The sequence below is a fragment of the Rattus rattus genome, chromosome 2, assembly GCF_011064425.1.
Source record: "Rattus rattus isolate New Zealand chromosome 2, Rrattus_CSIRO_v1, whole genome shotgun sequence".
Classification (NCBI taxonomy): Eukaryota; Metazoa; Chordata; class Mammalia; order Rodentia; family Muridae; genus Rattus; species Rattus rattus.
The window spans coordinates 55,542,884-55,687,062 of record NC_046155.1 but is presented as its reverse complement, the minus strand read 5'-3'; the positions used below and the strand labels follow the sequence as shown (position 1 = coordinate 55,687,062).

At 42.5% G+C, this 144,179-nt stretch overlaps 3 protein-coding genes across 5 annotated transcripts in view; 1 reads left to right on the top strand and 2 right to left on the bottom strand.

Moving 5' to 3' along the window:
• The window catches only part of Prlhr (prolactin releasing hormone receptor), a 1,413-nt gene extending 763 nt beyond the window's left edge, over window positions 1–650 (bottom strand). Inside the window, exons 1-2 of the mRNA XM_032895548.1 lie at window positions 601–650; window positions 1–374 (exon numbers count right to left, since the gene is read on the bottom strand). The exon at window positions 1–374 is cut by the window's left edge and continues 763 nt beyond it. Of these exons, the coding sequence (XP_032751439.1) occupies window positions 1–368 (368 nt within the window). The 5' untranslated portion in view covers window positions 369–374; window positions 601–650. The remainder of the gene's footprint in view (window positions 375–600) is intronic.
• Window positions 651–17,797: 17,147 nt separating this feature from the next.
• Window positions 17,798–18,678, top strand: LOC116893829 (60S ribosomal protein L7a). The gene has a single exon (XM_032895547.1). The coding sequence runs from the start codon at window positions 17,814–17,816 to the stop codon at window positions 18,612–18,614; it is 801 nt and encodes a 266-aa protein (XP_032751438.1). The 5' UTR covers window positions 17,798–17,813; the 3' UTR covers window positions 18,615–18,678.
• Window positions 18,679–61,222: 42,544 nt separating this feature from the next.
• Window positions 61,223–120,262, bottom strand: Cacul1 (CDK2 associated cullin domain 1). 3 transcript variants are annotated; one of them, XM_032892221.1, is made up of 10 exons: window positions 119,486–120,262; window positions 104,042–104,168; window positions 103,116–103,218; window positions 83,862–83,957; window positions 81,353–81,455; window positions 76,256–76,270; window positions 75,812–75,886; window positions 72,551–72,689; window positions 65,917–65,960; window positions 61,223–65,532 (listed from the first exon to the last, which is right to left on the bottom strand). In XM_032892221.1, the coding sequence occupies exons 1-10, from the start codon at window positions 119,874–119,876 to the stop codon at window positions 65,492–65,494; spliced, it is 1,134 nt and encodes a 377-aa protein (XP_032748112.1). In that variant the 5' UTR covers window positions 119,877–120,262; the 3' UTR covers window positions 61,223–65,491. The 3 variants fall into 3 exon arrangements, with proteins under 3 accessions (XP_032748112.1, XP_032748111.1, XP_032748110.1); XM_032892220.1 differs by lacking the exons at window positions 75,812–75,886; window positions 76,256–76,270 and having other exon boundaries at window positions 72,551–72,629; window positions 119,486–120,261; XM_032892219.1 differs by lacking the exons at window positions 75,812–75,886; window positions 76,256–76,270 and having other exon boundaries at window positions 119,486–120,259.
• Between the last annotated feature and the right edge of the window lie 23,917 nt (window positions 120,263–144,179).

Sequence of the window (144,179 nt, the reverse complement as noted above, 5' to 3'; positions counted from 1 at the left end):
TCAAAGGCGTAGGCCAGCGTGAGAGGCACACAGGCGGCACACATGAGCACATCGGACAAGGCCAGGTTGCCGATGAGGAAGTTGGTCACGTTGTGCAGCCGGCGCACGCGCGCGATCACCAGCACAAGAAGGCAGTTGCCCACCAGACCCACGACCACCACGATGCTGTACAGCATCACGATCAGTCCCTTCAGCTGGTGCACCAGTTGCAGGCTCTGGAACGGCGTGACTGCTGCAGCTCTGGGAACCGTCGCAGACACATTGCTCTCTGAAGCCTCTGCACTCTGGTTGGCTGGAGTGGAGCCGGCTGGCGACAGCCCAGAAAACAAATCGGGGTCCCCAGTGGTTCCAGGGGGCAGTGAGGTCATGGCCACCTGTCCAAAGGTAATCAAAATGTCACTTTCCATCTTTCTATAAGCCCTTCATGTACCTTTCCCCATCACCCAACTTCTCTCCTGGACATAAGCCCTAGAACACCAAATGCAATAAATGCTGTCCTTCCAGTTGTATAAAATAAGCCCAACACAGGTGCTTTAAACAACTCCTATTCGTGGATAGCTCTCGCGGTCCCTGGAAGGCAGACCGTGTAGCTGGTCCTACCTGTGAGCAAGCTTGTCTGGCGGGAAAAGGCTCTCAAAGGTGGGAGCAGACTGGTGTTCCTCAGGGGTCCTCAGCCAACAATGGACGCTTGGGTTGCTCTCCTCTACTAACGGATCCAGTAGTTCCCAGTGGGGCAGCGGCTTGTGAGGGGTCTGAGAGCTCCTCCCCTCCACCCCAGCTCTGCCTTCTATGGAAGATGGGGGCGGAGCATACTGCCCAACTCTGAGGTTAGAGAAGGGAGACAGCGTGTGTGTAGTAGGAATAGAGCAAGAAAGGGGGAGGGACCAAGAACTAGGGCCCCAGGCTCCAAGGGTGATCTCGACTGCGGAAGTGTGCGGTGCCCCTGGAGAAGCTGTTCCGGAGGGGCGTGTCCCAGGGGAATGCAGAGAAGGGGAGGGAAGCACCAATTTGTGACGCCCACCAGGTGCTTGTCTCCAGAGGCACAGGGTCTGAAAGGATTTGGTAATAGGGAAATGCAGATAAACTAGGGAGTGAAGAGAAATCTTCACAGGACAGCTCCAGATCCTGCAGAGCTCCAACTGCAGCTGACAGAGTCGCTAGAGTAGGGGGTCAAGCAGGGCTTTGCTATGCTGCACCTGTCGCTGGTCAGGAATCTTAGAGCTCTAGCACTCCAGTGAGCCCTTGGAGCCTTTTGCAGGCATGGTGGCCAGAGGTTGCTCTCAAAGGAAAAAAATCAGCACCTCGGGCAGCTCCCCGGTGACTGCAGCGTGGTTGTGTACCGGGTACTGGGCGAGGGGGCTCGCGACAATCGAAATACTGCAGCTCTGTGGACTGCCGGTTCAAAGAAGTGCAGACTGGAGATTGAAGGGTTGGTGACTTTGACATCACCACAGGGACCTTGCCATCATTCACCACCGTCGCTCAGAAAACGCAGCCACCAGGCCAGTTTGTGCTCCATAAACTCACCCCAATCTCTGAACCCTGCCACTCTTAGCTCATTTCTCTTTGTCTCTACAGCAACCCAAGGTGCCGGCTGTCCCAGCAGAGAATTGTAGAGTTCCTGACCTCCTTCTCCTCCTTGAATAAAAGCCTTTCCTATCTCGGTTTAGAATTTTTCTTTTCTTTTTATGTACTAGCAGTTGCAGGATTTCAGAAAGAATAACAAAAGTGACATTTGAAAAGCTTAAGTTTCATAAAAATTTTAGTAGCATTAAGTTGTAACTGAAGTGTAAGTTAAGCTGCACAGTGAGAGGGCTGTCAGCAAAGGGGCTTTGTAGCCACCCTGTTCACAGAAAGCATTGTGTTGCAAGAGCTTCTGAAAGAGTCTGAGTCTCTAGTCCTCTCTGGTAAGTTTTTTGGCCTCTGGGGCCTCAGATATCCCAGCTCTACTAGAAAGCTTAGCAAGTCGTTCCACTCTTGAAATTCCAGTGAGTCACTCACACAAGAAGAAAAATCAGTTATAACACAAAAGTAACCATTTATGTGCTATTTCCACCCTACACCCACACTCCCTGAGTAATAAATAGTCCATGTACCAGAAACCAGTATGAAACTCCCAGTGCTAAGTAAGTAGTTCATATGTGTACTAGGGCACTTTCAAGAGAAGAAGGTAATTTACCATTGCCAAATAAATCTGGTAAAGGTTCAAGGACTATAAATACTGGCAGAGCTAATCAGCAACAGGGCTGGAATTTCTATCCAGATCTGCTTTATTCCAGGGGAAACCTGTGTGTGTGTGTGTGTGTGTGTGTGTGTGTGTGTGTGTGTGTGTGTGTGTGGTGTCTGTGTGTGTCTGTGTATCTGCTTCTCTGTGTGTGTTGAGTGTGTGCATGTGTGTTGCTTGTGTATGTCTGTGTGTGTGCATGTGTATCTCTGTGTGTATGTCTCTCTGTGTGTGTGTGTGTGTGCCTCTGTGTATATGTCTGTGTGTGTGTATGTGGTGAGTGTATGGGGGGGGTGTGGTTTGTATGTGTGTGTGTGAGTAGTGAGTATGTGTGTATGTGTATGTGTGTGCATGTGTGTGTCTGCTTGTGTGTGTCTGTGTATGTGTGTGTGTCTATCTGTGCATATCTGTGTGTATATGTGTCTCTGTATATATGTCTCTGTGTGTGTATGTGTGTGTGTGGTGAGTGTGTGTGTATGCAGATGTGTGCATGTGTGTGTCTGTGTGTGTCTGTGTATATATATGTGACTGCCTGTGCATGTCTGTGTGTGTATGTGTGTGTGCATGTGTGTCTCTGTGTATATGTCTGTGTGTATATGTCTGCTTGTGTGTGTCTGTGTATGTGTGTGACTGCCCGTGCATGTGTGTGTATGTGTGTGTACATGTATGTCTCTGTGTATATGTCTGTCTGTCTGGGTGTGTGTGTGTGTGTGTGTGTGTGTGTGTGTGTGTGTACATGTATGTCTCTGTGTATATGTGTAGACCTCAGGTATCATTCTTCAAAAGCTCTTATTGTTGTTTTGATTCTGGTACTCTCACAGGGATCTGGGGATCACTAGTTAGCCTAGGCAGACATGTCAACCAGCCTCAAAGGATCCACCTATTGCCATCTGAGAATACAAGTGCACACTACCATGATAGGCTTTTTACAGGAGTCCTGGGGGTTGAACTCAGGCCCTGGTGCTTGTGTATCAATCACCTCAGCAACCTCCCCCAGGCCCCAACCGCTGAATTTTAGTGTCCGTGTATAACAGGTGAACCTGCCCAGACTGAAAATTCAGCATATTCAAACAGAAAAGAAGTTCTAGAAAATTGTTGCATTGAGGAAAGCTACAGAAAATCCAATTGTAAATCCAACTTTATCATGATTAAATATTTATGCCTATTCCAAAAATACCTCTTCTATCGCATGTAGGAAAAAAGACTCTTGGGCCATATGGAACTTCAAGGAGTATTTACTAATAATGACTGTGATGGTATAAATTAATATCCTTCAGAGGCCTGTATATTAAAAACTGGGTCTCCAGCTGATGGTGCAATAGGGAGTTGGAGGAACCTTTAAGAAGTGAGGTTTAGGGGTTGGGGATTTAGCTCAGTGGTAGAGCGCTTGCCTAGGAAGCGCAAGGCCCTGGGTTGGTCCTCAGCTCCAAAAAAAAAAAAAAAAAAAAAAAAAAAGTGAGGTTTAATGGGAGGAAGTTAGATCATTTAAAAGAATTATGGGAACCTAGTCTCTTCCTCCCCAACCTTCTCTGATTCCTGGAAACAATGCAGTGGGCATCTTGGTTCAATACACACTACCTGCAAAACCTTTTCTCTTTATAACTTGGTTATCTCAAGCATCCTAGTACAGTAATGGAAATCTGCTTAACATGATGACCACAGATGACATGATACAGAAAATCAGAAGACAAAGACACCAGAAACTAAGACTTGTCTCCACTCCTCCCCCTCACGAGCTAGGGTTATAAACATGTGCCACCATGCTTTGATTTTCAGAGTGTTGCAGAATCCAAACTCAGGTCCTTATGCCTGGGCAGCTACGTTTATGCTTGCACACAGACAGAAAGCAAATATCTAAATCTTGTCTAAGTTTAGGCAGTCACAGGGCAGATTTTCTCCTGCACATAAGTTCTTCCAGACCTGTCCTTTGTGTGTTCCAAGGTCCAGATATTCCCTTGGCTCATACGTTGAGCCCCCTTGCCAGCTCTAGAAGACTACCCAAGGTCTAGCTGTCTTGGGCAGATAACAGCCTGTGGCAGGCAGTGTAAGAGCTGGAATAATAGCATAAGAAAGTAAAGAAGACTCATGTGTTTATTTTAGATGACTCTGAAAAGAGGGCTGACTAGAACCATTCTTTTCTGTCTGGATTTTTCTTCTTGTGCTATCAAAATTCAAAGAGCCCGGTGTCCCCTTACCCAGAGGTATCCCTGAAGTGTCATTTAGGGCTGACTCATGTCAATCCGAAATCTGTATTGAGTTCCAGAGTTTTTGACAATGCTTGGGCAAACACTAATTTCTTGACTATGCTCTGAACTCTGAAAGAGTGAATGATGCCAACTTTTACAGGAAGGAAACAATCTAAGAAAGTCTCCACCCACTCCCATATCAAGTGGAGAGGATGGGTAAGAGCAACCATTTTTGTTCCCGTGAGTCATGACTTGGACTGTTCTTATTATAGGCAGACTCTGGGTAGACTCTAGGTAATCTCAAGGGACAGAGGTGACCATCCTAGCATAGGCCCTTGTCTTAGTCAGGGTTTCTATGTCTACACAAATATCATGACCAAGAAGCAAGTTGGGGAGGAAAGGGTTTATTCAGCTTACACATTCACATTGCTGTTCATCACCAAAGGAAGTCAGGACTGGAACTCACCCAGGGCAGGAAGCAGGATCTGATAAAGAGACCATGGAGAGATGTTATTTACTGGCTTGCTTCCCCTGGCTTGCTCAGCTTGCTCTCTTATAGAACCCAAGACCACCAGCCCAGGGATGGCACCACCCACAATGGACTGGGTCCTCCCCCCTTGATTGCTAGTTGAGAAAATGCCTTACAGCTGGGTCTCATGGAGGCATTTCCTCAACTGAGGCTCCTTTCTCTGTGATAGCTTCAGCTTGTGTCAAGTTGACACACAAAACCAGTCAATACAGCCCTGAATAAAAAAACCCTCAAAACAAATATTCCTTCATTGTATAATATGGGTTATTTGCATGGAATTGACTTTGTGCCAATAAGAATTTGCTGGTTTTTAGTTTTGTTTTATAGTCTTGCTTCATGTAGTCATTGTTTCCCAGGCATGCAAAACCCAGGGCCAGATGTTGTAAGTGTAATAAGAAGCAAAATAATTTTTTAAAGGCATTACCACCTAAAATTCTCCAGCCCAGTGAGTAAGAGAGAGAAGTTTACAAACATTTCAGGAATATAGGAACTGTGATAAATGCTGTCCCCACATGCAAATGTAATGAAGAAGCTAATGCTCACCAGGAAGCCGTTAGCTTAGCTTTCACTATAAGAGCTGTGTTCACTATCATAGATCATATTTATTTAAAGGGGCAATGGATTTTAAAGCATTCACACCCTCTTTACCCAGCTGCATCAACCTCATATGTCTTGCTTAGGCATGTTGCTCTTCCCATGTTTATGTGTACTGCATACCAAACATGGGCCCATAATGAATCCCCTCCAGTCACTCATATACTCACATGACATGAGATAAATGGGAAGCAGTGTTCTTCATGCCTCCAGAATCACTTGAATGAATGAATCACTTAAATTAATGAATGGGAAGCAGTGTTCTTCAGCCAGTCCTTGCACCAGGAAGCTACATTTTCTGCTTTAGCCACTTACTCAGCATCCATCTTCCTGGAGATGCACTGCTAACCTTACCTCCCATTGCCTCACCGTCCCTAAAGGGAGCAGCATGCAAGGCTGCTAGGTGGCACTGCCCCTTTCTCTTTCTGGACTACTTTATTCGATTTTGAAGCATATGCCTTCTAGAGTATCCCATGGGGCCCACAAGTAACACTGATAGCAGGATGGAAGGTGTTGGACTGTTTATTGATGTGGTTATCTAGCTTTGTGGGAAAGCCTGGGCAGGCTGAGTATTTTCCGGATGACTGTAGGTTATGTTTTCTCTACGAAGGAAGTCTTCTATGACACTGGACCTCACACTATCCTGGAAGATCCAGGCCCCAGCCAGGGTATCCCAACCCATGGAATTGTGTTTACTATGATTAGTTCTTCCCACACCAATTAATTCCACCTAGAAACTCCCTCATAGATATGCCCAGAAATTTGTCCTTTAGGTGATTATAGGTCCTACCAGGTTGGTTAATACTAACCATCATAACCCTATTTGCCCTCACTGAATATCTTGGCAGCAGTCCTCCCAAGAAGGCATCTGGGTCTATCCATGGTGGTGAGCACTGTCATAGCCAAACGTCCCTATGCACCAAGTGCCACTCTTGGCACCAAGTGCCATCACTGTACCTGCTCTGTAAGTTCATGGAGTGGTTTGAATGAGAATGTCCTCTACATGTGGATCCCAGTCGGTGGTGCTGTTTGGAGAGGTATGGCCTCACTGGGGGAAGTGTGTCACTGGGAGTGGGCTTTGAGGTTCAAAGCTTCATGCCACTCCAGTTTGCTTTCTCTGCTTCATGCTAGTGGTTCAGGATGTGAGCTCTTAGCCTCCTGTTCCCATCTCCATGGCTGTACTTGCTGTCATGCTGCCCCACTGTTATGGACCACAAGCCAAATTAAACTCTTTGTTCCACAAGTTGCTTTTGGTCATGGTGTTTTATTACAGCAGTGGAAGAGAAGTTAATACAGTTCATGTGTACATATAGATATGTATACATCCTGTAAAGGTGTAATATCTATCTGTGAGAGAGCATAAAGAATGAGAGAGAGAGAGAGAGAGAGAGAGAGAGAGAGAGAGAGAGAGAGAACAAGTTCAGGAGGTCCCACCCCTTACCTTCCCTACAGAGATGAGTTGAATCTCATGGGAGGAAGAGTCCCTATGGGACTCTCATGAACCACTTGCATCCTCCAAAAAGAAATCATAATAGACCCAATCTCATGAGGAACTCCTATTGGTTATCTCAGGTGCTGTGCTTCAAGACAACCATGGTCATATCCAACTCAGAGGAAATAGTTACATCACAGGGATTAATTGGTACTGAACATGGAGGTGGAGACTTCAGGCTGTTCATTGTGGTACATGTATGTGCTCACACACGAATTTCACTGTGGTGCATCCGTAGAGGTCAGAGAAGAGCTCATAAGAATCATTCTCTCCTTCCCTTGTGTGGGTTCTAGGGAATAGAGCTGATGCAATCTTGTTTGGAGGCAAGCACTTTTACCCACTGAGTCATCTTGCTGGCCCCTTATCTGTGTTTAATTAAACAAGAGGATGTGTTTGTTTCATTAAAATTTGTTCAAAAGGGAAAAGACGGACCAGACAGACAGAAAGCATTGAGTGTTGCCATTCTTGCATCTACTGTATGGTGTTGGGTTATGGGGAAGGAACTGGAGTCACTTCTGAACTCTGCAAGTAGGAAGGCTGGTTGGGGTTCACAGTTAGTGGAGGTTTGTGCTCTCTACCCCTGGCCAGCATCCAGGACCCCACAGATTCTCTCCCTCCTGCCAGGCTGCAGGAGTTTGTTCTCACACCTGAGTGAGTCAGAAAAACCCATTCTGCTTGTTATCAATTCAATTTCCCAGTCTGCACCTTTGTTAGCTCTGACTGATTGAGTCTGTTTTGTGTTCCAGCCATTCCCATTTGTAATGAGCATCAGAGTTGACTCTGTTGAAGGCAGGACATGGCCTACACCATGAAAAACAAACAAAAAAAAAAAACAAGCACAACAACAAAAAAAACAATATTTTCTTGTTATTTTCTCTTTCTTAAGATGTTGCTTCACAATCTCTGTAAGTTTAAAAGCCAGGCTGTTTCCCTGGTGACAAACATCCTCATAACAAGACAAAACACCATACTTCAGTCCCAGAAGGGTAGGTAAGCAGGAATAAACATATGTGTGTGAGAGTGTGAGTGTGTGTGTGTGTGTGTGTGTGCATGTGCGCGCAAGTGACATACACATACTGTCTGACAAAGTTACAAAAGCAGAGAAGAAAAAAAGAAGAAAAGAAGAGAAACAACAGGGGTTGGGGATTTAGCTCAGTGGTAGAGCGCTTGCCTAGCAAGCACAAGGCCCTGGGTTCAGTCCCCAGCTCCGAAAAAAAAAGAAAAAAGAAAAAAAAAAAGAAGAGAAACAACAGAAAGAGTCTCTACCCCAGATATAACCCATGGATGGAGCTGGCTGTGCCCAGGTAATGAAGTAAGGAATGCTTAAAGAGATCTGTTGGGCTCACAATTGTTCTGTGGGAAGATAAACTAGTGGAAATCTAAATGGAGACCTTTGGGTCAAGGTCTCCATCTGAATGTGTCTACAAATTGCTCTTCACAACCAAATGCCATAATGCAAATGGGTTCTGCCATTCATAAAAGCCATTTCTGATTGTTAGCACAATCAGAAATTGAAATAAGAAAGCAAGTTGGCTGGTCCCTGCTATTGGGGAAGTATACACTCTAAATGGCCTTCAAGTGTTTTGTTTTGATCTCCATGTTAGCTTGCATAACTAGGGATCCACATGGATTGTCTACTCCTGATAAACCAAGGTAGAAACATCCGTCAATATTACTGAGGGCTGCATGCCCAAAAGGGCCCAGCTGAAAGCTAGAATCAAACCTGTGTGAGCTCCTAAGTGATGAGTCTTCTGTCTTTGCCATATGCTTTTCCCAACATGATGGACTAGATCTTCAAATAGTGAGAAGAAGCAACCCTTCCTTGAATTGTTTTGTCAGGTGTTTGTTTTGTCAGGTGTTTTACAGGTATTTGTTTTGTCAGGTATCTTGTCAGGTGTTTTTCGGGTGTTTTGTCAGGTGTGTGTTTTGTCAGGTGTTTTTCAGGTGTCTTGTCAGGTATTTTTCAGGTGTCTTGCCAGATGTTTTGTCAGGTATTTTGTTAGTTATTAAGTGTAACTAACAAAGGTTCCAAATTGCCCTCACTAGCACCACAGAACCTTCTGTTCTGGTCATTGAAATACAGGGGGACATTCTATATGACTTACTGTAATGGTTGATCAAAGTGGGGAAATGAGCTGCTATTGGTGTAGGGGAATGTAGGCAGCATTCTTTGAGGATGATGAAACCCCACATCCTTCCCTGCATTTTCTCTTTTCTTCTGATGAGTACTCATGTTTGCCTAGAGCTTCAACAACACCAAAACTTGTCATTTCTTACCTAGAATACAGCCAATCAGGGTTTTATGAGGCTCTGGCAAGGACAAAATCTCTAAGGATAAATGCCACCTCTCCCATCAGGACCTAGGTATACTGCATGTCATATGTGTACTGCTTACCACCTGGTTTTGTGCTTAGCAGAGGAACCTCTATTTTAATCTACTTTTAAGTTCAAATGACCATAGGAGAGCACTGAGAGAACTTTCTCCCTGCAGGAGACTAAGCACCATATCACCTCTCTTCACAGTGGTCACAGTGACAAACTGAAGTTCACTTCCACCAAAGCTTTCCCTGGAGAGACAATGAGTTTATTAGAATTACTTATGAGGTATATATGAGAAGTTACTGACAGGGACTAAATGTAGGTGACCCTACAAAAGCCACACTGGGAGAATGATGACTGTGCCCCTCACCCCAATCTTCCCCAGCCTATATATGCTAGCCCCTCTCCAAGATAACAAAGCCATGTGAAATTAAAACATTTCATTCAATTGGGTGGAAGGAATGGTTGCATACTCAGGTGAGAGTCCCATTGCCCTCCTTGTCCAAGTTTCTTTGAGAGAATATTAGTAGTCAAGAAGCCCAGCTGTGATGAACTTCTGCAAGCGGGTATTTCTGAAGTTATGAAGATGATGGTACTTTGGGTCAGAGGACAGTCGTGTACAACTGATACTTCATGTAAATCCACAAATTTATGACTAATTCAGAGTCTTGGGCCAAAATGTAGCTTACTGGACCCCTGGATCAGTGAGGACTGGCCAGGAATCTCCTGCTAAAGTTTTGTGGAATCAAACTGTGAGAAGAAGAGATACAGGGAGAAGGGGAGAGGGAAACAAACCTGTGTTGACAAACCAGGGCAGATGGATATAGATCTCCATGGTGACTGTGCCCACTCAGGTCACCCAGGACAAGCCCTCCCTTGTCCTGGGATCTCTGCTTTGATCCCACCATTAACCACATCTCATCTTGCCTAGCCATGCATAATAACCCAGATACATAAGCTCCTTCTGGTCTCATTTCTAGTACGAGAAGACCCTGTCCTACCTGGTTCATGATTGCAATGCTTATATCCCTGAAAGGTCTTCAAAGTGATTGGCCAATGAATCCCTCACTGGTCCTTGATATCTCTACCAACTCTGATGGTTCAGCATTCAGACACTGTGGTCCTGAGATGCTCCCAGGTTGCTGTAGTTGTTCATGCCACATGAAATGATATCTCATTTGCAGTTCCACCTTTTCCTCCTGGGTGCTGGTCATCTCTCTCTCTCTCTCTCTCTCTCTCTCTCTCTCTCTCTCTCTCTCTCTCTCTCTCCCTCTCCCTCTCTCTCTCTCTCTTCTCTCTCTCTTCCTCCCCCTCCTCCCTCCTCTCTCTCTCTCTCCCCGGTCGTGTGTGTGTGTGTGTGTGTGTGTGTGTGTGTGTGTGTGTGTGTGTGTGTGTGTGTGAAGGCTAGCCGCAATTCGTTAAGTGCCATCCACCTTGGTTTTGGAATTTTATTATTGCTTTGTTTTGATTCAGATAGTATCTTTCACTGGTCTAGAATTCAGCAATCTCCAGAACTGAAATTACAAACATACCCCTATGAAAACCAAATTCTTACATAAATTCTGGGACTATAACGCAGGCCCTTATGCTTTGAAAAAGAACACTTTACTAACCCAATTAGTTCCCCAGCCACCTGGGTGTCCTGTTCAGCTGTACTTAATCTTTTCTCCACACAAATCCTGGGCAGGATATGTAGGAAATAATCCCAGACCCTAGATCCAAGGCTCCTATCAAGGTTTCTACTCTCTTGCTTTAGACACTGAGAAGAAAGTCAGCCTGCACAATCTCTGGCAGTCTTCAGAGTTTAGCAAGCACTGTTTTGTTTGAGTCTATGACTCAACGGATTTAATCAAAACCATGGCTCACCCATACTCCGCAGGTGCTTTCTATCTCAAAGCTCTGCTGTTTGCAATAGTGTTTGCATGCAGGGTTAGAATAATTGTTTTGTGATCACTGTTCTTTCCTGACTACTTTCCTTTTATATCTTACAATTCATAATTCATAAACATAATCAACAGACGGAGTAGTCTTTTTTTCATCAAATCAACAAGGATAAACACAGTTACAGGGTTCCCTGAGATATTTTTATGCAAGTATCTTCATTAACAAAAAAGAGAACACACAGGATGCAAGGCAAAAACAGTTTCCTAGGAAACTGTCACAAAGCTAGAGTATAGCAGCTGACAATCCTGAACATGCCAGACTCAAGAGCTTACTTTTGTTTCTCCCATTCATTCTTTGTTTGTTCAGTATTTTATTTTCAGAGTCTCAAGTAGCATGGTCTGCCTCAAGCACAATTTGCACTGAGGATAACCTTGAACTTCTGGTTCTCCTGCCTCTATCTCCGGAGTGCTAGGACTAAAGATGTACACCAGCAGTACATGTGGTACTAGAGATCATACACAGAATTTTCTCAGTATTATGTATTTATTCATTTATTTATTTTTACAGTATGTGGGTGTGTGCACACAAGCACATGCACACATATTTGACACATAGGGCACATCTAGAAGTCAGGAGACAACTTGGAGAAGTCAGTGTCCTTTTTCTACCTTCTGTCCTTTTTCTGGTTCGCAATGATCAAACTCAGGTTGTCACCTGGCTTGGCAAGAAGTGTCCTTATCCCCTAAACCACTTCTCTGCAGCCCTCACCATTAATTGGCCTACTGAAAATGGCCTTGCATGTTTCAGGGACTCCTTTCTCAAAGGATGTTCCGTGACACAGCAGCAGAAGCACCCTCGAGTTAACAGAAAGAAGACTAGAAGAAGGGCTCAGCCCCAGTCAGTATAGGCCACCTGAATTCTAATCTGCAGTCCAACAAGACCTCAGAGAATTGTCTGCAGCATTCCTGTTGAAGACAATCTATGCTAGAGACTTTTTGCTTGTTTTCATCTGGACACTCATTTGCATTCTTCATCCCATACCAGAGAAAACACATTAGTATCCCTTAAGCAACACCATTCTCACCATGAGCTTGTATATGCAGTGGTTATTCAGAGCCACATACCACCATCACATGCTACCTTCCATGGTGAGTCATTAAGATGTGTCTCTTTGGGGCTGTTTGCAGATAGTTCCAGAAGCAGCAGGGCACTTTCATGCTGAGCACCAGGAAGAGGGGATCTGGTCCTGAAGTCACAGAATTATTCAAAATTAATGGAGTGATGACTTCACCCTTCATAATGGTCTTGGTTTTCTCAGATGAGAGAAATTTGGTTATGAGAAATCCATCCTGAAGCATCCAGATACTGGCATTTCATCCATAGCAGATGCTTTACCAAAAACAAATAGCTCTCAACCAAGCTGAGTGTCTCTAGATGGTAGACTTGTGGCCTTTGGGAAAGTGACAGACTTGAACACTATGGAATGTGGAACTCATGACGTTTTTGGTCCATGAGTAGCAAGACTGGCAAGAAGGTCATCACTGCCTGCAGTAGACATCTGACAGACCTAACTAGTTGTAATCAAACCACCAGACTAGCCTTCCTATACCCTCAGAACTGGCCCCTCCTCTCCACTTGCTCACAACTTCCTGTAATCCATGTGCTCTTGTTGCAACTCTTGTTCATATTGTCCTTATCCTCGCTCCAAATAGAGCTGGGCTGCAGAGCTAGGGTTAAAGTTAAGAAATGAAATAACAAAATAAAGAAAATTCCTCAACAAAACTTCAACTAATCCCTGAAGAGCTCTGATGGTAGACAAGTAGAGTTGTAGAGCTTGTGTCATCCTCGGTCTTCCAGTGGAAATATCCCATCTCCATCACAGATCACAGTAAGTCACCCATGTCTCTCCCCATCCCTATTGTCCACAGTATGAGTGTGGGGTTAATTATGGCTATCAATTTAACTGGATCTGGAATCAGCTAAGAGACAAGCCACTGAACATATTTATGAAGGATTTGCTTGGTCAGGCTATTTAAAGTGGGAAAGTTTTAAAGGTGTGGTAGCACCTTCTGATGGCAGTCACTCAAAAGGTGGTCTCAGGGGGGAAGTATTGCTTTATGGCCTGCTTGTCTTTGTGTTGCCTTCCCACCATGCTGATGAAGTCACCTAGCCACCACCACCACTCCTCCTCCTCCTCCTCCTCCTCCTCCTCCTCCTCCTCCTCCTCCTCCTCCTCCTCCTCCTCTTCTTCTTCTTCTTTCTTCTTTTCCTTCTTTTCTTCTTCTTCTTCTTCTCCTTCTTCTTCTTCTTCTTCTTCTTCTTCTTCTTCTTCTTCTTCTTCTTCTTCTTCTTCTTCTTCTTCTTCTTCTTCTTCTTCTTCTTCTTCTTCTTCTTCTTCTGCTGCTGCTGCTGCTGCTGCTGCTGCATTCAACAGAAACTTCCAATGTGGACTGAAGACCAGTGACTCTCCAGGAAACTTCAAGCCTTCAGCACAATTATGGAAGCACCTGTGAGCCAATCTTATAAATACCCTTATACTCTATTTATCCTGTTGGTTCTATTCCTCTAAGAAACCCTGACTAAGGCAGAGAGAGAGAGAGAGAGAGAGAGAGAGAGAGAGAGAGAGAAAATAAAGTGTATGTGTGTGAAGTGTGTACATATGAATGTATGAAGTATGTGTGTGAAGTATGTGTATATGTGTGTACGTGCATGTGTATGTTTGTTTATGTGTGCATATGTGTGTATGTGTGTGTGCATGTATGTATGTAGTATGTGTGTGCATACAGTGTGTGTGTGTGTGTGTGTGTGTGTTCACTTCAGATGGTTTATGATGACCTAGGCTGGAATCTGACTCTCTCCTTGACAGATTAAGTATCTTTAAAATGTGATATAATAAATGGTGACCAGAGGAATCTCTGACCAGCCTATGTTTTGTGAAGAGCACTCCAGAAATGCAGCTTTCAAGAGTGGTCACCAGTTGGGGCTGGGATTTAGCTCAGTGGTAGAGCGCTTACCTAGGAAGCGCAAGGCCCTGGGTTCGGTCCCCAGCTCCGAAAAAAAAAAAAAAAAAAAAAAAAAAAAAAAAAAAGAGTGGTCACCAGGGTAGGATGAGCTGGGGTAGGATATAGCTCTCTTTGACTTGTTCAGACTCCTATAAGTAACCTCTCACCTATACCACAGTAAATATGTCTGATAAACTTACTGTTTCACAAAGAACAAAGAAGGAGGAAGGGGAAGAGGAGGGGAGGAGGAGGAGGAGGAGGAGGAGGAGGAGGAGGAGGAGGAGGAGGAGGAGGAAGAAGAAGAAGAAGAAGAAGAAGAAGAAGAAGAAGAAGAAGAAGAAGAAGAAGAAGAAGAAGAAGAAGAAGAAGAAGAAGAAAAGAAAGGATGAGGCAGAGAACCTTGAGCTAAATATTCTGGAATCTGTGTGCTATTAACATTGTTCTTTGGGGAAGGTCTTTAGGGCCCTTCTCAGGCTACACTCAGTGTCATCATGTGTCTGAAAGGGGCCCTGTTTTGTAAATGTCTGGGGTTTTTTTTTTCTCTTTTTGATTCCCTTCTTGGATACCTGCTCTGATGATTTCATGTAAGCCCTTGAACAGCATATGTACACGTATATCTACATATGTGTACATCCTTGAAGTATAGCAGTGCAGGGTTAAAGAAAGGTTAAACATTTACACAAATGTGACTGTAGTAGAAATCCTATCCTGATTAATTATGTTTTCACCCAACACTGATTTTAAGGCCCTTTCATTCTGCAAAAATGCATTTGGAACTCATTGCTTCTGACAGATGTGTGTAGTTCCAATGAAGACTTGGTAGCGTGTGACAAAAGAGAGGCTTGGGTAAGTATGGAGAGAATGCACTGGATGAGCAGTGTCTCCCTCGACGCAAGGGTAGTTGCAAGCCCCACTACACAGTGATGATAAAAGGATTTCTCTTCCTACCTGAAACAGCCAAGGTAGGTGTCCTGAGCTGGTACAGCTCCACCATCAAGGGCCTAAAGTTTTCATCTAATTCACAACACTGCTCCTGTTCACTCTACCCACCTCCCACACTCCCACACCCACACCCACATGCACATATGCATGCATAAGGAAAAGCCTGGAAGACCAGGAAAATACATTACTAATTCTTTCCATGGGAAAAACACAAACAAAAAAACAAAAGAATTAGGTCTAGTAGCTTTCTCCTGTAATGCCAGGACTGAACTACACAGTAAAACTTTGTCTCAATAAACCAGAAGAAGGAAGAAAGAAAAAAGGAAGGCAGGAAGTAAAGGGAGGGAGAGAAAGAAGGAGAAAAGAAGAAAGGAAGGAAGGAAGGAAAAAGGATGAAAAGGAAGGAAGGAAGGAAAGAAGGAAGGAAGGAAGACCCTGCTAATGCTGGCGCCATTAGAACATAGCCTCCATGTGACCAGCCCAGATGTCTGGCACACTGAAGCCCATCCACAGCTCCCAGGTGTTTCCCAGGAGCCCATGGAGAGAGGCAATCATGAATATTAGATATTAAAGAGTTCTCTTTACAGATGACAACTGAGAGCAAACTAAATGACAGCCAAAGTCACACAGCTATTCAATAGCAAAGTGTAGCACTCTGGGACCTTCCACTTGTGTGAAGGATGCTTTGGGGACACAAATGACCACCTAAGAAATATGACAAGCTTTATATAGCTTCATCCATTTACGACTTGTCTCTTCCACCCATTCAAACTACAAACCTAGATGCCTATGAGCACACAACAACAAAAGGGAAGAGCTACAGGTCCCAGCTCAATGCCCGTGTTTCAGCCATGCTCACCCCAGTAGGCAAAGGGCATCCTCAATCATTTTCATCTTTTTCACAAGGTCTCACCTCTAGATGAAAGAAGTACAGGCAATCAATGGCTGCTGAGGAAGGGAGAATCAGTTTTCTTCAGGGAGAGCTCCCGGATAGGTTATCCAATCACAAGTGGGCAGCCCTACATCTAGGTGGTAAACACTAAATGGACTCAGTAGAATTTTGTGTTTTGTTTCTCTGTTTTGTTTTATGGGGTGTTTGTATGTGACAAAAATAGTTAAAGATGAGGTCATGGATTTGAGAGGGAGTTAGGGATTATGAGAGGAGTTAGAGGGAGAGAGGAGGGGTAGGAAGGATGTAGTACTCAAGAATAAAATTCTCAAAAAAAAATACTTTCAAAGTTAAAACTGCTATTCATTTTAGAAAACCAAGAAAAGTATGGAGAATTCTTTTCACTTCAAGCTCACGGGGCTTCATTGCTTCCCAGAATTCCCAAGTCTATAGCCTCTTTTGTCCCATGCCCCAACTTCAATCTGCACTTGTGTTACAGCTCTCTCTTGGGCTTTATTTGTCTGGCTTAATTGCCCCCAAGCGACCAGCAAAAGCTGGTAATTTACCCACCCATTCCCCCACAGTATTCTGTAAATGCCATTTAAATCACATCAAGAGAAGGAGTCTTGTCAATTTCCAGAAGGAGCTGCAGCTGTGAGCAGTAGCATCCCCATAGGACATAGGTTTCTTTCCTGTCAGCAGAAAGCCATCAAAAAGAAATTTCCAAGTAGGAAGGTGGTAACAATATCCTTCTGCTGCAGGAATCCCACTTTTGCTCCCTGCTTTGATTCCTTGAAGGCAGAGCATCAGTTTTACAGGGGAAAGGACTGACTCTCACAATATCTGTTTTCCTTTTTCCATTCAGGATGAACTTCTAGCAGAAGCAGTGACCAATAGTTGTGGAAGGATCTGACTCCAGTGTTGGTCTACCTGATATGTACTGACAGAGGAACTGTGCCTGCCTCTGGTGGACTTTCCAGTCTCCTGTGCTCAGTGTCACTCCCTGCTGTGTCAGGAGACACTCCAGAATGTTCTAGCAGCATTCATGCATCAGAAGCTCTGAAGGATTCCATCACTGTAACTGTATTTCCTGTTGTGTGATCCTGCGGTCTGCTCTGGTTAATGACTCTCTGTCTCAAGATCAGTCATGGTCATGTGACCAGCCATGCCCTGGTTAATGACTCTGTACCGAGGTCACTCATGGTCATGTGACTAGTAACATTCCCTTTGTACAGTGTACCACAGGTTACAAACACCCAATCCTATGCAGTACTCCACAATCAAAGCTAGAGGAACAGACCGAAGCAATGGCTCAGTGGTAAAGTCACTTAATTTCCCTTGCCAATGGCCTTGGTTCCCAGCATCCACAGGCTGAGTTAAAATCCAAACATCCTCATGGTGGCTCACAAACACTTGTTGTTCCAGGGGATACAACACCCTCTTTTGGCCTCCATAGATTTCTGCACAAATGTGTGCACATATACATAAAAAGGTGCATGTGTCCACACACCTGCGAATACACACACACACACACACACACACACACACACACACACACACACACACACACTTCTTAAAAAATAAGTATTTAGGAAATAAAAACTCAGAGCAGGAACTGGAAGTAGAAACAACAGAGGAAAGTCTTCATGGTCATTTTATTCTCCCAAGCAACTGAGAAAGTCTAGCAAGATGTTATCCACAAAGTTCACACTTAAGAATTTCACAGCCCCCTCTCTCCTCCAGCCGAGCAAGATGCCCAAAGGAAAGAAGGCCAAGGGGAAGAAGGTGGCCCCGGCCCCTGCCGTGGTCAAGAAACAAGAGGCCAAAAAGGTGGTCAATCCTTTGTTTGAGAAAAGGCCTAAGAACTTCGGCATTGGGCAGGACATCCAGCCCAAAAGAGATCTCACGCGCTTCGTCAAATGGCCCCGCTACATCAGGCTGCAGCGGCAAAGAGCCATCCTCTATAAGCGGCTCAAAGTACCTCCTGCCATCAACCAGTTCACCCAGGCCCTGGACAGGCAAACAGCGACTCAGCTGCTTAAGCTTGCCCACAAGTACAGGCCAGAGACAAAGCAGGAGAAGAAGCAGAGGCTGCTGGCCCGCGCTGAGAAGAAAGCTGCTGGCAAAGGGGACGTCCCAACTAAGAGACCACTTGTCCTAGGAGCAGGGGTCAATACAGTCACCACTTTGGTGGAGAACAAGAAGGCTCAGCTGGTGGTGATTGCCCATGATGTAGACCCCATTGAGCTGGTGGTTTTCCTGCCTGCCCTGTGTCGAAAGATGGGGGTGCCCTACTGCATCATCAAGGGAAAGGCCAGGCTGGGGCGCCTGGTCCACAGGAAGACGTGCACCACTGTTGCCTTCACACAGGTGAACTCGGAAGACAAGGGTGCTCTGGCTAAGCTGGTGGAAGCTATTAGGACCAATTACAATGACAGATATGAAGAGATCCGCCGCCACAGGGGAGGCAACGTCCTGGGTCCTAAGTCTGTGGCTCGCATTGCCAAGCTGGAAAAGGCAAAGGCTAAAGAACTCGCCACTAAGCTGGGTTAAATGTACACTTAAGTTTTCTGTACATAAATATAATTACAAAGTTAAAAAAAAAAAAAAAAAAAAAGAATTTCACAGCCCAACTGATGGTTCATCAGGCTAAAAGCACTTGTTGCACAAACCTGACAACCTGGGTCCAATCTCCAGGGCCCCCATAAAAACGAGAGGACAGATGTCACAACACTGTCCTCTGACCTCTACCTGTGCTTTGTGGAACTTGTGCCCCTCCCCCAGGACAAAGCTTTTAAATCTAAAAAGTTTAAAAGGACCACACAATCAAGTTGCTCCCATAACTGCTTTAAAATCTCAACGTTGGAAGTATGGTTACCTGGAGTACATGCAGCCTGTGAGCCACAGGTTGGGGACCCCAAACAAAACACATTGGGTGGGTCAGGGAAGGGTGACTGAGAGGTGCGAGGTCAAGAACAAGCAGGCAGTTGTGAAAAGATAGGTGTGAGCATGTTCTCGGGGAGAGGGGGCACCCTGAAGGTGGTGGGTGAGGAGCCTTCATGCACACAGCAGCAGAAGCATTACAAAACCACATTGTGTGGATATCTGCTGGAAGCACCAGGCCAGGGCCTGAATACCTGGGACAGATCCTCTACTCTCCCTGGCTGTGTGATGTTGGAGACCTTTATGGGCTTGCTTCTCCATCTGTGACACAAACTTCCTAGCAGGACTCTGTTTTTTTACTCTGATGAGTTTAAGGGAAATGCAAGGTGAAGGGGGCTCCGTGTGGTCCAGGTCCTATATGTAGATGACGAACAGTAAGTCTTGGCATCCATCCTGAGCTCTTTATCCTTATGCTGCCTTGTTCCCTACCTCGTGACTGTCCTGGACAATGTGAGACTGTCATGTTCATTCTACAGACATACCAAACGGTTGTTTTCGGGATGATACTATGGAGTTTTCAAGCTATGACTCAGCCTCACAAGAAAACTACAGGCCCTAGGACATCAGCATTGAATTTCTGCAGCAGCATAGCTACATAGATAGTCACACATGATTGGGTGGTCTATCTTCATGTTTCATGGTTGGGGGTTAAGCATGGGCGTGATACAGTGAGTGCTGGGTTCCAATACATACTCCTCCACTGGTTCTATCCCTTAACTTCTATTTGGCCTCCATTTCTATGGTGGATTGAATAAAATGGTCCCCACATGTTCATATATTTGAATGTTTAGTCACCAGGACGTGGCACTATCTAAAAGGAGGTGTAGCCTTTTAGAGGAAGTGTGTCTGAGGGTTTCAAAATCCCATGGTAGGCCCAGTCTCTCTCTCTCTCTCTCTCTCTCTCTCTCTCTCTCTCTCTCTCTCTCTCTGCCTGAGGATAAAGATGTAGCACTTATCAGGGTCATGTACTCTGCCATGCTCCCAACCATGATGAAAATGGACTAAACCTCTACAACTGTAAGCCAGCCCCCAGCTAAATGCTTTCTTTCATAAGAGTTGTCTTGGTCATGGTGCCTTTCACAGCAATAGAACAGTAGCTAGGTCAATTTCCCTATCTCAGTAGAACTTTTATACCTCCCTGATAAGATTGAACACTCAAAGGGCTTAGAATAAAAGCTAGACCTGAGTAGGTGTCCCAGTAAATATGAAGTTATTACCTATATTTTAACAACAGAAGTACAAAGGAGAAAGAGGCTGAAAGGTTTCGAGCATCCTGCTCATCCTCCCAGTCCTTGTGCTGAAGCCCTGAGGGCACTGAAGTTTCTCTCATCTCCTGGGTTTCCAGCAGCTGCTACCTAGCACATCTGCCACAACCTAATCCAATTCATGCACAATAACTTCTTCATCAAGGGGCTTATTTTGAAAAACACGAAATAGGTGACCTTTTTAATTTCCTCAAGCTTTGCCACCTTTTAGCATACAATCAAGAATTAAAAGTCTCCGTAGGTAAAAATCTGGGTCATGAATCCAGAGATTAGATCGGCATTTAAAAGTCGCCTTGAGCAACAGAAGTCAGATGTGCCAAACAGGTTGAGAAATTGGTGAATGAATGTTCCAGCTCTTCGCTTCGATGAGGATGCTTGCTTTGGGTTCAAGTGAAATACGGGCTGGAAATGTAATATGCTTTCCCTTGCTGTGGCAAAATAAAAAGCTAATTGAGCCACAGAATGTGCCATAGAGAACTCTGTTGAAGCCATAGCATGATTAACATACCAGGGACTCAAACAAGTGCAGTTATCACATGCAGACCCCAGCTGTCATAATGGAGGTTAGGGGTGGGGGATTAACACTGGGATTTATGTAAACCCAGTATCAATCACATGCCACAGATATTAGAATATTGCCAAAGTATGGCATCTCAAGCCGCTGCTTATGTAGGAGTTCCTCTAAGCTATTGTGTGTGTGTGTGTGTGTGTGTGTGTGTGTGTGTGTGTGTGTGTGTGTGGTAGGACAGGGCGTGTGTGCACACATGTGTGCATGGGTGGGTAGGTAATTTTTAAGACAAGGTCTCCTATAGGTCTCCTACAGCCCAGCTAGGCTCAAACTCTCTATGGATCTCAGACTCGCCTCCTGATCTTCATGTTGCTCTGCCTCTCGGGGATTGTCTAAGTCAGCTTGAAAGTACATCTGGAAATCAATTGATAATGTTAGGAGGCAGGGCGGTGATTTCAAGAGGCAGGGCTTAGAGGAAGGTGGATAGGTCATTGAGAGCCCAGCTAGTGCCTGGGAAAGGGAACGCTCACTTGCCCATTCCCCTCTCTGCCTTCCACCTCATCACATGAGATCCTTGGCTCCCTTGGACCCCACCACAGTGACATCTGCCACAAAGGCCCTTGCCAGGACCAGTGCCACCTGTTTAGGCTTTCAACCTCCAGAACCTGAGCCAAATAAGCCAGTTTCCTTTATAAATTATCCAGCCTCGAGTATTTTATTACAGAAACAGAGAACAGACAACATACTCCTCAGTCAAGACAAGGACTTAGAACATGAGAAAGGAATCTTGGTTTTCACTTTTCGAGGGTCCCAAACCCTAGGCAGAGAATCCTCACCCCAGGTTAGTGCAAAATTATGTCAACAAGGTGTGAGGGTTTTAACTTGGTGAAAGTCCAGCCTGCGGTCATTTGAAAGGCATATTTAAGAAAATAACATATGCTTAGACAACACTATGTGACTCTGTCCTGAAACTCACTATGCAGACCAAGGTGGTCGTGAATTCAAAAAGATCCGATTGCCTCTGCCTCCCGTGTGCTGAGATTCAAGGCATGCCCCCCTATGCCTGACACAATGGGGTACTTTCATATGCTGAGTATGATAATCACTATAATAATAGCTAATAGGGCAGAGTTTGAATTTAAAGCAACTGTCCCATTCTCCTCACTTATCTACATACATGCATGAATATATACATACAGCCATGCATACGTGTATACACACATTCATGCATGCATAATGCATTCATGCATATATACATGTATACACACAAACATGCATGCATCTGTGCATACATACATACATACATACATACATACATACATACATACATAAGACCCAGCTTGGCCTGGACCCAATCTGAAAGAAAGATATGATCAGTTCTTACAGTTTAGCTGTAAATGACAAGAATGTATGCAAATTGATGAAAAATCTAGAAACCACACACTGAAGGCACTTAGGCTGCTGGGAATTAAGAAACAATAGGCTCTCAGTAAGACTTGGGGCAGAGTAAGGAAGAACTCAGTGACCCAGAGAAACATTAATCAGATTATCTTGAATATGAAGATTCCCTCAAATATATTCTTTATTAACATATTATTCATAAGGCAAATCTAGCCCAAAGAGTTGCTTGTACCCAAGCACAGTCTTTATGAATATATTATATGAAATGCAATTATATGAATATATTTCCTGGAATATGGTTTGAATGAATTAATTATATCTAATGAATCTATCATCTGAAGGCTGCAGTCTCAAAGGAGTGTTCCTTTGAATTTGTGTATAATTCCCACTCCATTTCTCTCCCCCAAGGCATGTTCTCTCGGCCCCCCTGTTCTCCAATGTTGAGCTGCTCACTTTGGTAAGAAGGCACCGGGGCAAAGAAGAACTGAACATCCTTAAAGCTAATTCTACTAAGACAGAGAGAAACTCAGCACCCCACTGTGCCAGGCATAGGGGTGCATGCCCTTAGTCTCAGCACATGGGAGGCAGAGGCAACCAGAGCTCTTTGGGTTCGTGACCACCTTGGTCTGCATAGTGAGTTTCACGAAAGCTCGAGTTAGTTACACAGTGAGGCCCTGTCTCAGGTGAGGTGAATAAAGTACCCCATTTTATAATATTTCAGTTTTGTAGAAAACATACAGTTAACAATTGAAAATCTGGCAGATTCAATTCTCTGTGTACTGAGTTATATGGAAAAGGTAGAAAGGTGCGAGATTTTAGATGCCCCCAGACCAGTGCGAACCCGCTGTGACAATTAGCTAATAAGAAAACTAGCTCACATTTTGGCTGTATCAATAATGACTTTGCCATTAACCATGGTTAGTGAGTCAGTGGACCCAAATAAGCTAGAATTCTCACCTAATACTCTTCTAGTTGAAACTGGGAGGGAGTATGATCCTTCCTTAAGTCTAAGAAGAAAGATGGGGCTGTAGGTAATGAGCAGTTCTACCTGTAATCCAGTGAAGGAAATTACCACATGCAGGGAGTGAACAGACTTTGCTGATTCTCAGATTAAAGGAGAGGCTAGACACTGTCCAGTCACCTGAGCATTGCTCACCCTGAAGCCCTGCTGCTTCCCAATCTACCTAAAGGAGGAAGTGGCTGACTGTGGCCTGAGGAAACTAGTCAGGTCGTGTTTGGAGTGAGCCTTGGAAAATGAATGAAGGTGACATGTGTAAAGGGCAAACACCTGCAAGGTGGCTGCTTAGACCAGGGTGCAGCATGTCAGGAGGCTGAGCAGAAAGTCAAGTCCATAAGTGCATAAGTGCATAAGTTGTTGTGAAGCCAGAACTGGACCTGGAAAAAATCCACAATCAGATAGGGACTTTGAGCATGGATGAAGCGTGTAGAGAAAGGCGCTGAGGTGCCAGCCAGGAGTCTGCTGCAGGGACTTTGTGCAGCAAGGAGGCCCAAATGGAGAAGTAATAGAGTATCTCTGTACCAGGCTTTCCTACCTCTGCATGAACCAAACTTCCCCAGATGGATGTGATCAAAAGGAAGGAAAATCAGAGCTTTCTGGATGGTTGTACCTGCTGTACAGAGCTCCTGGAGCACACATACCCTTCTCTGCCCAGCCAAGGCTCCTGTAGTGTTAGGTGCACATGTGGTTACTAGCATACCAGAATCCTGCACGTGTGTTCCCAGACCACTGTCAGAGCCAGCAGAGTCCCAAGCCAGTGGCTCGCAGAAGAGCTGGCTCTTCTCTGGATTTAGGGGTTCTGGTCTAAGAATCTGGGTCAAAACACATTTTTGGTCTATAGCACAGTGCAGCCCAGACTCCTGTGTGAAAAAGTTTCCCACAAATGTGAGGTCCTGTGGGGCCTGGGCCCTAATTACAATTTCCTTCTCTGACCTCATTTTACCCCCATATTAGTCCAGCATGGGAAAATGGAAGCTTGGTGCCAAAACACTGGAGAATGGCCTTGTCCATGCCAACTAGTTCTATATGTGACCTAATTTCCCATCCTGTCCTGGGCCACCAACAAAATGCAGGCTAATGCTAAGTCCTCTGTCCTCCCACTTAAATCACTCTCATTCTGGGTGTGGATAGGGCACATGATGTTTTATGTCCGTCTACAAAGTAGGCAGATGGGCTTATTCCTCTCACCTATTTTGTTGTCTTTCTGCTTCATATTGCTCTGCACTATAACCCGATAGCAATTTCATAATGATATCCCTGCTAATGTAATTTTCCATATTATGCTGTATAACCAACCCAAGGCTCTTTTAATGTGCAAAGCTCTCAAGCCCCATTGTTCCCCTCTGCAGAGAGGGCTCTGGCAGGCTTCTTTGTTCCATGTTTCACATGCAAACCCCCTGCCATTTGTCACAGTGACTTTTTTGAGTGCAGTGTTGTCCACTGTAGAAGGCGGCTTTCCTCATGAGAAGGTGAGTTCTTCACAGGAAAGCATCCCAGACACCACATCCAGTATACTCTGTTGTGGGGTCACTCCAGTATTTCCCTGGCAGACGCTGCAGATGAGGAGTGCACACACTTCAACAGGGATGTAACATGTTCCTCAAAAGTCCATTCATGGGGTTGGGGATTTGGCTCAGTGGTAGAGCGCTTGCCTAGGGAAGCGCAAGGCCCTGGGTTCGGTCCCCAGCTCCAAAAAAAAAAAAAAAAAAAAAAAAAAAAAAAAAGTCCATTCATGGGGCTGGAGAGATGGCTCAGCAGTTAAGAGCACCGACTGCTCTTCCAGAGGTCCTGAGTTCAATTCCCAGCAACCACATGGTGGCACAAAAACCATCTGTAATGGGATCTGATGCCCTCTTCTGGTGTGTCTGAAGACAGCTACAGTGTACTTGTATATGATAAATAAATAAATCTTTAAAAAAAAAAAAAAGTCCATTCATGAAAGAATCTAGTGTTGACATTATTTAGCATCACAGTAGTCTCAATGTTTCTCCAGTTTCGTTACAGGTAATTATATAACTTTTTACATCATGGAAGTTTTCATAACTGCACTAAAAAATACAGTAAAACGAAACTCAGAATCTCAAACACGAGGAGTTTGGCATAGATAACTAACATTTTGGCATGGACCAACACGTCAGGCTCACTCCCCCATGGTATACCGCTGCTTAGACAGAGTTTGGCCAGGACAGTTGAGCTACTCCAGTTCAGTAATTTTCCATTTCAGGTCCCTCCCCAACCCCTCCCCTAACTCCTCCCTTAGCTCCTCCCCTAACCCCTCCCCTAGCCCCTTGCTCTGTAAAGGCAGGATGCTTTTGCTGGAGTACCTCAGCAGATGCCACCCACACCCTCCGAATGTCCATCTGAGGGGAACCAAACACCTTCTCTCTGGGCTCCTTTACTTGCACAACCATCATGAGTGAGCATGATGTGAACATCATAAATGACTGTTGCTTTCAGTCTAGCTCACAGCCCAAAATGACCCTGTGAGCCTGACCAAGCACCTTACCATGTGACAATCCACCCCTGTTTACCCACAACTTAAGGCTTTCAAGGACTTGGTGGAACAAAACTGGCATAGACCTAGGCAGATAGGGGAGTTGAGCATGCCACTTCTAAGAAAGAAACCATCGTGCTTTAAATTCAGAAACTGTCAATTCTTGTGATTTTTTTTTTTCTGTGACCTATGGATTGTTTAAACTGTGTGATTGGGTTCCGGGGGCTGGAGAGATGGCTCAGTTGTTAAACATGCTTACTGCTTTTGCAGAGGACTCAGTACCTGATATATCAGGAAGCTCTCAACTACCTATAATTCCAGTTCCAGAAAATCTTATGCCCTGTGGCCTCTGAGGGCACTTGTATGCACACAGTGCACATAAACTCATGCAGGTACACATACATATAACTTTTTTAATCTTGACATTTGAATGTTTAACATTTGGGAAAATGTTATTGAGTTGGGGATGTGGCTCAGTGGAGAAGTACTTGTTCATCACTCATGAGGCCCTGGGTTCGATCCCTAGCATGGCAAAAAATAAAAATAAAATAAAATTGTATCACTTAATTTCTAAATATTTGAGTTTCCAATTATTTTGTTTTTGCTTTCATTCATTTTTTTAAGTTATCACACAAAACAATGCTTTATTATTACACATAAATCAGTTTTCTGTACCCATGTTCATCCAAATTACTCTCTCTTTTCTGTCTTTTTCTCTCCCTTTGATCCCTTCCTCCCCTATGTAGTACTCCTTTGTGTTTTCTTGTCATGTGTATGCTCATGTGTGTGTGTGTGTGTGTATGTATGTATGTGTGTATGTGTGTATATGCATGTGTATGTGTGTGTATGTCTGTATGTGTGTGTCTGTGTGTGTGTGTGTGTGTGTGTAAGTCATGTATACATTTGAAATATGGATCCTATCTATTGTGAAAATGTATTTAACAAGATTCACAACCTTTTGAAATTCGTTGAAATTTTGTTTTGTGGTACAGCACAAAAATCTATCCTGGTGAGTGTTCCATTTTTATGGGGAAAAGACTGTTTGTTCTCAGCCAAGAGTTCTATAAATGTCATCTAGGTCGAGATGGTTGCTAGTGCTGCCATAATCTTCCAAAGCTTTTGTCTACCAAGCGCTCTGTTCTGTCAGCAACTAAGAGTGGAGTAGGAAGGCTCCTGTGACGCCCATTGGTTTGTCTGTTTTTTCCTTTTATGCTGGTTTTTTTTTTTTTGCTTCCTGCATTTTGAAGCTCTGTTATGAAATACACACATATTTACAAATATTACAGCTCCGATGGATCACACACAGACTTCTCTTTGTTTTCCCCATTATAAAAGGTCCCTCTTCATCTCCAGCAGTGTCCCTTATTTTGAAGTTTGGGTTAAATAATTCATAAGCTTCCTTATGACTCTAAAAGAAAAAAATGGGGGAAAATCATATTTGTCCCTGAAGCTGCCTGACTCATTTATACTCAAAGGTATCTGCTTTTTCATTCCCTCTCACGGTATGACAGATCTCAAGGCTTAAAACATCAGTAATGCGAAGGCCAACGCTCTGCCAGAACAGATCCTCCCAGATGTGATTCCAATGTGCCCGCCAGGGGAGCAGCTGTTTCTGCCGAGCTGCCCAGAAGAACTAACAGTTTGTCAGATCTCAGAGCCTGCATGGCTGCTCCTGAGTGCATCACATTGATGAGGTAGCTGCAAACGGGACTCTTCGTAAACCTCAAAAATACGGTGGCCTTCTTGGTAACACACTCCTTCCTCCAGCTTGTCCACCAGATTCTCTGCACAGAGATAGAGTGGGGTCCCGAGGTTCTTGAGCCTGTAGAATCAGATGATCAGCAAGTGTATCAAGAGCCACCCTGATGCTCAAATTTACAGAATAGGAAAAAAGGTCAAAGGCACCTGTTAGTTGTTTTCCTTGTTGTTGTGACCAAATACCTGACAAGAAGCAACTTGAAAGTCCTTTTAGGCTTAAATGGGAGATGCCGTACATCACAGCAGGAACGTCACGGCGAAAGAAGAATGGGGTGGCTAGTGACATCACTCCCACAGCCAGAAAGCATAGAGAGAGATGATATAAATGCTGGTGCTCAAACGGGCTCTTTTCTTTTTCTTCAACCTGGGACCTCAAGCCCATGGGATGATGCGGCCCACTTTCAAGATGGATTTTCCTTCTTTAAGCAACTATTTCTGGAAGCACCCTCCTAGATACACTCACGGGTGTGTTTCCATGGTGATTCTAAATCCTGTAAAGCCGACAGTGATGATTAACCATCGCTGTGCCCCTGTAGTTTTTAAGTCAGAAGACGGGAAGATGGGTGTTCCCAAGCACTGCCTCGGACCCTTTCATTTTGCCGTTACACACATTCAGCAGAAGGGTAGAACTGGCCAGGTGTTTCGTATCTACTTTTAGATGATTTGATGAATAATTTTAAGGCCTTGTTGTCAAATGTGTTCTCAGAGGGAAATGGGGAGGGGATATATTGGATGTTAAATGCTCCATTATTTTTTTTACATACTATATTGGTCAAATTTCCATTACAGACAAAAGAACCACTCTAGCTATGTGTGGCAAAATGAACGTTTCAGAGAGCCATGTGCTTACAAAGAATAAATAATCTCCAAGCTAAGTGACCATACTTAAAGACATCTGCAGAGCGGCCCACTGAGAGAAGGAATCGCCCTTTTTGATCAGGAAGCAGAAAGTATAGACAGGAATTAGGACTCATGGGTCCACACCACTAGGGGCAGGAAGACGGACCAAGACTTCTGTCTCCAAGGCCATATGTATCTGCTAGAACCTACCACAGGGAACAGATGCTGTAAATCTTACTGTTTAACTCTGCTCAGAATTCAAGTCCCAAATAAATCTATCTGATCAGTGATCGGAACCCCATTCAGAGTGACACCTGCAGAGAGCAGAGAACATACAGTGCTCAACTTTCCAGGTACTACTAGAGAGGAACTTAGCCTGGAAAGAGGCTAGAGTGGGTGCTTAGTGTACAGCCAGTGGCCTCTACTAGGGGCCTAGTGAGAAGGAAATTTGGGTTTAAAATGCCTTAGGAATATCACGCTGGCTCCTAATGTAACCCAAGACCAAGGAGGCTGGAGCAGATCCTTGAGTAAATAGAAGAGAAGAGAAAATGGGAAAGGAAGTAGGAACTTTAGAGTACACATGGAGGAGAACCAATGAGGTGGGAGTGTAACCCATCTTCAGAAAACCTAAGCTTCCAGAAGGGCAGCAAGGGGAATTAGAATGGAGGGGTGACATAGTGACCAATGTTTGGCAAGATCCATTTTGGAGTTTGGATCTTAGATGTTCCCCCAAGGGCCATGTATTAAAGGCTTTGTTCTAGACCAGGGCACTGCTGGAAGGTGGACAAAGCTTTAAAGCTGGGGCTGGATGGAAGGAGATTAGGTCATTGAAGGTATGCCCTTGAAAGAGATATTGGGACCCTGGCCATTTCCTTTCTCTCTCTTTCCTTCTTAGCCACCACGAAGAGAGTTGCTTCCTTCTCCACATGATCCCACCATGATGCTCTCTACTTTACCACAGCCCCAAACCACAGAGCCAAGAGACTGTGGGTGAAGACTTCTGAATCCATGAGTCAACAGAGACTTTCTTTAAATTACTTCTGTAAATCAGCCAGTGCCCCTCCAGTCCCTCCCAAGAGACAACTGCACATGTTCAGAGTACAAACACAGGCACAGTCACACAGAATCAAGAAAAATGTCTGCCTGGATGTCCAGTAGGAGTCATCATAGGCTAATCGCCATCACAGCAGGTGAATGTGCAGCTTACTGTCCCTTACCTAAAATTCATGGAATTGGAGGTATTTCAGATTTTTTTCATGCGTCAGAATATTTCCATATTTCTACTGAGATAACTTGGCACTGTTACATCTGGAGTCATGTGCTGGTCCCCAGTGCACAGTGCTCAGATACAGGGCTTTGTGGATATGACCAGATCATAACGGCTCTGATGTCTCGATTGTTGACGCGCTGATGATCCTGTAAGTTGACAGTATCTAAGGATGTAGAGCCACCTTTGGGGAAGCAGGTCATGGGAGGTATGTACCAGGAGACTTGTCCCTGGCCTCTTTTCTCCTTCTTCTCTGCCCCACTCTCACCCTCTGGGCCTCTAATCCACTATGAGGCAGGCAATACCCTCCATTGTAATGTTTGGTCTGACCACAGGCCCAGAAACAACCAACCATGGACTGAAACCTCTGAAATCACTGGGCGAAGTAAACCTTTTCTCCTTTTAGCTTCTATGTTGAGTATTTGGTTGTCAAGGAGACAGAGGGAGAAAATAGGTTGGCATAGCATCAAAGTCCAAATACAAAATGTGTGTATTTCATGTATACCTTATGTACATACACCAGAGGTGAATATAATATTTTGCTTATTGAAATTGAAGGTCCTGGGAGGATTTTTCCCCCCTTGGGAATGCTGAGTAAACTGTGTATTATGTACCTGCATTTCGATTGCAGCCTGCCACAGAAGTCAGATATGAAATTTTCCACTTTGTAGGGCAAGGTCTTGTGAGCACTTAAAAACTTTTGAGAATTGAGAAGTTCAAATATACATTCTACATATTCTCCATTTGCGTGTGTATCAGTGTAGACTTTTAAAAACAGTGTTGGGGTGGGAGAGATAGCTCAGCAGTTACCCTAATCCTAACTCTCACCCTTCTGCTGTTGCAGAGGACCCAGGTTCAGTTCCCAGAACCCATATCAGGTAGCTCAGAACTGCCTGTAACTTCAGTTCCAGGGGATACAACATCTTCTGGCCTTTTAGGGTACCTGCATGCACATGATACACATAAGTTCAAGCAGGCCCACATACATACATACATACATACATACATACATACATACATACATACATTTTTTTTAATGTTCAGGGACCAGTGAAATGGCTCACTGTGTAAGGATACTTGCCACCAAACCTGATGATCTGAATTTAATTCCTGGGAACCTCATGGTAGAAAGAGAGAACCAACTTCCACAACTCGTCCTTTGATCTCTATATGTGCGCTAAATTAATTAACTAATAATAAATATAAAAACAATACTGGGCAGAGAAATAGCTCAGTGATTAAGAGCACTGACTGTTCTTCCAAAGGACCTTGCCCAGAACCCGTGTGTCAGCTCACAACCATCTATAACTCCAACCCCAGTGGTTATGATGCCCTCTTATGGTCTCCACAGGCACTAGGCACATGTGGTACACAGACATGCATGCAGACAAAATACCCATACTTGGAAAATAAAAACAAACAAACAAACACTGAACAAAAAGCAAGATGTCAAAAGTTTCAGACAGGAACTTTTAAAAACACACAGCGCACTAATAGGAGTTTTTTTCAATGAACACAAGTGTGGGTGTGTAGGTTGATGTCATTAGGCAGGTGAAGGCAAACAAAGTAAAACGAGGCCTGCCATTGGACGAGAAGGAAGGGAGGCAGGAACAAAAGTTTTAGAAGGGAGGGAGAAGGAGAGAGAGAGAGAGAGAGAGAGAGAGAGAGAGAGAGAGAGAGAGAGAGAGAGAGAGAGAGAGAGAGAGAGAGAGAGAGAGAGAGAGAGAGAGAGAGAGAGAGACAGAGACAGAGAGAGACAGAGAGAGAGACAGAGACAGAGAGAGACAGAGAGAGAGAGACAGAGACAGAGAGAGACAGAGACAGACAGAGAGACAGAGACAGACAGAGAGACAGAGACAGAGACTGGAGTGAGGAGAGAGGAGAGAGGAGTGGAGAGAACATGGCAGTGGGTGTTAAGATTTTTCTCTGCGCATAGTTACAGGTTGTTATGATTGTTCTTAAGGGATGAGTGTGAACAGGATTTTGTGTTGTCTAGATGGGAAAATTATATCTTACCAATTGGATCAGAGGATACTGTGTGGTGTACTCTGTCATGTGGCGACTGCATTGAATTCAAGAGAGTATGTGGTGCCTGGACACACCAGGCCAGCATGGAATCGGGATGTGTATGCCTGGCATGGTCACAACCAGCCCTGGGAACCAGGTGGGTAGAGAGATTGCCACGGACTCAGAGAGTAGCCATCGGTAGCGTGAGATGGGATGGAGCTGTGAGTGAGGAGCGGGTCAGAACATACTTGGGGCAGCATGGAGCCACTGAGGTAAATTAGTGCTAGTTCCAAAGGCCCGCTGGAACCAGAACTAGCGAGAGCACGGCCACCAGGGTACACGGGAACTGTTCCGTCCCTTTTTATTTTTTACCACAACATGGGTGTGCGTGTGAACATGTACATTGTGAAAATTTCCTCTAAATTGAAGCATTCTCTCTAGGAGGGGTAAGGGAGCCTCATGAAACTCAAGAAGTAAACAAACCCCACAAATCCCATCAAAGCTGAAACTTCCAAGACTCACAAGGCCCCTTCTACGTTTATAAAAACAGCACATTGCTGAAAGAACAAACTCTCAGACCTAACAAACTGTCTGCAAGTAATGGAGAGAGCTGGAAAGAGGCAGCTTTTGCGAACCATCGCCCATGTTGGGGTGGGTTTTGCAGGAATTCGAAGCTGTCTATGAATCACCCCTGTTCCTGTAAGTAACCTCAATAAACAACAAGTTGGACTTTGGTAGAATTATTGCTTTGATCTGTCCTTGGTGCTGTCTCAGGAATAAGTGGAGATTTGTGTCATTTCACTGGCATGTACTTCCTGGCATGTGACTGCTGGAGGTTAAATCAAAAGCATGAGGGAATAAAATAGAATTAGCCATTGTCGTGTCAAAAAGCTTTATCTCTGTTCCTAGAATTCAGTTTTTTAATGTGTAGAAGAAAATAGACAACATATCCACAGCTATTAACTTAGGTGGGTGACAATGTGATTGTCAGATCCTTTGTGTAGTTTTCTATGGAGTCTAATTTCTCACAAAAGAGTTTATTTTTTGAAAAGGAGAAGGTGGTGACTCTAAAGTGGTTTCACACATTTAATGCAACTTGACCAACATTTGTTTCTGGATGACATTTGGATTTGCTGCATAGCAGGGTCGAGCACTGCAATCCCCACTCTCCCTGGGTTTAGTCAAATTGATGTGACTTCAGGTGGCTTATCCCACACACAGAGATGCAATTCAAAATCACCATAGCTTCTACCGTCCTCTGGAAGAGGGCAGGTGGGCTAGCTCAGAGCTGTAGTAAGTGAACTTGGGTCATGAGCAAGAGAGATAGCCCTGGAAGACAGAAGCAGAAAAATTAGCTTCCAGGGGAGACTGGTTAGCTTAGAGAAGGGACAGGAGAGCTAGAGAAATGGGGTCAGCAGAGTCCCTGGGAGACACCCTGGATCTGAGGTAACATCTCTCTGGTCTGGGGACAATTGTGGCCACCAGAATAAAGAACCTTAGTCATCCTGAGAGTGTTCCCACAGCCTCTCCAAGTCAAGTCAAGACACCTTGATTTCTATGCCCCTAGGAGGGCATACACTGTGAAATGGGTTTCCCTAAAAGGAAACAAAGAAATAGTCTCCTGAGAGGGCTTTATAGAGATGCTGAGAAGCATCAAGGCTGACCAAACACGCAGCTTATAGTCACCCATTTTACAGATGAGAAAAGTGAGTCCCAGAGAAATTAAATCATTTTTCCAGGACCACACATGTAGGGCAGAACTAAGTTCTAGGTCTATTCTTTGAGCCCTAAGCTCATCCCTCTCACCACTCCAAAGACCCAACAAAGCCCATGAGAAAAGCACAAGGGACAATTTCCTTGCCTGACATTTCTCTCAGTATACTGGCCATCTGAAAGCTGTTGCTTCTCAGAATGTCCGTGTTTTCTCGGTCCAGACGGAAATTAAGGCCGTGACCGTGTTCAGGATGTGCTGCTGTGCTTCAGGGAGCGCTGCTGAGGGCATTGTCTTATCTCAGCTCAGAGATGCGATTCCTCATTCTGTTTGGCTGGAATACGTGTCTGTGGAGGACAAATTAGATAGCCCTGGTGAGACTAATCACGTAATAAATGGCAGTTGCACTCTGAAGAGCACAGATTCATGGAGAAGTGGCCCTGGGCACTATTAAGGAGCCCTGGATAAGCAAGGCTGTGTACACCTGCCTTTGTGCCCATCCTTCCCCAAGAGGGATCGGAGAGGCTGAGGGTGGCAGGAAACTGGGTACCAAGTGGGGCACTTTGGCATAATGAAGTGAGCTTGTCTCCTGAAGAGCCCTATTGGTCATATTTGGAGGAAAATGTTTTAGATGAGGTCCCCTGGTAATTGTGTTACCGTCATAATAACTAATGCTTGGGCTGTACAGTGGGGCTGAGAACAAGCAGGAAGACAGGAAGGGAGAGGCAACATTTGTGACATCCTTGTTTGAGGGTTTTCTTCTTCTTAAGGAGCAGGCAGCCTAGAGCTAGCCAGAAAGTGCTTTAGCTAAAGAAAAGATTCCAGTTATGCATCCAAAGACAACTTCAAATCATGCTGGATTAAGTGTGTGTGTGTGTGTGTGTGTGTGTGTAATAGATCAGTGAGTGAGTAAAGCACTTGCTGTGTAACCATCAGTACACAAACCCCGTGTTTAAAAGGCTGGGCGTGGTAGTGTACACCTGCAATGCCAGTGCTGAGGGAAGTGAGGGAATTCCTAGAGCAATCACTGACTGGCCATCCAGCCTGCCCTAACCAGTAAGCTACCAACCAATAAGACCCCCTACTGATTATACCTGAAATAAAATGTTTTAGAGCTGATCCCCTGGTAATCGTGTTACTATGACAATAACTAATATTTAGGCTGCACAGAGGAGCTAGCTATGGAAGGTGGGGAATTAAGATGTCTCAGTGGTAAACATGCCTGCTGTCCATGCAGACAGCCTGAGTGTCATCCCTGGGATCCTCACGGAGAAGGGAAAGAACCAGTTCCCGCAAGCTGTCTGACTTACACATACACACTACGGTTAGCATAATGTAATTTTAAAGGAAGGAACAACAACCAGGGGTGATCTCATGCCTCCACTTTCACATCTATACACAGGCACTGACACACACACTTACACACACACACACACACACACACACACACACACACACACACAAATACAAAAAGTAACATCATCTTGACACATATGTGGACTTCTATCCCTTAGCTCTTTCTCTAGCCTTGAATCACTCTCCAAGTGCTGTGGGGCCCATCACTTCTGCCCTTGCCAGAGATTCAAAAGTGGTTAGCAGGACAGTGCAGATTCATAACCCCTCACAGTCACAGCCCCCCTGCTAGCTCGAGGGCCGTCTTGTTCCTGATCCCCTCCACGGCTTTTCACCCCCACCTGCTTTCTGCGCTCAACACCACCGGCCCAGGTGTGGTGCCTGTTCTAATCCACTTCTCCATCGCTGAGATAAACACGTGACCAAAAGCAGGTAACAGTTCATCACTGAGCAGTTCCTCCAGGCAGGAAGCTGGAGGCTAGAACTGAAGCAGAGACCACACTCTCTCTATTGATTTCCTCTCTCTCTCTCTCTCTCTCTCTCTCTCTCTCTCTCTCTCTCTCTCTCTCTCTCTCTCTTCTTCTTTTTCTGGAGCTGGGGACCGAACCCAGGGCCTTGCGCTTGCTAGGCAAGCGCTCTACCGCTGAGCTAAATCCCCAACCCGATTTCCTTTCTCTGACCGACTCCGTTTCCTTTCTCTGACCGGCTCCGCTTGCTCCCTTACACAGCTCGAGTCCACCTGCCCAGGGATAGCAGCACCCACAGTGGGCTGGTACCTCTTACATCAATTAGCAGGAAAACGCCCCACAGACGCTCCAATCTGAGAGATGCAATTCCTCAATCCAGGTTCCATCCTCCCTGCTGACTCTTATTTGTGTGTCAAGGTGACAAAAAACTAACCAACGCGGTGCCTAAAGGCTTCACTGGTTTTCACCGGAAGTCCTCTCAGGCATTTCAGCTAGGGTCGGGGGTCAGGCATTATCCCTGTGGCAGCCTTCCTGTGCCTAGTTCCCACACTAACCCTGGGAGCACCGGGAATATTGGTTGAGGCTAGAAGTTTGAGCCTGACCCTACCTCCTGTTTGCTCTTTGCTTCCCGGCTTTGAATACAATGTGAAAAACCACCTGGAAGTAGCTAGAACTCCTGTTGTCTGCTGTGCCTTCCCCTCAGACCTGTGAGTTAATAAATAAATAAATAAACCCCCCTCTTTGATAAATTTCCTCTTGGAAGTGTCAGGTACTTGGTGACAGCATTTGAGAAAAATAATTAATACAAGAGGTCATTTCAGGTTCAGTGATGTCGTGAGGTCATACGTTCTTTTGGGGTGACCTAATACCACAGATAAGACTAGTGTCTTTAAAAGGAAGAAAATACATGGTTCGGTCCACATCAAGAAGAAAGGCATGGTGGCACATAATGAACTGAACCTCTGAACCTGTAAGCCAGTTCCAATTAAATGTTGCCCTTTATAAGAGTTGTCTTGGTCATGGTGTCTCTCACAGCAATGGAAACCCTAACTGAAACACTGGCCTAAAGAGTGAGTTTCAGGACAGCCAGGGCTACACAGAGAAACCCTGTCTAAGGGTGTGGTGGGCACATGAGGATGCACTAGGGAAAAATCTCTTCAGTAAACCAAGAAGAGAGGTTCACCAAAACCTGGCCTAGAGGCCCCTTGACCTTGGACATCCAGCTGGCAAGACACTGAGGAAAACAGTGGCTGTGACTGAGCCGCCAGTCTGTGGGGTTGATTCTGCCATTGCCGTGCGCGTTAGAGAACATGTACTCGTTCTGCCCTTTTCATTTAGCAGTAGTACATGGCAGACGTCTTTGGCAACTTTCCTATTTGGCTCACCATTCCGAATGTTATGACTTACGCACTCCTGACAGCAAGACTTTTCGGCTCAAAGCAGGAGAGAAGGACAGAGAAACTATGGCTCAACGAAAAACCTCGGCACCTCAGAATCTGGTCGAAGCCTCTCGTACCAAGTAATGGCCTGGATGAGTACAAACTTAATCCTAGGTGGAGACAGGAAGCCAGTCTGGTCTACATACACAATTAATGTTCGTTTAAGGCCTTTCTCCCTTCCCAGCTATGAACCTGTAATCTCCTAAGAATCTCAGTAGGAACCTCCTTTACCATAAACAGAAATACCCTCTATATTTCTTCTGCAACTCTAGCGACTCCTGGTTTTTGTTTTTTTGTTTTGTTTTGTTTTGGTTATTTTATTTTATTTTATTTTTTCAGATGCCTCTGAAGCCTCCCTATAATCTCATTTAGCGAAAAAAGTGATTAAAAAAAAAGTTTCTTACCAAGTTGAGAACAACCAGAATGTTACCTACATCAATGGCTACACACTTAACTCTGATTCCTCTTTAAGAAGGCCATTCTCTGGGGTGCGCCTTCTTTCTCTCAAGTGCCTTACTATCTATCTTCAATAACTCCAATTCCACCTCATACTGGTTCATCCTGAAATTCTTTCTGTGTAGTGTGGCCAAGGATATAACTTTACCTGAGTCAGGGCCCCTAAATATCCAGGGAACTCCTTGGGCTGCTGACCTGACATTGTGGAGTCATAACTCTGTCTTTACTGCCATTGGATAGGGTGTGTCCAAATACACGTGTTCTGAGTTCAAAACCTCCCTGAAAGCAATTCTCAGAAGTCCCATAATGTAGTTCCCGCATTCTGACACAGAGTAAAAAAAGTATGGTGCCTACCCTGGGACCAGTTGGGCCCTACTACACCTACTCTGGGACAGGTTCCTTCCTAAGCCTGTTTTATCTCACAGAAAGCTTCTCCAGCTCTGAGGCATCCCAGACCGTGCTCCAGCCACTGCAGCAGGAACTTGTTCAGGCAGAGGTCAGGCCTCAGTGGCACTGAATCAGACGCAGGTCAGTTTTTCAGACATTTTTTTTTCCATATAGATTGGAGAAAACATTGCTACCACCATCAAGCTGTTTATCGTCCGCTCTAACTACCACCTTCCCTCCCAGCACCAGCTTTTCAGAAACAGAAACTTCCCACTTGTAACTGGAAGGTGAGAGATACACCAGAGCTGGTGGCTGAGCCGCAGGCTCCCTAAGGCTATGTGCTTCCAGAATCCAGAACCAACCCTACAATCTCTGGAGGTCTGTAAAGCCTTAATAAGTAAACCCTCCCACAACCCTGATAAACACTCCAAGGTCCTGGCGAGAGCCCCTACAACTCACCATGTAGATGGTTCCACCACCATCGCCACCACTTGGGAGGTGGAGAGGAAGTGGTCAATGGCTCCCTGCCTGTTTCCTCCTCTATGCTATGTCCTGAGTGAGGGTCAGGGTGGACTGGGCCTCATCCCTTCAGCCACGCCAACTTTTTTTTCTCTCCTCAAATGCTGAAAGCTGCCTCTAAAAGGCACACATTCCTCCTCATTCCCAGTTCCAATGAGCAGCAGGCCACCTGCTCCTGAGCCTCGCTGAAAGCTCATGGGTCTGTCTGGGATATGTTAGTCCTCTCCCTACCCACAGGAAGGAACAGAGTGAAGGAAGATGTTCCTGCGCCTGAAGCTCTGTCTCTGTGCACTAGCATAGCATGGAGCTCTGTCTCTGTGCACTGGCATAGCATGGAGCTCTGTCTCTGTGCACTGGCATAGCATGGAGCTCTGTCTCTGTGCACTGGCATAGCATGGAGCTCTATCTCTGTGCACTGGCATAGCATGGAGCTCTGTCTCTGTGCACTGGCATAGCATGGAGCTCTGTCTCTGTGCACTGGCATAGCATGGAGCTCTGTCTCTGTGCACTGGCATAGCATGGAGCCCTGTCTCTGTGTACTGGCATAGCATGGAGCCCTGTCTCTGTGCACTGGCATAGCATGGAGCCCTGTCTCTGTGCACTGGCATAGCATGGAGCTCTGTCTCTGTGCACTGGCATAGCATGGAGCTCTGTCTCTGTGCACTGGCAAAGCATGGATGGTCCCAGGTGATAGAGGGGAAGCCCACAGGATGGGAATATAAGAGCTTCCCTTAGATGCTGCTCCAGTCTCACCTGTGTACTGAGTCCTTGATCAGGACAGATGGGCCGGCCTCCTCACACTAGTCGTCTGATCATAGGGGCCACAAGGACATATACACTTATCTATGGTGGGTTTCAATGTACCCCCCGAACGACCTCATGCCAACACAGCACAGCCAGGTGAAGCTTCCCAAGATGACTAAGAATATGCCTGCCCTTGCCATACTCAGGAATCTGGGGTAACCCAAACAAGCCCCATATCCCAGAGGCTGCTCCATCCCCTGAACCCACAGCACATTATCCCAAGATATTTCCATTCTAACTTTCATCCTTGATGTATCTGTCTTCTCTTGTCTGCTCTCTGCCTGGAGCCTGGGGAGAAGGAGGGTCTCTGAAGAGCCAGGTCTAGATAATTTATGGCCCTAGAACCAGGCTCAGAACTGTTTCTCTCTGACTCACCCCTTCAGCCTCTGTTGCCCCATCTACACAATAGCTGTGACACCCACATCTTGAAGGCAGAGGCTGGACCGTGCGACCCTCTGAAGGTGTATCCTGTCTTATCTGGCTAATCAGAGCCAGGTATCACCCTTTAGGTCTCAGGTGGCTTCAAGACCTGCAGGTGCTCAGCAAAGGCTGTGAAGTTAATTCCTTCCCCCATGACTTCCGGATATGACTCAGACCTTGCCTGTCTGTGACAGAACCCAGGCATGGGGGTTGACCCTTCAGGCTTCTCCCTTCCTCTCTACACTTCCCAGCAAGAGCAGCCCTTAGGACAGCTGCTGAGTCTCCAGATGAGGGCTGAATGGCTGCAGCTGCCCTGTGGCCAGCACCATCATCTGATAACCGCAGGAAGCTCCTCCCCTACAGACACCAGCAGGCAAAGGCCCAGCAAGAGGAGGCCTCGTGATCCACTGAGGTTTGGTCTGTTGCTATGTTGTAATACCAAATTCTGTACCCGGAGGTCTAATTGTACGTGTGAATTCTCACATTTACCAGCTTTTGTTGTGGAAGCCTTGTTCCTTAATTTAAAACTATTGGTTAAATAAAAATAGCACAGTCAGTTACAGGAGGGATTAGAGGTAGGCAGGGTTTGAGTTACCTGGTTAGGAGTTGCAGAGAGAGGGAAAAGAGAAGGGTACAGGAGGAGAGAGGAGAGGGGAGAGAGGAGGAAGCCACCATGAGAGGAGAGATACCATGACCACACAACCAGGAGAAACAGAGAGTATTTGGGGTACACAACTGGGGAAGTAGCCAAGCCAGTAGTTAGGAAAGTAAATTAGGGTTTACCGCCCAGTAATTGTTAAAGTCAAATAAAATAACCACAATCTGAGTCTCATTCATTTGTAAGCTAAAACAAGGATAAGTTGAAAGTTGGTTCAAGTACAATGATCTAGTCTCCAAAGTTCCCCTGGCTGTGGAGGAAGACAGGATGCAGAATCCCATAGGAAGACAGTCAGGACTGCTAGGATTGTGGGGAAAAGGAAGGTACTGAGTCCCCACTCTGACCTGCTCTGTCTTGTCAGCCAAGTGTCCTCTTCAGAGGTAAAATTGGGTGTGACAGGCTTTGAGGCGTGGGCCTGACTGTTCCATGAGCTGGCTCTGCAGGCCCTATGGCATCTGCCTGGGTTCGTGGGTCAGCTTGGCCAATATCAACCAAACTACTCAAGTTTCTTACGCTTGAGTGTCACCTGTAGCATTTAGATAAAACTGTTCTGTTTTACATCATGGTTGCAGCAGGCTCCCCAAAGACAAGCAGGGGAAAGAATGTGGAAATTTTGAGGGGTTCTGAGATAGTTGGGGACTCCCTGGTTGTCTGCAAGATCCTCCATGGGACTCTAAAATGGCCACTCACTAAGAGTCATTTGCCAAGTGTCAACCAACTCAGAGAAGATAAAATATCACATTTGCATTTCATGCAAATATTTAACAAAATTAGCATAAACTCTAAATTTGTTAAGCGGAATGTGGGTAATTGGCTTTCTTTCCTTTCATAAGCTACTAACCACCATGTTCAGCAAATCAAACATGAAATTTAGCTATGCAGACACATGGGCCATTTGACCGGCTGATGGGTGAGTTTGATCGGAATTCAGGCCCCTCAGGCTGCACCTTCATGAGACTCCAGAGGATACTTTCTGCTCTTGTAGCTGAAAAAGCACTCAATTTGGAGAAAAGGTTTCAGCCAGGGTCACCACTAGCTTTAATAAGCCAATTAGCAACATTGGCCAGAATTAAACTTCCTCAGCAGGGTGTGTGTGTGGGGGGGGTATGTATCTGTGTCAAAGGTCAATCTCTCCTGCCATTCCTCAGCCTCCCTCCACCTTAGGTTTTGGGGTTTTGGGTTGTTTTTGTTTGGTTTGGTTTGATTTGGTTTTGAGAACACATCTCTCACTGGCCTAGAGATCACTGCTTAGGCTAGACTGGATGGCCAGTGAACACTGGGCATCCACCTATCTCCAATTCCCCAGTGCTGTGATTACAAGCACGTGTCAACTTAGTATTTTTATGTTGATTCTGGAATCAGATTCAGGTCCTTGTGCTTACAAGGCAAGAGTTTTAGCAGCTGAGCTCATACCCAAGCTTCCTTGAGTGTTTCAAATGTCCTAGAGCACATCTGGCAGCTCTACCCCAGCTGGTCTCTTATGACTCCATCAGCTCCCTTCTTTTCTCCTCCCTGTTCCCTCAGGACCTAGAGCTCCAAATTGTGGCAGATGTTCTCTCTAGCATGTGATTTCTGTCATCATGGCTGACAGTCATAACCAGTCATCAGCTGGGGAAAGGCATTCCAGTCCACACTGCTTTCTAGGTAGAGGGGAAATGACTTTCTGGACTATGGTGATTTCAGAAACAAACCAGGTGTAGTCCCTGGCTGCCCTCACTGGCCACTTACTTACCTTGGAGCATGTTGTGGTTTGAATAAGAGTGGCTCCCATAGACTCATATACTTCAATGCTTAGGGAATGGCATTAGGAGCTATGGCCTTGCTATAAGAAGTGTGTCACTGGGTGTGGCCCTCAAATGCCCAATCCAGGTTCCGTGGCTTTCTTCCTGCTGCCAGATTCGGACTTAGAGCTCTCGGTTACCTCTCCTGCACCATGTCTGCCCGCATGCTGCCATGCTTCCTGCTCTGACGGTAATGGACTAAACCTCTGAACTGTAAGCTACCCCCAATTGAATGCTTTCCTTTATAAGAGCTTCAATGGTCATAGTATCTCTTCAAAGCAATAGAACGCTAAGACAGGGCTTGTCTTAATTGATGAGCAGATCTGGAAAGGAGGCCTTATCTCTTAGGCAACCCAGACAACAGAAAGGCAGCTGGGACAGAGAAGAATGATCAGGGAACAGTATTGAAGCTCAGAACCCAGCCCCCTGCAGCTTCAAGACAAGGTTCTGGGAGTCCATCCAGCAACCTTTCTAGCTCCACCCTCATCAGACTTCCAAGGCCTTTATTAGAAAGGGTGGCTGGCTGCATGCTGAGTTCCTGACTCAGCATATTTGGGAAGGGATCCAAGGAATTTCATTTCTTATAAAGTCTCATAAATTGCTGGTGGGCCGCTGCTGACCAAAGCCCTACATCTTCAGAGACAGTTTGGTATACTGGTCTGTTGTTAGTGTATTCAAAGTCTCACTCTGCCCTTCCTGCTGTGTGACCCCTGGCAAGTAGTTGATCTCTCTGTTTACTAAAGTCCCTCACTGCTCAGATAAAGCTAAGGATAGTAGTTGTGCCCTAGAGCTAGTGTGTGCCTTGATTAAGGCACAACCCTGAGCACTTCATGCTATTATGGAATTCTGTTCTGTCGTTGCCCTTTTAATCTAAGAATTGTGTGAAAACTCTAAGGGGGCTTCTAAGCCCCTCACTGGGCAGCATCAGGCATTCACAATAATAGTGCTTGATTTCTTTCAGGCATTGCCACTGGAGCAGATGTAGATTGTCAGCAATGAGCACCACCCTTAGAAAGCATTTGGAAAAATAAAATGGTTAGTGGATCTAGGTTAAGATGTTTTTGCTACTGGCTCTGATGTAGGAAAATCCTAGGGAACAATTCGAAGTTCAGAAAGGCACACTCTTATTAGTTAAGCGGGGGACCCTTTATGGTCAGGGAACAAGAACACTGGCAGCACTGGCTGACATGTCTCACTGAGGCTGGACTGTGATGACTGATTTCTTACACCTACTTTTGCTCTCAGATTCCTGATATGATTTAATAAGAACTGCTGATGAGTAGACACATGTTCTAAGATTTAAGGTAGATATGATTGTTTTTATATAAAAGTTTAGATTTGTGATTCTTTAAAGATTTTTATAAGATTACTTTTAAAGATAACTAATAAAATAATTAATCCGTTCTTTGTAACTGCAAATTGCTGCTGGCCAGTAGGAGTGCCTTAGTTAGGGTTTCATTGTTGTGAAAAGACACCATGACCAGGGCAACTCTTATAAAGGACAACATATAATTGGGGCTGGCTTACAAATTCAGAGGTTCAGTCCATTCTCATCATGGTCAGAAGCATGGCCGCATCTAGGCAGGCATGCTGCTGGATGAGCAGTTCTACTTCACATTTCAAAGGCAGCTAGGAGAAGACTGGCTTCCAGGCAGCTAGGATGAGGGTCTTAAAATCAATGGCCACAGTGGTACACTTCCTCCAACAAGGCCACACCTATTCCAACAAGGCCACACCTACCACAAGGCCACACCTCCTAAGAGTGCCACTTCCTGAGCCAAGCATATTCAAACCACCACAAGGAGAAACTGGCTGAGCATGTTCCTAGCTCACACTTTGTTACTATATAACAAGTTGCTTTGTTGCAAATGTATGTGGGTTCTTGGGAATAATTAGTTTTGTTTACCTGTACTACATAACGTTATTTCTTGTAAAGGTATTAGGGAGCATACTGTTTTTTCACAGTCACTCAGTAGATGAAAACCAGAGAGTAATAGCATTGTAGTTTTCTACTGCTGAGATATATGGGATAGATATGGGAGAAAAAAAGATGTTGAACATTGTTCCTTCCACCCATAACTATGTGTATATATGTATGTGTTTGTGTGTGTATATATATATGTGTGTGTGTGTGTGTAAAGATTATGTGGGTATCTGTTGTAGCTTGCTCCATACACTGTCTGTGTGTATATATGTGTGTTTATGTGTGTGTGTGTATATATATATATATATATATATATATATATATATATGGGGGTTAAATGCTTGGAGCCTCCTCTTTGGAATTTTGTTCCATCCACCCACCTAGTATATGTATATATGTGAATATATGTATACGTGAAATGCTTGGAGCCTGCCTGTTGGAACTTTGCTCTAGTCATTCAATGTATAATTGTCTGTCTGTAGGTCTGTATGCATGTATGTATTTGTATATATGAAGTTATCGAAGTCTACTTTTTTCTTAATTCACTCAGTGTGTGTGTGTGTGTGTGTGTGTAAGAATTTTCTCTCTTTTCTTTTCTTTCTGACTGGCCCTGAGAAGTTAAAAGAGCTCAGAGATTTTTGCTGGTTACAGGGAATGCCAACCCCAGTAAATTAAGCTTTGTTCTCTCAGAAAAAAAAGTCTGCTGAGCAATTCTCTAATCGCTGGCTACCATAGGCAGCAGCCCTTATTGGTATCTGAACCAACCCTTGCCAGCTGCTCTCAGCACTGACCCTCACTGGATGCCTGCCTCAGTTTACCCTGTGGTATCAAAGCTGGGCATTGCCAGAAGGCCCCTTGTGCTAATATGCCAAGCTACAGAAAGCACTAGTCTGGGAAGTTGTGTCGGTGATCCTCTCTCCTTCCAAGTATCAAGAGCTTTTTACCAAATTCTTTTTCATTCGAAAGCAAACCTCTAGGGCAAATGCTAGTATTATCCAACTTTACATATGTAAAACCTGATCAGAGAAGTAAAGTTACTTGCCCAAAGTCGCACAGCTGATAGAGTTTGAATTTAAACCCTGACTTCAGCCTCAGTTGCCCTCCTGCCTTTTCATAGCCATGCAAGTGATCAGACCTTGAACTCCCCATGACTGGGCATGGGGTTGGGTCCACATGGAAGCAACCACATGGCTGTCTGGCATTCACTGCATTAAATAGAAACTCCAGCTCTTCTGTTTCACTGGCCTTATACACAGAGCCCAAGAGCCACTCTGGACACTGTAGTTCTAGAACATTCTCATCTGTACACAAAGTGCAGCCTTCTGTACATACATATGTGTGTATGTATGTGTATATGTGAAATGCTTCCAGTACTTGTGGGTTTTTCAGTTGCTCCCATTCCAGTTAGAATCGAATGGCTGCAGGTCAGGTGAGGTGGCTGTGCTTGCAATCCCAAGTTTAGGGAGGCAAAGACTTGCAGATCCCTGGGTCTCACTGGCCAGCCAGCCTAACCTAATCTGTAAGTGTCAGACCAATGACAGACTTCAAAACTCAAAGTGGATGCCTGCTCAAAGTTGGCCCTCCATGTGCGTACATATACAGCGAGGGAGTGGGAAGGGATGGAGGGAGACAGAGAGGGCAGATAGGACAAAGTAGGGGCTAGAGCCCTGAGTCTGGGCTCAGAGGGATCAGGAACCCCGAAGGTTGTCAGTAGCTGGCACAAACTAGACAATGAATAACTGCTGCATGAACAACTGAACTAACTGGTCAGAACCAGAGCACACAGTTTGCATTCCTGTTGGCTGTTTGTGCGACACTGGGCCTCACGGAGCTGCTGGGAGAAGGGACAGAGATCATGTTGGTGGAGAGAGTTTCACACACTGCTCAAGACTGCCTTAGTCACTGTAATGAAAAAAGGAACAATCCAACCGACCTTTGACACCATCAAGAATCACTAACAGTACTGATAGACCACCATTGTTTCTGCAGAGAGGACCCTAAGCCACCAGTTAAGTAATTTTGAGCTCTAATGGCCAGACACCTCCTTCTCTGTCTCCTGAGGTCCAGCCTTGTGACAATAAAGTGTTGTTTACATCTCCAGCTCTTGCTCTCTTTCCCTCTGGAAAACCTTAACAGGTGTCTCCCAGATTGGGTGGGATGGGGAGCAGTTCAAGGTGAGACTTTCCATGCAGGTTCCTGAACCCACAGTGTCTCTTGCCTCCCTGCAGTAAGCTCCTCCATATCAGAACCCCAGGGCCCCCTGCAAGAGACTTCCCCATTTGTGTTCCCTCTATAGTTTTCTAAAGTCTTCAATATATGACCCAGAGGATAAGGTGCACCTTCCTAGACAACCACTGACTGCCCTGGAGTTCAGTGGCTAGGAATGCCCAGGCATTGCCTAAGTATCCACTCAGCATCTGACTTATTTCCTCCAAGCCTGAGGGGCAAGTAGCATTCCTTAATCCACAGTTCTCTTCACTATACTGCCAGATTCACTGATTTCAAAATCCATGGCAAGAACAAAAATCCTATCAAACAGTCTCCTCCCCCAGCAAAAAATCGGCCCAGGCCCGGTTGCCAGAGTAACCATTCAAATCTGTCTATTTAGGAAGTCAAGCATTCTATCTACATCCATTGATATAAGCCTCTGATTGCAGAGAGCACTTGGGGAGGGGAGTTCTACCACAAAGCCTTACACTCACAGCCAGCTAATTCAGTAACCCTGCACCCCAGCTAGGCCAGCAGCCACTGAGACATTCTCCCATGAACTGCATGCATGCCCAGGCCTGATGGAAGGAGGGGCCCCTGGAAGGCCCCTCATAAGATCCCAGCTGCAAAGCTAAGGAGAGAGACAGCATGCACTCCAATAGGGCCCTGCATAGCCGTCTGCTAGACTGCCAGGGCCCTCAGCCTCTTCTAGCAGCCACCATTGACCCCATACTGTGGACCTGGAACTCTGTGTCCCCATCAGCCCTGCCCCAAGTCCTCCTCCACAAAGAGAACTCAGGGCACAGTGTCAGAATTGAATAAAAAGGTCACACAAATTGGGAGTCTAATTTTAGCCCTAAGATGAGAAAAACTAAAGATGACTTAAGAATTAGTCTTCAAGCAGGCTGTGGTGTCAAGCACCTCTGATCTCAGTACTTGGCACATGGTGACAGGAGGAGCAAGGAGAGTTCAAGGCCAATCTGAGCTACATGAAACCCCATCTTAAAAAAAAAAAATCAAATGAACAAACAATAACAACAAAATCTCTTCAATTAAACAGTATGGAAACTGAAATGTGAGACTTGATCCAGTTTCTGTGTCTCCAAGAGGTTAGGCATGCTATGCATACCCAAGTTGCCTGGTTTGGGGGGCTGAAGAACGGGTACCACTGTACATATACAGAACCAGAACCTCAGCCATGAGTAATGGGCAAGGAAGCCACATGACTGACAAACCCTTAGTGACAGCTCTGCTCACAGGAACTCAAGAGCTCTCTTCTTTTGCCAGTAAAGAAACAGAAACTAAGTGGCCAGAGTCTCATCCAGGCAAGAACAAGGCCTAGGTCCCAACTCTAGGAAACACAGCTGCCACTGGGCTGGGGCAGCTGGGTATACCAAACCTCAGTTTCTGGGAGCCTCTGGACTCTTGCAGGAAGAAGATCTTAGACTCCTGTAAAGGAAACCTGGGTGGCCATGTGTCACTGGAGTCTGTCAGCAGATCTTCAGGGAAAGGAGTGGTCTTGCTGATCTGGTGTCAGGTGGGCTCTGCTGGCGAAATGACAGTCATCTGCTCTCACCACTCATCTGAAGCTTGGGAATAATCAGACCACCTAGTTTCTGGGAAGGGTGGTGCACTTTACATTGTTTAGGATGTTCATGCTCAGAGAATTCCTAGGGCTACATGAGTGTTCCCACTCTCATCTTGAGCAGACAAGGGAGGGGAAGCCACCTTCCAGATCTAAGCATCTAAGCTAGAATCAGAAAGAGCCCTTCCATGTCTTCCCTCCCATCTTCATCAGACTCCTGACCTGGAAGAGGTCTGTCTGCCCATACGGAGGTCAGTTAGAGCCACTTCAGCCAAGAGGAGAAGTAAGAGTTGCTCCTGGAGCAAACAGCATTTCAATTGCTGTCAGGAGCTACCTGATGAGCTGGCTAAGCAGCCCTAGAGAGAAACATCAGGTTCCAGCTAAAGGTCCCAAAATTCTAAATTAGCTCAGTCTTCCTCCACTCTGACATCCCCAGACATGCAGTGCAACCATGTACTGAGAGATACTGGGGTCAGACCCCAAGTTGGACCAAACTCTATACTCCTCAGACTTTGGGAACTTGGAAGGTCATCAAATTTCTCTGAACATTTCTTTACCTGCCCTGGGTTGTAAATGTTAGCAGCTCCCCCAGAAATGAGGGTTTGTACACTACCTGCCACACATACAGGAGGCGCTGGGTGTAATTTCCCAGTGCTACATCAACTAAGAGTGATGGTGTGTGCCTGCAATCCCAGGAGACTAGAGGAAGGCAGGAGGATCAGAAGTTCAAGGCCAGCCTTGGCTACATAGTAAGTTTGAGGTCATAAGATCTGATGGGCGTGAGTTTTATATTTGTTTTTGTTTTTTTAAAACACTATCAATTTCCACCAAAAGACTCTTAAAATTAAAAGTCATTGGTTATAAGAAGTGTTTCTTCAGCCCAACAGAAGAAACACTCAATATCTGGAAGCCATCCCCTGTACCCAAGGATGAGGTCTTGGTAGAAGTATACCACGATGGTGTTTTGGATTACCATGTCAATCACCTAATCCAATACATGGAGGCTTCCCCATAAGCATTCATTGAATTAAGAGAAAATAAGACTCTAATTTGAGTCCCCGAAAAGAAAGTTAAAAGCAACATGAATAATGGGCTATGGCTAGACAGCATGATAATTTGTTTTTTCAACACTTACAGGAAATTGCTTTCCACTGAAGAACAAAAGCCTTCTATGCCTGCTGATTGTAGTTATGATCATTTTCTGCCAGTTCTGGACAGGGTGTGTCCCCTGTACCAGTGGAGATTCAGGATGGGGTCATACAACTGCAGGGGCAGAGGTCAGACACTTTGCTTTGATCTCCCCAGATCCCTTCAGCATCCCAAGCTCCATCCCAAGAAAATGATACAACTGTTAATTTCTCATGAGATTCTTGTCTCCTGGGAGGAATAGTAGGAGGTCCACAAAGCACACACGAGATGTAGACACCACTGTGCCATATGGGTATGGAGGAATGGATGGCTTGTGTGTAGGAGAGTGAGAAGAGAAGGCCCAAATCTATCACCAGCTGTTCTCCCAGTGTAAGAAGCCCCTGAGGTCAGAAGCCTTGATCAGGACTAGCAGTAGAATTTCATCTGGAGAATGGAGCAAAAGACAGCAACATTCGCACCATGTATGGTCATGTGGCATACTGCGAGAAGGGCTGAGAACAGGGCTTGTCTCTAAGTTCTCCTGAATAGCCTGTACAGAGAATGGTGTCCTACTCAGACACACAGAAGCTTGAAGTGGCCGTGGTGGCTCCTCCCTGCATTATATGTCTGGTGGTGAGTGGGCTGCCTCTGGCTGTCATTAAAGCCTATTGTTTAGGGCAAGTATCCCCAATTGGGATTAGTCTCTATGCCCTTGGTCTGGCTCCCACGCTGCAGAACATGGCCAGCCTTCTGAAAGCCAGGGAAGCTCTGCACTGTGGAGCGTGTCCAAGGATGTAGGCCAGCCCTGTGAACAATTGCTATGGTGGTGGCTAGGATACTCCTGCTGCAGACTGGAGTTGGGAAATGCGTTTTTCACCTTGTCAGGGAGTAGGGAAAATCAATTTACAAACGGTCAGCCAGAGGTAACATGCAGCTAGAGGTGTTTGGCAGTTCATTAAACAGTGTGGACCAAGGCTTTGAGACATGTGCATCAGTGCCCACTCATTCAGAGCTGGCGGGGAGAGATGAGAAGACTCTGGGGGGTTTTTGCTGGTGAACGATCAAGGATCTTAGGAGCTCTTAGAGTCTCAATCTCTGAACACTCCATTCTGTCCTCACCAACTCATACAGAAACTTCATTCTTCAGTGCAGCAGAGCAGGAAGGCGGGGGCCTTTATAAGGAACTATGAAGACATTGAAAGAGATTACTTCTGTCAGTTGATGAATCTCATTCTTGGGAAAGAGTTTCCTATAAATGATACCACCCAGCACCATTTCCACGTCCATTTCTCTTCCCTCACTAGAAGACTTGTAAGAAGCCAGGCAGATATTCTTCAAATTCTCTGCCTCTGTAGCTTTTGAGCTAACTAAATCTATTCTTTATAATGTACTCAGCCTCAAGAATTTTGTTGTTACAACACAAAGAGGGCCAAGACGGAGTAACCTAGAAAGTGTTCCTTTTGTTTACAAAGAGATGAAAAGACGGGCAAGTAGCCCTCTTTAGATGCATTTATTCCATTGCTCTCTCTTTTCACAGCTGCTCCAAGATGGGTAACAAAGACCCCACACTTATGGTGAAGGAATTGTATAGAAAGCAGGAGCCTCCAGGAGCTTTTCTAAGAGTCTCAGACTTCAAGCAACAAAAACTGACTCATCTTTCAAGGTGAGTGAATTAGGAGGCTGATGAGGAATGGCAGTCAGAAAAGAGAAGGCAAAACTGTGGCTTTAGGGAGGGCCAGTGCTAGACAATACCAGAACCTCAACAGCAGGAGTCCAACAGTGAGGGCTGGCTCCTGCCATGGCAGACTTCAGCTCCTAAATGGTTGCAGCTCCAAGAGAGAAGCCTAATTGGCTAAAACAACCATTCTGGTTGAGGGAGGCAAGTCCCCTTCACCAATCAGATCCCCATGGCTTTATGCTGAACAGAAGTACTGTCGAATAAATGACATGAATGGCGGCGGAGGTCAACTATACCCCAATGTTGGTGTCCTCTACCACAGCTGATTATTTATTAAAGCACAGAGACATGGGCAATTAGAAAGGCTTGATGGCTTACCTAGTGAACCAATGGCGTAGCCAGGATTCCCAGTGTATTCCTGATGATCCCTCCCTCTAGTACTGTCCATCCTCCCCTAACACATGTGATTTCGGTGTGTTCTTCCTGCCCTCTGCTCAACAATCCATGACCAGTCGTTCCATGGTGACCTATTTTTTTGGACCTATCAACAGGACAGGATAGGCACTGGAGCCAAGGGAGTCTCTGGCCTCACTAAAATTGTGCTCTGGACTGTGCTGGGAGGTATCTCTCCCTCCATGTGCCCACAAAGTCTGGCTTTGTACCTTCATGTGCTAGGCACTTGGTTGGAGCAGTCACCAGGCCAGGAGCTCTGCCACAATCTGAAGATAGCCCATGAATCAAGAGCTTGGCCATTGCTATTTGTTGAGGAAGAGGCTATGGTCGCAACCTGAGCATCTCTGCCACCATGGTTCATAGCCTGTTCTGTGGATACAAGGGAAGATGTAGGTATTTCCAGGCCTCTGGATCTTTCCAGTGGTGTCATGGCTGCACCTTGAAGCCCTATATCAATGCTGGGAAGAATGACCATTAAGGCCAAGTAGCTCTGCCATGCAAGGGACAACACCAGCATTCAGTGAACAGGAGAGTGAGTGGCAACAGGAGTAAAAGTGGGGACCATTTTGAACCCTATGGCTGAGAAAACCAGGAGAAAGGAAAAGCAATGGGTTGCTGATTTTAAAGAATATACTAAGGCTCACAGAGGTGAAATGATCCAGACAGGGATACAACTTGTAGGCCCAGGAGCCACCTGACCTCAAAGATATCCAGGTCTAAGTTCGGCTCACCCACTGCAGTGTGGAGCCTCCCAGAAGTCCTGATCCCAGATTCACCACTGCCTCACTCCCTCTACAAGAGTCTCTGTCTCCTATTCATAAAGGGTCATCCAGCATGCCAACCTGGTATGAGATAACTTTCCCAGCTGACCAAGGCCTGGTGTGACTAGCAGTCTGATCCTTTGCAATGTATTTAAGACCAACCTTCCTCATAGTACCTGACTCATTGTTTCTATTTCTTTTCTTGGCTCTGTGCACCCAGTAAACTGTCCCCTTTCAGGAGAAAGTCCTTACATGTCTGCTTCCAAGCTTTTGACATTCTTCCTTGTACTGGCAGACAGGGCTGGCACCTTTCATCTTCTCCAGGCTCTACTTGAAGGCTGAAGCATTTCTTCACACTACCACAGGATAGTCTGATTTCTCATCCTTTCCCCAGGCTTAGGAACTCCAAGTGGAAGAATGACTGTCACAGAAATCACTATTGAAAAGCCCAAGAGCAGTTTTGCTGAAGCCAACTGCTCAGGGAATTTCCCCAGCCACTAAGAACCAGTAGCTAGTGGCTTGAAAACATTCCTTTCTCATGTTTCCTGACTGGATACAAGGGCATTACGGGTAAAGTTAAATAATGTCACTTCCACTCTCCAATCCCTGACTGACCAATCAAAAATGTACTGTTGGGCTGGAGAGATGGCTCATCAGTTAAGAACACTTCCAGAGGTCCTGAGTTCAATTCCCAGCAATCACATGGTGGCTCACAACCATCTGTAATGGGGATCCGGTGCCCTCTTCTGGTGTGTCTGAAGACTGTGACAGTGTACCCATATACATAAAATAAATAAATAAATCTTAAGAAAAAATGTATTGTCAAAGGAATGAGGTATCATTGAAAATAAATAAGACACAGTGGAACTCATGTTGACCAGATGGCTCAGCAGATAAAGGCACGTCCTATCCCAGGGCCTCACATGATGTAGGGGCTGTCCTCTCAACTCCACAAGCTCCCTCAGCACTTCACTTCATTACACACACACACACACACACACACACACACACAGTCAGAGAGACAGAGAGAGAGAGAGAGAGAGAGAGAGAGAGAGAGAGAAGACAGAGAGAGACAGACAGACAGAGACAGAGAAGACAGAGAAGACAGAGACAGAGTGGGGAGAGAGACAGAGACAGAGAGAGAGAGAGAGAGAGAGAGAGAGAGGTCCATGGGCATATTCCAACTCAAACTGTCATTCTCCTTGGTTATTAGTTTGACTATGTTCCTGTGTTGCCCTACTCTTCAGATGTTTCCCATTGACAGGTACAAGAACTAAGTCTCTGGAATATTTTGCTGCTCTTAAACTGACATCTTGGGGGCAGAGTCTTCTTCCTCTGCTGACTGGTATAGTACCTGACTACTGAAGCAGCCAAGGGACCATGACCACCCAGCCAGTACAAGGAATGTTAAATGCTCTATCTCTGGGACACATATCCAAAAAAATAACTCCAGGAAGATTGATTTTACTCATATTTTCAAAGGTGTCAGCCCGTTGTTGTGGGGAGAGCTAACAGAGAATGCCAGCTCTCTAGGATGTCTTTTAGTATTTTATTCCATCTGGAACCCCAGCTTATGGGATGGTGCCGCCCACATTCAGGAATACTGTACTCTTTATTTAAGGTTTTCTGAAATACCTTCAGAAACACTCATGTGTGTTTTACTATCACCAAGCTCTCCTCAGCCCATTTGTCTTACAAGTCTTCCCAGCCATTCCTCAATCCAATCAAGATGACAATTGTGATGAACCATCATGCCAAGGCTGGCCTGGCACAAAGTCAGAAGCAGTCCACTGTTGGTTTCCAAAGAAACCCAGGACAAATGGCTGAGGTTTCTATTAACATATTAAAGTGGACACTAGGCACCAAGCTCTCTCAGCTCTGCAAGAACCTATTACAGGGTCCTTGCTCCTCTCAGCATTTGTCACCCGGTTCCCTATCCTAAATCGCCAGCCTCTGAGCTTCCCTTCCCTTCCCCCAGCTTCTGATTCCTATGAAACCCATTTTAGCCATATGCTCCCCTTGTCTGTATTCTCTAGGTTCTTCTCTTTCTCCTGGTCGCCTCTCTTCTCTTCCTCTCGCTCTTCCTCTCTCTCCTCCCATGGCACAGTCTATTCTGGAGCCATGTTCAATCTTCTACTTTCTTTCTCTGCTCTGATTCTTCCAGATGCCTCTGACTGAATTCTCTCTCATATCTACAACAAAAACCTTCTCAATCATTCCTAAGAATGGTTGTCTCCATTTTCATTTGCCCACATCCTTGGGTACACCAGTTAGCTATCTATCAACTTTGGCCTTCCTGTGGGGTCATAAACTTCCCTTCCCTTTCAAGTGGGTGCACATTGAATAAGATGACCCACTGAGACACAAGGAGAAACCAGGAGTTAGAATAGTTTCTAAGAGAAAAGAGACTTTACCAGTACATGGTAATTCCCAGTCCCCATGTCAAAGATCAGGTAGCACACAGGGGTAATCAAGGAAACCTCAAAAGATGGTGACAGGTGACAGCCTCACAGTGCCAGGCCAGGGATGGCACTATTCTTTTCCTGAATATCAGTCTGTGTAGTAGTTTGAAGTATATATTTTACCATCTTCTACACAGCACGCTGGTGACAGTTTAAAAACAAGATAAGAATTAAACACCAAAGGGACTTGATGGTTATCTCACTGCACTTTTCAAAACACTGTCAAACTGGGGCTGAAGGGATGGCTCAACCATTCAGAGAAATTGCTGCTCTTCCAGAGGATGTGGGTTTCACTTCTACCACCCTCACAGTGGCTCACAACTATCTGTAACTTCAGTCCCGGGGGTCCAACAGCCTTTTCTGGTCTCCACAGGAACACATGTCGTTCAAAGAATACATGCAGATAAAATACCTATACACATAAAATATTCATACACACACACACATACACACACACATATATATATATGCCAAATTTAAAAGACACTCTAAGTAGTTTTTCTCCTTAAAAACAACAAAAAGAACAAATGTATCATGATTCTGCCAGTCTTATGCTGAGATGAGAAGTATTTGTAAAGTGTTAGCATACCATCTAGAATGAATTTCCATAAAGTGAATGGATAATTTCTTTTTTTTAAAAAAAAAAAGATTTTTATGAGTATTTTGCCTGCATGAAAGTATACTTGCCTGCTGGCGCCCTCAGACCAGAAGAGAGCATTAAACTCCCCTAGTACTGGAGGTACAGCCAGTTGTAAGCATGTGGGCTCTGAAAAATGAACTTGTATCCTCTGCAAGAACAGCCAATGCTCTTAACGACTGAGCCACCCCTCCAGTCCTCATGCCTGAATATGCATGCAAATATGAAACACAAACAAAAAAAAGGGGGAGTGGTGACTCAATTAAAAGATATTCATGTTAATATGGATATTAGCCCAAATGCTCGAATTACCCTAGATGCACAGAACACATGAAACTCAAGAAGGATGACCAAAATGCGAATACTTCACTCCTTCTTTAAAAGGTGGACAAGAATACCCTTGGGAGGAAATAGGGAGGCAAAGTTTAGAACAGAGGCTGAAGGAACACCCATTCAGAGCCTGCCCCACATGCCCCATACATATAGATAAGATGGATGAAGCAAAGAAGTGCAGGCTGACAGGAACTGGATGTAGATCTCTCCTGAGAGACACAGACAGAATACAGCAAATACATAGACGAAAGCCGGCGCAAACCACTGAACTGAGAACTGGACCCCTGTTGAAGGAATCAGAAAAAGGACTGGAAGAGCTTGAAGGGGCTCGAGACCCCATATGAACAACAATGCCAACCAACCAGAGCTTCCAGGGACTAAGCCACTACCCAAAGACTATACATGGACTGACCCTGGGCTCCAACCTCATAGGTAGCAGTGAATATCCTAGTAAGAGCCCCAGTGGAAGGGGAAGCCCTTGGTCCTGCCAAGACTGAACCCCCAGTGAACATGATTGTTGGGGGGAGGGCGGCAATGGGGGGAGGATGGGGAGGGGAACATCAATATAGAAGGGGAGGGGAAGGGGATAGGGGATGTTTGCCTGGAAACCAGGAAAGGTAATAACAATTGAAATGTAAATAAGAAATACCCAATTTAATAAAGATGGAGAGAAAAAAAGCCCTGCATATTTAAAAATGTAAATGTTTATGTGCGTTTTAGTGTGTTTTTATTTGCAAGGTTTGAAATAATAAAGTGTGCTGGTTAATTTTGTGTCAATTTGACACAGTCTAGTCATTTGGGAGATGAGAACCTCAATTAAGAAAATGACCCCATAAGATGGGGTTTCAAACAAACCTTAGTGAATGGGTGAGGGCCCAGCCCATTGTGAGTGGTCATCCCTGGGCTGGTGGTACTAGGTTCTAACAGTCTAGGCTGATTGTTTAGGTTCAATAAGCATCACCCTTCCATGGTCTCTGCATCAGCTCCTACCTCCAGGTTTCTGCCCTGGAGACTTCCTTCAACGAATTATGATTTGGAAATATAAGGCAAATAAAATAACTTTTTCTGGGGAGAGGCACATCAGATAGGGACCCCAAGACAGACCAACGTATGGACACCACCAAAAGTCAACTTGCTGAACCAATGAGGTTTTTGTTGTTGTTGTTGTTGTTGTTGTTTGTTTGTTTTTTTTATTAACTTGAATATTTTTTATTTACATTTCGAGTGTTATTCCCTTTCCCGATTTCCGGGCAAACATCCCCCTAATCCCTCCCCCTCCCCTTCTTTATGAGTGTTCCCCTCCCCATCCTCCCCCCATTGCGCCCTCCCCCCAACAATCACGTTCACTGGGGGTTCAGTCTTAGCAGGACCAAGGGCTTCACCTTCCACTGGTGATCTTACTAGGATATTCATTGCTACCTATGAGGTCAGAGTCCAGGGTCAGTCCATGTATAGTCTTTGGGTAGTGGCTTAGTCCCTGGAAGCTCTGGTTGCTTGGCATTGTTGTACATATGGGGTCTCGAGCCCCTTCAAGCTTTTCCAGTTCTTTCTCTGATTCCTTCAACGGGGGTCCTATTCTCAGTTCAGTGGTTTGCTGCTGGCATTCGCCTCTGTATTTGCTGTATTCTGGCTGTGTCTCTCAGGAGAGATCTACATCCGGCTCCTGTCGGCCTGCACTTCTTTGCTTCACCCATCTTGTCTAATTGGATGGCTGTATATGTATGGGCCACATGTGGGGCAGGCTCTGAATGGGTGTTCCTTCTGTGTCTGTTTTAATCTTTGCCTCTCTATTCCCTGCCAAGGGTATTCTTGTTTCCCTTTTAAAGGAGGAGTGAAGCATTCGCATTTTGATCATCCGTCTTGAGTTTCATGTGTTCTATGCATCTAGGGTAATTCAAGCATTTGGGCTAATAGCCACTTATCAATGAGTGCATACCATGTGTGTTTTTCTGTGATTGGGTTACCTCACTCAGAATATTTTCTAGTTCCATCCATTTGCTTATGAATTTCATGAAGTCATTTTCTTTGATAGCTGAGTAGTACTGTATTGTGTAGATGTACCACATTTTCTGAATTCATTCCCCTGTTGAAGGGCATCTGGGTTCTTTCCAGCTTCTGGCTATTATAAATAAGGCTGCTATGAACATAGTGGAGTACGTGTCTTTGTTATATGTTGGGGCATCTTTTGGGTATATGCCCAAGAGAGGTATAGCTGGATCCTCAGGTAGTTCAATGTCCAATTTTCTGAGGAACCTCCAGACTGATTTCCAGAATGGTTGTACCAGTCTGCAATCCCACCAACAATGGAGGAATGTTCCTCTTTCTCCACATCCTCGCCAGCATTTGTTGTCACCTGAGTTTTTGATCTTAGCCATTCTCACTGGTGTGAGGTGAAATCTCAGGGTTGTTTTGATTTGCATTTCCCTTATGACTAAAGATGTTGAACATTTCTTTAGGTGTTTCTCAGCCATTCGGCATTCCTCAGCTGTGAATTCTCTGTTTAGTTCTGAACCCCATTTTTTAATAGGGTTATTGTCTCCCTGCGGTCTAACTTCTTGAGTTCTTTGTATATTTTGGATATAAGCCCTCTATCTGTTGTAAGATTGGTAAAGATCTTTTCCCAATCTGTTGGTTGCAGTTTTGTCCTAACCATAGTATCCTTTGCCTTACAAAAGCTTTGCAGTTTTATGAGATCCCATTTGTCGATTCTTGATCTTAGAGCATAAGCCATTGGTGTTTTGTTTAGGAAATTTTTTCCAGTGCCCATGTGTTCGAGATGCTACCCTAGTTTTTCTTCTATTAGTTTGAGTGTGTCTGGTTTGATGTGGAGGTCCTTGATCCACTTGGACTTAAGCTTTGTACAGGGTGATAAGCATGGATCGATTTGCATTCTTCTACATGTTGACCTCCAGTTGAACCAGCACCATTTGCTGAAAAGACTATCTTTTTTCCACTGGATGTTTTTGGCTCCTTTGTCAAAAATCAAGTGCCCATAGGTGTGTGGGTTCATTTCTGGGTCTTCAATTCTGTTCCATTGGTCTATCTGTCTGTCTCTGTACCAATACCATGCAGTTTTTATCACTATTGCTCTGTAATACTGCTTGAGTTCAGGGATAGTGATTCCCCCTGAAGTCCTTTTATTGTTGAGGATAGTTTTAGCTATCCTGGGTTTTTTGTTATTCCAGATGAATTTGCAAATTGTTCTGTCTAACTCTTTGAAGAATTGGATTGGTATTTTGATGGGGATTGCATTGAATCTGTAGATCGCTTTTGGTAAAATGGCCATTTTTACTATATTAATCCTGCCAATCCATGAGCATGGGAGATCTTTCCACCTTCTGAGGTCTTCTTCAATTTCTTTCTTCAGAGTCTTGAAGTTCTTATTGTACAGACCTTTTACTTGCTGAACCAATGAGTTTTATTGGAGTTACTTACAGGATCAGAAATGACCCAGACAGCTGCATCACCAACGCCCATTCCAACATGGGTGACAGCTCACAAAACCTGGGTAACATGGAAGACACTGCACAGTCTGCAGGCAGCTAAACAGGCCGGAGAGTGTAATTTCCAAGTGACTCTGGTCCTAACCTCTTCTAGGCAACTGAACTGGCTTCTCCTTCTTCCAGGCAGCTGGTTGGGTCAGTCATCATTGAATTGTTTTTTTGTTTTGTTTTGGTTTTCTTTTTCTTTTCTTTTTTTTTCTTTTTCTTTTTTCTTTTTCCTGTCTATTTTGCAGCTCAGATTATAAGTCTTTGCAGTTTAGCACTTTCCTCTTAAGCAGGACTCTCAGCTTTTGATTACTCTGGCAGGAGACCTAGGTAGGGGAATCTGGTCAGTTTTAGGGACTTCCTGAAGCTATTTTGATGAGTTCTTCACCTTTTTTAGAGAGCTTCCCTGCAGGATAGAATGGTTTTGTTTTTTTTGGGTCCCTGTCCCAGTTGTGTCCCACCCCCAACACCCCTACCCCCGCCCAGAGACAGGGCTTCTCTGTGTAGTCCCAACTGTCCTGTAATTTGATATGTAGACTAGGCTGGCTTCAAACTCAGAGATGCACTTGCCTCTGCTGGGATTAAAGGCTCCAAGAAAACATGTTATAAAACACCAACCAGCTTTTGGTCATGGTATTTCATCAGAGTAATGCTAACCCTAACTAAAGACATAAAGTTTATAAAATATTGTGTATAAATGTCCAAATGTATTCCTGTGAACACATGCAATAGTTCAGTCATCAGGGGACAATCTTAGGTGCAGTTCCTGGTCTTCCACCTTTTTTGGGAAATGGTCTCTGTTTACCACCCCAATGTCAGGTTAACCAGCCATCAAGCTTCCAGATATTCTGTCCATACCTCCCATCTTGCTAGCTAGCATATAGCATTCATGTTCCCTAGGATTCAAACTTTGGTTTTCACACATACATAGCAAGCGTTAGTGGGTGATCACTGCAGCCTCAAATCACCTTCCAATTGCATGTCTCTTACTTAAATGCTCCCCCAAACCCCCATTCTTTTAATCCTAGCATTTGGGAGGCAGAGGCAGGTGGATCTGAGTCTGAAGCCAATCTGTTTTAGAGCGAGTTCCAGGACAGTCAGGGTATACATAGAGAAATTCTGTCTCAAGAAACAACAAATTAAAAAAAAAGGGGGGGGGTTAATAGAGAAAAGTTTTAAAAGATACAAATTCTACCAAAAATAGTTTAAATGTTTTCTTTTCTGTCTTGTGTGTAAGACTATAAAAGCACATTTAGCCAATTTGGGGCAGAATAGATGGCTCTGCGTCCAGTGAATATGCCTTTTACAGAGGACCTGGGTTTGGTTCCCAGCACAACATCAATTTCTAACTCTAGTTCAGGGGTTCTCCCCTGCTGAGCCTTCCTGGTGCACGTGAAAGCCTTTGTCCTTTGGAGGAACATCCTGGCCTTTCTATTTGGTCTTGAGGAGTAACACCTGGGCTGAACATCTTTGATGTAAGCTTTTGGTTTTGGTTTGTTTTCCTGCTGAATGCACATTCTCTCTATTGTGCTTCCCAGGAGTTAATCTCCACCCTGTGGTTGGGGTATATGTATTGTAAAGCTCAGTAAAACTTTGGCATTATCTCTTAACACAAAACCTGTGTGTTGTTTTTAAATCCAGCAGGCCTACACTAGGTTCTTGGTACTGTGACAGCCTGGGCATTATCAGTTCTCAACCTTCCTAAAGCTGCCATCCTTGAATGCAGCTCATGCTATGGTGACACCCAAGTATAAAACCACTTTCATTGTTACTTCATAATTATAATTTTGCTACTGTTACAAATCATACTATAAATATCTGATCAGGGATTTTTGATATGCCATCCCTGTTAAAAGGTCGTTTGACCCCTGACAACCCACAGGTTGAGAACTGATGCCCTAGGTCTAGATTAGTGTATGCACATGGTACATATAAATTCGTACAGGCCACACATACATAAAAATTAAAAAAATTTAAATGCATCCATAAGTACACACACTGAACATCTACAGAGCACAAAGACAGATAAAATGTCTGCAGCACTTGTGTCTCAAGTGATCTAAAAAAAAACTACTCAATTCCTGGAGATGGGGAGTCATACTTTTTTGTGCTGTTTTTAAATTTAATTTTTAGTCCATCTGAGCTTTCTTTGATGAATGGGATGACAACAATCAATTCAATTTTCTTCAACAGTTTTCAATGAACAGTGTCTCGTGGCCAGAATAACTCTTAAAAGCCATTGTTAATGTATGCCTTCATTCATATTTTTACCCATTTCCTATTAACCCGTCTATGTTTACACTATTTTAAATTTAATAACACTTATGGAAAATGTGATGTATCTTTCTGGTACAGCAAGTTCCTTCTAATTTTTCTTCTTTCATCGGTTTACACTTACATATGAGATTTTAAATTATATTTAAAACAAGTCTTTTGGTCTTTGGACTGGACTCACATATTAAACCAAAAGGAAATGAGATGTTTACAACAGTCAAAATGTTATCAAGTGCTTATGAGCTTCTGGGTCCCTCCACCAAGGAAATCATGTACACTATATATGCCTTTAGCAAATATGTGCACTCACACTATGTATGCCAAAGCACACTGAATACACACACCATGTATGCCTACCGTGCATGTGCACACACTACACTTACAGTACATTCATGTCTACATGCTATACACTGTATCTACAGTACATGTACCTACTCACTATATACACCCACCGTGAATATGCGCACACATACCATATAACCTACAGCAGGCTTAGATACATCTACAGTACACTCATACTACGCACTATATACCTATACACAAAACAGACACCCATGGTTCATATCTATAAACATACTATTGTGCCTAAAGCACTGTAAAAGTTTTGTAGTCACGGATACAGTGGTCAGGACTGTATCTGAGCTGTAGCCACCATGTGACAGAGCACCCTGTAAGTGGAACTGACCGTCCATGTTACAACAGTAAACCAGGTATGAAGTCCAGGGACACCTGCACAAAACTTAAAAAGCAAGTTTAATGACATCTGTACAAGATTTATTTTTCATTAACCACAATACTTTAGAGTGAGAATATACACCTAATACAGAGGAGTGATTCAGAATCCACCATGTTTACAAGGAGAGAGCCCAGGCCAACAGCTTTGTACCCCAGCGCAGGAAGTGCTTCAGTCATGTTCTTTAAGTAAGCTGTGAAGGACAGTGCCAGATCTACCATTTATGACAAATGGTCTGGAGAACAGACAGCAATGCTTCATTTACTCTGCTATGCTGGTAGGCGGCAAACTCCATTAGCCTGCACATGATCTCCAAATTTTGTTTAAGCATTTGTTTGAGCCAATTTCCCAGGACTTGATGTTTAAGTAATTTCTCTGAAAATTGATGGCTGTTAACACTGACGTAAGACTAAGAACCGAGAGCATTGCCACCTTTACGAGAATACCCAGTCTCACTGAATTTAGTACAATCACAGTATTTAAACATGTTAAGAACCAAAGTAGTTTTCTTTTTTTTTTTTTAACAAATCACTCAACCCAAGAGCCATGTTGACAACTTTCCTGGGTATAATCCAGCAGCACTCTTCTAACAATGGAATCAGGCCTACAATGAAGATCTTCATGGCAGACATTGGTCCTGTAAAGTAACAGGTCCTGCACCCAGGAGGCAGACCCATCCCTGGCTCAGGAAGGAGGTTTAAATTAAGGTGCCAGCTAGTGCAGGAGGGAGGCGGCAGTGACTGCAGCTAAGCAGCAGGGGACCAGAGAGGGAGCATTTCCTTTGGAAAAGAACAAGCACCTCCTTCCAAATAGTCTAGGGGTCAGAAACCAAGGGAAATTTCTACACGGTAACAAAAGCACAGAAGAGTCACTTCTCTATGAACCCCTATGACTTCTGCTTGAAGCTCTGGTAAAAACGAACATTTTACACAGTATTACTAAAAGCAGTCACCAACAGAAAAAGTCAATACTTCTTCCAGATGTCAGTTAAGGGTGTCACATTCCAACCTTGAATTTTAACGTCCCCCCTTAAGAGCCCTATACTTGGATAAAAATAAATATTCCAAGCTAAAAAGCTCAAGAACACACTAAAAAATGAACTCTAACAGATGGATAGCGAATGCACAGTTTCTGTTTTGCTTTTTAGTTGTTTCTTATTATCTCAGATTAGTGCACTTCATTGAATAATGCTTAAGGACAGAGCTTAATAAACAGTTGAATATTAGCTCCTGGGCAATTCCTCTTGCATATATGAGGAAAAACAGAAAAGAGGAAAAAACAGACAAAAAACACAGCCCCAATACACCATCTGGAAGGTTTCTTACTCTGGTTACAGCGAGAACTGGGAGGTCATTTAAACAAACACTATGTGCTCCTCTTCCTATTACGTGCAGAAACCAGTTGCCTGCAAGCTCACATGGCCTCTGCTAGTAGGTGTATGAACCCTCTTGTGCTGATAACCTTAGATGCTGTTTGGTCTGTACAGACTATATTGAGGTGAGGAGTGTGCAAACTGTTCCTGAGGAATCATTCACGTGTGCAAATCTGCAACCTGACAGAAAGTAAACGACAGGGGGGCAGCAGCTAGACAGGTCTGAGACATGCAGTGTCATGACCAGGGACATCCATTCCTCTGCAGTCTCACCAACACACAAACCAACTTCATTCTAGCAAACAGGGGAACAGGTGACTTGTAATAAAAGACTGAGAAGTTTTAGTAATGCACTGTATCATTACTAATTGTGAATGCAAGCGAGAGTTTCTTCTTGCTAACCCTGCTTAGGTGCCACTAAATTCTACTTTCTGCCCCCAGGAAAATGATTCTTGTCAGGTCAGGGTGCAGTTATGACAGCAGGTCACCAGATAATCTAAGCATAAGGTCAACCTTTAAAATGAGCACGGTCTCTCAACACTATCATCTGTTTACTTTTTAAACCATCACTTGAAGATAACCCACCTGGTTTTCTTTTTTTTTAAAAGGCCTACTTTTAGGCAAATAAAACCATATTAGCCATCTAGCCAAATCAACTATATTACAGTGACTAACTGATCTATACCATTTGACCGTTAAGGATCTGATTGAGAAAAACAGTCCTCAGCAGGGGTAGAAAAACTGTACTGGTAAGAGCACAAGTACACTTGAAAAGAAAATATTTTCAGGAAATACAAAATGAGACAGAACAGATTTTATTTCCTTGTAGTTGGAGATTAAGACTTCTGTAAAGACTTCAATTAACAAGAAGTGTCAATTTCACCTGAAGTTTACAAACTGTAAAGCCTTGCTAAACCACCAGGACACAGCCCTCAGGAGCACACTCATTTTCCCCATGCCTTTCAGTACCAGCAAAGTGGTGCCAGGCTTAGACTCAGAGAATGAGAATTTCACAGGCTTTCCTCTGCCTATTTTGTGCTAATGCAAAATGAGTATGACTATTTTTCCATTCAGTTAGTAACACAAAAGCACCCACTTTAATGCCAATTTATTTAATATAATGCTTTTATAGGGAAAGTTCTTTTGGAGAGAAAGAAGAGCACTCTCTCCCGGGGGAGCAGGAGGGCATAATTAAGACACGGAACCACTATGTTTCAACTATTATGAACTATTCTTGAAACTACTATGTTTCAAGAAATGCTCCAACTTTACTATTGTCAAAAATATTAAAGCTGGGTAGAAGAAACCACTTCCAAATGATATTTACAACTTTGTGGTGAGCATTCCATCAGAAAGGTAAACTGGGTTTTTTTAATAAAATGAAAATTTTCCCTTGACATTAGAGCAGAAAAAGCTATACAGACCATAATAAGAGCCCACTTGTCCCTACTCAGGGTTTTTCAATGTAACCCAAATGGAATGAGCCAATTAAACCCCCCACAAACTCTACCAACTGCAGACAAGTACCTGAAAGAATCAAGCTGTCAACCCTTAACTATTCCTCCCCTGGAACATTGTTTACAAACACAGGACTGCTACTGGGTAATGTTCTTGTCCCTGGTGTTCTACTTCTAACTCTGCTGCCCATGAGTTGGTAGCAGTAGCATTAGGTGCATTCTCTAAATGGTCAGCATCACTGTCTGATGGAGCCTGGTAGCACAAAGCCAATGCTCACTTCACATTCAAGCAAAATTGAGAAGAAAAATACTTTTTCCTTGCTATGTCTAGTTTTGTTATTACTGAAAAACAACTGGATAAGCTTCAGACTTTTGTGAAGAACTAAAGAGCACAGTTGGTGTAGGAAACGGGTAATACAACTTTACCACAGCTGAAAGGAGCCTTCAAACAACAGTGCAAACTCTCCCTGTTGCACTTAATAACAAACATGATGTTTACAAGATGCAGGGTAGAGCTGACCTTTTTTCATATTAAATACACCCAATAAAATGAGATGGACCATAGTTGGCTTTAAAACCATTCATCCCGAGAGGGACCAAGGGAGCAACCCCCTCTGTTGGGCAATCTCTACAGTATCATAGCCCTAAACCAGGGCTCCATCCCACTTGAAGCTGAGATCAGATGAGGGGATAGCAGAATGGAAACCACTCAGTAAGAGTTGGTCCCCAGGAGAGCTGGGACAGCCGGGTGAATTCTGACCAGCCTCTAGTGCTTCCATTTTCTCAATCAGGTTCTGCTACAAACACAAAGCCATACAGAGGCTTTGGTGGGCCAGTTTGAAGCATCGTGAGATTGATGACATGGTCACATAGCTGCAAAGTGCACAGAGCTCAAGGCACACAGTTGAAAACGGGAATTGACAGGGAAAGTGATAGTGAAAGCAGTTAGCATTTTCCTCCACAAGACTAATTGCTAAACATAGACCAATCTGAATTTAAAACAGATTGTTTGGGGAATGGGTGAAAACACTGTATTGTAATATCTGCTTGGTTTTAAAGCAAAGATATCTTGACATGTGACACCATGTTCCAAGTCCACAAATGAACAAGACGAGGGCTTTAAAAAAAAAAGATTCTTTCGTTCTTGTATTTCTGGAGGAAGCTGATTCAAATGTTGAGCTTCCCTTTAGCAACGGCCGCTCTCCAAGACACTTGCTCTGTAGATTAAAGATTGTCCCACTTCAAATCACCCCCCAGTCTAGCAGCAATTGTTTTTGTTAGTTCTTGTTTTTAAAAACTGAAAATCAAAGAAAGAAGTCCGGTATCCTCTCTGAGAACAGCCTCTGACAGAGCTCCTGAGTGGTGCAGGCCCCACTGTGCCTGGAACAGTTTCTGTAGCTCCAGTGTGTCTTCTCTCGGGAGAAACGTAGTTCAACAGTCACTATCTATACCCTCTGGAACTTGCACAAGCGGATGGACTGTCTGAAAAGAAGTCAGAAGAAGAAAAACCATGAGGAACAGAGAGCACTCTGTAAATGCAAGTCCATTTTCCTCCTGATCTCTATCCCCTGGTGTGTTTATTTAAAAAAAAAACAAAAAAAAAAACACACAGTTCTGAGATAAGTGAAAACGAACCAATATCACCAGGAACTGATCTTGGGGCATTACCTCATTCCTGAGTATGATAAAGAATCTGAGTGGTCTCTTGGCACCTGCTTAATAAGCCCAAGGAATGAATGACCCCAACTCCACAGACCAAGCTGGGCCATCTAGACTATACCTCTAACCACATGGTCTCCATTATTAACCCCTAGAAGCTGGCCCACATCACGATCCCATCGAAACAGGAAAAGCATTATCACTCACTGTAAGCCAACTCATCTCCAGCTCTCTTCCGGGACTGGTCACCTCTGGGGATAAGAAAAGAGGAAGCAGTCAACAGAGCTGACTGGTCTACCACAACACCAGCAGCAATAAACTAATGTTCATGATAGTACAAACAGCAAATGCTTAAGTTCTAACCCAACAGCCTGAACACTGAACACCAGCTGACTCTTTTTACCCTGCGTGTTCTTAACTCAAGGGTGTATATATCTGTTAAATATAGAAAGTTATTAGATGAAGGATCATCTATAAAGATGTTTTGCACTGAGTACTAGAAACAGGTGCAAACTAACATGTTTTTGAAAACAACTCAGGATTCTGCTAACAATATCCTTAGTAACCTACATCAACTAGCAAAACTTTAAATATCAAACGGTGGTTAAAAATCTTCCCCTCAAGTCCCCAAATGAGACTTTGAGAATCTCAAAGCCTTTGGAAGTCCTAATCAATGGTGCTTGAAGACTGACTTTTGTGGTGGAAAACAAATCTTCACATACAATGCCCAGCCTAGTGGTAGTCAAGTTCTGTACTACAGTTAAGAGTGGTTGTGAATGGGCCATAAGCCTCCCATGAATCCCACTTCTGGCTTCCCAGACACTAACTTGGACTCCAATGCTTAAGCAATGAGTAGTAATGGCACCAGTTGCTTGTCAATCAACCAAGGGTGCAACTTATCCATCTTTCCTGAACCCTTTTCTTAGCTTCTTCTGACCTTTCTCCTACCCATTGTTGCCATTGTTGTTGGCTTTGCTGAATACTGTCACAGAGCACTTTTCCTTCTCCATATACATTCTTCCCTCTTTCCAAAGACGCAAATCATACCAGCTCTGTGGCCCCAGGATTTATAGGTAGCTGATTTCTGAGATCTGAAGGACCAGCATCTTCATCATTAAACACATACTGAAAATTTACCATATGCACAATACAGTGTGTGTCCAGCTCCATCCTCAGAACATCTTCAGGCTTGCTATTTATTATGCTTGATAAGAGCAACAGTGAGCATATATAAAGGTATAAATAAGATAGTTCGCACCTCTGATTAAAACCCATCATAGCTTTCCATTAGCTCAAAATCAATTCCAATTCATTTCCCAGTCCAGTGTCATGGCTCTGGCCTGTCTCTCCCACCTCATTTTACAGCTTACTTTGGGGCTGGTAATCTTTTCTTGTTTGCCACTCTCTCCCCAAGGCATTCACATAGCTCTCTTTCTCCTCTCCTCAGCTCAGTTATCCTCTTGAAGGCCAATACCACATCATACTTCATTCTCTGTCTTCACAGCATTAACTTTTTGTACTTGAAATTCTTTACAATGAGCATCTAGGAAAAATTCCATTGTGTTTTCCAGGAATAGCCCTGAACAGCCTAAAAAGACAATATCCAACTTTGTGACCTACCAAAGCCAGACAAGCAACATACATCGTTGAAACCAAAGATGCACAACTTTATGTCTGGGACCTCTACAACAAAGCATCCATTCCTACTTTCTCATCAGTTAAAAAAACAGAAGACGGGTAAGTAACAGGCTGAAATGCAGGTATGAAAAACAGCAGACAGAACAAAGTAGCTGATGTAGATGCCAAAGATAATACCTGACTTGTGAAGTTTGCCAGTTGTACACTGTCTTCTGCTATGAAATGAAAAAGGCCACATACAGGGGCCACCATCTTGACTCAAAACACAGCAGTATCTTTACAAGGTACTACTGTAGTCCAGAAACCGAGGTCACCTCTTCTCAGATGGAATATTTTATTTGTGGGATGCTTGTCAGGAATTAATGGTCACTCTAGCCCAGGCCCTCTGTTTTCTGTTTCCAATAAGCTTACTCTCCACAGAGTAATTTCTGACAGCGACACCAACCTGCTTCTTCTCCCCAACCAATTCAGTTACAGGAGAGAAAGGCATATCACATTTTTTGAATCCATCCCTCTGTTGAAGGGCATCTAGGTTCTTTTCAGCTTCTGGCTATTATAAATAAGTCTGCTATGAACATAGTGGAGCATGGGTCTTTGTTGTATGTTGGAGCATCTTTTGGGTATATGCCCAGGAGAGGTATAGCTGGGTCCTCAGGTAGTGCAATGTCCAATTTTCTGAGGAACCTCCAGACTCATTTCCAGAATGGTTGTACCAGTCTGTAATCCCACCAACAATGGAGGCATGTTCCTCTTTCTCCACATCCTCGCCAGCATCTGCTGTCACCCGAGTTTTTTTCCGGAGCTGAGGACCAAACCCAGGGCCTTGTGCTGGCACTGAGCTAAATCCCCAACCCCCTGAGTTTTTATCTTAGCCATTCTGACTGGTGTGAGGTGGAATCTGAGGGTTGTTTTGATTTGCATTTCCCTGATGACTAAGGATGTTGAACATTTCTTTAGGTGCTTTTTGCCCATTCGATAATCCTCAGCTGAGAATGTTTTGTTTAGCTCTGTACCCCATTTTTTAATAGGGTTACCTGGCTCTCTGGAATCTAACTTCTTAAGTTCTTTGTATATTTTGGATATTAGCCCTTCAACAGAGGAATGGATTTAAAAAATGTGATACATCTACACAGTGGAGTACTACTCAGCTATCAAAAATAATGACTTCATGAAATTCATAGGCAAATGGAATGACCTAGAAAATATCATCCTGAGTGAGGTAACTCAATCACAGAAAAACACACTTGGTATGTACTCATTGATAAGTGGATATTAGCCCAAAAGCTCGAATTACCCAAGATGCAATATATAGACCACAGGAAGCTCAAGGAGGATGACCAAAACGCGGATGCTCCTACTCCTTCTTAAAAGGGGAAAAAAAATATCCATAGGAGGGGATATGGAAGCAAAGTTTAAAGCAGCAACTGAAGGAACCCCACATGTGGCCCATATATATACAGCCACCAAAACTAGATAGGATTGATGAAGCTTAAAAGTGCATGCTGAAAGGGATCAGATATAGATCTCTCCTGAGACACACATCCAGAGCATGTCCAATACAGAGGTCAATGCTAGTAGCAAACCACTGAACTGAGAACAAGACCCCCTTGGGGGGAATTAGAGGAAGGATTGAAAGAGTATGGGGGGCATACCCGTATGGGGGACGGGGAAGGGAGGGGAGGGGATGGAGCTTATGGACAGGAAACTGGAAAAGGGAATAACATTTGAAATGTAAGTAAAGAAACAGATCTAATAAAAAATTTAAAGGGGGGGGGCTATGATGCTTTTAGCTTACTATGTCTATTCTAGTCTTCTATTTCCATATACCTAAAGATCCACTATAGAGGACAGATCTGAAGACATTTGCATATTATGTAAAAACATTTCAAGATTTTGATACAAAACGCAGAGCTCAGAACACTGGTGAAATAAAACTGACAAATAAGCAGTAAAAGTGTTAACAGTCTGTGTGTTTTGAGTTTCTCTCCCCTTTCACATTAGTGAACATAAGTTTTCTCTAAATGATCCTAGCTAGCTAATGACTATGGGAACATTAGAGTGACAGGGCATTACACAGAAGGTCCATGACACAAGCAGAGATAGGCTTTCTACAGAGGCTAAGCATGGCATCCTTTCTGACAGGTGACAGCAAGCCTAAAGAATGAGTTCTAGGTTACCTTTGGTAGGGCCTATTCTGTTCAAAGAACCTGTGAGAACTATTTATAAGGCAGAGTACAATCCTCACAGTAAATGTGTGTTGGGGTGACCTTCCTTACACTGTCTTAAGGTGTCTCTGTTTTCTCAATTGTTGATTACTACAGAGGCTGGGGGCTAGGTGCTGACACTATGTTGGTACTGTCATTTCTATACGATCCTTCCCTACCTTCCCAAAACAGGAAGGTCAGGCAACCTAAGAGATTTCTGACATTGTCATACTTCTGACTGGTTAAAATAAAGGACTGATAGCCAGTAGCTGGAACAGGAAATAAGGGGACAAAATTTCTCTTGAAACAGAATAGGAGTGCCAAGCCACAGTGCTAGAACAGTTCACAGAGTAGCTGGGAGACTACCTTAGTATAAGGCCATAAACTTCAAACCCTATTAGAAGCATCTGTCATTACTGAAATGCTGGCAGGACAGCTAAGCCCTATAGAGGTGCAACAGGGTGTTAATTATAAAAGTGGCCCGATTAAGTGTGATACAGACATTTCAATTTTACTACATCTTAAAATACTACCTAATTTTTTTAAAAAAAGCTTTCAAGAATCCCATTATGAGTAATAAAAATTCTAATTTACAGCAAAGCCCAAAACAGTTCCCTGACCCTGTTGGCCTTGGGCACAATACTACAGTGGTCCTTTTAAAGAAAAAGAAATACTGTCTGATAGTGTCCAGAGTCAGCTATTCATCTCTTCCAAACCCAAGTCTGACAGAGTCATGTACCCAGCAGCTCCACACTTATTCTAGTCTCCAAGATGGGGCCAAGAGAGCCTGTGGATGAACCCCCAGTGCTCAGGAGTGGCCATTTAGAGCGTTTGAAAAATGGCAGCATTAATCACACTTCAATCATATCTACCCTCAACTCAGCCAAGCTATTTCTGAAATACACATTCAACACACACTGAATTAGGCTTATTTTTGTTTCGCCAACTGCAACTCTGTATTACCAAAAAACTACTTATGATCCAGTGAGGTAACTTGTTAAGTAAGTAAAATGTCTAACAATCTAAATTGACACACAGTAGAATACTTGGGGCAGGGCTGGGTGGGAATAAATAAAGGAATACTTATGTTTCCTTGTATCTATAATTACAAATACTAGAATAAAAAATCTAGTAATAATAGCTACTTAATCAGTTGAGGTAGACAACAAGTAGAAATAAGAATTACTGTTTATTCTTATATTATTTAAAGATGAATATGTGAAGGAGAAATTCCTGAGGTTTCACCTCTAGCTGAGGCAGTTGATGGATGCTTGGGGAGGCAAAGTCACTTTTGGGGGGAGGGGACTGCTGGCAGGTTACCTACACCCCAGGAGGTAAAACTTTCACCCATGTACACATGGACAGCACTGACTGGATTCTGAGTTACTGAAACAAAATGAAGAGAGGACATGAAGTTGGAAGGGAGAAGTATGGCAGGTAATGGGGGGATGGCTACGATTAAGATACATTAAAGCCACCCATGAAATTGTCAAAAATACACAGCACTATGGCTTCACTCTGTGCATAAATACCCTAGTTAATATTGGGAGATAAGTGACTCCTCAATCTCAAAGAAAAGCCATCCACTCACATTTGAAGCACTACCTCTCTGCACTGACATTTCTGATACAAGCTGTGTAAGGGAGGGAGGTAAATGGCCAGGAGAATTCCCAGTGCCTCTACTACCTCATGTCTACAAGATGCTACCATGACCAAAAAAAAGGCAATAAATCTTAGTAATCATCACCATCATCATCACCATCACACCACCATCACCTCCACCACCATCATCATCACACCACCACCACCACCATCACCACCACCACCACCATCATCATCACCATCATCACCACCACCATCATCATCATCATCACACCATCATCATCACCATCATCATCACCATCACACCACCACCACCATCACCATCATTATCACCATCACACCACCATCACCACCACCATCACCATCATCATCACCACCATCATCATCACCATCACACCATCACCACCACCACCATCACTATCACCATCATCATCACCATCACACCATCATCACCATCATCACCACCATCACCATCATCACCATCATCACCATCATACCACCAACATCATCACCATCATCATCACCATCACACCATCACCACCACCACCATCACCACCACCATCATCATCACCATCACACCACCATCACCATCATCATTATCACCATCGTCCTCATCATCTGTGGACCAACAAAGAACAGAGAACAATAACAACAAAACTTTCTTAACCTAAAACAGATTAAGTAATCGATCCTGGTAAAGGCAGTTTTGGGAGGGTTTTTTTTTTTTTCCTTGAAATTCAGTTTGGCACTAGAATTGTTTAGAAGAATGTTCATCCCTCTCTTTTTCATGATTTTCCTCAATATCAGGAAGGTATTCAGATACCAGAAGATAGGTAAGATAGCTAAACATAAAAAATATGAAAATAAACGTTACTAGTATATCCTTGAATGACTGATTTCCTGACTTTTATATTAATTCATTTTAACTTAAATATTAAAACGAAAAGAAAAAAAGAAAAAAGAACTATACTTTTCCAGATTTTGCTGGAGTATGGGCACAATAAGGAATTGCAAACATTTTAGAAAATAAAACATACTCCAAAAGCAAGGGAAGCAAATTTTCTGAACATTTATAGAGATATTTTACTTTTAAAGAACATTTAGATTTAGAGAAAACATGAAAGAAAGTTTAGTGGAAAAAATGCATAATAATTAATTTTAATGTTTCAGTAGTGTTTTTTGTTGTGCTCAGGATTAATGTGAGAAACTCCAAGCTAGAAGAGCCTTGTCCATCTAACTACCCATTCTTCAAATGCACACAAAAACCAGCGCTTCCACAACAGTAAGGAGCCTGCAACCCCAGCTCTCAGCGACTCCTCTGCCCAAGACACTCAGCAGCACGCCAAGCCAGAAGCCTAGAGAAACAAGAAATCGTCACTAAGGAAAAGCCAACTTGCCTGGTAAAACCGTTCTGTATGAGTTCTCTTTGAAGCTTTTGATCTTGGGCAGCGTACTCAGAAAGTTCAGATTCCACAGCTGGGGGCAGAATGTTTGGAATAAACTTAGAAAACAATGTCGGAGCCATCTGAACCCATTCTGTCAAGGAAAACAAATGATTCATCAAGGTAATGATAATTTAAATGAAACAAGCAAGTTTATTTAAATAACAAAAAATTGAATTAAACCAAATAAAACCTAGTGTAGCTCTGTTTTGGTGAACATACAGAAATATACCTAAAATTATAAAGAAAATGGACATTTTTACATTATTAATTCAAGAAAACTGAATCTGTAACTTTTTAGTAAATATTATTAAAAAAAATTCTAAAGCTGTACAAAAACACAAATGAGATGACCAGGCAATTCCAAGTGGAAGGATGTGGAGAGGAGAGGAGCACCTGACGAAGTCCAGCTCTGGGAGCGCCCTACTCCAAACAACAAAGCTGCCCAGACCACACTTCAGAGGCAAGAGGCAGAGGACCAGTGGATGCTTTGGAAATAAAATCTTCCCAATCCCAAATGAATTACAACCCCATGTAGGAGAGGGAGCAAAACAATAAAGGTAAAAAAAAAGTTGCATGGTCATCACGAGACCAAAAGAATAATCTATAGAAAATAAAAAAGGAGAGGTCATGGAAATATATTTTTCAATGGACATGACAAAAATGTCAGGTTCGGGGATGAGTAAAACTGGATTATTTGAAAAAAACAAAAACAAAAACAAAAACAAAAAAAAACCAAAACCAAAAACAAAAAACCCAGAGAATGAAATAGGCTTGTAAGTATTAAAACTTATTATGCAAGGTCTAATACACATGCAAACTGATCCTCCACTCAGGGATGGCACTGATGCCTCGGCTTTCCATGAGCTCTGCTCAGCCTTTTCCAAGTATCTCAGATTAAGGCTTTCAAGATTCCCCTTTAACCTGTGTGACTGTTTATACTGAAAAAACCACGAATACACTAATGCTCTGTAAGCCCAAATGCCCACTTGAAAAGCTACAATCTGAAATGGACACAGTTTTGATGCTGTATAGTGGTGGGCCAATGGCAAGTTAAAAAGTAGGGAAAATAAAAACGTCGAACTAGAGAAGAGCTAAATTTAAGGAAGCATGCAGTGTAGGGAGTGGAGCAAGCCAGCCTATACCTCTGCTGCACAGCATCATGACAAATGCTCAGTGGTGTGCCTCTCTGGCATGTGGTGTTATAAAGTCATTAGGGGGTTATGGGTAATGACTAGCCAATCATCTGAGGCACAGAAACCAAATCCTTCCAGCAGTTGGCGTGAATTCTAGTCATTAAAATAAAGAGAACAAAAGGAACAAAAGTGTATACAGTAGATGAAAAAGAGCAGGGTAAGACGGCTGAAGCTGGTTCTAGTTGAGTTCCTAAAAACTCAAACTGCCAGTGGGTCAGGGCAGGAATCTAAGGTTGAAAACCTCCCAAGGAGACTCAACTGTGGCATAGAAAGGCTAACATCGAGGACACCTGTGACAGAAATACTTCTCTACTTAAAATTCAGCTTTGAAATATTCCAACCTTTATCTGTCAGGTGCCTAGAATTTTACTAGGCCAGGAACATAATGGGTACTGCCAAGACATGGAAATGTCAAAACATGTTTAATAACTTCTCTGAAAGCGCCTAGGGCAGCAAAAGGTTAGTCTGTGATAAAATTCATCTTTTGAAAAGAACAATTCTCAAACACAGAATTTTCCTCACAAAGCGTATATATAAATCTTATTCAAGAGTCCAACCTGGATAACACAGCATTTAGATAAACAGGCACCTACATTTTTTTTCTGCCCACAGTGATAATAGCTTTATTCTGCAATTTTGTTGCATATCTAAAAGGCCATGACTAATAAACCTGCCTCCTTAGAAGGTAGATTTTGTCATATTGCACTGGGAAGACTTCCAACATAAAAGAAAGACATCATCCATAACCTAGTATACAAAAAATATTCAAGAGGCATTTTAATAACACTATAAAAAAATGGAATTCAAATATTAGAAAAACTAGAAGAAAAATACCAGCTTATTAGATCATGTAGTAAATTATTTTTGCAACTTTATACAATTATTTTATACAAATAATCTGTTAAAAGTAACAAAGAATACAGCTTAAGACCAAAGCCAAAGTTACATAAACATGAACATTACATGTTACCGATCATTTTATAGCGGTCTCAGAAAGACTATTTCTTGACTCTACTTCCTTACTAACCAGTTTCACTTGGTTCTTATTTTAGCAAGCCAAATTTTAAAGTGTCTTTTAAACTAATTACCATCAGTTATGGGTTCACTAGAATAATCATGAAATTCAAGTGGTGAGTAACTACAGCTAAAACGTTGATCATTGGTATTACTATTGATGAACATCCTTCATTCACATTTTATTTCTTTGAATCTCTAGATAACCAAATTTCACAGAACAGTAATTTCTGGTGTGCTTGTTTGTTTTTGCTTGTTTTTAAAGCATCCTTTGTGCTTACTGACTGTAGGACAATGTTTTGCACTGAAATTTCTAAAACTTCCCCTATGGACATATTATAAATGGCTAGATAGCAGGAAGACAACTACAGGCTCTTTGGATTGCTTTGCATCTAACCATCCCTTTACTATGAAATAGGCACACTAAGGTTGTTTATAGGCCTTGCTTGTAAATAAAAGCACTGTTTACGTATGTTCCCTTTATCAACTGTTCTAGATCCCTTGCAAGTATGTAATGCACTAGAAAATGTAATTTGAGTGTGTATTCTTATGCATATTCACGGTGTGGAATGAAGGAGAAACTGCATAACAACAAAGACAAAGCTAAGACCAAACATGAAATTCATTTCTCTTTCTTTGTTCCGCAATAGTCTAGAGATTTGCAGTGTTCAGGCTGACCTTAGACTCACTACACTCTTGCCTCAGCATCACAAATGATGGTGTGCATGAGTGTTACCACTGTATCCAGTAAGTATATCCAGCCAATTATTTTGTGGATCTCTCTCAAGGTGCTACAAAAACCAAAGCAACTGCTTTTTACTGGTAGAAAATAGTTCCAAGTGAGTCCTAAACCAACATTCCGCTCTGATTTGAGTTCCAGGACTTCTGCTACTATAATCCCAATTGCCATTCAGCCTCATGAAGCATAAAGACAACTGCCCTCTCAGATAAGGCTGTAATAAATAGAAACACAAGCCCAATCCCAACAGAAATGACAGGTGTTTACCTGGTCTGAGAGTGTACAGGCCTTTCACAATATTTGCCATAGTTGAAGGTGTGACCTGAAATGGTGTTGACTGGGCTTCAAAAAAATAAAGCTGGAAAAAAAAAAAAAAAAAAGAAAAAAAAAAAAAAAGAAAAAGAAAAAGAAAGAAAAAGAAAAGACGAAAAAGAAAAAAAACAGAAGAGAAAAAAATAAACACAAATGAAAAAGAATAAAGGAAAAAAAGAAAAGAGCATGTAACACTTGCTAACAGTAAAAGTTCTATTAGTATTTCTAAGGCTGAATGAGTAAATATCACAAGAAAAGAGCAGCATGAGACAGAGCAGAGCTTATACACAAGATTACACAAGCTTCAACACAGCACTCAATACAACAAGAGCCTGCCTGGTTTGCTGTAGCAGCAACAAGCAAAGCAGTGAAGAGAGAGGAGTCTGAGAGAAGAGAGGCCTTCCAAAGTAACAGCTCTGGGGCACTCAATGTGCCTCAGTGGAAGAAAACGACACCTGACCCTTCTTTCTTCTAATCACCCTCCTCTAAAATGCTTGGATCACAAGTCGTGAGCATCCCTAAGTGCAACAAATCTGAAATACTCCAATTTCTGTCATGCTCAAAGAGCTACAGATTTCAGGGGACATGGTGGTACATGCCTTTAATCCTGGCCCTCGGGAGGCAGAAGCAGGCAGAGCTCTCGAGTTAGAGGTCAACCATAACTACATACTGGACCCCTCCCTCTCAAAACCACAGTAAATTATAGATTTCTGAGCATTCTGGATTTGCAGATTAGGGATACTCAACCAACATCAATTTTATAACCTGTATCAAAGCCTACTTTCACAAATGCCATACCTTCACCTTCTTGCAAAAAAACAAACAAAAAACCAAAAAACAACAACAAAAAAAACTTCCTACACAAAAAGCCAGAGAAGATTACAATTCACCTTTTCTACTTTGCTATGGCAACAACAAAGCTAACCCTTTTAACTGTGAACAGAGTCAACTCTCTTTTATATTACCTACTACATTTTTAAAACACTTCAATAACACTTCTAGACTGTATCATTAACAGACGCTAATTCAACTATTTATTGGACAGAGTGAGAGTCACTGACCTAAAACAGGTAATTTTTTTTATCTCTCTTAAAGATTAAAAAAGCCAAAAAGCAAAAAAACAAAACACCCACTATCTTACTACTCAAACCAAAAGAGGGAAAAGGGGGGAAAAAAAGAAAAAGAAACAGTAGAGTTTTATATAAACCAGATTTGTAGCTGTTTTTCTTTATCCGTGTCTTTATAAATGGTAGTATCTTCTTCCTTCAAGGATTGGTAACTTCAGACACAGGACGTTCCATGGGATTTACTAAGGTCCCAGGGCTGCTTTGCTTATCTTCCCATCTCATCATCCACAGATAACAAATTTAATTTTGAATGACAAATTTCAAAGATGATAAATGGGAACTTAAAAATCATATACTCTAAAATACATTTGAAAACTGAATTTCTGAATAAATAATCTTCTATATTCTGAAGGCCTTGGGTATTCAGCATGCACCCCAATTGTAAGTGCTCGTTTTCTCCTATTCCTAATTTTTGACCAATGCCTGAGGCTTTCACGCTCAACCACATACTCAAAACTGTGGCTAAATCCTAATGTCTGCCAACAGCTCTACCATAATTTCTATGTTAACCTGACAGCTATGAAGAAACAGCAAAATTTAAAAACACGCATGACTTATGAAATGGGTATAAACAATTTGGAATGAACTAACTGGATATAATTATATTCATGAGTGAATATTACCGGAAGCTGATGTAGTGTTTACCTACCTACCTATCATGTACAAAGTCCTGGGTTTGATCCCTAGCACCATACAAACCAGGAAGGTGAAAGTAGGAAGACAGAAGTCCAAGGTCACCTTTAAGAGTTTTGGGCCACCCTGAGCTTCAAGAAACTCCATCTCAATAAAGCAAAATAAAACCTCTAACTTGTAAAGAAAGGATTATTAAGAGTGGATAAGATATTTTAATAATTTGCTAACATTCCTTCTTCTCAAAACTCTTTGAATAAAGTATTTAAATTTAAAGGATTTTCCAGCTTTCTTTTCCTCCCTAAGGAACTGAGACTTGCTAAGGACACAATGGGTACGTGTTTGGAGGTGGGGTGGGGTGGTGGTTACTGAACCCAGTAAGTGCTCACCTTTCTCATCGTTGTTTGCAAACTAGATGAGCAGCACCCCCAACATAGCACATGCACACACGCACACGCATGTACCCCTATCTAAAAATCACAGAGCTAGTTGATGGCAGAAGAGGCTGTAAGACTTGTGACTTGTACTCCCTGTGACCCCCCTGTACATGCTCCTCCTTCAAACATGCGACCAAAGACACTGGTCTTACATAGACTGGTACTAGAAAAGTGTCATCTTAGTAACTGGTTTCTTCTGAAAGCCATATATTAAAGAGCAGTGCTCTACAACAATCCTGTTACTCAGATATACATCAATCATAGGGTGTTAAGCCTAGGGGCAGAAGTCTAGTCCTTAACTCTCCCTATCTTATGACATTAGGTCCTGAGCTCCTCTGATGTTTCAAATGTTCCTTAGTGCTATGATGTTGCATTGGGCTTTCTTTTTTAAAATTTTCATTACATTTATAGTGTGTGTGTGTGTGTGTGTGTGTGTGTGTGTGTAATGCACACACATGCATCAATGCTACACTGCATGTATGGAGGTCAGAAGATAACTTGCAAGAGCTACTTCTCTTCACTTAACTCTACAGCAACCTGACATACTGAGCCATCTTATCACCTTCATTGTCCAAGGGGTCCTATTAGTAATTTGGTCTGGAAATGAAAACTAAAACTACATAAATTCAAAAAGTGTCCAACTACAAGGGTCTAAAACTAAACTGTAGACTGCTAAGAAGTTTTAAATAGTAATTTGACTCTGCAAAGTAAACTCTTATCTTTAACTGCAAAAGTCAACAAATTATACTTTCTCTGAAAATGTCCAACCTAATTGCTACATATTGATTGTCGCATCTGCTCAATACAGCACCAAGCAATATTTTAATTAATGTAAAACCTCCTAGCTATCCTTTCAGTTTAATTCAAGGTGAAAACTAATTTGTAGGGAAAGTAATTTTGTTACCAGCCAAAACCGTAAGTCAGTTTATTTTATAAGGACAAATGAGCATGCACAGCACTGAGTTAAAACTAGCCTCACCTACAATGATGACACTCAACTGTCACATTCACAAAACATCAATTCATGAACATGAGCACACTGAGAACCAATTTGGTTTTGGCACACAAGATCACTTTGCTTGGCTTTCTAAGTTTCAGATATGGACTCCAGACTAGTTTGAAGCACCTCCCTTTGAGAAATGGGGATCTATGATCTACCACCAGGAGCCTAGGTTCTCTGACTGCTTACCCAATAGAATGCAGGAAATTTTTTCTGAGTCCAGGACTTTAGACATTTATAGCTTCCAAGTTGTTACTTTCTGAATCTTGAAACATTCACCGTTGGAGAAAACTAAAAACCACACTAAGATCTCAGTCATGTAAGCCACAAATGGAAAGACCCAGTTGGGTCACATCAGCTTCACTAAAGCCCTTTCCAGACTGCACAGTAAACTAAGATGCTACTGGCTGAAGCCACTGTTCCCAAATGACAGTAAATGGAATAGCAGCATGCCAGATGTGTAAAAGCCAAAGGCCAGAAGCTGATGCTCAGACTTTCAGACATTACAGAGACTGGGTACACTCATTTGCTTTGTTGTAGCCGCTAGAGCCACAACACAAACCCTGAGTCACTAATGTTTGAACTTGATTTTTATCCCTCTGACTCAATTTCTATGGTAATGACCACCTACCCTACAGTGTCACAAATGTAATACTTTAAATACTTGTAAAGAATCTAGAACAGGTCCTGCTACATGTAAACTGTGTGTATTATCCATTTAAATATCCTTGTGATGATCACTTGTGCAACTGTTAAAACATTTACAGGGCTACCTGTCCTGGGACCCAAACCATTGTCACTTTCTGTGTCCTCCACCATAAGTGTAATACCTAGTAACTGTTCAATAATCTAATAAGTTTAGCTTTATCCAACTTATAAAAACTTAAGGATTTTTTTTCCATTTGTTAGGAAAAGGATATATCTGCCTTTAAATATCAATTTCATGAGATATGGGAAGTACTCTTACCCAATCTAAGTACAATACAATATTCTCTTCAATATTCTTCCCAGGTATCCAATAAAGTTGGCTTCCATATTATTAGCAGTATAAAGACATATTTAGAAAGGAAATACATATTTCTACCAGATGTAGCATTTCTCTATGGAATTTTAACAAAGAAGAAAATATGCTCTAGGAAGCTAAAAACAATGTCAGTATTCAATACTATAACCAAAGGCTAGAAGCTGGTGCCTACTGTCTAACACTTGAGAGGTTTGGGCAAGAGGATTTCTTAAACTTCCATGCCAGCCTGGATTATAGAGCAAGACCCTCTCTCAAAACCAAAACAAGTGGAATGTCTCAGAATTAATGTACAAAAATCTTATAAAAGTATCTGACTGGTCTTAAAAAAAATAATGTGTATTATAATCCGAGCTTATGATTCTCCTATTTTGGGACTCTGGGCTCTCTGGGAGGTATGATATCAACTGCATCTTTATTATTGTGTGAAAACTGTGCCTTGCAAAAGTGAACTGGCCCAGTATATAAATCCTTGTCTTCATTTAAAAGCAAAAGTGAAAACAAGAGCTTGTGGGTCAAGCTTTAAAACAATGTCTTTGTAAACTTCAGTAAAACTTCTGTGTGACAATAATTAAGTACAACTTAAAGTCTTCAAGAAAATATAAACTACGATCCACATTAGTTACAGAATACTAAAGAATGCCTTGCTGAATACTGACCATAACATGGGCTTCTGAAGGTGCTGAGTTACTAGTGATAGTTTGCCTGGAGTACATTCAGGAGAGGGAAACTCCCTTAAAGAGGAAAAGACACTACCTACTGTTAGCCAGGGACTGGGAAAGACTGACTGAGCTTGAAACCTGGACCTTAATTAGCTATCTAAACAGCCATAGTAAATATTTTACAAATGCTAACAGCTTGATAACATGGTGAATAGCAGCCACACTAGACTAACAGTAGAAACCAGAGAGAGCCTGTGCTCGCCTTCACAGACACCTAGAGCTCTTTCAGAAGTCACTGGTAACATGTGACCCTCCTAATCATACTCCTGCTCAGGAAAGAAATGGCAACACAGAACAGGCCAAATACAAGACACTGTCCAATAAATGACCTGCCTAAGTGGCCCAGAACAGTAGCCAGGTTCAGTCATGACTCTCTCTATAGACTGAGGTAGACTTTAACAACTTCTATGGCTCTAGAGATGTCAATATTGGAGTTTAGAAGACAATGTTCTCAGATGAAAGGAAAGATTAAGAGTGAGCTGGAGAAGGAAGGGAAAAAGGAAAAAGGAGACCATGACTAATGCTGTTTCACCCCCATAGGAAGTAAAAGTATACTTACGCATTAGGCTGTAAATGTGCTTCTCTGCAACATGTTCCGTAAACAGTTTTATAAGGTCATCTTTTAAGTCTCTGTTAAGTTTAGTTTCTATGTAAAACTTATTCTGAAAAAAAAAAACAAGTTTTTATATATCAATAGGGGAAAGAAATTACTCCCATGAACAGGAGAACTAAATATTGTTTTAGGGAATAATGAATAAACGTATTGATTAAAAACTAATAATAAGGGGCTGGGATTTAGCTCAGTGGTAGAGCGCTTACCTAGGAAGCATAAGGCCCTGGGTTCGGTCCCCAGCTCAAAAAAAGAACCAAAAAAAAAAAAAAAAAAAAACTAATAATAAAATAAAATAAAAAAAGCCCAGCATACAGCAAAACCCAGTCATTCCTAGTCACAGGTCTTTTGGCATGAGGTTGGAAGATCCAAATATTAATTTCACAACAATATGGTAACAGTACAGAGCCACACTATGTGCTATGCCTAAGCACAGACTGCTCTTCCAAAGGTCCTGAATTCAATTCATAGCAACCACATGGTGGCTCATAACCATTTATAATGAGATCTGGAACGCTCATCTGGCCTGCAGGCATACACGCAGGCAGAACACTGTATACATCATAAATGAATAAATCTCCAAACAAAAACAAAAACAAGCTCTCATCACCAACATCAAAAGGCAATGCTGGCAAATGAGAAAGGCACTCCTCAACATCCAAAGCTTAGAGCAGGCAGGTATTGGAAGCCACTAAGAAGAGTTCCTATATACATGCCCTTTAGTAATGGCCACTGTACCAATTCTAGATACCATCTCTGCTCAGAGGCAGACACCCTAATCAGGCTGAGAGCAAGCAGTGATTGAAGGAAAAGTTACATCCAATAAAAGATGAACTATATATACGGTGTACAGCAAGTGATAAAATAGAAACCCTCACTTTAACATCCCTGGGAACTGCCTGCTCTTAAGGTCTGTAATAAGATAGATTGCCATTCCCTATTTACCAGAGTCACTTTGAATCAAGTTTTCTCTTTCTTCCCACCTGATTAGTAAAAGTTAAAGAAAAATATGAAACCATTAGATGTGTTCATATTTTGGATGCTAGCTCAATGCCAAAGAGTAGAAAACACAAAGGGAATGAAAACAAATTTTTCACTCACTCTCTTAGTTCAGAAGTATTTTCCTCTCTGTTTAAAACAAAGTGGGGGTAAGGTGGGGTCTAAAAATAAGATGCACACACTTGGTTAAAAGTTACAGCTATGCCAATGGGTGTGTAATAAAAAGCCTTCCAAAGCTGATCCTGCTTAGCTTTATAGGCCCCATTCTAGAGAGAAAGCACATGGAAACATGTTTTCAAACACTCTGCACGGGAACCACTCCTCTCCCCATTTGAGTACATACTGCTTGTACCTTGGTACCTGGCTCTTTTACCCTAATGTTAGGACCTAGGAGACTTTTCTCCACAAAAATATAGAAACATAGGCTGGGGATTTAGCTCAGTGGTAGAGCGCTTGCCTAGCAAGCACAAGGCCCTGGGTTCGGTCCTCAGCTCTGCCAAAAAAAACAAAAAACAAACAAACAAAAACAAAAAAAAAATATAGAAACATGCCATTGAACTGTTTATTTTCTTGTTTTCCATAAATTGTTAAAGTAATTCCCAACTGATGACAATACAAATATGCCCAATGTTTTGCTATTAAAAATGTATGTATATATGTATACATATATACACTTAGGCTGTGTTTATACCTATTGATGAATTTGAGAAATTTTATACATAAAATTTGAGTCTTTCAAGGCAATTCATTTCTACTCTAAATTATAGGTCTGCTTCTGTTCTTTTTATTCATCAAAAATGAGTATTTCCAAGCACTTTTTAAAAAGTAATTTTAAGTTATATTTAACAATGGGATTTGATATATTTTTCCTTTTTTATGCTACATATTTTCTGTGAACTAATTCATACCAGATAAAACATAGTATTGCTGACTTCTAATTAATCCATGAAAATTAATTATCAAAGACAATAAACCTGTGTCTAGTGTTTTACAAATTTCCTACAATGTTCCCCACCTACTATTGTTTTGGGTATTTTTCTAAACAAAGGTGTTTCAAGCTTTCTTCATCTAATAATCTCCTTCCTGACAGAATTTAAAGGTCTCCTCTCAGCAAGTATGTAGGAATGGGACCTGTGGGGATATTGTGTGTGTGTGGGAGGGGCACACAGTGGAAGAGAGGGTTAGAGACAAACATAAGCAAAATGTACTATATACATGTAGGAACTGTTAAAGAACAAATTTAATTTAAAAAAAGTTGTGGGCGGGATGGAAAAGAAATGCCCTTTTAGCTTTCTCACCTCCAATTTCTGGTTTATTCCACTTAGATGTGAAAAAGAATAAGGTGGTGACTAGACACCATGCTCAGTACACCCATCGTACTCCAACTCAGGAATGTCAACAGAGTAAAGGAAAACAACACAATTAATCTTGCATGGTGTGGGAAAGGGCTCTAACTTACCATATATATGAAAAGAGGCACGATGCTCTGCAATGCTCCCATATACTGTCCCAGAGCTATATTAAATCTCTCAATATAGAGGTCTGGAGGGCTGGCCTGTGAGGAAGAATATCAACATCAGTACTCTACTCTGGGAAACCAGGTAGAAGTCCTTCTTCAACCCCTGTAATACAAACCAACTCACAAAGAATCTAAGATGGGGGAGATACTTACACTCTAAAGTCAGTTCAGATTTCTTAGTTCCAAAGTCTATTATATGACATTTTAGTCACTTTTAAAAACTGTATGACCTTAACAAATTAACTAATATGTTTTTAATATGATTTTAATAAATATGATTTTAATAAATCACCATTGGATTAGAAAAAATCCACTTCCTAAAGAAATCAAATTATATTAGGACCTGGAATTAGGAGGCAGAGAATTCAAGGAGGTAAAACAGGCTCTAGATACTACCAGAGGTATGAATGATGCCAAGCAGTTACACATGCTTGCTGCTCTTACAAAAGAACCCAGGTTCAACTCCCAGTACCCACATGGTAGCATTATAACCATCTGTTTCTTTGGTTCTAGGGAATTCAACACCATCTTCTGGCCTTCGCAAGCACTGTATCATATGGTCTACAACATGCACTGAAGTAAAACACTGACAAGTATAAAATAAAATAAACCAATCTTTTAAGACACTATTAGACTGGTTAATACATTTTTACAATGTTATCACCATTGTAAACAGCTTCTCTATTTAATCAACTGTCAACAAGAGAAGTAAGGACTCAAATGATTCATATATGCCTGGAGATATAGACTGAAGTACAGTATAATGTACACCTAACTTCACTCACTCCTACAAAATACTAAGTCACAAAGTCACTAAGGAACTCCTCCAAATGTACTGTTATGTTGACCGAACATGTCTTGTCTCCCAGTATAGCTATATCTGAAGTAAGGAAATAATTAAAATTCCACAAAGTCATAAGCATGGGCCTCACCCTACAAACCATGCCCTTAAAGAGATAACAAATGGCTTCTAAATCTTTGCTATCAAAATGTGGCAGAGAAAAGGCTTTGGTGAGAATGTTTCATCTGCAAGCCAGGAGGAGTCTTCACCAGGAACCCTTAACCAGAACCTCGATCTGGAAACTTCTCAGCTTCCAAACCGCTATAAGAAATAACTTAAACTGCTCAGTCTATGGTATTTTATTTTAGTACCATAAGTTAAGATGTTATGTTTTATAAAACTATATCCATTTACTTTATTCTTTAAGTTAATTTAATATTAAAGAAGACTAAATAAAAGTTAAAATTAAAATATTAACAAATGATAAGATACATGTATTCAACTAAAAATTCCTGAGCCACAGTGTTGGGGAATGGGAATGTATAAAATACAAAAACAAAACACATTCCACATAAAGTCTGTCCTTTGGAAACTTCATCACCTGACAACCAGACCTTGAAGACAATACCATGCTTTCAAGTTCTGCCACACTAAGACTCCTAAGTACCAAGTTCAACCACATGAAACGAGGGAGCTGGAGAAATGGCTCAGAGTGCTCACTGTTCTTCCAGAAAACCCAAGTGTGGATCCCAGAACCCCTATAAGCAACTCACAACCTGTAATTCCAGAACCAAGGATCCCAGCCCTCTACTGGCCTCTTCAGGCACCCATCCATCCAGACACATACAGAGACATACATATAAAATAAGTGAAATTATAGAAGCTGTGTCTTAAGCTATTTGAGGAATGTTGAATTTAGAACGTTCTAATACTCTAAAGTAGTCACCTCATAATGCTTTAACTTCTACCTAGGAGCTTGGAATATATGCTGGGAACTATCTCTACTTCATCTTTCATTACAGAGTACTTAAAAGTCTGGTGTTACCTTTCCATTCCTTTCCCTAGTCCTCCTCAACTACCTGTGGAATAAAGGTTGTCTCCACCATACGTAAGAGGGAAACAACTCAGAAATATTTAACCATTTGAGTGTGATCTCAAGCTAGTAAGCACTAAGTCTTACAACTAAGATTCTGGCAACTGAAGTTATTCTGTACCTAAAGTCTCTTTTTAGTACTCCAAAATCCCCACGACTTATCTTTTTCTTAAGTTCAGACCTCTCAATTTAGGGCACATTGTCTACTTCTCTGACTCCACAGCCTACACCTTCTTACACATAGCACAGGTCACACATGGACCAACTAGCCAATCCCAAGTAATATTGGTGTTGCTTTGTCTGCCCAAACATCTCTCCCCTCACCACACTTGCCCTACTCCTTCAAGATTTGTCACTTTCTCAAAGCATCTGAGTTCCATTGCCCTTCAGTGGGGCAAACCACTTATTGCTCCTACTGAGTTCTCTGCTACTAACTGCAAGCCCCTGAGGCAGAAATCTGTGCCTTACCTGCTCTTCTCCAATCTAACCAGAATGCCTATAATACAGGAGACAGGGAGAGGTATATTTTTCAAAGGCAGGGTGTTTTGAAATATAAACTACATCTAAATCTAACCTAGCACTCTTTAAATTTCTACTTTAGTATTAACAAGGTTCTATGGTACTGAATAACTAATTCATCAATTTGAATTTCAATTTCCATAGTAAGAAGCAATACCCACACTACACTATTTCTGAGAATATACCAAAAATCAGAAAAAATCTGGAACCGCTTTGAAAAAGACACATACTGTATACCTCTACATGAGTAAGGGTTCACAACAGCCATGTGCCTAACACTTAGAAAAATCCATTAATATTTAAAAAAAATCAATCTTCATCAACCAAAGAACTTGGGGGAAATGGTTTGTATGACAGGCAAGCCTAATTACCCTTAATGAACAGACTGGCATACACTATCTTCCTCAAAGCAGCTTCAAAGAACTCTGGAAATGATATTCAGCAGTCCAAGAAGTAAATTCTACCCATATACAAGAAAAAATCTGAAAAGCTGCTACATTAAAATACTTTTTCATTTTCATGAAAGGACACTTCGTCTAAGTGTTAAAAAACATGAACACTGATCAAAAGGCACATTTAACAGCAGAGAGAATAAATACAATTGAACTCTATATTCCTTTACAAAGTCCCCAAGCCTCAAAGGTTAGGAGTATTAAAAAGTACTTTTTGTGCTAAATCAAATGTCAGAACACTTAACTTTTTACTTCCACATTTCATGAAGCACTTACTCAAAACCTTTGAAATGGTAAGACTATAAATTATGACAGTCTGAGAAAATAAACTCCATCTATTCCAGGAACCTAGAAATAAATCTCACTTTGAAAATCCTAATCAAACTGTTCCTCTTAAGAACTTATATCAAATAAACTCTGGTCCCCACTGAGAAAAATGATGCCTAGTTGAGTTCCACTATTCCAAAATGATGTTATCTGGCTTGAACTTTAATTGGAAAAAAAATCTATCACATCAAACAGAAAGAAACAGGCTGCAGAAAAAAATAATTATTCTAAACTTCTTCTAATCTTTAGAGAAAGTAGTACAGGTACTTTGGACAGAACCCACAGCCACACCCTTAGCCCTCTCCTTATTTTGTTTGAAATTTAAGTCAGTTTAGGTTTGGTGTTTTACTTTAAACTTCCTACTCCCTGAAACCACTTAATTCTTGTCTACCCATCCAAAATACATTTCTTGTAGAAATAAGAGTCTAATAGCTCTTTACACAAACGTGAATATCAATTCACATTTATAATCTATCACATTAGTAATCTATCCTGGAGAAGGTTCTATTCTATTACATCTTTGGTAAACATTTTGGTCTCAAGAACCATTTGCACTATTTAAAATAACTGAAGAGATGGCTCAGTAGTTAAGAGCATCTACTGCTCTTGTAGGGAACTTAGGATTGGTTTCCAGCTCATGCATGACAGACAATTCACGTGGATCTGATACTGTCTTCTTGCTGCCATCTAGTCCTGTACCCATATGGAGCACATAAACTCATGTGGATACACAAATACATATGAAAATAATAAATTATAAATCTTTAACTTGAAGGCTCCAAAAAGCCTTAAATTTTATGTGGTCTATAGCAAGTATTTTTCTAGAAGAGCACCTGTACTCCCAAGGAAACTGAGAACAGCCTGGGCAACAAATGAGAATGTGATACTTGTAAGATAAGTGACTTGGTTAGGAATACTAGCTCCTAGCAAAATCAACTCTACTGCAAGCTCAAAGCTGGGCAAATGGAGTTTGCCATTTGCTGATTAAAGAACTGTGAAAAGTTGAAGACCACAAATAAAATGTTCAGCATCTACTAGTACCCTTGGGTATTGCCCAAGTAAGAAATGACAATCACTGTGACAAACACAGCAGGAAATATTCATTTGTGCAAACATGGAGGGTGTGCAGGAGTAGACAGTAGGCACAAGGAGCTTCACAGGCATTGCAGACTAGAAGGAATGGGCTTCACAGATGAGGGTCCAGAGAAGAAGTCCTTCAGTTTTCAAGAGACATAAAACCAAGGGACGTGAATTGTATGATGTGTCAAGAACAGATGAAGCAGGGTGTTTGTACAGCAAAAAAGGGAAATGGAGCCATTTTGAAGGAAGTTAAAAGAGCTCACCAAGAAGAATGAGACTTAGAGAGGTTTCTGTAGAAGCTCTAGAAAGCAAGGTAACCTCTGAGCTATTCTAGGCATCAAGTAGCAGAGTTAAGAAGGACAAAGACCAGAAGAACACCAGCTCTGTATAATACAAAAGCCTCAGAGCATAGGTAGGTCAAATAGCAAAGGCTATTCAAGAACTATTCAATATATATATATATATTTTTTTTTCACCACTAAGTTCTTCAAAAGTACACCAGCACACATATTTCTTACATATTGCTGCTATCAAGAATCTATGAGCTGCTACTCTGCCATGAGTCTAGACTCTTCTGCTGCAGCCAAATCACTGCCACTTCATTTTTGATAAAATTATCTAATCGGTAACATCCTAAGGCTTTGTTGTATTATGTATTATTATATAACCCTTTATTCTTTGATGTTTTAGGAAGTTGGTAATTGCTATGATAAAACAAATTAAGTTTAAAAGTTAAGATATATCTTTGAAAGATTATGTTCACAGGATACAGTACACGTTTGTTTAAAATTCTGGTTTTCAGGGAAAGAATAAAGTTGAATAATTGTCATTAAAATTTTTCTTAGAACTGTAACTATGAACACTCACATTCTAAGTTTATCAGCGTTAAGTGCCTTAGTCCTAAAGCATGGTCTGAGGCACAATTGTCGTTCCTTGTATTTGCTATTTGCAAAGCTTCTGAAAAACAGTATTTGTTGTGACAATTATATATAGAATTATATATAGAATATAGTTCTATATTCTAAATAAAACAAAAACTTGACAATTTATATATTTAAATACATATTAATTTGTCGTAACATGACAATAAAGTCATTATATCTGAACATACTTTCATGAAAAAATAATCGCCTAAAACAAATCCAAATTTATTTAAGTAACTTTAGTAGTTACCTTGACATTTTAACAAATCTCATACAACTTAATAGAACATGACTAGATTCTTCCATCTGCTTCAGTACTTAATCAATTGCTTTATGTTTTAAAGTCAAAGAAGAAATAAAATTTTTAAAGAATTATTTATTTTATGTATGTGAGTACATGTAGCTGTCTTCAGACACGTGAGAAAAGGACATCAGATCCCATTACAGATGGTTGAGAGCCACTATGTAGTTGTTGGGAATTGAACTCAGGATCTTTGGAAGAGTAATCAGTACTTTTTTTCCTCCATCTTTATTAAATTGGGTATTTCTTATTTACATTTCAATTGTTATTACCTTTCCTGGTTTCCAGGCCAACATCCCCTAACTCCTCCCCCTCCCCTTCTTTATGGGTGTTCCCTTCCCCATCCTCCCTCCATTACCGCCCTCCCTCAACAGTCACGTTCACTGGGGGTTCAGTCTTGACAGGGCCAAGGGCTTCCCCTTCCACTGGTGCTCTTACTAGGCTATTCATTGCTACCTATGAGGTTGGAGCCCAGGGTCAGTCCATGTATAGGAAGCTCTGATTGGTTGGCATTGTTGTTCATATGGGGTCTCGAGCCCCTTCAAGCTCTTTCAGTCCTTTCTAAGATTCCTTCAATGGGGGTCCCGTTCTCAGTTCAGTGGTTTGCTGCTGGTATTCGCCTATGTATTTGCTGTATTCTGGCTGTGTCTCTTAGGAGAGATCTACATCCGGCTCCTGTCGGCCTGCACTTCTTTACTTCATCCATCTTATCTAGTTTAGTGGCTGTATATTTATGGGCCACATGTGGGGCAGACTCTGAATGGGCGTTCCTTCTGCCTCTGTTCTAAATTTTGCCTCCCAATTCCCTCCCAAGGGTATTCTTGTTCCCCTTTTAAAGAAGTAGTGAAGCATTTGCATTTTGGTCATCCTTCTTGAGTTTCATGTGTTCTATGCATCTAGGGTAATTCGAGCATTTGGGCTAATAGCCACTTAACAATGAGTGCATACCATGAGTGTTTTTCTGTGATTGGGTAACCTCACTCAGGATGATATTTTCCAGTTCCATCCATTTGCCTATGAATTTCATAAAATCATTGTTTTTGATGGTGGAGTAGTATTCCATTGTGTAGATGTACCACATTTTCTGTATCCGTTCCTCTGTTGAAGGGCATCTGGGTTCTTTCCAGCTTCTGGCTATTATAAATAAGGTTGCTATGAACATAGTGGAGCATGTGTCTTTGTTGTATGTTGGAGCATCTTTTGGGTATATGCCCAAGAGAGGTATAGCTGGGTCCTCACATAGTACAATGTCCAATTTTCTGAGGAACCTCCAGAATGGTTGTACCAGTCTGCAATCCAACCAACAATGGAGGAGTGTTCCTCTTTCTCTACATCCTCGCCAGCATCTGCTGTCGCTGGAGTTTTTGATTTTAGCCATTCTCACTGGTGTGAGGTGAAATCTCAGGGTTGTTTTGATTTGCATTTCCCTTATGACTAAAGATGTTGAACATTTCTTTAGGTGCTTCTCAGCCATTCGGCATTCCTCAGCTGTGAATTCTTTGTTTAGCTCTGAACCCCATTTTTTAATAGGGTTATTTTTCTCCCTGCAGTCTAACTTCTTTAGTTCTTTGTATATTTTGAATATAAACCCTCTATCAGTTGTAAGATTGGTAACGATCTTTTCCCAATCTGTTGGTTGCTGTTTTGTCCTAACAACAGTGTCCTTTGCCTTACAGAAGCTTTGTAGTTCTATGAGATCCCATTTGTCGATTCTTGATCTTAGAGCATAAGCCACTGGTGTTTTGTTCAGGAAATTTTCTTCAGTGACCATGTGTTCGAGATTCTTCCCCATTGTAATCAGTATTCTTAACTGCTAAGCCATTTCTCCAGCCCAAAGGAAGAAAATTTAATGTCAGAAATTTGTAAATGGGGAGAAGGTGTATGCCTTTCATGCCACAAATCATTTTCATCAGCAAATGGCAATTTCTTGAAAATCTGTTGCAATGAGAATTCAAACACCTGAAACTACCAATGGGTGTATTAAATAATAATATATGAAGCCTGGTTTATCTTCCATTTTGAAAGTCTTTAATCCACATTATTGCTACCACTGCACACTGGTCACAGGAAAACAATGAGTTACACGGATCTTCTAATTGCTGATGCATTTCAAGTACGTAGGTCTCTTATTCAGTTTGTTCTTCAACCGTTCCATAGAGAAGGGTAATTTTCTCAACATTCAGACTGTAGTTTGGTATATACCTAAGCATTCAAATATAGGAGCATATAGGGGCCATTCTTATTCAAACTACCACAGCTACTATGAAGATTAAAAACTTAAGGGAGATGTGGGAAGTAGCATGCTTTGCAGTCACCTTCTTGTGGACAAACCTTGCTCATAAACCTGTCTTCTATCTTTTAGACTATTAGTATGGGGACTGAATAGATAGTACATTCAGACATTGTACAAGTACAAATGTTCTTACAAGTGCATACCTTTTAATACTGAGTGTTTTAGTACCCCAAAGTCCCAATTTAATAAAGTGGGTAATTTTTGTGGTTCTTTTAGAAGGCTGTATCACATTATATAGACCAGACTGGCCTGAAACTCACATGGATCCTCCTCTGCCTACCCAGTGGTAGAATTATAGTATGTGTCAATCATACCCTAAGTGAGATGGACTGTTTTACTTTCTAATTCACACATGTACTATTTGACCCGCCAGTGCCTGCATCATCACTGCAAATATCAACAAAATTACAGGGAAAGTAATACAAAGTAGAAAGCTTTCATTTAGCAGAGCCTTGAACAAATTTAAGGGCACCCAGAGATATTCTAGCCCACACATCAGGTGAACTGAGTTCCCAAGACTGGCAATGATGGGTCCTCTGAAGAGTAGCAAGCATTCTGAACAGCTAAACCATCGTTTCAGTCCCTAAGAATTTTTTAAAGGAAATTTTCCCTATCTTTTGAAACAAGCATACACCTGTCTCAAAACAAACCTTAAAAAGTAATATTATCTATGATCTATGGGAGCAAAAGAGAGGACTCAGAAGGGGCATATATTCTTCTTGCAGAAGATCCAAACTTTGATATATAATACCCATATTGCATGGCTCACAACTGTCTAGGGAATCCAACATTATCTGGCCTCTAAGGGTACCAATACACATATACACATATTTCCACAGATGTAATATATATTAACTTTGAAAAAATAATAAATCTTAAAGTATTAAGTAAAAAACTACAATCTATATAAATATTCTACACATTCTAATAAGCAAATGTAGGTAGGATCTTCTTGTCTTTCTAAGTTTAGGATCTGTCTCAAATGAAACAAGCAGATGCTTCAAAAATCTCAACTGTACTGCAGGTATGTGCTTTCTAGCAACTTACAGAATGTCACTTCTGACTAAGATAGGCCAAGCAGAAGTCTCTACCCTCAAAGACTGATGATGAACATTAAAACCACTGTCTGAATGGGTACTTGTGGAAATGGCTAAGGGTCAGATTGTCTCACTGGCAAATTCTATAATACAGCTTTGTGATGGCAACTGCTTCAGTGAAAAGTCTTCAGTAGAATTTACAAGTAAAATAGTTACTAATGGTAATAATACCTATTTTGCTTGAGAACTATGAAGAAAGGCAACCAGGCAATTTCCTTTTAAGGGAGGGAAGGAGGGAGAGAGGGGAGGAGAGAGGGAGGGGAGAGGGGGGCCTGATCTACCATAACCTCATGTGCACGAGTATCCATGGAGTCCTGAACAGTGCATCAGAACCTCTTGGAGCTGGAGTTACAGGCTGCTGTGAGCTGCCCAATGTACATGGTAAGATCAAATCTAGTCCTGCATAAGAGCTACAAACACTTTTAACCATTTCTCCAGTCCAATAATTTTATGACCTAAAATCTCCAGTCTAGCAAGAAGAAAACAGTACACTAGGGAAGTAGACAGGTTATTTGTTCATCTGTTTAAGACAGACTTTAAATGTCAACAGATTTGAAATTTAAGGTCTTCATTTTTTAATTTTTTTTTTTTCAAATTTGCCATCTGCAAGCAACCAGTTGGATTGTACTGCCACCCACTGGGCAAAAAGCAAATAGGAATGCAACACCTGCCCAGATCTTAACACCCACCAAAACATGGCTGGCCCTTTATGGGCAGATGGACAAGGAGGCTTATATATAAGCAGATGTTTGTACAGACTGAATAAAATTAAGTAAAAGAGACTAGCTATATAACTTAGTTTCAACTAAGTTCATTATTGATTGGTTTGTCAATTATAGTGACTAGAAACCCAAGATCTATTTAGCTTAAACATATCAAAAGTATTAATTTTATTAAAATATTTTAAGTATACCCAATCAATTTCCTTTTAATTAGAACAGTTAAAAAACACCTCTCTAAACTGTTGTTTAGAGATTTAAGAATGAAAACATGTTCCATAAAATCCCAGCCCTCTTGCTCTGTTTTTGGTTGCTGCTTACCAGGATCTGAAGAGAATTATCTGTGCTGTTCCCTCCACTTTAATGTTATTTATTCTTTCCCTGGAAACAGTCTCTGCTTAAATAACTCAGTAATGTAAAGTTCCAAATTATTGAAAATGAGCAACTCTTAATGACCAGTGAACTGCAAAAAAAGCCATAATACTCAGGTGGCTAAGATGAAGATACACTACAATTCAACAAGTACACTGAATTTTTATCAACAAAATGCATAGGGAAAAGTGCTTTCACAACTGTTCCAGTGGATTCTGAATCAATAATCAATCAATCAATCTCACCAGCATGGGTCATTCAGCATCATTATTGTCAAAAGTACACATTGTTCAAAAGATGGCATCCTGATGGGTAGTTATGTGGAGAGCTTTTGGGGCTGCTTGGCTGGAACTTGACATTGGACCAAGACAGGGAAGCTAGCTCAGGCAGGAATCTGATTTTAGGGTAGAACAAAGAAGTCTTCAGGCAAGAAAGGCTAGGACAGGGGAGTAGGTTCAGGTATCTTGGTCATCCTGATAAGCCCATAGAAACAGTGATTGCAAGACTGTATTGCCTTGCTTGTTCCTTAACCTAGAACTGACCTTAGTACTTGCATGTAATTAAAATAGTATAAAAGCAGACTAGGAAAAAATACACCTGCCTCAGCCTCAGAACTGGCTGGAGTCATGCTACAGTGTTGTGTGTAATTGTCTTTTTTCTTTTTAATCCTCACTCCTGCAATGGAGAACCTGTTGACTGACTGAGCTGGCTTGGTCATAGTTAAACACACCAACCTGCACAATAGTTAGGATGACAGTGGCAACATAAACATTAAAGTCTGACAAGAGTAGATGATTCAAAGTGGAGCCTACCCTAAGACACCAAAAGAATGATGGCAGGAAAGAGGAGCTACTGGCAAAAGAAACCAGAAGAGAAAAAGATCTCAATGTGCAAAGGTGCGATCCACCTAAACTTAAAAGCAAAATACTGCTGTATCAGTACACAAGGAGCCTTGAATCCCTCATCAGGGGCTATTGCTTTGCTTGCTCTGGAGGGAATGAAGTCAGAATTAAGAAAAGGTGGTATAGAAAGTGTGAAAGTCAAAAAGGACCAGGGGAAAGTATGAAACAAAGATACAATGTATCGTTTCTTATTGTCCAGTCAAGTATTCACCAAGGCAGCTTAAATTAAGGAAATAGAAAGTGGTACAGATAGGAAAAACAGTATCAACCAACCAGAGCCCCCCCAGAGCTCCCAGGGACTAAACCACCAACCAATGAATACACATGGAGAGACCCATGGCTCCAGCTGCATATGTAACAGAGGATGGCATTGTCTGGCATCAATAGGAGAAACCCTCCGTCCTGTAAAGGCTAGTTTCCCCAGTATAGGGGAACGCCAGGGTATTGAGGGGGGAGAGGGTAGGTGAGAGTGGGAGAATCTTCAGAGAAGCAGGGGGAGGGGGAAGAGAGAGGGGAAAGGGGATAACATTTAAAATGTAAATACACAAAATATCTGATAAAAAATACTAAAAAAGTGGCATAGATATTGTAATTTGCATATGCTTGGTCCAGGAGTGGCACTATTAGAAGGTATGGCCTTATTGGAGGAAGCATGTCACTGGGGGTGGGCTTGGAGACCCTCCTCCTAGCTGCCTAAGGATGCTCAGTCTGTTCCTGGCTTCCTTTAGATGAAGATATAGCTGCCTGGATGCTGCCATGCTCCTGCCTTGATAATGGACTGAACCTCTGAACCTGTGAGCCAGCTCCAATTAAATGTTGTCCTTTATAAAACTTGCACTGGTCATGGTGTCTGTTCACAGCAATAAAACCCTAAGACAGAAGTATTAGAGAATGTTTCACAGTAGAGAAAATTAGCCAGGACTTGGCACTCAGTTTATCTTCCTACCCAGTCACTCTTCATATTTCAGACTATTGAAATGATCATTATGCCTTTCTCATAAATGCTACCAAGGAATAAAGCTGCAATTTTTCTGTAACCCTAGATTTTAGGGACTGCATACCAAGGCCTAGTACATATAGCATAAATAGTGTCAAATCAAACATTATAAAACACTACCTCTAACAAGCACAGAAATTTTGATCTCCATCTGGGTTCTGGGATAGCCTGGAACTCACTCTTAGACCAGGCCTGCCTTTAAGTCCCAGAGATCTGCCTGCCTTTGCTTCCTGGGTGCTGGAATTAAAAGCGTGCACTACTATGGCCTTTCTCCTTTTTATTACCAACTAGTCCATGATTTTAACACTACAACAATTGGGCCAAGTGTATACCTTACTTTACTCAGAGTTTGGTAAACTTTGAAGGTATTATGATTGGGCCTCAGTTAGGACTGAGACCACACACAGTTATTTCTGAGGGGATGTTTAAGGGTCCTAGTAAATTAGTCACACAAATTTAGATCAAGTTTTGGTTTGTTTTTAAGTGTAAGAGTGTTTTTCCTGCATGTGTGCCTGTGTACCACTTGCAAGCCTGATGCCCAGAGCTGTCAGAGGCGGCATCAGAATCCCTGGAACTAAAATTACAGTGGTGTAAGTCACCATGGGGTGCTGAGAACTAAGCCTAGGTCTTCTACAAAAGCAACAGCGCTCTTAACTACTCCCACCCTATATCAAGTTTTAATACATGAGTTTCAATACCAATTTAAAGGCATCCCCTTTCAGAGTTTCATTTTTTAGATTCTGGAATTGCAGATGACCTGTTAGTCTGTCACCAGAAACCACTCCCCATTATTCCTATTCCAATCCACTTTCTATGCTTAGGACATTGATGCTCTGAGATCCAATTCCAGTCATTCAACGGTTTCTGTTATCTGAATCTGGTCTAGCTGTGCAGCCTTCCCCCCTCCCAACACCACTGGAACATCTTTCCCTCTCTTCTTCACACGACTACTACCTAGGACCTGGCTGGATAAGCACCACAGAGGAGCCTCTGCCCATAAAGTTCTCTTGTCCCTTATCCATAACAACCCTTTGTTGGTGCTGCCAACTTCTTTACTGCACTAACTACGCTGAGATTGATCAACTTTTGCTCTTAATGCAACATGTTCTTTCTGCTGATTCACAGCTGTCTGGATGGCTGTAAACATTGCACGGTCTAATAAGCAGCCACAGTACTTTAATCCTTTCTTTAGGTTCCATCTGTTGTGTTTTAGATTCTATTCCAAATAAAATTAAAACCAACACCCTATCTTCACTTTGTTTGATACAGAGTCCCTTTTTGCAGCTGTTGTCATCATTTTTCTGATGAAAGCCAGGCTACCTGACGTATAAACTCCAAGGATTCTCCTGCCTCTTCTACCATCTCCCTGTGGAAGCACAAGGGTTAAGTGTCTGGCTTAACCTTTCCCTAATTCAACCACAGGGGTCGGGGTCCCCAGCTTCTGTTCATTGGTTGGGTGTAAGTATCTGCAAGCTTGATTACTTTTTAATTACATTTTCTCCATCTATCGTAAGGTTACACTGACTTTTACAATGCCTATAGAGGTTAGCCCACAATTACAGATTGTATGCTCCCAAACCCTTACATACTACTGCCATGAGTTCTGTTTACATGCATCTTTTATACCTGCTAAGAAATGAATAATTATCATTTGAGCCAGTGAGATGGCTCAGTGGGTAAGGTACCTTGCTACCAAACCTGAGGACTTTAGTTTGATCCTTAGGACTGACAGGGTGAACATAATCAACTCCTGCAACTATTCTCTGAATGCCACATGTGCACTGTGGTATGTGAGTCTCTCGTTTCCCCATACCCCTACCCTGGTGTTCTTGTATGTGTTACACACATACAAACACACACACACACACACACACATGCACACACACACACACAAATAAATAAATGTAAAAATAGACATCACATTTATATAAACTCAACATATCTTTTTTTTTTTTTTGGAGCTGGGGACGGAACCCAGGGCCTTGCGCCAAGCGCTCTACCACTGAGCCAAATCCCCAACCCCCCCCTTTTTTTTTTTTTTAGAAAAAAATATAAGAGCACAAATCTACTTTTACTTATTTTCTCCCCGTGAGTTTAAATCCGGGATGTGTACAGCATCACAGCATTCTGTATCCAATGGCCTTTGTAGGAAGGTTGCCTCGGAATTTGGCACAAACCATACCACTGTTTCCATGGGCCCAAGTTACTTTTCCCCAGATCACTTTGGTTTTGTTCGGCTTGCCTCCAGGAGTCACTGTATTGTTTTTTGCTTTGTACACAAAAGCACATCTCTTGCCTAAGTAGAACTCAGTTCCATCTCAGGCATAAACGCCTTCAATTTTAAGAAGAGCCATGTGCTCTCTTTGGTTCCAGAGACATCACTTGTATCCAGCAAAAATGGCCTTGCACCACAGCCTTCCAGACACACTTGCTTTTTTTGGCAAGTCCTATTCCCAGAAGGCCTCCAAGGGTGCCAAGATGGCAGAAAGAGGAAGGCAAGCCCCACTGACAAACTCAGCATATCTTTTTTGTTATTGTCCTTCACTCCAACTTGACTCACCAAATTTTCACCTATAAACATCTAGCCAAAACTCTATTGTTTTTTTTTTTTTCTTTGTTCAAAATAGATTCTTTTTTCTCGTATAATATATTCTGACTACATTTCCCCATCCTCTACTTACTTCCAGTTCCTTCCCATCTCCCCTCCCCTCCGACCCACCCTTTCTGTCTCTCATTACAAAAAAAAAAAAAAAAAAAAAGGCTTCTAAAAGATAACAACCAAACATGACAAAATAAAATATAATAAGATAAAGCAAAACCATTACACTGAGACATCTATCAGAAGAATACTCTATTATTTCTTTAAAGAAACTAGTGGGGCTGGAGAGATGGCTCAGCGGTTAAGAGACTACTAGTGGTTCTCAATTCTGAAATTCCTCAAGACTTTACAATCACCTGTATCTCCAACTCTGAGTTTCTAGTAGAATGCCAGACAATGATTCTGAAAAATTAAAGATTCATGCCTAGGAAAGTGTCTTCTCCAAAGACAATCTATTTTTGCTTCTGACTCAATGTGCCAGCCAGTCTAGACCACCATAACTAAGCAAGAAGAAAGTTTCTATGCCAAAGGTCACGCTTGTCATTCTTACTATTGCTGGGAGCTATCCATTCAGTTTGATGAGCTTTGATGATCAATTTTATATCTGCTACTCAAGTTTATCAGAACTCTATTAAATTCCACAGTGCAGTGTAGAGTCGAGGATGCAGGTCCACAGCAGAGTACACACATGAATTTCAGAGTACAGTGGCCTCCCCCACTTCCAGAATAGGTAGGTGGCCCAAGAGGCACTTAGTTCAAGTATCACACTCCTCTCTCTGAAGTTCCCTTTTCTCAGACCTTGGCCCTGTAATTCCTTGGTCTTCTGTTCTACTCTGGTCTTAATTTTTTGTTTGTTTGGTTAGTTTTTCTGTTTTGGTTTTGTTTGTTTTAAAATTGTTCACAGCAGGAGTGAACCAATCACATCTTCTTATCAATGACATTATCTACTATACCTAACAGAACACCTTGCATATTTGGACAGGAAAAGTATTAGCTACATCAAATTTCTCACCAGAAATGCCTGAAACAAACCAAACCAGTTGTTTTTTATTTCTTTTAATGATAATGAAAAATTCAACTATGGTTAGTTGAAACATGAAACAGATGGTGGTGGTACCTTTAAGTTTCTGAATATATGCCCACAAGCTAGGTATGACATAGCTTTGATCCCAGAATTCGGGAACCAGAGACAGTTTGAGATCAGCTGAGATGACAGAGTGAGGTGCTATCATCTTACACACAGGCCCACATGCACACACCACAGAATATATGCCCCACAATTATGAATTTAAAGATATCAAAACTGAAAGAAGACTCTGTAGAGGCAAATAAGAAAACACTTCATGTGTCAGGCAATGCTAGCAGAGTGCAAGCAGCAATTAATATGATAGCCTACTAACTGGCCATCTCCTGAAAGCAAAAGGAAATAGAGAAAAGAGGAGCCAAATAGGAATGTAGGGTCTCAAGCCTGAGATAGTAAGCTGGGCAGAGGCATTCCAACTTGTCTATAAATGCAACATATCTATCAGAGTAATTCAAATTCAGCAGGCATGTTGGAAGTCCTAGTCCAAGCCCTCAGCCCAAGTATGATGATTTCTACAAATTTAAACAGAACTTTGCAAAACTAAGCAGCTGGGCCAAGGCTTGTAGTGCATACCTTTAATTCTAGCACTGGGGAGTCAGAGATAGGTAGATCTGAGACTAGCCTGGTCTACATACAAGTTCCAGATCAGCCAGAGATATGTACTAAAATACTGTCTCACAAACAAATAAGAACTAAGCAGATATTTTAGTAAAACAATTTTCTGTATATAACTATTTGCATTCATTTGTGAATCAAAATCTAAGAATTCGGGGTCTCTGGAGATAAACAAAAGAAAAAAAACTTGAATTTATGACAGCTAAAGGAGACGATCATCAAGTGAAGTAGTGGGTTTAGCTAATTGTTTTATCAATTCAACAAGCAACTTTTTAAGTTATTGAACTTTTTAAGTTATAGTGCAAAAGACACTATTCTAAAATGAAAGATGTATGTAGGGGAGTGTGATTTAAAACACTAAGATTGTTCTACCATACAATAATATTTAGGTTTTAAAATCTGAAAACAATATTCTCTAGCTTTTAGGTCAATACCAAAAATAAATATGGAATGTTCTTTCACGCAGCACTTTGAGTGTTTCCAACAGAATGTGCTTTTAAATATGGATAAATAAGCCAAACCAGTAGCTATTTTAAGGTGCCCTTGACAGAAACTGATGCCCTTGGGTCCAACTCATTGATCTGTCAACTGCATCTGCGTATTTGCCAAATGCAACTCATCCCACAATACTGTTTTGGCTCAAGAATTTAAAAATCCAGGTCGCAAATAACATGTTCCACCCAAATACAATGTCTTGCCCTGTACAAAACTACCTAAGCATCTACAGAACATGAAGATCAGTTCTCGAAAGACTAATCAATACTCTTACCGTTGACATAAGTCAAACTTCGCTAATGAGTATTCACTCGACAAACGTTTTGAGTTACAATTGTACCAGATATTAAGGCTAAAAAGAGAAACAGGACAGAGTCCTTACCTCACTCCCAGGAGAGCCAGAGAAGTAGTCAGGTATGGATAAAAACACAGTACACAACCACAGCCCTAACAGGCTTGTTACTGCTAAGAGGCTCTGGGTTCCAGACAAATGCCAACAGTATGTTTTGTTCTATTCTGTTCTGTACTGTTTTGAAAGTTGGACAAGAATTCCAGGAAGGCTATTCCATAAGTTACCAGAAATGATATAATACTGAGAAAGAAGGTTCTGCAAAGCAGGAAGCAGAAGGGAAAAAAAGTACCTTACAACTTGGTGTAAAGAGACCACAGATATTTCAGTAAAGCTACTTGATCTTAATGCTGAGAACTGACAAAAAGATGTTAACATGTTTTTTTAAAAAGGGCCTACAACTGGTCAGTCTCAAAGCTGAGACCAGAGTCTGAGGTCCCCATGCTTTTCCTACTTTAAAGCTATTTGACTGGTTACAATCTTCCAAAATAAGTCACTTTAAAAATTGGTAGGGTAGGGCATGCTTATAATCCCAGCACCTGGGAAGCTGAGGCTGGATCTCCAGTTCAAGGCCAGCCTGGCACAACAAGACCCTGAGGATTTGATTCCCAGAACCTCAAAGAAAAAGTTTTAAATACTATTTTTTTTAAACTTAGTGAGACGTGTATTGACTCTTCAAAATAAAGTTCCTGGTTTTATATCATAGATACCTTTACATTTACTGACATTTAGTTTTTGAAATACAAAAAAAGAGCACCTTTGTCCTGTTTTAATCTTTAATAAGTCCTTCCTAAAAGAAGTTAAAACTTAGTTTTGTAAATTGCTATATTACTTGGGTGAGGAAACATGGACTCTGATACAGACATGACTAAAACCTGAGAGTCTAATCTGGTTCTGGCAAGATGATAGTACTTACCAAATTGATTGTTCATCAAAGTGTTATTAGTTTAAAAGCTGCCTAAAGACCAATCAGTCAAAAGATGGTTAAATAAACTTAGATACATGAGGTAAGGAGAACAATCGCCAACGCACTCATGAAGGGACAGTGACAGAAACCAGAGGAATGGCAGACACACAGGCAGACACCAATCTTTCAGGGGTTCAGAGAGTTGAGAATTATTAAGCAAACTAAAGCACAATAAACAGCTTTTGGGTGTCAGCTACGACTGGCACACGATACCTAGGTTATAGAAACAACAATAACAACAATGTGTGTGTGTGTGTGTGTGTGTGTGTGTGTGTGTGTGTGTGTGTGTGTGTTAATGAATAAATTGTGTTCAGTTAAAAAAAAGGTGAAAACAATTTAATAGGCAAAGTTGTGTATTTTAGAAAATGTAGCTCTGGCTATAACTGAGAAAAAGAAGTTAACAAAATGAAACAAAACCAAGCCCTTGGGACAATGCGGTGGCTCAGCATGTAAAGGTGAGATGACTTAATGACCTGAGTCTACCCTGGGACCCACACAGTGGGAGGAGAAAACCAGCTGCAGCACAACAGAAGCGGCACATGTACACACTGCCCCCATACAAAGATAAACGTACAACAAAATACAAGGAGAATAAAAAAGACAGCCTACTTCTGGAGCTGTTGCTCACCTAATGAACTCTAGTTACCTAATATGAGTCAGTTTTTTAGGCCCTGTTACTTCTACTCAGAATCCAAGAGGATCAGGCTCTGGCACAAAGCTAGTTTAATGTAAAGACCAGCAGGCCAGGCACCCCAAAGAGGGATTTCTCTTTTCTGCTGTTACCCAGATATTAAGATCACTTGCACGAGTTTGCCAATAGCTGGCTTCAGTTGTTCATACTGCAAGTGTTAGAAACTAGAAGAAAATACTCACTCTTGAAAGATAACTCAAATTCAAAAAACAAGATGTATATTATATAATTTCACCAGATAGTGAATTTAACAGAGGAAAAACAATGTTTTAATTAAAAGAAATGCAGATATGGTGTTAAGTGGAATCAGTTATGGATAAAATAGTTCCAAAGAAAAAGTCACATAATTTACGTCAAATTTTCAATCTATGTCAAATTTTCAATCTACTCTGAAGATTATGTCATTAAGTTAGTATCTTACTAGAAAGTATAAAGTTGTATGTTAAATCAAACTGATAAGATACCAACTATCCACTCGACAGCCTAGCTCCGCCCTATCAGAAACAATGCAGCAAACACCATGCACTTAACTTCTTACCTGCAGCTCCTTGGAGACTCGCTCTAAGTGGCTGGTTATTTTTTTAATCAGATCACTGTACATCTGTTCTGAGTGCTGCTGGCACACACACTTATACACACAACTGCAAGAAACAAGGCACAGAAACCAAGTCGATGAAGAAGCATTCCATGCAATCCCATGTTAAAGCACACATTCAAAATAAAAATCACCAACCTAAAACAGTTGCTAATCAACCAGAAACTAAGAAAAAAATCTACCTTCTGCGCAGTCAGTGTTCTGATGGAAAGGACATTGCCAACTAACTTCAAATGGTCTGGGTAGTACATGTTAAATAGACATAAGAAGTCAAAAATTGAGTGATGATTTATGGTCTAAACATGGCAAGTCCTTATAAAACACCTGCTCTCACTCTTTTAAAAAAAAAATGCATGTCAAAATAATAAAGAGTGATAACCAGCAGAGAGAAAGTTTTTAACTCACAAAGATGTTTGCAATACATCCTCCCTGTACACCAGCTGTGGGGAACATAGCTGTCACTTCTTCCTGTCACTGTTCAGCTGATCTCTTTCCCGACCCTAATCCCTAATCTGGTGCTTCCAGTTACCAGAGGCTAAGTAACAAAATGTCAAAGAGAACTAGAATTAATTGCATGTCACTAAGCTAACAAGGATCTCCCTAAAAAACATAGTTTACAGCAGATACCCCACTAGTTTTTCTTACTGGCTGCAGAGGTTTTCATTCTATATGACAAAGGCAGGCAAGCAAGCAGAGACAGAAGTTAATAGAGTATTTTGATTTGAAAATCACTTCTGCACCACACCTCCAATACAGTGGTGTGGAGAATATATATACATTCAACTTCATCTTACATACTTTATATATCACATTCATGTTGTCACCAATCAAATCCAATTCAAACTCAGGAAAAATAAATGGTGACTTACCTGTAAATCTGCTCATAGGATATAGGTATATAGTCACCAGGACTCTGGGTTAAAAGTTGATCTATGGCACCATCTAATTTTGGCCAGTATGTGCTCTTATAATCTTCAATTGTTATAACATTCATTACTACAAGTAAAAGTAAAATAAACATTACCATGTGCCACATGGAAATACAAACCAAAGCAAGTGTTTACTAATTCAAAATCTTTCCTTCCATTATTCACCCAACCCATTTCAACTTTTCAAAAGAGAAAAAGTTAGCCCAGCAGTGGTGGCACACGTCCTGGGAGTCAGGCAGTGAGTCTGAAGCCAGCCTGATTTACAGAAAGTTTCAGGACAGCCAGGGCTACTTGGGGAAGCTCTGTCTTGAAAAACCAGCAGGAGAGGGGGGGGGAGGGAGGAGGGAGGGGAGGGAAGAGGGAGGAGGAGGGAGGGGAGGAGGGAGAGGGAGAGGAGGGAGAGAATGAGAATGAATATGAATTAGGAGACAGAGGCAGGCCTCTCTGAGTTCTAAGACATTCTGATCTACACAGTAAGCTCTGAGACAATTCAGTAAAATCTCTCAAAAAAAGAGAGAGGGGAGGGGGAAGAGAGAAAGAGGGGAGCTGAGAGAAAATGAGCTGAGAGAGAAGGAAAGCATAAAGTACAAAGAATCTGGTCAGTAATATTAAGCTGCCATTGGTTGCTTTCCCAGTTTGCTATAAACATCCATCTATCATCAGTAAAGCACTCTCAAATATACCCTGACCTTCAGTATATTATTTTCATAATTATGTGCCATAATGAGTCATTAATGAACCACAAAAAGACTCCAGGAACTATGGCCTTCCATAATTAATCTTTATAGACATCCCTGGGAAAAATCTATCTAATGATTGGACTACAGGGCCTGAGATTTAAATAATGCTCTAATCCAAAAAGACGCTTCCACAAAATACACTGAGATTTATGGTATCACCAGTCCCACTCAGACAGACTAACTTGGGCTTTAAGTACCTGGAATTTAACAAGCCCAAGGAAAAAGATATGACCTAGAAACCTTGCACTTAAAAACTCACCTCATTCCAATGGACAGACTCAAATCCTTACCAGGGATCCTTCCAAAGCCTCAGCAAGCTGTTCCTAAGTGTGACAGTGTTCCTAAGCTGTCCCAGGGTGACAGGTGCTTTAGAACAAGATCCTAATGTTAAAGGGATCCCTAAATACCTAGGGAGATAAGAGGTAACAACTTCCAGACCAAGTATCTTATTGTTCATTTTACAAAAAAAGCTGGGAAGCAGTAAAGTTTAATGGCTTCCTCCAGAATAATGGCTAATTCCAGACAGAGAGGTCAGGTCAAGGAAAACCTTACTACTATACTCCTAACATCTAACCTTAGCCATTAAGGGTCAAGATTTTTTGGTATATATACCACTACTGTCAGTATTATTCAATTTTCTCTAAATCAATCCATTTTAACGCGATAAAATGTATATTAAAAGGCACTTAAAGAATGACTTTTATTGACTCATAAGATATGGTAGCCCTTAAAAAAATCTCTATATTGCCAAAGAAGACCGATCAACTCCTGGTGATCTGTCCTGCCTCTACCTCCCAAACGCTGTGACTGCAGCTGTGGGCCAACGTATTCAGTTTTGTTATAAGCATAATCTTAAGGACATTTTGCTAGGGCTGGGGATGGCGCTCATAAGAAGTCCTGGGTCCTGTTATCAATATTATGGTAGGGGCGAGGTGCTACATAAAAGTAAAAACAGATTCAAAAGTCTCCTCTCCATATCTGTGAGAGTTCCATATATATAATATTAACATTGGCAAAATTTTAAGGATAAAAAAGACCTATCAGTGGTTGTCAGGGAGTTGTCAATAAGGAAAAGGCTTACAGGAAGATCTTTAGGGCAATGAGACGCATTCATTTTATGAAACTAAAATAACAATATGCCACTCTATGTCAGAACCAACAGAACCGTAGGCCATACAATGAATCATCAAAGTTGTAGGCTATAGAGGTAAAGACGAAATGGAAATGTGACAAGTCTAAGTGACAAATGAATCACAGAGCTGACAATGAAAGAATGAGCAGGCAAAGTTCTGGCAACATAAAGCTAAAATGGGGCTGAGGATATATATATATAGCTCAACTGTAGAGCATTTGCCTAGCATAAAACCCTGGGATTGATTCTTCCTAATGTTGAGGGGGGAAAGGGCAATCCTCCTTGAGACTTAACGTTCTAAATCTCTATTTGGGAAATTTAAGCTCAGTGTCTGTCACAGTCTGGCACATGGTGCATGCACACCTGCAATCCTAGTGCTTGGAATGCTGAGGACAGAAGATGGCTGAAATACAAGTGCAAGGCCAGCCTGGAATGCATGATGAAAAAAGAATGAAAAGCAAGTGAACCAGAAGGTGTGAGTTCACAAAGAGACATTCCAATTAAATATTGTGTCCTCTCAAAACAACTGCCAAAAGGTGAGTCCTCAAAATACATGTGGGAAACAGCAAACTCATACCACCTGACTCCTACTGTAAAGATAGTTAAACCTACCATTACTGCAACAAAATGAAACCAAGTCTAAAACCCAAATAGCTGGACCTGGGGTTTGGGAGTTGCTATACAGCTGCTAAAAGCTAGGAAATGACCAGAAAAAGTCACAGCAGGCACTTTCGTTAACCAAATTACCTTATTAAAATGACACAAGCGGGACAGTTGTGATAGCTCACACCTTTAATCCCAAGCAATAGCTGAAAAGAAAAATAACTTGGCTAGGGTGTAGCTTAGTTGGCAGAGCACTTGCCTATCAAGCACAAAGCCCTGGGTTGATCCCCAGCACCACAGAAAGCATAAACTGGATGGGCAGTGCATTCCTGCAACCTCAGTGCTCCAGAAGTAAAGGCATGAGGATCATCTCAAAAACAAAAGAACACAGAAGAACGAGAAACAGTTGTTACAAGGAGAACTGGCCACTTTAAAAACAAAATCTCCCCATTGTAAATAGCCTGTTCTTGAGAAGAGAAAAACCAATTCTGTACCACCTACTTGGTAATGTCTTTGTTTGCCAATAGAAGAGAGCAACCATCTGAAACCTAGTGAAGTCACATTTCTTTCTACTTGGTCAAATTCTATAAAAAGGCTTTAGGTATCTGGGGCTTCTAAGTTTGGGCGTTTGGAGACACTATAGAGAACTTAGAAATGTCTACTGTAGATATTATGAAGACACTCTTCCTGTAGGTTCTAGAGTTACATTCACATAAACATGTCATCAGATAACACTGGCATCTTGTTTTTATTTATTCAGGTCCTCATTAACATGTTCCTTAGGAGTTCTATGCTACTCACCTGCCCCAAAAGATGTGCAGTAGTCTAGATAAGGCTGCAGCAAGCCAACTAACTATCTGTTAACTATCTATCGTACTTTTTTGCGTAAAATGAAGTACATTTTCACAGACACTGAAAGGCTTTAAGATAATTACATCATTACTGTTCTACTGTTTAGAACCCATTTCTTCATGAGGAACAGACTAGGATAGTAGAAATGCTTTCAACAGAACACTCAAAGCCAAGGCTACTGGTTAAGATGGAAATTTCAACAAGGGACTACACAACACACACTGTTCTACAACTCTACCATCACGTTTGAACTTGAGACACAGCCCATCATGACAAAACCCCATCATGACAGTATACTTATGAAATGGCCAGGGCTACCATATCTATTATGGTACCAACTCCATCTTACCCAAACTCTCACCAAAGCAAAAATATTTTAAAAAGGAAATCTGTTCTCAACTACACTGATTACAAGTATTCTATCACTTTAAAATTCTTTATTGTCTCAACATTTCAACAGGTTGATCATTCTTTGGCACAGAACCCAAAAATATCTGAGCTCTGAAGATGGAACAAACGGGGAGCCCTGCAAACTTTCAAGACCAGAGGCCAGGAACTGCAGGTTACTTCCATACAGCTAGAAGTACAGCTGCAGACTAAAGAGTAAGAAGTTAGAACAGAATTCTGAAAGACCTAGATGAGGGCTGGCAGGGGCATGTGAAGCGTAGAGCTGGTAGGTCCAAACTATCAAACCTAACCCTATACTTCTGAGAGCTATCAACCAAGAGAAATATACTACCCTTCCTACTCCACTTATCCACCCCTTCTTTTTCTCAGAATGAAAATCCTTTTCTTAGAAACCAAAACTCCCCAAAGAAAGTCACTTATATACTAGCACTTGACAGTTCATCAGCAAAACTGTAACTCTGCATCTGATCAGTGAAAAGTGAAGCCCAACACTAACTACTTAGCGAAGTGTCCTACAGAGACCAATCAGTCTCAATGTTGGAAGGATGGTGAGGGATGATTAGTCATGAAGAACAAAACAAAACAACAAGTTAAAATTCAAAGGATAGAAGAAATCTTTTTTAAAAATATATGTAATTACTATTCTCAAAATTATATAAAAGAGCTGGCAAAGGCTCAAAACGATTACCAATAAACCTGAGGACCTGAGTTCAATTTTGGAACCAAAGTGGTAGAAGGAAAAAACCAACTCCTGCAAATTGACCTCTGACCTCCACATGTGCTCTGTGGTACACAGGAGCAGCTAACATCAGCCGGCTAACAGAAACACAAATATTACACAATAGCAAGTGTAATTAAAAAAAAAAAAGATACAATTAAAAACTGTCATGACAAAAGTATTCCAGGTGTTTCAAAAACTAAAAATACAGCCAAAATCTAAGAGATGAAGAAATCATCAAGGAGCTTTCCCAGATCATTTATAGAGAAATAGAAGATACCAAAATCTAGCTATCAGAAAAATGAATGGGAAATTCCACAGGTTTACCAATAATTCATGAGACTGAAGAGGAAGGAGAAATGTAAAAGAAGATAGATATGTCAACATAAGAAATTATCCCAGAGCTGGTTGTAGTGGCGCACTCCGGTGAGACTTGCTGAAGGACGCAGAGGCAGTAGGATCATGAGTTCAAGGCCAGCCTAGGCTATACATTTAAAAAAAGAAAAAAAGAAAAAAATTATCTTAGAAGTTTTCTCAAAGAACAAGTCAAAGTAGCATATGTTGCCATTCATTGAAGATAGCAAGCTTAAAGTCAAGGGTGCTACATTTTAGAAGTTCCAGAGCATATTTCAGTTGGGAATCTGTGTCATGTCTTTAATTCCACTTCTTGGGAAGCAGAGACAAGACAATATCTGAGTTTAAGGCCAGTATGGTCTACACAGTGAGTTCCAGGACAGCCAGAGCTACACAGTGAGACCCTACGCAGCAAGGCAAAATCTAACACTTTATCGGGAACCTGCTAAAAGACTTCTGACATGCACGCACACCCACACAGGAATGTACCAACAAAAAATGCAGATGCAACCACAGAGGCTGAGGGTATAGCTGAGCAGCAGGCCCTTGCCTGGTACATACAGGTCCTAGGTTTGATCTTCATACACAAAACACACGCATGCACATGCAGGGAGTGGTAGGGGAGAAGAAAAGGTAGAGTAGGTGCAGTCATTATATGTACTTAGGAAGCTACTGAGTACAAGGATACCTCAGCTCTAAGGAAACAAGAGGAAAAAGGACTGACAGCTTCATAAGCAAAGACCAAGCCACTAGATGTTGAATCAGATGAAGCTGCTGAAGTTTTAAGGGAATGCTCAGGCCACCCATGTTAGCACTTGAAAGGCAAAGACAAGCAGATCTTAGTAAGTTCCAGGCCTGCGAGGGCTACAATGAGATCCTGCCTTAAAAAATAAGAATAAGTCCAACAAAAATATGCCAAAGTTCTAGATCAAAGAGGGTGTAATATGAGTACATTTTTTGGCCCTTCAGTGACAATTAGCAAATATAGTATTTTTATTAAACCAAAAATTAATTATTAAAATACCTAAATCATGGTTAAGTCAATTGTGTTGAGTGAGAAACTAAGCAACAACAAACTACCATGAACACAAGAGGTGTTGATTCTATCAAGTAACTGACTCCTGGGAAAACTCTAGAACAGAGAAAGCACTGCTCCAAATCTCTGTCCTCCCATATAACTGTGTTTCAAGTACAAAACTGTATTTTAAAAATGTATTCTATATATTTGTGTGTACCTGTATGTGTTTATGTACGACTCATTCATGCAGGTGCCCACAGAGACCAAAAAGAAGGGTATAAGATCCCCTGGAACTGTAGTCACAGTGGTGGTGAGCCACCCAATGTAGGTGCTGAGAACTGAACTCAGGTCTTCTCCAAGAGCAAAGTGCTCTCAACCATGGAGGTATCTCTACCGCCCCAAAAACTTGTATTCTTCTTAATAACAGCAAAAATCTTTCATGAAACTGCTGTTTTAGGATTTCCACTATTCTACAATTGGAGAAATGAACACATTCGGAGTTTAAACCATCAATCTTGAAAATTCATTCTTCCTTCCTCAACCCAAAATTCTGCAGACCCCCTAAAAACCTCTAAAAACCTTAAAGCCCCTTCTCCAAAGCTTTAATTGTTCATTCAGGCTCCATCTCTTGCCTACAATCATTACTGCCTCAAAATGGTCATCGTCCCTACCTCCTCAATAAGGGTGCTCACTCCCTTAATAGCTAGTGGAGTGGCTCCCATTCCTACCAACCATTGCTATCCACTCAGACCTGACTTGTGCCACTTCTTCCTTATACCCTCTGCTCCCAAAAAACAACCCTGGGTCACAGGTTGCTCCCTCTGCAAGGACATCTGAGTCCAAGTACTCCCCATTTCTCACACTTCTGGCAAACATCTCTCACATTCATAAGGCTTCTCTCTCACTGCTATGCTATCAACTCTACTGCACAACTCTTAACATCTAGTCATAGCACACCAGCATCTGTTTGTTCATTATCTAACACTGTGTCTCACTCCACATCATTACCAAAAGGTCAAACACTTCTCTGCCATACAATAAGCACTCGCTGAGTAAGATACCATTCAACTGTATTAGCACATCTGTGACTACATATTAGCAGATCTACAGAGGCTACCAGCCAAACGTCAGCTACAACACAAAGGCGCACAGACCAGTTATAGTACTGAGACACACTGCAAAGGTCAGTGAACATCACCAAGTGTCTAACAACCCACAGTGCAATGTGCACGGCTTACACTTCAGCTGGTTTACAAAAGAAGTAAACTTTGTTTTCTTCAGAGATTTGAAACTAAGCTCTACATACAAAAGTGGGTTTCTCTTTATCAATGACATTTCATGTGATATCAATTTTTAAAAATAAAAAGCAAAAAAGGAGATTAAGAGCCTCTGTAAGATTCTGAAGTTCAGCCAATAGATCATATTCATGGTGATGCTTGCCAAACACAGCTATTAGGTGCTAGAAGGTAACAAGATGCTAAACAACACCACATATTGCAAACTCGAAGATTGGCCCTGACAACCAAAAGGCAATTTAAGATTTAGTAAGAATCAGTTAATACTTTTAATCAATTCAAAAGTTAACTAAAACTAAAAAAACCAGCAATTTCATTAAGTTAAATTTGTATTATGAATTGCCTGCTCACCTAGGGGCAAGAATTATTAGTGCTGTGGGTTACTAAGTCTCCTCCGGTCAATGATGCCAAGGTTATCTCTAGCCTCTACACATACTCTCATATATGTGTAGCTCATTTGGATCAATGCTTAGAAGACCTCTGTAAAACTTTAACTATTAGAGGTACTATGCTGACATACCGAAAAAAATAAATAAAAATAAGAAAGTCCTTAAGATTATGGAATTTTCATGTGAATTTAATCGAACAACTAAACACACCTATGGGAGAGGGGATTTACAATACCTGTGATATCAGAACCCTGAGCCCCAGAATGAAACCAACATGGCAAGAACTAATCTATCTGAGAGCCCATGCTATCTTAAGACCTCTAGCTAGAATAAGACTTCACAGAAAAGAAAATTCCAGGTAATGAAAAAGAAGTTAGTAACATTCCATAAAAACACTTCATATTGAATATATGTGGGAATGGATCCTGAGTGTGCCAAACACCAAGGGAGCTAACTGCAGGGAAGTCCTTAGAAGTGAGCTTACTAACGATTCTCTGCTCAGCATACACTGAGGATCTGCTCAATTAACAACACCTAGACTAGATGTCAGCCTGTACTACAGTCAGAATCCCCAGTAAATCTGTTTTAACAGATTAGACACTAAAAATGAAAAGATCAGTGAAATATACATCCACACAGCAATAAAATAAGTGGGCTGACCAGATAGCTCAGCAAACCTGAAACCCTAAATTCAGTCATAGAACCCACATAAAGACAGGAGAGCAGTAACTCCATAAAGACATCATCCTCTGGAAAACATGCACACACATATACACACAGAAGCATGAACGGGTGTGCAAGTGCACAGACACAGACACACAGAGACAGACACATGCAGACTTTACAGAACTAATTTTGTTCAAAAAAAAAGGAAGTGAACAGTGCTTCACTACTCATAAAGCAGAAGCAGTCTGCCAAGTGGAAATGGGGTTGGGGTAAATTCAGGAAAACCAAGGAGGATAAACACAGAAAACCTGGCCCTCTGGGAACATCAAAGTTAAATTGCTGATACTTAAAAAGATAAAGCAGAGCCAGAGATGTGGCTCGGTTTGGAGAGTGCTTCAAAATGCCCTGGGTTAGATAATCAGTAGGCATCAACTGGGCACGCTCCCAGATTCAAAGTCATCCTCAGTTACAAAGACAGCTAGGGCCAAAAGAGCCTATAAAAATAAATAAATAAAATACAGTGTATGCATGTATGAAATTCTCAAAGAATAAAAATTGATTTTAAGGAAACAGTGAAAGTCAAGAGATAATAGGAAGACATTTTTTGAAATGCTAATGGGAAAAAGGGGGCTATACATATAGGATTCTATATCCAGTAAAAAAAAAAAAAATTAAAAAATAAAGACTTCTACAGACAAGCAAAAGCTGACTAAGTCAAGTCAACAGAACCAAAACAATCCCTGCCAATTTGGAGGGGAACGTGCCGAGCTGTACTCAGATCTAGAGAGACACATTGCTAGCCTGCCTTCCTTGGAGCCTCAAGCTATGTTTCTATCTGTCAGCCTGGATTCACAAACAGGAGCATAGCATAACTGACCTCTGAGAGGCTCCACCCAGATGACAGAAACAATGCAGAGACCCAGACTCAGCTCGGAAAGTCTTGTGGAAGAACTGGGGAAAGCACTGAAGAACCCAGAAGAGAAAGGGACCCACAAGGTACCCTTGGGGGCTCCCAGGAACTCAATCACCAAACAAAGAGCATTCAAGGGCTAGACCTAGCCGCCACCAACCCTGCTCCCATATATGGAGATGTACAGCTTGTTTTCATTTGGGTCCCCCAACAACTGGAGCAAGGGCTTACTCTGACTCTGTTGCCTGCCTATAGACTGTGCTTCCCCTAACTAGGCTACCTTGTCTGGCCTCAGAGGGAGAAGATATACCTAGTCCTGCAGTGATTTGAGGTGCCAGGATGGTTGGTTCCAAGAGATGGCCCTCCCCTTTCTCAGAGGTGAAGAGAAAGGGGGTTGGTGGTGGGGTGGAAGAAGGACGGTGTGAAGGGAGGGACTGAGAGGAGAGGGGCCTGCAATGAGGATGAAAAGTGAATAAAAAATGGGGAAAAAAAGAAGAAGAAATATTACCATGCTGGATGGTGGTGGCACACAAGGGTCACCTAGCATTCAGGAGGCAGAGTCAGCTGAATTTCTTGAATTTGAGTCCAGTCTGATCTACTGAATAAATTACAGGATGACCTGGGCTACAAATAGAAACCCTGTTTCAAAAAACAAACAACTAGCTAAAATTTTTATGGAAGCCAAAAACTAAGAGAAAGAACAGCAACACAAAGGATAATATCAAAGATTTCTTTCCCAGCTGTCTTAGTCGTTCTACTGATGTGAAGTGACACCAGGCAACTCTAATAAAGGAAAGCATTTAACTGAGGACTTGCTCAGTTTCAGAGGCTTAAGGAGCATGGTGACATGCATGATGCTAGAGAACTAGTTGAGCGCTATATCCTGATCCACAGGCAGAGACAGACTGAGACTGATATGGGCTTTGACCAATGACACTTTGTCTAACAAGGTCATACCTATTCCAACAAGGCCCCGCCTCCTAATCCTAAAATAGTATCACTTCCTGATTATTAATCATTCAAATAAAAGAACCAGAAGCCATTTTTATTCTAGTTACACTAGTTTTTGATTCTCTAAAAAGTAAATTTCATCTTATGATTCTAGAAAAGACAAACAGCAGATTAGGAGATGCTAGGGGCTGGAAGGAAGAGTGGGGACTGATTGCATCATGGGTATAAACATTTATTTGGAAGTGATAAAAACAGCATGGAAGTAGACAAAGCAGTGACTGTATCACACAATGTACCAAATGCCTCTCAACTTTTCACTCTAAAATGACCAATAAGTTGAGTAGTTTTCACTTTAAAAAAATAATAAATGGCTACCATTAAACAATAGTTACCTGGATCATGGGACACCTAAGTGACAGCTATATACAGCAGCAACACACAAATAGGATGAAAGAAAGGATGAAGGACTACAGATTTTTACACTCTAAGTGAGGAAGTCTAATGCATTACTTAAATTTCCACACTGCAACTCTTTGGGCGACCACTAAGGAACAAAAAGAATGGTGATAAACAAAACTCAAGTCATATTTCATCAAAAGTGGGCAAAACACTTAGGATTCACACAATATATGGGTATGACTAAGGACTCCCTCCCTGGGACTGGAGTTTAAGGCCAACCAGGGTCTCAAAAAAATTATCAAAAGATTAAAAAATCAAAAAAGGGGGGAAAAAGACTAAGAGGAAGAAAACAGACAGAGGCTGGGGGCTGGGTGTGGTAGACATTCCTTTAATCTCAAAGGCAGAGGCAGGTGGATCTTTGAGTCCACGGTCCAGGAGTTCCAGGACAGCTAGGGCTACAAAGAGAAACCCTGTTTCAAAACCAGAAAGAAAGAAAAGAAAGGAAAAAGAGAAGGAGGAGGGAGAGGAAGAGAGAGAGAGGGAGGGAGGGAGGGAGATTGCCATAAATAAATTTTTAAAAAAGTAAGATCCAACCACATTTTGTGCACAACAAATGTGCAGTTTAGATTGAAAGCAAAAGGACTGGAAAAGGTATCATACAATGAACCTGGAAATTAAAGATACTGGATACAATCAGTGATAAAGATAGGAGTTCCATCATTATAAAACACCCAGTCCAGGACACAATCCTGAACATGATACACCATATAAAGGGGTTTGTGAACAGAACTGAAATCTATACATATATAGTCAGTCACTTTCCTACAAAACTGCCAGAATAGCAAGGATAGTTTTAAATCATACTGCTGACACTACTGGACATGTATGAGGAAAAGGAATGTCCCTCTCACACTACACACAGGTAAGCTCACAATTCAGGCTACAGGTTAGAAGCTAAACCCACAACATTTCTAGATGAAAATGTAGAATTTTAATCCAGCAATATAGCTGCTCTGACAAGGGATCATCACATCCAAAAACCTCCTAATCTATGTGATCTGGCTGGAATACAGACAACCAAGAGGTCTGGTTGTGAGTTCAAAGTTGGTCTGGCATAGAGCAAGTTTCTCATAAAGAAAACCTTACTTAGGTCCAGGCATGATAATTCATGCCTTTAATCCCAGCACTCAGGAGACAAGAGAGGCATTTGGATCTCTAGTTCTAGTCAGTCAGTTCTGTTCAGTCAGTTAAGTTCAGTGCAGTGGAGTTGAGTTTGTTCTTGAGTTCATGCAGTTCAGTGCAGGTCAGCAGAGGCAGCTAAAGCCAAGGAATGAGGAGGAGCCGAAAGATTAAAACATTAGTATGAAGTCAAGCAGAGCAATTCAATGAGAAGCTGAAATAAACCAGATTGAACCAGTTAGCTTGAAGAGGAGTTTGTGCCAGAATATGGAAGATAAACCACTCAGTCTGAGTTCAGAAAGCACTAAAAAGGGTGAGCATGGACAGACCTCGAAGAAGATAATTACATCAGTCAGGTAAAAGATACTTTTATAAGAAAATTTTGACTTTGAGTTACACAAGTATTTCTCAGGATACAAAGGACACAGGCCATAGAAGGGAAAAAAATGATAAAAATCAGTTAACATTGAAACTAAAAACATCTAGTCTTCAGAAAAACACTAAGAAATACAAGTCACGGGGATAAGACATTCTGAATACATGCCCAAAGGTCACAAGGATGTCTTCAAACACAGCAGCACACACAACCCAAGAACAAGCAGCAGATCTGAACAGTCTCATAGACAGACCAGAAGTCACCTGACAAAGGCACGTGCAAACAAAAGGCAGCAGCACGTACTACTGCCCACCTCCATCAGGCTACCAGACCAGCCAGCACTGTCAGAAGTACTGGAGTCAAAAACAAAGGTTTTGTCAGATAAATAAAACAATGTTGGTGATATTTAAATTGAATTTCTAGATTCACTTTCTAGGTTCAATGGAGAAAAGAGGCATTCCTATAATAATTTGATTCAAGAATATGAAAACTTGAGCTATTTTTTTTCTTTTTTTTCTTTCTTTTTTTTTTTTTTTTTTTTTTTTTTTTTTTTTTTTTTTTTTTGGGGACCAAACCCAGGGCCTTATTTAGGCAAGACCACTGAGCTAAATCCTCCCCAAAACTTGAGTTTTAAGTGAATTCCTCCTATTTCCTTAAAAACCACTGTCCTTAAGTCTTGTGTATTTGGGGTTATTTCACTTATAGACACTATAATTTTGTTAAACTATTATACAGATGTATATTTTGATACCATTGCTACTAGTATAAATTTTATCTTTTCTAGGCTGGTCTTCAACCTAACAATCCATCTACACTGAGTATTTCCTCTTGGTTTCAGCGGTTCTTGATAAAGGATATTATTACCATATTCTAAAGGGTTTGTTTCCTTTCTTCTTGGTTTGGTTGGTTGGTTTTGGGGGGTTTGTTTGAGACAGAGTCTCTTAGCTGACCTGGAACTCTAGAACTCAAAAGATACTCCTGTGGCAGTGATTAAAAATGTGAGGCACCATGCAAGCAACAAGGACTTTTCGGAATATGTTGAGGACCATCCATGGGCAGTTACCATCTAATAGTGAATATATTCAAAATTCCTCCATTATGATTCCTATTAACTACAGGTATCTGGTAATGACTTTTAAATAGCTGTCCTGCACTCTGAATTACTAAGAGTATCAAGTATCACAGCATCAACTAGGTGCTGGATGATTGTCATTAAAAAGTTATCAAGCCATGATTTTCTTTCCAACCTGAGATAAATTACAGCAATATATTGATACTGAAAAAAACCTGGAGGGGGTTGGGGATTTAGCTCAGCGGTAGAGCACTTGCCTAGCAAGCGCAAGGCCCTGGGTCCGGTCCCCAGCTCCAGAAAAAAAGAAAAAAAAAAAAAAAAACCTGGAAAAACTGTAAATCATGATTCTTTTGACATGGTTAGATCTGATGAGGTAACAGTATACAGGATTTTGATTTCTGTGCTAATAGGTGTAACACAACTATAATCTTACCTAGTTTTAATTCAAGATTTCACTAAACCCATAAAATGGAGTTGGGGTTTTAGTTTTGTCTTGTTTCTGTGCCCTATATTCCAGAATTTATAAAAAGATAAGATTATTGAAGTGTGATGGAGCTTCCAGTACAACAGTATACGAAGCAGGAGATTTAAAAGGGAAAGTCTCATCACTACTAGTACTGCTACTAGTCTATGCTTCATCCATCCAAGCTTAGATAGCTTCTGATAACTGTGTTAATAATTCCCTATCACATATTCCATTTTCCTTTTCAAATGTATTACCATATAGCAACTTTTTAAAATCTAATATTCTATTTTCAGTCTTCATTTATTTGCAACTTTTCCCGTTGACCAATCTTTAACAGGTCTGCACAGCTTACTAACCTTTTTGTTTTGTGACAGGGTCTCTCACAGATCACAGGCTGGCCCATAACAGGATATGCAGCTAAGAAAAATGAAGTTCTTGATCATCCTGTCTCTACCCACAGAGTGCTGGGATTGCAGTTGTGAGCCACCAGGTCAGGTTTTATAAGTTGCTGGGATCAAACCTGGGGCTTCCTGCCTGCTCTCAACCAGGCTGCATTCCTAACTCCCCTTACTAATCTTTCCAAGAAATAATCTTTTGGTTTGGCAAATCCTTTTGCTCTCAGCTTGGTTGATGACTTCTGCTCTTAATGTTCACGTCTTAGCTCATCAAAGAAATTTTACTTAAGCATTAATCCAAATGCCTTCAGCATTTAAGGTAAATCACACTGCAACTATAAAGTCTAGTTTCACAACTTAACCTTCAACATACAAACTGCATTATGTAAATGACTGTCGTGTGTATGTATATCAGGGAATAATCATATACAAATGTTCCTATCTACACCGCCACCAAAGTCTCTTTGCCCAAAGCAGTATCTTGAAGGCAAGTAAGTAATGTCATGTGCTAGTCCCGTAAATACTTTTTCTAAGGTTGTGACTACACATCTGTATCAGGACAAGAAATTCACAGCTAGGTAGGCAATTACTCTAATAGCTTAATAAAATTGCTTAACTAGAAATAAAATCTCCAGTTACATTACTGGATGTCATTTTAATTTGCAGATAACAAGGACCTGGCTACCAGTAATGGTCACGTTCCTTTTACACTACCACCACCACTCAGGGCTAAAAAGCACTACTACCCTGTTCTTTACCTAGCTATGGAAGCACACTACCTGATTGTGAACATTCTGGGGTTAGATTTTGTCTTCTGTCTGCAACTGAATTTCAAGGCAGATCGCTAAAAAGTTCAACGTGCGGTAGGATCCTTCCTAGTTATGGTCACTTGCTGAACCGCTTCTCTGGAACGTGATTTTATACATCGACTTCAAATTACTTGTAGCAGTTCCCACTACATAGTAGAAGTAATTGAGAATTCCGTAACAGGATGCAAAAAAGTCACAAAGAACAAAGAATTGATAGAGACCAACGTTCAGAAGCCTGATTTGCTTAAAGTACAGTGGCTATAAGTACAGGAACACATTTCTTTGCCCTCGGGCTACAAAATAAAACGAAAGGCCTCTCGCTAAAGAAACTCAAGACCGCCTTACTTTCCCCCCTCGCTTTGTAAGGTGAAACTTTAAAGGGGACGCATTAGAAAAGGGCTTACTAATGTTGAGAGATGATCGGAAGTAATAAAGATCTTTTCTGAAGCATAATCAATCTAAGGCTGAGCAGGTATAACAAGCAACCAGGGCTGGTTGGCCGGATACCGGCCGAATGAGGGTGGGAGGGTAAGAGGAAAGAGAACTAAGCCTGGAACAAAGGAAGTGGAGCTGCTTTCAGGGCGGGGGGGGGGGATTCTGCGAGCTGAAGAAGAGAAGCTTTGAGGAGGGGCCGGGGGGGGGGAAGACTCACGGAACTTGGAGGTGGAGGTGTTGATGTTGATGGTGGAGCTAGGGGTGGGGGCAGGGGCCGCCTTGGCCACCGCGGCGGCTGCGTCGCAGCTCTTCAACATCATAATCACCCCGTTTGGCTCTGACAAGGGCGGAGACCCCATCGGGAGCCCCTCCTTAGGACCCTTCCTGTCCATGGAGCCCGCGTGCACAGCCAGCAGCTGTCCCCCCGGGAGTTCTCGGCCAGGATCCGGGATGGACGACGAGGGCCGCGGCGGCGGCGGCGGGGGCAGCGGCGGGGCGGGCGGGGGCTGACGGAAGCTGTCTACGGCGGCCTCCCAGTTGTTGTGGTTCTGGTCGTCCATCATTGCCTCGTAGGTGAGCATTTCCTCCTCCTCCATACTCTCCTCCATCCCGCCGGGCCGCGGCTTCCCAGGCACCTGCCTGCCCACCTCAGCCCCCGGGCCTGGGAGCACAGAAGCCGCCTAGAATTCACATCGCCCGGAGCCCTCGCGGGTGCGGCGAAAAATCCAGTGGCGCGCCGAGTGCTCTCGCCTTCTGTCAGGACGACTCCGCCGGAGGAACCGCTGACTGCGGTGGGCACTCCCGGGGTCTAGTTCTGAGAGAGGCAGCCGCAAAGCGGCGACGTCCCTCACGACATTTTACAGCAGTTTCTTCAGGCGTTTGGAAAGGGCTCTGGGGGAGCGGACAGGAAGGCACGTGGTACGAGGGACGCACGGGAGAAAGCTAGGCGAAAGAGGGAGGGAGTTATGAGTCACCTCAACGCGAATGCAACCAGCCGCGCGTCTCCCTCGCCCTCCCCTCCCCCCCCATCAGTTTAGGCCAGGTGTCCAGACCAGGATTCGCTGGCCCCGCCCCCGGCCGACATTACGTGATAAAGGACTTTGGTCTGCGCACGCGCGGTCTCTAACTTGTTGCCTGAACTAGTCTGGGTGTGCCCGAGAAGGGACGAGAAAACGGCGCACAGCCCCTGTTATATTTATCAGCCGTTTTCTGTATCCCTTCTTTTTCTCGTTTTTTTTGTACCCCAAACTGGCCTCCAACTCCAAGCAGTCTTATTTCCTCAGCCTCCTGAGTGTCCCTTCATGCCCCATGCTGGCTAATCTCCACAGCGAAGTTCCCCCACGGACACATGCTTTTTGCCACCCAGGCCTTGACCTCGCAGGTTGGCGACAAAAGGACAGGGTGGCCCTGGGTACAGACTCAAAAAGGGGTAGACTGCTAGTGTGCTCGCTCTTTTTCCCACACTGAGAAAGACAGAATATCGCTTCAGAAATTGCATAATACACATTCCTTCCAAGAGTATGTGAAACATTTACAAAAGATAAACATACTGTGTCCCTAAGCAAGTGTCCCTGCATGTCTGAGGACTGACATAACCACATTCTCTGAGCACTGTGCTGTTAGAAACTATTAGTCAGGGCTCTCTAGAGTCACAGAACCTAAGGAAAGTGTCTGTGTCTTAAGAGAAATTATTGGGATGAATGACATTCTGCAGTCCAACTAACCCAACAATGGACAGCTGTGATGGGGAGGTCAAAGAATCTAAGTAGTTACTCAGTCCCACCAGGCTAAGTCTTTCAACTGGCCTTCTGTGTAAACTGAAATCCTGAAGAAACAGGATGTCTGTTCCAACAGATGTGCTGGCAAGTAAGCAGGCAAAGAACAAAACCTTCCTTTTCCCACTGTCCTTATGTAGGCCTCCAGCAGAAGGTGTGGCCCAGTTGAAAGATGTGTACCCACCATGTCTTTTCTTTACTTGGAACTTGTTCTGACACAAGGTGGTACACACAACCTAAGATTTTCCTGACCACTATGCCTCAAGTTCTGGATCAAAAGTGTGTGTCAAGACCCGGGTGTCTTCCAGCTTCAAGATCTGGATCACAGGTTTCCCTCTGTTTTTGGAATGTAGTTCATTCCAGGTGTGGTCAAATTGACAAACCAGAAACGGCCATCACAGAAACCATTAACTGAACGTTAGCTGGTAAAGTCCCCATTGTGGTGTTCTTTTGATCAGCTAATTTATCTGAAAGTCATATTGAAAACCTTTAGAAGTAATGAGATAGGTACAATTATAGTAAACTTTTCTAGGGAGGAGTTTTTCCCAGCACACTGGTAAATACTGACCTCTTCATGTGTATTTTGTTAAGATTCTCCATATGTAATGGTGCTTCCATTGTTTAAACATGGAAAAACATAACAGGTTGGACCGAAGAAGTCTTTGGTAGAGTCCATATAGGAGGCCAGGGGTAAGAAACAGAAGGGAAGGTAAATGGGCATCTGATACCCCCGGCTGACTTTTATTTAGAACTCCGTGAGCGATTGTTAAATTTACTTTAAGGTGTTATGGTAGCTATTCCTGGTTGTCAGCTTGACTGTATCTGGAATGAACTACAATCCAGGTTTCAAGGACACCTGGGATCCAGATATTGATGTGGGAAGACACACCTTTAATCTAGGCCACCCCTTCTGCTGCAAGCTTATATAAAGACATGGAAGAAGGAAGCTTTTGCCCTTTGCCTTCTTGTCCTCACATTGCTAGCACAACCATTCCTTCATTGGCCTTGGAACCTACTTCTTCGGGGTTCCAGCATATACAGAAGACCAGCTGAGACACCCGGTCCTGTGAGACTGAGCAACTTCTAGATTCTTGGACTTTCCGTTCACAGCTGGCCATTGTTGGGTTAGATAGCCATTAGTTGGACTGCAGCCTTTAAGTCATTCCAATAAATTACACCACCCACCCACACCCACACACACCCACCCACACCCACCCACTCACTCACACACACATGACTGGGTGGGTGTGGATGGGTGTGTGTGCGTGCATTCCATAAGTTCTAGGATTCTAAAGAACCCAGACTAGTACAGGTATATTATGTTTTAATAGTTATTAACGGGGTTGGGGATTTAGCTCAGTGGTAGAGCGCTTGCCTAGCAAGCGCAAGGCCCTGGGTTCCATCCCCAGCTCCGAAAAAAAAGAAAAAAAATATTAATAGTTATTAACTTAAAACCATTGCTGGTTTGTTCAGTATTTAGAGAGAGTTACAACAAAATCAGGAACACTGACCCAACAGTGGGCCCAGGTTAATAATTGCTATATTCTTCCACAGTCCCCGAAGTTAGCCTCTTTGTTTGGTTTTTCTGTTTGTTTCCTAGTAGGGCATAAGTTTTATTAAAGCAGTACAAATATACCTACAAAATATATTTTTAACTTTGTATACTTAAAGAGAACATCAATTTAAAACATCCATGGCAGTTTATTTGGATTCTTTGACCTTTGTAGCTTAGGAATTTTTTTTTCCGTCTCTACAAGTGTTGCTGGAGACACAAAGGCCCTGTCACCCACAGAGCACTAGGGGAATCAGGAATGTTAAACACCCAGGGGCATCTCCTCAATGAAGGAAATAAAATGCCTGCATTCCACGAAGAAAGCTGGGAATGAATGTTTTTCACAACCTGGTGACCTTTGACTATTTGTAGAGCCAGACCTCACTCAATTCCCCCAGAATGACTATCCCAGACTTGCCCTCCCTAGACCTCCCAGTTAATAGAGACCATCCTTGGGGAGCATTGAAGTTGAAGTTTCCGAATATGTCATGTGATGCAGACTCACATAGTGTTTTGTTGAGGCAAGACAGGAAGGAGGATACACGATGTTTAGAGAAAGTATAAATAGGACTCAACGGACCGCTAGCCTTGCAATGCTTTGGTCTGGAATCTTTATCTTTGCCTTTGCTGATCTTCGATTTATTGAGAGAGACACAGCAGAAAACTCCTGTGGTTCTGGCTCATCCTGGTGGATCCCACTGACTCGTGCTGACTCAGCAGAGGCCTGGTGGTTTCTGCTGGATTTTGCCATCACTGCTGATTCCTGTTTGGTCTCCTGACACTACTGAACTAGACTGCTGGTATCCTGATTGTCCCAGAGAAGTACTTCTAAAAAGGTCCACATCCCCTTGTCCTGTTTATTATCTTTTTCCCTCCTACATTTAGACAGTAAGCTACAAGGCTACAAGGTGTGTGTGTGTGTGTGTGTGTGTGTGTGTGTGTGTGTGTGTGTGTCAAAGCATTTGACACCTTATTAAAAGTAGATTTAAAAAAAAATCTAAGCCTACAGGAAGAACAGAAAGAAAAAGAAAAAAAACCACTAAACCAATTGCATAAAAACAGAAAGGAAGGCTGGGATAAGTCTGGGGTTAAAAGCACTTGCTAATCTTACAGAGCACCTATATGGCAACTCACATCTATAACTTTGGCTCCAGGGGATCTGGCACTCTCTTCTATCCCCTGCACAAACTACACACGTATGCTGCACAACTAAACATGCAGGCATGACAGTCATACACACAAACTAAAATAAATATGTTTCAAATAAAAAAAAAAAAAAAAGGCTGACCCCACCGTGTTGCCAGAGTTCCATAAGTCACAATGAAGGGGTTGGAGCATGCAAGACAAAAAGAATGCCAACTTACATCAGAGGATCACAGGAGAGTTTGAGGATGAGAAACGAGAAGTATTTTCAGGATCGCTGGACCTCTGGGTGATGACGTGCCAGAGCCATACAACAATGCCTTTTCCCAGTGGCATCTCAATGGAGGAGGGTACCCTCCATGCAGCTCAGCTCTGGCCTGCTAGGTCTGATCTGATGGAGCTGAAATGAAAGACTGGCCTTCTGCCATCAGCACAGCAGGTGCCACAGTATCCATGACTGGCATCACTGAGCACAAGACACCTGACTTTTCATGGCTGGTCAATCCAGGCAATTCTCATCAGCACCCCGGGTGTTTGGACCAAGATGCTTCATGAGCTTGGCACCAACACTCCGGGGATTAACCCTGGACATGGCTGATGATCTGGGAGGAATTGTTTCTATCTTGTCATATGGAAGAGAAAGCCCAAACAAACAAATCCCAGCTTCTGTTTATTTCAGACACAATCAGAGCATTCATACATACTACCTGAAATCGCCTCCTATTCTCTAACCCCAGATGTTTCCAACTTAGTGCTGTACTGTCCCTGCCAGCCTGCAGGTCAGCACTGGCAGCATCCCTAACATATACCAGTATCTTCCACTTGTACATGTACATGAAAATTCCATGTTTCCCCTCCTTGTCCTTTTACTTCTATTTATGTATATGTGGGTATGCTTATGTGTGTGAGTGTCATGTATGTGCAGGTGCATGCGGAGAATGGTGTCAGATTCCCTGCAGTGGGAGTTAGACAGCAATGAGCTGCCTGGTATGGGTGATGGAATTAGAACTCTAGTCCTCTGCAAAAGCTAAATAGTTTTAACTGCCTCTCTCACTGTGTAGCCCTGAAACTATGTAGAACAGGCTGGCCTATAATACACAGAGATCCACCTCTACCTGCATACCAAGTGCTGGAACTAAAGGCATGCACCACCACACCCAATACTAGTGATTTTCTTTAAAAAAAAAAATGTAAAGAAGCTGGGTATGGTGGTACATGCCTTTAAGGCCATCATTTAGTAGGCAGAATCAGGTTAGTACATTTAGAGACTTTTCCAGAACTATGGACTTTGATGGGTTAGGGTCTGTCTTAGAGTTCTCTAGAGTCACAGAACTTATGGGTAGTCTCTATATAGTAAGAATTTGCTGATGACTTACAGTCTGTAGTCTAACTCCCCAACAATGATCAGCAGCAACTGAGAATAGAAGTCCAAGGATCTAGCAGTGGCTCAGCACCACAAGGCAGGCAGGTAAGAAGAGAGAGACTCTTCATCCTTCCAATGTCCTTATGTAGGTCTCCAACAGAAGATTGTGTCCCAGATTAAAAGTGTGTACCACCATGCCTGGATCTGGTACTTGCTTTGTCCCAGATGACCTTGAGCTCAGAGATCTCCTTGCCTTAGTCTCCTGGGATTCATAGTCACTTGGCCTCAAGATCTCCATACCAAGATCCAGGTCAGAAATTTGTATCCCCCAGCCTCAAGATCAGGATCAAAGGTGAGCCTTCCAATTCTGGATTGTAGTTCATTCCAGACTTCGTCAAGTTGACAACCAGGAACAGCCACTACAGGGTTCTTATTTTTATTATGGCAGGGATACTGTCTACATGCTGAATTTTATGGCCTGAATGGTGCTTCCATCATAGTCATTTGTTCTAAGGTCTGAGGGCCGCTACAATAGTCACTGTCTACCTGCTATGGACTAGGCATACCACATAGGACAAAAACCAATGGTTTTGTCATTGAGTGGAAGCTGCCTCTCCTCTGTACTCAATTACTCTAAAAATTACCCACACAGAGAGGGAGCCGGGTGTAAGCTGGCTTGACACGGCAGCTTCTCTAGGTAGAACACTGAGGGTAATCATAACAACCATGATAACATTAGCAAAGCACCATTGCTTGCTAACTCCATGCTAAGCATGCTTTATGGGGTATCTTAAATAATTTCCATGAGAAGCCTAGAGTTACTGAGACTAAACTGATGGAAGGAAACCCCGTGGGTCTCTGGTAAGAGAAGTTGGAGTGCAAGTACATCCCATTTCCCTTGGCCAGTCTCAGCTGGTGAGATGCTTCAACTGGATCCAGCGCAAAAGGCTCTTTTCCCTTCTATTCCTCAATTTTCAGTCTTTCCACTCCTAGTCTCTCTATCCTCTGCACAGGTTTCAGGAAACTATGGTCTCCAAAGTGAACTACAGGTTGAATGTTGCTAAGGGTTGGTGCAAGAACAAATTGGTGCTGCAATTCTGCTCAAAGAGTTTAGAGAAATCTGTGGAAACCATAATACACATGATGAGATGTGTGACAGGAATGTTTCCCTCTGAGGGAAAAGCTTAGGCCAGAACCAATCATCAAACGACCCAATAGGGTCAAGCCTGGGGCTGGAAGTCAGCACTAGATAAATGTGCTGCACAAAAAGATGGAAGGTGCTTGAGTCACAGATGTTTCAAAAGTGGATCAGCCAACCTTGGGACTGACTTACGTCTGAGCTTCTCCCTGCATGATATTTAAGCCCCCATCAGAATCTGAGATACTTCTATTTGGGTCCTCATTACTGAGAAAGCCTTTGCTACTAATGGGGTATACCAGGTCCAAGTCTGCACTAGGTTGAGGATGCCTGAGAACATTAGTTACCAACATCCCAGACTGTGGACAAAATGAAATGTGGAACTTTCTCAGAGGCCAGGAAAACTGTCGGAGAAGTTTCCTATCAAGCCTAATTGAAAACAACAGCTTCTTAATTTAAATTCACAGCATAATCAGCCTTCTGGTTACCTAATCATAAATTATACTGCTGGTGTATTTCATATGCACTAACTAAAATCGCAGAAAGGAGAAGCTGCATTTGCTATCTAGGGTTTCTACTGCTTCCTCCTAGAGTTGGAGGTGAGAGCTCTTTGGTCTGCAAATTAGGAGACCTGAGTTTGAGTCCTGTCTCTGCTCTCAATGGCTATGTGCCTTGAAGCAAATGCCTTAGCCCTGCCTCTGACTCTCTCTCTATTCTCATCTGTCAAATTCCAAATCAAAGGGACTCTTGGAGACAGCATACGGCATTCACAAAGGATGATCTACTTAGTTTTGCCTGTTCTGTTGTTGTTGTTGTTTGGTTTGTTTTTTTTAAAATAGGGTGTGATGGCTACTTTTAGTTGTCAACTTGACTGTATCTGGAGTGTACTACAATTCAGCTATCGAGGGCACACTTGTGAGAGATATTCTGCATGGATTGAAGTGGGCGAATCCACTTCTAGTCTGAACCTTTGAGGTAGGAAGACACACCTTTAATCTAGGCCACCCCTTCTGCTGCAAGCTTATATAAAGACATGGAAGAAGGAAGCTTTTGCCCTTTGCCTTCTTGTCCTCACTTTGCTAGCACAACCATTCCTTCACTAGCATTGGAGCCGCCTTCTTCTGGATTCTAGCATATACAGAAGGAGACCAGCTGAGACACCCGGTCCTGTGAGACTGAGCAACTACTAGATTCTTGGACTTTCCGTTCACAGCTGGCCATTGTTGGATTAGTTGGAATGCAACCTTTAAGTCATCCCAATAAATTCTTTATTCCATAAGTTCTGTGATTCTAGAGAACCCTGACTGATACATAGGGCCTCTCTGTGTAGTCCTGGTTGTCCTGGAACTGGGTCTCGATCTGTAGACCAGACTGGCCTTGAACTCATGTAGATCCACCTGCCTCTGCTTCCCGAGTGCTAGGACTAAAGGCCACCATGCCCAGATAGTTTTACCTGTTCTTATGAGTGTGTGCTTACATGCACAGGTGTGTGTGTGTATATGTATCTGGATTTCCACCTGTGTACTGAGGCCAGAGGTCAATCTCGGAATGCTATAGACACATTGTTTTCTAATACAGAATTCCTTACTGGCCTACAAGTTGTCCATTCAGACTAACTACACTGAGCCATCCCCAATGATCCACTTCTCTCCATCTCAGGGCAGGACACAACCCCTGGATTTTTTATGTGGGATTTGGGAATCTCAATCAGGTTGTTATGTCCTGGAAGCACTGTAGTGCCTAAGCACCTCCTAAAATCCACTATACCTACTCATGAGTGCCATATAACTAAAAGTATGCAGTACCAATTTGTGTCTAGTAAGAAGCCTGGGCCACTTTTTTTTTAAACACAAGGTCTCACTGTTATCCTGGATGGCCTCAAACTCAGAGCTTGCCTGCTAAGTGCTGGGATTCAAGGCATGTACCACCATGCCCAGCCTTGCCTCTGACATTTTTGAGGGCACCTTATTGTCAGAAAATTGATGAGTCCAAACTAGCAAAGGTCTAAACTATTCAGGCATCACACAACTTGGGGGCCCAAGACTACATAGGCAGGAAGCCAGCTATTGAATGGTTGTGTGCATCCTCTGAGTAAATCAAACTCTCCAAAGCTCACTTTGCATGTGACCCCAGAGGTGCTGAGCAAGGAGAAATCCTTGTGGTCAGAGCCATAAGGAACAATGGCCCTAATAGCCCCTCTCAACATCAGAGGTGGCCCTAAGGAGGGATTCCCGGCCATCTTTACATCTGCTCCATGCCTGCCAAGCAGGACCTCAGGTATGTATCAGGGCCAACGGCCCCTAGTTATTGTGTCCACACAACCTCTGCATATTGAACTTTCCCTGGAAGTATCTTAACATTGTCACAGCAAAAGAAGCCACACCCTCAGCCTGGAGTGTACTGCTCATTCACTTCAAAAGGGAGATGAAGGTGGGGGCTAGCAAGGTGCTTGTTCAGAGGTTGAGAACCGGAATCTGATCTTCAGGTCCCACAGAAAAAGCTAGGCATGCATCTGTAACCCCAGTGCCAGGGACATAGAGACATGACACTCTCTTGGACTTGTTGGCCAGCCAACCTAGCTAGTCAGTAGGCTTCAGGTTCAGGAAGAGACCTGGTCTCAGAAAATAAGGTAAATAGAAACTGAAGAGAACACCCAATAGTAACCTAGGGCTTGCACATATAGGTGCACCCACACACACACCTGTTTATGTTCTCTCTGTTAATGTGTCTTTGTCTCTGTCTCTCCCTCTCCTTTCCTGTCCTCTTCCTCCCCTTCTGCTTCCTCTACTGTCTCCCCTTCCCCCTCTGTCTGTTAAAACAGAGAACTTGTGTGCACACACACAGGGTAAACATATATGTTGGAGCTTGGGAGAAACAGCAGAAATTGAAATTTGACGACTCACCAAAGCCATGAGCCCCTTCTAGAGCATAGGGTTTTTACACCAGGAAGCAAACAGCAGCTTCCCAGCTAAGGACTACATTTCCCAGATCCCTTGCATTTTTAAAAATACAGATAAACCATATATAACACAGCATTAAGTATTTTAAAGTGTCCTGTCCTGTGGTGTGTAGTACATTCAGTTTGCCCAGATGCTCCCTACACCAAGTTTTAGAATGCTTTTATTGAGCCAAAGGAAAACCAGGTACCTGTTAAAAATTCACTCCCCAATCCTCCCTTATCCCAGCCTCCAGCAACCACCAACGACCTTTCCAACTTCAAGGATTTAGCAGTTGTAGCTATTTCTCATAGATGGAGTCAGTGTGTGGCCTTCACATTTAGATCTTTTAACTAATCCCACTGTGCTATAACGCATCAATCAGCATTTCATTCCTTTTTTTATATTTCATTGAATGTACACAATATTATTTGTCAATTTATTCACCGATGATGCTGATGTTATTCCTACCTTTGGGCTATTATAACTAATGCTGCTATTATAACAAATGCTGCTACAAACAGTTACACCTTTATATTCCACTCGAATGCCTATTTTTAAACTGGGAAAGGAGTATATAGCTAAAAGGGGATTGCTGGATCAGATGATGTGATTTGAATATAATGTGTGTCTGAGGACCTGGCTTCGTTTTGGGGGTTACGGAATCTCTGGGATGTAGAACCCAGCTAGGTATGTTGGGCCTTAAAAGCGGTACCTGTTTCTGGTTATGGGTCAAGATATCTGCTTCCTGACCTACCAAGACGTGAACAAGCCATAGTGCAAGCTCCCACCTCCACAGACAGAGTACCATCACCATAAATCTTTCCTATCTTATTTCCCTGTCACAACAATGAGAATAACAGATGAAGGTGATGATGATCCTATTCCGCTCTTTGAAATGGGAAGGTAGAATAGTATCTTGCTCTGAGTTTTTCCCTGGCTTAGCCTCCCCTCTGGTGATTTTACGGGAGTACAGGACAGTGCCTGGCCTGTTTACTAGAGACAAGGTTTATTGCTTCCTGAAACTTCGGCCACTAGTATTTTAGTGGAGATCAGTGACTGCTTCTCCCTACGAGTGAGTGGCAGAGATCTTTGTTACACTTGGGCAGCAGTGCTTCCCCAAAAGACAGTGTTTCTCAATCTGTGGAGTCAAATGACTCTTTCCCAGGGGTTACCTAAGACCATCTGAAAACACAGATATCTACAACTCATAACAGTAGCAAAATTACAGTTATGAAGTAGCAATGAAAATGATTAGGGAGGTTGAGAACTGTAGTGGAAATTTCTGGATTTCCTGGAGCTAGAGTTATGGGAAATTGTGAAGTGCCCAACATTAGTGCTGGGGCCCAAACTCAGGTCCTCTACAGGAGCAATGGTCTGCTCTTAACCTCTGAGCCATCTTTCTAGCCCAACCCAGAAATTTTCATTTCACACCTATTATCTACATATTGAAGATGGGTTGGAGAAGAAGACAAACAAAACTTTGAATTCATGGAACTTAAAGTTAGTTTGGAAAAGATGGTAAAGAAAGCACATAAAAATAGATTGTGGGTGTAGCTCCAGGATACAGTGTCTGCCCAGCATGGGTGAGGTGCTGAGTCACACGTGTCATTGAGGAAAGGCAAAATGGATCTAGGGACAGAACACTGAAGCAAACAACAGAAAGGAGATCTGGGAACTGAGATAAGGAAGGCTCTGGGTGAACCACCAGTTACCAGAAAAGTCTTCTGCATACAGCCAGCTGGGACTGGGGCCCACCATTACCAAAGCCAGCAGCACAGCAGGTAGCTTGTGCATAGACACCCCCCCCACCTTACTCTCCAATCTGTACTGTTTCTGTCCTCCAAGCCTGGACTGAAAGCAAGATGGACAAAAAGAAGGCTTTACGCACACTGTCCGAACATAGTGATTGGCCATGCCTGCCTGGCACAGACCCCTCCACTGAAGCTGGCTTTAGCTCTTCACATAATGGGCACCACCTGGGACCCAGGGATTGCATCTGGCATCAACCAAACTGGAGCAGAACTCTGGCTCCCCTCACGGCTACTGGCTTTGGAAGCTGCCAGCTCCTAATGACCTCTATCAGTGACCTCCATTGTAGACCCACCAGGTCCACAACTGTCACCATCACAGGTAACCTGATTCTAGGGCAAATCGATCAGCTGTCAGCTTCCACTGTGTGCCCTAAGGACCTGGTGACTAGTTTAAGCAACAGAGTATAAACATGTTATTTCCAGCTTCCAGAGCTAAAAGCACATTCTGTGTGCAATGATGGATTGCCTGGAATCCTGGGAACGTATGCAGTACTTACAAGGCTGCTTGAAGACAGGTGGATGGAAGAGTTCTCACCCCTACGTGGCCATTCTAGTGATCTGATCTTATATTGCATAGTAACTTATATTGCATTCTCTAAGCCTCAAATGCCCAATTTTAAAAGACACAATAAAGAATTTACTGATATGTGGGGCAAAGATTAGGTAAAATAATCCATACAGTGCACTTAAAAATATCTAATGTGTGCCATCTGGGTTCGTCTTAATTCACCACCTCAACAAATGTTTTTAAGCATGTAATATGTGCTAGAATAAACATCCAGGCATGTGCAACCTTTAGGCATGACAATATGACATCACCTACAGAGACCATTCTTGAGAACTGACTGTTCCTCCCAAAACACCAATCATGTACACACAAAAATTAACTCATAATATTTTAAGTACATTTGTGATTTCGTCTAGGCTGTATTCATAGCTATCATCAACCTCACGTGGCCTGTGGGCAATAGGGTAAGCGCGTCTGTCAGCTAGCCTTGGAGGATGCGAAAGGAAATAAAGCTGGAAGCGTTATTGAGGTCCCTCATATTTGCAGACCGTGTACTCCATGAGCTGCATGGCATTTAAACTGGGTTGAAGATCTCAGGGTAGACTAACACTGCCCCTATGTGCCTCAGCTCTTCTGAGCGACCAAAGCAAAGCACCCAGAATGCAGTGGCTTTAAGCAATGCATGCTTCTATAATTTCTCATGACTCTGTGTGTGATCTAGGTAGTTGTTGAGGACTGGGTAACATTGGCTGCAGCTGATGTAGAGGACAGCCTCATACATAAGGCTCATCTGGCAGTGTGGACACCTGTAATCATCCTTCCACAAGACTTTCAACCTCCATGGAGCTGTGATGTCTGACAGCAGATGCCAGAAGTTTCCATGGTAAGGTGTGTCCAACTCCTAAGCATCCTCCAAGCCACTGCATGTATAGTTTTGTTTCATTGGCCTCAGCAAATCACAAGACCAAGTCAGAGTCCCCTGGGAGGGGCATGGAACCAGTAATCAAGAAAAAAAAAGGGATTTTAACTGACCCTTTTCTCAGTGGTTCCCAAAATTGCTTTTGTTCATAAAGCCTGCATTAGTCAGTTCAGGTAGCCATAACAAATAGACAACTTTCTCTTATAGCTCTGGAGGCTGAAAATCCAAGAACACAACACCAGAATGACTAGGATCTAATTAGAATTGTTGGGGTCTTGCTAGCCTCTGTTTACCTATGTTCTCCTGTATTTCTTTAAGGGAGTTATTTGTGTCCTTCTTAAAGTCCTCTATCATCATCTTGAGATGCGATTTTAAATCCAAATTTTGCTTTTCCATTCTGTTTGGATATCCAGTATTTGCTTTGGTGGGAGAACTGGGCTCTGATGATGCCAAATAGTCTTGGTTTCTGTTTAGGTTCCTGTGCTTGCCTCTTGCCATCTGGTTGTCTCTGGTGTTAGCTGGTCTCTGACAGTGACTTGACCCTCCTGTAAGCCTGTGTGTCAGGATTCCTGGAGACCACCTTTCTCCCACCAGGATCTGGGTACAGAGAGCTGTGGAACTGGGTCAACTCCAGGTGCAGACAGAAACCAGAAGGGTCCTGTCCCAAACTGCCCCTGGGTTTATGTGTCCTGAGGGCTTTAGGAGGGTACCCCAAAGCTCAAGTGGTGGTCTTAGGTCTTCTCTCAGGTGTGCTAGTGCTCCTGGTGACTGGCTTTCAGCTCTGGGCACAGGCAGAGACCAGAAGGATTCTCTCCCTGACTGCTCCTAGGTTCCTGTGTCCAGAGGGCTCTAGGCTGGTTCCTCTTGGGCCAAGAATGTGAGCAGAAGTGGTGGTCTCCTCCCCTGACCCCTCAGGATTGTCCACACTTCTGAGAATCCAACTCTCTTCCCAATGGGATTTGGGTACAGAGAGCTCTGGGACTGGGTCAGCTCTGGGTATAGGCAGAAACAGTGATTTCTTAATTCTTAATGATGATCCTATAAGAATTCCTAAAAATTATACTAGCAATTATTAAGCCCTTTATAATAGGACTGCTCTTAATGTCCTTTCTGATATGAAAACTGCTTTGAGAACTTTGCCAGTCTTTAAGTGTCACTAGTTAATTGCTTCTGAGATAGAAAGAAGGCATTTAAAACTTAGAACACTTTCCTGAAAGTTATAAAATAATTAACCAAAGGTCATAAAAGGGAACTAATGATTTATTATAGTTACAAGGACAGAAGATACAATATTGACTGGATTTATCTATACAAAACTTCAATGCTTAGTCACAAAAATTATAATCTTTAACTCTCCATGAACCTGTGAAACCAATGACAGAAAATTAATGTTTAGTCAGATAATTGCTCTTCATGAAATTATGTTTAAACATCTCTGTTGTAAACTTGTTTTTCAATCTATAATTTGAATTTATGCTTGAACTATTCTATAAAAAAAGGATGCTTGGAAAATCATGTGATCTATTCTCCTAGAAAAGGTACAAAAAACTAGGAATAATGACATTACAGACATTGCATTACAGGAGGAGAGAGCCAGATTAGGAGGAGGAAGGAGAAGGACAGAAGAGTAGAGCAACTTAGAAATTAAAAGAGAGCTTAGAAATCAAGAGAGCAACTTAGGAATTTAGAGAGCATATAGTCTGATTGGGTTTTTCCTTTTGCATTCCCTTAGAAATACAGAGGACATTAGGGTAGGAGTAGAAGAGAGCAACATTCAGAATGCAGAGAGAAGGATGGACAAAGAAGAAGCTGCAGAGAGAGCAGGCAGGCTTCTCCTTACCATGGGACGGAACAGGTCTTTTCTTAACAGCAAAACAGGCTTAGTCTTACTAAAGAGGACTAACATTTTTTCTTACAGACTTGGTTTTAATTTAGAAATAAAATGGTGTTTTTGTTTCTCTATGCAAAAAGATTGGAGCTCTTTTTTTTTTTTTTCTTATTTAACCAGAATGAATGATGAGTTCTTTCTGCACTGGCAGTTGGGCTTTTGTTGCATATGCATATGTAAGTATGGGTGTGTACGTAAGTATGTAATTATGAGATAACATAGTAGCTGAGCCCTACTAGAATACATGAAGGTGTATGAGTATGTGTGTGTGAATTTATATATGAAGGTATTTGAGTTTGTGCATATTTGTATGTGTAAAAGTTTTTCTTTCTGCAAGCATGACTCTTCTCCTGGTACAATAAAAGTTTATTGCTCCAAATCTCCCTCCCACCTGACAAGCAGAGGCAAGGGTTCTGGGCAAGAGAGAAAGAAGCTCTAGCAATTAATCCTTTACTTAATCCCCTGCTGCTAGGCTACAGGTGTTAATCACCCAAGATAGCACTTTTTAACCTCAAAGTAAGCAAGAAAGTTATTGAGATTTTTTTTTAGAATTCCAGCAGCTTCAGCATTCAGCGTAGTTAGGGAGTTTAAAGGCCAGAGACAAGTTTTTAAAGTTACCACTATGTCCAATGCTATGTCCTACTTCAAACCATTCCAGGCCAGACAGGCTTTTCAGCATATATACTCTCTGAAAAGTCCCCAGAATTCCAAACATCACACAACTACAGAAAATATCTGCCCTGGCAAAATCACACCCCTGCTAAAGCATGAGAAAAATCATAGTCAGCTGCTGGGGACACAGCTCTGGTGGTAAACTGTTTGCTATACAAACATGAGAACCTGAGTTTGTATTTCCAGCACTCATATAAAAACCAGGCATAGGGATTATACACCTGTAATGCCAGACAGAAGGAGCCATTGCTGGCCATGACTAGCTGAATCGGTGAGTTCAGTGAGAGACTTTGTTGACAAAACTCAGATATAGGACAAGAAACATGGGTCAGCAGTTAGGACCATTTGTTACTTTCCCTGAGGACCTGGGAAAGGTCCTAGCATGGTTTGGTCCATAGCATGGTCCTAGCATGGTCCTAGTTTGGTTCCTAGCATCCATGTCAGGTTGCTCACAATTGTCTATAACTCCAGTTTCAGAGGATCTGACATGTCTGACCTCTGCAGACACCTACACTCTCAGGCTCATTCCAACATGCAAACATTCGCTCTCACACAACTAGAAATAATTAAAAAAAAACTTTAAAAAATAAAATATATAGAATATAAATACATTAGATTCATATATAACATCATAAATAGATTTAGTAAGATGTAGACTACCTATGTTGATAGCTGGTGCTACCCCCTCCACCTCCCACTCCTCACACAAATATTCTAGAACTGCTCTTTTCAAATTTAAATGAAGTACTTGGCATAGTCAGAAGGCAAGTTTTGGTCTGTGGCCACCTGAGTTCTAGAGTGTGTGGAAGGCATAGACCCCAGGACCACACACAGGAAGGAAGCACAGAACTTGAAAGGAGCTGATATTCACCCAAGGAGGCCCACAAAGCTGCTGGGAAAGGCAGACCAGACCCTCTGCTTCATGGAGTTGAATGGTAATTCATTCACTGTTTAAAACAGCTGCTAATCACAAACCGTGAGAGTTTTCTCTGTCCTTTGCAAACGTGTCTCCTCCACTGCAAGAGCCAACACTCTCAGTCGCTGACCTAAGGAAGCTATTTTTCCAACTTCTCTGAGATGGGAGGAAAAGGAGGTGAACTGGGCAATCTCAAGATCAAAGATCTTCAGTTTGTAGTGATGGTCTGGGTAGAAAGCAGCCATAACTAAGACCTCTAGGAAGCCAGGAAGGGTTTAGGGACAGTCATTTCTCTTCCATCATGGCTACAGAGTGCCCACATTAGAGAAACATATAATCCATTACTGTTTGAGGGACAGCAACGGATGCAGCTCTGCTGTGTGGCATGCTCAGATGGGCCCTGTGGGCTTCCTAAGTGTACTCTGGAGTTGTTCCACAATTAAGAAGAGGCCATTTGCTGCACCAAGGAGGGGCTGTTCCCTCCCGCAATAAGCCTATTCTACAAGCTCTACTCCCTGTTCTACACAACTGATTCTTCCTTCCATTGGGCAATTACCAAAGCTAGGCCTACTTTCCTAGGCTCAACTAGAAAGGGACCAAGGAAGTACAGTGATATGCTGTTCGAAGAGAGAGGGCTGGAACCCACCAGCTCTCAAGTGTGAACCTGTCAAGACTGGATTCTGTACTAAGACTGGTGCCTGGTAAGCTCCTGGAACTACAGCCCTGATGGACTGCCCCATCGAGTAGGGGAAATGGAAACAAATTAATCACTGGGTGCCATCTATACCCAAAGATCAAGTGGAACACAGAGGGCCATGTACCCAGAGAAGGCATGTCCATTCTCCTGCAACACGAACTCTGGTAATTCCTGCCATCTCCTACCAGCACACTCTCACACATCTTTGTGATGTGCTCTAGAAATAAAAGATTCACCTCTCCCATGTCCACAGAGAGTCAATGATTATGTAAAAGGCATGATACAGATGTCCTGCCTACCTTTTTGTCAACACACGAAAAGTCCAATTGAAGAAATGCTTCCAACGGATTGGCATATAAGCAAGGGCATCTTCTTGATTGCTGATTGATGTGTGAGTGGCCAGCCCATTGTGGGTGGTGTCACATCTGGGAAAGTGGTCCCAGAAAGTGTAAGATAACTGGACATAAGCCATGGAATCAAGCCAATAAGCTGAGTTCCTCTGTTAGTTCCTGCCTTTGGTCCTGCTTGAGTTCCTGCCCTGACTTCCCTTCACGATGATCTATGACCTGTAAGTGAAATAAACCTTCTCCTCCCCGAGTTGCTCTTCATCAGTGTTTTATCACAGGAACAGAAACCAGACAACCAAACGAGGACACAAATTTCTAGGAAATAAAATACTCTATGAGGAGAATTGCTGACAGAGGACATGAATCCTAGCCTTGCCAATCACAGTTTCATGGTCTCATAGTCTCAACTTCCCTAGGAAGTTCCCAAATATGGGGCAAGTCTATTTTTTAAAAAAATGAACCATAAATATTGTTTGTAGGCAGCCTTCTGTTTTTATAAATGTGTATAAAATTAACTGTACAAAACTAGAGCAAGAGACTTGTGCGTTATAAATGGCTGCTCATCCTAGACAGCTCTGCACAGTTGGGCAGATTGCACACTGTGTAGCAGCATCTGGCCACAGATTTAGCAGAGACTGAATCTCACCCTCCTATCTTGGTACAGTTATATTTACATAGAGAAGGAAAAAAACACTTTTCTAATTTGCACAAGACATCCTTCCAGTGGTCATGGTTCTGAATCTAAGAGATCAAGTATTTCACAGCCAGGGCTGGAGATGGAGCTCAGTTGACAGGACAGAGTGCTTGGCCAGCATGCATCAAGCCTTAGGGTTTGATCCCCAGATCTGCATAAATCAGAGGTAGTGGCCCTTGCCGCCTTAAATCTCAGTACTTGGAAGGTGGAGGTAGAATAATTGCAGGTTCAAGGTCATCTTCAGCTACTGAAGATAGACTGAGGCTACCCTAGGCTACACGAGCTATCTGAGATCCTTTCTTTTTCTGAGATCGATTATTTATTTATTTATTTATTTATTTATTTATTTATTTATTCACATGAGTACACTGTAGTTGTCTTCAGACATACCAGAAGACAGAAGATCCTATTACAGATAGTTGTGAGCTACCATGTGGTTGCAGGCAATTGAACTCAGGACTTCTGTAAGAACAGCAGCCAGTGTTCTTAACCACTGAGCCATGTCTCTAGCCAGAGAGCCTATCTTTTTCAGAAGTGTTTTACAACTATTAAATTTTACAAACTGTAAAATTTTCTTTCACGTTGTTTCTTTTCTTTTCTTTTTAACCATTAAGTCTCCTGTAGAACTGCTTAGGACAAAGAGCATCTAACTTGAGGCTAAAGATTGGCAACTGAATTTCCTCCCGGAAGCAGATATACTAAACATAGTATCTCAGGGTTTCTATTTCTGTGATAAAATACTGTAACCAAAAGCAACTTAGAAAGAACAGTTTATTTCAGTTTGTAGTGCACCATCCTGGGAAATCAGGACAGGAACTGGAGACAGGAAGTGATGCAAAAGCCAATCTGCACACAAGAAAATGCTCCACAGGCCAACTGCTGCATTTTCTCAATTGAGGTTCATTCTTTCCAGAATGACTCCATGTGTCAAGTTGACATAAAAGTAGCCAGCACACATGGAAATGTTGTTTGGCTCGGCTCTAATATTAGCACTTTCTCTTTCTCCCACTCCCCACTTGTTTTTGATAAAGCAACACGGGGAAAATTCAATGACGTTTTGAAGTAGTTGCACACGTGCTGTTGAACAGAGCTGTGCCAGCTGTGGGCTGGCAGACAGCGCCACCTGGGGGTGACTCAAGTTATAGTTTCAGTAGCTGGCACATGACAGTCCAGGTTTGTGCTGGCAAGGCAGGTTAGGTGCTTCTGTGCATGACATTAGCAGAGGACAGCTCTAACACTCACGCAAACATAAGATGGTGCTATGGCATGCTGAATGCCCCCTAAAGATTTGTGTGGCAAGGTTTTGGTCCCCAGACTGTGGTAAACTTTATGAAAGGAGACCTAATGGAAGTCTTTAGTGTGCCTTGAAGGGGATAAGGAGTTACTATGGTGGTTGATAAAACACATGTCAAATGTTCCATCTGGAACATGGCAAGGTCTCAGAGCCCAGAGTAGGTTTCAATGGTTTGTGGAGTGAAAAACTCCAACTGAGATTTCCAGGGGCTTGACCCCCTGACTTTCAGATGTGGAGGGAGACAAGGTTCAAGTCAGGCTGCTGACATGTGAGTATCTCCTAGCCTTTCCTTGGCATCATAGCATACAACTAGTTAGTTATGGACACTTTAAAGCCCTGCAACCAGGTTGTCAGGCCTTTCTCTCCCTCTGGGAGATGGAAGCACTAAGATGTCTGTTAAAATCTCTATGCCGCCGGGTTTGGGAGCAGGCAGGAAGTGTAATCTGCACCTCTTCTCGTCTGCCATCCAAGTACAGATCCCTGTGGCGGTCCTAGCACTCTCTGGGCCTGCTGACAGTGTCTCGACAGCATTGGTGATGCCAGCCCGGAGGCTAAGGACAGGTCCTGCTACTCGCAGCCTGGCTGTATGACCAAGTCAACATAAAAGGCATAACCTTGCCTGGGTGTGGGTTGGTCTAGCAAGGACAACAAGATTCTTGCTTCAGTTTCCACACCTGCTATTCCAGTCATCATTCCACAGGCATTCGGCCTAGCGCCTGTTTGTTACCCAGCATCCTGTGTTCTTCTAGCCCTTCCTGGACTCCCAGCCCCTGCTGCAAATAGTAGACCCCGAGAGTAGTCACTTGAGTGGCCTTGCTGAGACTTCCTGTCACGCACTTGGCCCTCTCCCTGTAGCTGGTCTGACTATGGCCTGTCTCTCAGCTTGAACTTGTTCCCTTTCTCTAACCATAGTCCCTCAGAGTCTGGACATTGTGGCTCAATAGCTGGACAAAGTCTTAGTCATCACTTACTAAGATCAGAAAGGAGCTAACAGGAGCAGAGAAGGGAAGAGCCTTGTGTCCCCTGGGTAAAAGTGCTGCTGCTAGAGAATCAGGAGAAAAGAGAGAGGAAAGGAGCTGGGGGTTGGGAGGAGGATCAGGTCCAGGACAAACACTTACATGACAATCAAACAGCAACTATGGGCCAGACAGATGCTCAGCTCTTCAAGTAGAGGACCAGGATTTGGTTTCCAGCCATATTTGATGGCTTACCACTGTCTCTAACTCCAGCTTCCAGGGGATACACCACCTCTGGCTTCTGTAGGCACACACGTGCACATAGCCACACAGAGACAGGCACATAATCAAAAATCAAAATATTTTAGACTTATTATTCTATGTATGTATTGCCTGAATGTATATATCTGTATGATTGGTGCCAACAGAGGTCAGAAGAGAGTGTTGGATCCCTGGGAACTAGAGTTACGGATGGCTGTGAGTCCCCACGTGGGAATTGGTACCTGAACTCTGAACCTCTTCATATAGAGCAAGCACTTTTAACCCTGAGCCATCTATCCAGCCCCTGAAATTTTTATTTATATTAAACAGATCTTGTATGGATTTAACAGCCAAGCTCTGGGTAGTTGAGAAGTATGACTACCAGGTTCCAATAAACTCTAGTGACTTTGGGTACACTTCATTTCTCTAGAATATCATCTAGATTTCCTTATCTGAGAATCTGCCAAACTTAAGGAATCTCCCCACAAGCATCTCAGGAGTGACAGAGGTGAGGATTCAGTCTGGTCATCAGGAAGAAAAACATCTTTTCTAAGGCGCAGGGATGTTGAACCTTAGAGCATTACACATTCCTTCCTAAACAGCTGAGGGAAAAGCTATTTTCAAGCAGAAAGAGACACAAGGGCCAGTACCCACGGAAGGTGAGGCAGACTGCTTAAACTGGAGTTAGAGGCTTAGCTTCTAGCTTTTCCTCTTCACTGGGCTGGGTCACAGGCTAAACCAAGGGGCGGGATTCTGGAATGATCTGCTTGGTTCTGTGAATCACTGTTTGCCATGGCAACAGGCACTGCGGAAATTCTGAGTGTTCTAATAGGAGCCTGCTCTGACAGACACCTGCTGCCCAGAGCTCTTTACCCCGGGAGCAGGCTGCCTCTAGGACGCCTTCTTGGATCTCGGACTGGAGAAAAGCCCCCCATGCTCCCATCTCTCTCCTCAGATTCCACTTCTCCAGAGAGCTTTCTTTTCTCCCGTCTTAGATCAGTGGACAGTGGGTGTGGAAAAGCAAACTGGGCACACAATCTGTTCAGACCCGCCTCACAGATTCCTCAGCCTGGGCTTCCATCAGCAGAAGGCAGCAAGCTGGAAAATGCTATGTCTTCCCCACTCCTTGCTAAGCCTCCAAGCATCGCTGCTTCTCCCTAGGAGGCTCACCCAGCCATGCATTCTTATGTCCAATGCACCAGCAGCTCCAGCTGTGACAAAAGTTGACATGCTTGCCAGAGAGCAGAGGAGGCAGCGCCAGGCCTCCCCCTGGCGGTAGCCAGGATTCAATCAGGTTGGCTCTCCTCCCTCCATGTTGCCTATAGGGATTACACTGTCATTGACTACCCCCAAACACCAGGAGGCTTCCCAAATGTCACCTTCTCCGAGTGGCTATGATTCTCCACGCAGACTAAGAATAAAGATAGTCCCAGCCTGCTCTGGAGAAGATCTCCACTAAAGGGAACTCCCCACTCTGTTCCTTCTGTATAGATCAAAATGTACTATGGTCCTGCCCTCTCACCCCAAATTGGAACTCCGTTTTAGTTGACTTGGCCTATATAGTAAATTGCCATCGATGGGGTGGTGAGAGGGAAGTGGTTGTTAAGAACGGAAGAATAGTTCCTGAAGTATGGGAGCTGCAGAGTTCAATCAAGATCCTGGGGGTTCTGTCTAATGAGGGACTTCTTGCCTAGTTCTGACATTGCAGCAACCTGTCAAAGGTCCTCTGTACCTATGACCAGATTACCTCTTCTTTCCTCGGGATGAGGGGTGAGAGACACATTCACGTTCAGAGCTCACTGTATGCTCACAATTCAGTGTGGTGCTGTTCTTTTTCCTTTCCTCCTACACTCCTGCCACCATCGTTCAAATTCAGGCTGGATCCACCAAGCCAGAGGAAGTAAGAGTCGATAGAAAGGAAAAGAAGGCTATCCATTGGCAAGATAAGATTCAGAAACTTTAACATTACTGATAAAAAACCCCAATGTCCTATAGAGACAGAGCTTGAGTTCCTAGAGACGTATCAAACAAGAAGGCTCAACAGGTAAAAGCACATGCTACCAAGTCTGACTTTGACCCCCTAGTACCCACAGGGTAGAAGAGAACTCCTGCAAATTGTCCCCTGAACTCTTCATGCATTCTGTGGTATGAACATACAAACAAAAAATACAAGAACAACAAAAAATGATACTCAAGGCCAGAATGTTTGGACATTGAGTTTAATTCCATCCGCACTCCTCTCTGAATCTAAACAATATGCTTTATTAAATCTTGTAGAGCTGCCGAGATGGCTTAGCTAGTAAAGTACCTGCCTTGTGATAACCCTCTTTGACTTTCATGGGCACCTCCACACACATATGCACACAGACATGCATAAAACAAGACAGTGCCTGTAAACACCACCCCAGGATATTCTCTGACCTCCAATGCAGCACACACCTACACACGTGCACCCAAATAGAAACAAGCTACACACGTGCACATGTGTGTGTGAATACACACATGCACACACACACACACACATTTTTTATTGTAAGAGGAATAAGTAGCTCATATATTTTTACTTAATTTTTAAACTTTGTTCCATCTTTGAACTTTGTTTTGAACTACATCCTTTGACCAACATAATTTTAAAAGCCACAAAACACACAAACACAGTCATCATAGACATTAATGGTGACTCCTCCTCTTGAGAAGCCCATATTTATGTCCAATTGTACTGAGGTCACAGCAGTTCTTTGAATTTTCAAATCCTGCAGAGACACTCTAATGTCCCAAGTTCCTTTTGGGTGCCTTAAGGGCTGGAAGTACCCACTAAAAGCCTTCTGCTTCACAAGACAGAGAACTGGTCTACAGATCTACCCCTTTAAAAGCCCGTGTGGTACAGATCCTGAGACTTAGAAACCTGCAGAACAAGCCACTGGTCACCACAGCAGGTTTATGTACCTAAAGTCATTTGTCTAGATTTACCAGGGTCTTTTCACCCCTGAAGATCTGAATAGCTACCTCAGACCTCCTCCACAACACTAGGCTTCCCCAAAGCTTACATTTCTGCCTCTCCAAGCTCTAGTTTGTGCCACCCAGATTGCTACAAGATCCATGGTTGTTTGTGTTCAATATGAGCCCTGCTTGACCACAGGACACAGACTCTACTACCCATCCCAAGCCGGAGCCTGGTGACTAAGATGTATGGTGGGCAGAAGGTGGCTGATCTCCCTTGTCAACTGAACTGGATTTGGAATCTTCTAGGAGATAAAGTCCTGAGTGTGTGTGTCTAGAGTGTTTCCAGAGAGGTTTAACCGAGAAGACCCACTCTGAATGTGAGCCCAGACTGAGTAAAATAAATAAATAAACAAACAAATAATACATAAATAAAGGAGAAAATGAGCTGAGCACCAGCAATTGTGTCTCTGTACCCTAACTATGGACGCATGCGCCCACCACCACGGCCTAGAGCTGTTCTCACCCCTACATCTTCTCTGCCATGATGGATTATATCCTCAAAGTGGTAGGAAAAGCAACCCTTCCTGCCTTAGGTTCCCATCACAATGCCTATCTATGCAGTCACATGACACACACATGAACTTCCCCTAAAGCACACTACCTACTCTCCCCAAGAGGGCACATACCATGGAGTCAGCTTAGATTTTTAACCCCAGTGCTTTATTTTAGAGCTTCGCACCAGATTCTGCCCTTGTCCTGCCCAGCTCCCTTGTCTAGTCTTGCTTTCTGTTTCACAAGTACATTTGGGCTGGGTATGTCCAGGACCCCGGCCTTGCAAACAGTCTGCTTGAATCCATTAGGGGGCCAAGAGGACATCAATCACAGCCCTCATAAAGCTAGGTCAAATGTTTGATACGAACAGCACTGCCTGGGGTATAGGGGTTCCAGACGGTTTGTAGACAGGCCCTGGAGTTGGGGTCTCCCCAGCTCTATTCCAACCTAAAGATAGCTCTGCTTGGGTATCCGCTGACCAGATGATCACAGGTCAGCTGTTCTCCCCCAGAACACTCTGCTAACACCTCACCTTTGCTAGTT

Coding starts and splice junctions, on each gene's coding strand:
- LOC116893829 (XM_032895547.1), top strand. CDS start 17,814: ATGCCCAAAGGAAAGAAGGCCAAGGGGAAGAAGGTGGCCCCGGCCCCT.
- Cacul1 (XM_032892221.1), bottom strand. CDS start 119,876: ATGGAGGAGAGTATGGAGGAGGAGGAAATGCTCACCTACGAGGCAATG. Junction 83,958..103,115: donor GAGTCTCCAAGGAGCTGCAG/GTAAGAAGTTAA, acceptor TCTTCCTCACAG/GCCAGCCCTCCAGACCTCTA. Junction 65,961..72,550: donor ATACAGAACGGTTTTACCAG/GCAAGTTGGCTT, acceptor TCTTATCCCCAG/AGGTGACCAGTCCCGGAAGA.